Genomic DNA, 122,209 nt, shown 5'->3' on the forward strand with positions numbered 1-122,209 from the left:
AAGCTCAAACGTGAAACTTCATGTGCAATGATGGCAATCACAACTACAGGCACAAGACGAGGGCTACTGTGTTTGGCCTCCACAAGGAATCTTCCCCACAGTAAATTCTGTGGTGGTTGATCCAACCCTGCCTGAAGGGAACAGAGCAATGTGGTTTCTGCCACTTCCCTCCAAACGCCCTTCATCAGCCAGATAACGCTCGCAGTGAGGAAACATTTGCTTGCTGTGTAGCCTCACTACCCAATGTGTTTCATATTAACTCATTACTGCAGTGTCCCCCAAAAAATGCAGTGTCATTTTATCCCGTGTTCACCAAGGAGGGAGCATAAATCCCAAGGAATCAAGGACACACTTGCAGAGAAGCCCAAATGCTGCAGGTTCCTTTGATGTCAGCCAGTGACTGGCTGCAAATACAGCAGCAACATCTCGCTAGTACAAGAGCTTTGCAGATCACCTCCARTATCCCCATTCTCAACATGTCTGTTTTCCCTCTGCTTGTAGTTGTCCTGATGCCCCTGTAAATGCACCCTGGAATTTCCCTCGTGTGGAGGATCTTCTGAATCAAAAGCTTCTTTCTGCGCTTCCCCTTCCAGTTCCTTCCTTCAGGATGGCATCCGACAGCCCAGAGTCACTGATGACCTTGTGCACCGATTACTGTCTTCGCAACTTGGAGGGGACTCTCTGCTACCTGCTGGACAATGAAACTCTCCGGCTTCACCCCGACATCTTCTTGCCAAGCGAGATCTGCGACAAGCTCGTCAACGAGTATGTCTCCGGCCGGTGGAGAAGCTGTTGTCTCCTTTGGGGAAAAGCCCAGGGAAGGGGAAACGAGGGAATGAAGTTCTTTAGGAAAGAGTGTTGAGAAGAATGCAGGGAAAAAGAAATGGGAAGGAATTCACAGGGCTCTTCTTTGATGTTTGATCCTCATATTGGAAACACAACTCGGCTTCAGAATGAAGTGTCCCAAGGGTACTTGTACCGATATATGCTATTCTAATTCTGCCAGTCACTATTCCCCACATAGGTAAACTCAAAAGTAGAAAAAAAAAGAAAATCATTATTTGATCCAAGAACACCAGTAAGCAACAGAGGAGCTTTCCCATTTCCGCACCCTGACATCATTAAAACTCAAGTCAGAGAAATAAGAGCACAAAATACAGAAGCTGCATTTTAAGGCTGCTACTCCTATAACTTTACAAAGCAACCTGCTTCCAGGGATTTATAACCTGGTCATCACAATCTGTCTCAGTTGAACCACTGCCCATGGATTCTGGCAGAGAACCCTGGCCAGCTAATTTTCTGAAAGGTGAAGATGAAACACCAAAATACTAGTGTTAAATGGGTGGAAAAGTCCCGATGTCCATGCTCGACAGAATGCAGTTTGCCCAGAAATATCCATATGACCTCATGCAAATCTCTTCCTATGAGATTTTCCTAAGGGTTGTTAGTTTTGTGCAAGAGAAGATCCCAGCCCAAGTTCCCACTAGCCCATAGGCTATTTTGGGTGATCTGCAGGGAGTCTGCGTGTGCTCACACGCTCGGTCACACATTAGTGACCAGCACAGATGGTAGAGCTGTAGCGGAGCCTGTGTGTCATGCTGTGCTAACATCTTTGCCCCTGATACAGGTATGTGGAGTTGGTGAAGACAGACAGCATCTTTGAACCCCACGAGAGCTTCTTCACCTTGTTCTCTGATCCACGGAGCACGAGGCTAGCTCGGATCCACCTGCGGGAACAGATTGTGCAGGACCAGGACCTGGAGGCCATCAGGAAGCAGGTGGTTTTGCAGTGACGGCCTCTGGCTGTCACGTCACACTAGCAGCAGTGACACGTGGGCACCAGCTAGAATCGCAGGCATCCTGAGATTCTCAAAGCTCCATTCCTCTATTAGAAAAGAATCCTAATTCTTTCTTTGGAAGAATCACAGCATCTCCCTCCTCAGATYCCAAAGCCCCTGTCAGGGATGGAATGGGGACACGGAATGGCCAAGTCAGATGATAGCTGGTCTTGGGCTTCTCCCAGCAGGAGATAGTGAAGGGAACGGTGGAATACTTCCACTTGTGAARTATTTCTAACGATTTGATTTCCCGTCTTCCAGGATCTTGTTGAGCTCTACTTGACTAACTGCGAGAAGCTGACAGCCAAGAGCCTGCAAACCTTGGTGAGCTTCAGCCACACGCTTATCTCCCTTAGCCTCTTTGGCTGCTGTAATATCTTCTACGAGGAGGAGAACCCTGGAGGCTGTGAGGATGACTGTTTGGTGAACCCCACTCGCCAGGTCTTGGTTAAGGACTTTACTTTTGAAGGCTTTAGCCGCTTGCGSTTCCTGAACCTCGGCCGCTTGATCGAGGGGGTAAACGTGGAGACGTTGCTTCGGCCTTTGGCCTCCCTTGCAGCTCTTGATCTCTCTGGGATCCAGCTGAACGATGTGGGATTTCTGACCCAGTGGAAGGACAGTCTGGTTTCCTTAGTGCTTTACAACATGGACCTTTCAGAGGAGCACATCCAGGTGATCGCACAGCTCCGTAAGCTCAGGTCAGCAGACTTCTTCCTTCTTTATCCTTTTGCCACAGATAAGAGCCATGCAGATYTCTTGGGAATGGGTTACTGGCCCATTGACTGAGAGACATCCACAACTGCTTTCAAGTTAAAAATGCTTCCTTAAACAGGCTCAGTCATTAACTTGCTGTACAACTGAAACATCTAAAATCAGCCTGGGTTTTGCTTGCAAAATTGTATCAAGGCCATTCACATAGCAGAAACTCTGTTTAAAAGTCATAACAGAATATCTGAGAGATGGGGAAAATGGTTGTGGATGTGTGCAGGTACTGGTGTAGTGAAAACCACACTGTAATTCAGCCCTTGAAACTACCAGTCAAATATCCAAATTTGTCTTTGAGACAAAACTAGGAAAAAACCTCTCCCACAGCTCCTCACACTGTCTGCTCTGCTCTCGCTAAGCACACTGTGCGTGGATGGAGCAACCAGGGGAAAGAGCAGCCAAAATAAATTGGCACTCGGGACTTAACCTTGCTGACAGTGGAATGACTTGCTGAAACAGAACTGAGACAATTGCTATTCGAGAGACACAATGGTATCAGGAAAGGGATTCAGGACTTTCTGAGGTAAAAAGAGGGGCCTTACTGTTTGAGCAGCTGATACTTTCCAGTGGCTTTAATACCGAGTCTACTGGCTGCAAACACTAGGGGGTACTAGGGTTACACATGACCCAAAAGTCTCAGAAAAATCTCCTGGAGTAAATCCGAGTAACTTAATTCAACCCTGGATATTTTCAGTGCAGCTTGGTCTGCAACACATAGAAGTMATTTTTATGAACAGAACATTGGCTCCTGTCTTAGGCAGTTTAGAAATCTCTCCTAAGGAGTCTTAGCTACTGCTTGGCAGGTCAGAACTGKCCCCGTAGAGCAGACCTGTAAGGGACACCACTTGCACGTGGCAGTTGATCAAGTTGTCCCACAACTCCTGTGGTATCAAAAATCCACCAAAGCATAAACACTTAAATACCTAAAAGATACATGAACTTAATAGAGAGTAACASCCTGGGGTGGAAAAAGAAAAGATTGCAGAGCAGACAAACTTGTGTTACTTAATTTGTGGGGTGAACCAGCATATGTTTTGGGAGATGCAAAGATCCTCCAACGCATCTTAATCCCCAGGCAAAATTGCTCAGGTGGCTGCTGTGGTGGAGCCTGGGAAAGGCAGTCCCTGAGCCTAGAGCRGTTGGCTTTGTGGTGGCCAAATACACCGTGCTGCACTCTGAGTAGGCTTCCACCAGGCATCTGTGACTGTGGTTAGACACAAGCCAGATCCTGCTGCCAGATCCTACAGAACCATATTGCTGTATCTCAGAGAGGAAAGGGGAAGAAAAAAAGAAACAAAAACAAACCTTGGTTTCTCTTTTTTTTTTCCTGATAGAGTGGGAGAAGTCCCAGCTGATGCTTTCCAGGCTCTGAGCTGCTCTCTGTCATTTGCAGGCACTTGGATATCTCTCGAGACCATCTGTCCAGTTACTACAAATTCAAGCTGACCCGGCGAGTTCTCAACCTGTTTGTGGAAAGCTTGGTAAACCTTACTTCGCTCGATATCTCAGGGCACACCATGCTGGAGAACTGCACTATCCCAAGCATGGAGGAGAAGATGGGCCAGACAAGGCAAGGGAACAGTAACTACTCATGTCTGTTTGGATGGAAAGTTTTGTCAAAATTGAATTAAGGACAGTTCTGTCTTCTGCGCTTTCAAATGCTTTAGGTCTAATTAATATTAAAAAGCAAGATACAACTGGTGCTAATTCTCCCTGATGCTAAAGACCTATATGGGAATCAGTTATGATTCCCATCTGTGACATGGATAGGAGCTTTAAATGTAATAAAAAAATCAACCTACCTGTCTTGCACACGTATCTGAGGAAATATTCCAGCCCTTCTTTTCAATACACATCTTTCCGAAATCTTTAGCACTAGTTTATATTTCCTCTGAGAGGAGTCTGAACCCCTTTACACATTTTCTAAATGAAACATTCTTACCCCAACCAGAGTCCAGGCTCTTCTGAGGCATTTCTGCACTGAGTCAATATATGCATGTTTATAGGAGAACTGGCTATACTAGGGACTTAGAATCTAAAGGTGGATTTTCAGATTCTACCTTTCTGCTAGGCAAGTCAACCTTTGAAAACCCCAGGGCACCTCAGCAGAGACACACTTGGAAGTCTGTTTTTCCAGGTCAACCAAGAGCTCTGCTGTCCTAGTCCCTGAACACTTACAAACAAAAGCAAACAAGCAGGACAGCATTGGCTCCTTTCCAAAGCTGCTGAAAAAGATATTGGCTCCTGCTTAACAGGAGCAGTGCAGTCAGAGTGAATGGAGAGCAGATACCTGCCCCTGTGGCAGAGAAACAGCAGGGTACCAACATGAGTGATCTCTTCTTTTCTCAGCATCGAACCAGCAAAGAGCAGCATTGCTCCCTTCCGGGGTCTGAAAAGACCACTCCAGTTCTTGGGCCTTTTTGAAACATCTCTCTGCCGCCTGACACATATTCCAGCTTACAAGGTAATGAGGCAGCAAAAAATATTGGCAGGGGGTAGTTGGTGGAAGTGCAAAGAACAGCAAAACCCCTGGCTGCCAGTAGAGAGGAGTTCTCGAATTTTGGCATGTGACAACTTGAGCTCTGACCTTTCAGTAGCCACTTGGTAATGCAGGAGAGCTACCAGAAGGCAAGACAGGCACCACAGTTTTCGCAAGGGGAAGATGTGTGCCTCTTAGATAAGGGCCTGGGAAAAAGCACCCAGCAAGGTGTCTATCCTTATTCTAACAAAACAAGGATTTAAGACAAGGAAGAGGAGCCTTACTTGTGAGGACCATCTTGCTGCCATGAAGGGGCCATTCTTTCCCTCTGGGCTGAGAAGTGACATAGGCCCTTTGCTCCCACATTGGGCCAAGTCCTACCAGCAGGAGAGAAAACAGTTGTGTGCTTTAACCTTCTAAATTTACCCTCAAAGCTCCCTTCTCATGCTGCCTTTCCTCCTGCATCCTTTATTCTCTGACTCTTTCTTTGTCTCCATGCCAGGTGAGCGGGGACAAGAATGAAGAGCAGGTTCTGAACGCTATTGAGGCTTACACTGAACACCGACCAGAAATCACTTCCCGGGCCATCAATCTCCTTTTCGACATTGCCCGTATCGAGCGCTGTAGTCAGCTGCTGCGAGCGCTCCAGGTGAGCCCAACTAAGCATTTATCTTACCCCTCAAGGGAGATTTTTCAAGCCCAGGCTTTCTGCTGCCCTTGGACACCATGGCAGGCCATTGAAGAGGAATTTCCTTCCCAGTTTGTGCAGTGAAATTGGGTATCTTGATTTTGTGAGATGCCTTTTAGGATATTCCTGCAACATCAGTGCACTGAAGGTTCACGTTTCTTCTCTGCAGCTGGTGATCACAGCCCTGAAGTGCCACAAGGATGACAAAAACATCCAGGTAACAGGCAGTGCAGCACTGTTTTACCTGACCAACTCCGAGTACCGCATGGAGCAGAGCGTGAAGCTGCGGCACCAGGTCATCCAGGTGGTCCTGAACGGCATGGAGTCCTACCAGGAAGTCACAGTAAGAGCAGCCCAACCTCCTTCAGCTCCTATAGACCTGCCTTCCCTGTCTTTTCCCTTCCTTTCTTCTAGCCTGATGTAGCATCTAGGCCCTCTGAGCCTCCAGGATATGAGTCAAGACAAGCATTAGAGAAAGCCCAGATCCATTCCTTGCCTTCATTCCATAATGGAGATTACATGCAGGGCACTCTTTCTCCACATGACAGAGAAAGCAAGTGATGAGGTGATAGTTGTGGATCAAAGTTCTTTTTAGGTGATAGTTGTGGATCAAAGGATGTCTAAAGCCCATGGTATAGATGTCCAGCCCTTATCGTGGCAATTAGGGGTGAAGATGTGCAAGCATTAGGGGTGTTGAGTCTATAGAAAGTGACATTATATTAAGGCACTGTACCAGAAGGTTGCTGATCTTGGATAGTACAATGCCCCTGGATTGTAGAGTGGCAATTGCTGCATGGTGAGTTTATTGGCAGCAAAGCAATGAAACTGGGCGATTGTGAGATGCTAGAGTGACAGCAAGTGAGAAAAGGGAGGTTACAGATAAAGCACAAGGATAGGTATGAGGGTAATAGAAATTTTAGTCATAGCAGTTAGGCAAGAAAATGGTTTTGGTGCTAAACAGCAAGGGAACATGAGGTGATAGGACTGTGTTTTCTTAGCCTCCCAGCACAGTTTGCTTATTCTTGCCCTAGGTGCAGCGGAACTGCTGTCTCACACTGTGCAACTTCAGCATCCCCGAGGAGCTGGAGTTCCAGTACCGCCGAGTCAACGAGCTGCTGCTGAACATCCTCAACCAGAGCCGGCAGGATGAGTCGATCCAGCGCATCGCCGTGCACCTGTGTAATGCTCTGGTCTGCCAGGTGGACAATGATCATAAGGAAGCCGTGGGCAAGATGGGGTTTGTCATGGTTGGTATGGTCCCAAGTTGTCTGCTTACACTTAACCAGGCTACCATGGTTCCCTTACAGCAGGGCAGCAGGCACGTCCAGCCAGTGATTCAACCTGACAGTGTCACAGCGGGGAACCTGTGTCCCAGCGGTGCTAATGTCTCCTGGCACCTGTCCCTCCATCTGACAGCTCTTCCTGGCTCGCCAGCACTGGAAGTCAGGCTCATAGATAGGCTCTACGTGAGCACAGGGAAGCAGCGTGACCCACTGCTCTCCCATCTTGAATGCATTATGCTCTTTTTGGAACTGATACGATCTTTGACCCACCTCCTTCAGCATCTCCCCAGAGTTTGCACTAGTTTCCCAATTCATGTCCACTCATATCCCACACCTTTCCAAAGACCTGCTCAGGCAACTACCCTGATACAGTTACCACATTTCTAACTTTGCAAAAATGCTTAAAATGGATTTCACTGTAAACTTCGCAGTTCAGGGACTCTGAGCAAATACCTGCAATACTGAACATAACTTAGTCCCATTAAATCAGAGGAAGAAATACCAATTAGGTTTTGTGCAAAAGGTCAGATTTTCAGTCTGCATTTACCTGCTATTGGCTGTAGCCAGGTGGTTGTAAGCTCTGTAATTTCTGACCTGTTCTCACTCTCACCTTCCTTGCCTACAGACAATGCTAAAGCTGATTCAGAAGAAGCTGGCTGATAAAACGGTGAGTGTTTTTACCAAAAAATATACAAAGTATTTTCTGTTCAGCCTGACATAGGCATGTTGATCAGTCCAGGATGCCAGCCCAGTTTTTCTACAAAACACTAGACATCCCAGCTGGTGTTGTAAGATATTCTCTCCAGAAAGGAGAGGGGGGCGGGTAGCAGGGAGGCAAAAACAACAACTACAACAGCAACAACAACAAAAAAAAACATTCATCAGCAAGCTGAAAGTGAATAACAAGGTCYTCTTACCTGTGAAGTTCTCTGACGTTATGCCAGAGATGACATACAAGTACTTGGTTTGCATTAGCAAAGCTCTGTTTCTCTCCCTCTTTGGCTCCATAGTGTGATCAGGTGATGGAGTTTTCCTGGAGTGCCCTCTGGAACATCACTGATGAGACCCCTGATAACTGTGAGATGTTCCTCAACTACAGTGGCATGAAACTCTTCCTGGAGTGCTTAAAAGTAAGTATTTCTGGCTTCCTCTAGAGGAATATTGGCATTACTAGTAGAAATGCAGGTGCATGGGCACAATCCCTGGCTGAACTGATCCACAAGCAGACCATCAGCGTATGTCACTATATAATAAAAACTTGCATTTTTTATCAATTTATTTATTTTTTAYAGCCATCCACCCCATAGGGAAAAAAACATGCATATCATCATCTTCTTTCCCTATGCTGTATTTATAAACACAGTCCCCCTTAAGCAAGGCAGCAGTGGATAACAGGCCTCAACTCCCTCATTTCACATAGCTTGAATGCTAGAGAACACTGCTCACTACTCAGAAATACTCCACTTTTCCAGATGCACTGCACAATCTTTCACCAGAGCTGCCTGTTCTCAGCACCATCACAGTCCTACACAATCCATCCCATCTCTTGTTCCTTTAGGAATTCCCAGAGAAACAGGAGCTGCACCGCAACATGCTGGGCCTCCTGGGCAATGTAGCAGAGGTGAAGGAGCTCCGCCCGCAGCTCATGACCTCCCAGTTCATCAGCGTGTTCAGGTGAGTGCATCTGACAGACAGCTGGGCCCAGGCAGGGTAAAATGTGCTGGGGCTCTGCTGTTGAATCACCTGGGAACGTGTAAACATTTGATGCCTCAGCTTGCTTTCCCATCGAAAATCACATAAAACTAAAAGGAAAGCATAAGGCAGCTTGCATTGCACAGCGTAGGTGTGATACAAGTGACAAGCTGAGTCCCTGAAGAGCACTGTGTCCRTTTCAGGCCAGAGATAATTTCTCTGTGATCTTCTGTGGTAGAGATCAAAGACATGATGCTTTTCTGTCTGTGAAATGTTGAGTAAGGTCATTCAGGCACCTCTCAGTGATCTCTTCTATGTTTGTAGCAACCTGTTGGAGAGCAAAGCAGATGGGATTGAGGTATCCTATAACGCCTGCGGGGTGCTCTCCCATATCATGTTCGATGGTCCAGAGGCCTGGGGCATATGCGAGCCGCACCGAGAAGAAGTCGTAAAAAGGATGTGGGCAGCCATCCAGAGCTGGGACATCAACTCCAGAAGGAATATCAATTACAGGTGAGGAATAGAGAAGCTTGGCCCACTTACCCAAGAGCTGGGTTTGTCCCAGGAAACACGCAGCAGCAGACAGGAGGGAAGAGGCACGGCCCAACTCTGCCTAAGGTGAAGGAGAAACATCCTTAGGGACATATTCCTTAGTGAAGGTTTCACATCTTCTTTGAAAGTGTGTCTGACACACACACTGCTGAAATTAGACATCTTGCTTGGCAATTCCTATAGGAGAAATATGGGAACCCAGCAGATATTGTGGCATGTTTTTGGTGAAATTGCATAATTCAGAAACCCAGGATCTGACTCTCTGAAACTGCCTGCAGTTTGTTGTTGTTGTTTGTTTTTGTTTCTTTCCTGAGATTGCTGTCCCTTTTTCCTCTTCAAGTCTGTTTCTTTCTGAAAGTCACATGGATTGCTGCAGCTTTCAGTTTTCTCTGGGGGATATTTAAACACAGTTCCTAGAAGTCATATCAAGAGTTAATATAACTGGTGTAATCCTCCAAAGCCCTTCATGTAAGAAGGCATCAGGTACTCTGCATTCCCACAGAGCTGGGCAGGGATCCAGAACGAATGGTATTCCAATGCCTGAGCTGTAGTGGAGACACATGATTGTTGCCAGAAGTCACAGAGAAATCATTGCACATGAGCAGCCAGCTTTGGCTGGGTATAATCTTATTCTAGCTGCTCTACAGAATGATCAGTGCTCCTGGGTTTCAGCTGTCCTAAGAAAATGACTGACACAAGATAGAAATAAGTTCCTGGGCTCAGTTGAATTCTTTGCATCCATTACCCTGGACAGCATGTTTATGCTGAGCTCGTAAGGCCTGTAAACCTGCCAGCACTGCCATGTGACACAGGCTTACTCTTTGATGCCACAATCTTTGACATGCCAATGGGATTTACTGCCATGGTATGTATGAGCACAGAATTTGCACTGCTTTGAATGCCAGAGCTGCTGCAAGAAGCAACCTTGGAATCTTTCACTTCTACAATTTTTCTGTGCAGGTCATTTGAACCAATTCTTCGACTCCTGCCACAAGGGATCTCTCCAGTCAGCCAGCACTGGGCAACCTGGGCACTGTTTAACCTGGTCTCTGTCTACCGTAAGTTCTACATTAGAAAACTATGTTTACTTCCCTGGACAGTGAACCTCTTGCTGAAGGATCTGAGCTTGCTAGAAAAAGCCATCTTCCCAATTTAACTACATGCACGTGGAGAGAACATTCTTTGAATGCTGGAGGAATGTCCAGGCAGCACAGCCAGAACAGAAACAATGACATGTAATACAGAGCAAATACCTTCAGTATTTCCATCCTTCTGGCAGTGTTTTTACATTCTTGTCCATTCTATGGCCTCCGTGTTCACAGCCAGAGTACCTGTAACAGGCTGACTCCATAAAAAAGTTCTGTGCTGTCTCATACAGCAAACTCCCTTCCTGCCACCCTGTTTCCTCCCTCTGCGAAGCTTCACAAAGACCTGTTTTATTCTTTTCTCCGCAGCTGACAAGTACTGCCCACTGCTGATCAAAGAAGGTGGGATTCCTCTTCTGAAGGACATGATTAAAATGGTTTCAGCACGGCAGGAGACCAAGGAAATGGCCCGGTAGGAAATCAATGATGTGCTGTCAGCAAACACTCAGTTTAGCTTCAGTTTAATTTTTATTTCCCCATATGGAGCAAGGCTACCAAATAAAGGCCTGCCCTAATGGCAGGAGCCTAGGGAGGTTTCTGTAGGTGGGCAGTACACAGACTGATTGATAGTACACAGAGGGGTTTGATGGACACTAGGCAAATGGAAATGTGTTGTAGAAGTGGCTTGATAGCCAGGAGAACCAAACCTGCTAGTTACATCTCTTATGCAAGCAGTCTCCTGTCATTATTCTTCTCCATACTTGTTCAATATCATACCACTCTGTCACCAGAAAAGCTGATGGCACAGTTAAAATGGGAGAATTTTTAAAAGACGGAGCGAGTCCACCACCTGTAGGAGCTTCCCCAGTGTACCTTTTTTTTTTTAACTGACCTTCCTTTGAAGTCATCCTTTCAGAGTTTTAAATGCCAGCTTCAATTTCTCATCATTGATACTCTGAGAACTRTGATTTCATACCTGCAGGAGGAATGAAACAAGAGAGGTAGAGATTGTCTGGGCATATATACCTTTTGGGTGGGCAGCAGATGCACCTTTAGAGTTGCTAAATGCTGGAGGTGACGGAAAACAGCAGAAAACATAGCAAAATATTGTTACAGGTTAAGCAGATTGTGCMTAGATTAGAAAGTGAACAAGTAATGGGACAGCACAAGAATGATAAATTTCCAAATGGAAAATCAGGGACAAATGACAGAAGAATGAAGGACAGATGTTTGTATGCACATTTGCTGATGTGATTCAGAGATGCCTGATGATTTAGGTATGGTCACATATAGATCTGGATGTATATAATGTGGCTTGCAATTCAGAGGAGATGAACTGAAACTCTAAACTGCTTTTGTGGAGTATATGGGTTTAGACTCAAATATTGCTTGATGTATATCTCAGGAAAGATACATTGCCTGGTGTAAGCAATGTACATTTACCTAGATTACTGTTATTGGCCCACAACTATAATGTGATAAGTTTTTAACTCTATCCTCTCTCCTTGTCCTTATTTTATCCATAGGAAAGTTATAGAGCACTGCAGTAACTTTAAGGAGGAGAACATGGACACTTCCAGATAGAGGCAATCACCTAGCGCCTCTTGCCAGCACTGTATCCAGCTTCTCTCTAATTCACTGTATGTAGGGAGGACTCTTGGCTGTTGGAAGGAAGCTTTATGTGTGTGTGTGAGACCCTCAGTAGATGAAGGTGAACAGGGGAGGGGGGAGGGACTTTTTGCACAACAAAATGCTTTCATTAAATTAGTGGACTTTTTCGTTATGAAGTTTCAGATTGAAGTTTTGTGTGTATGATTTCTGTATAAAAAAAAAAGAAAACAAAAAACGACAACTACATTATGTATCTTTTAAAACTTTTTTTTTTTTAGACCACACAGAAAGCCTCAAAAGTCCATGAGCTTGAAGATCTAGTTGTGTGATCGCTAGTGTGATGTTTTTAATTTCCCACTTTTTAGAAAATTCCCTTTTGCTGTATTGCATGAGTAACGTCCTGTAATGTCTACAAGAACACCAGTCCTGAATTGGCCTTGGCCACCAAATGGGGTTACAGGCAGTGATGAGTAACTTATTTGCTTAGAGAATTTGGGGAATGTGATACCAGAGACTTAGACCAAAAGARTTGACCTTCTTAGTAAACAGAGTAAACAGGGAAGAAAGTTTTCTCAAGCCTATTCATTCCCATCACAGGATTTATAGAAGACTCCTATTAGTGGACGCGCTGCTAATTCTACATGGGTCTATCAGAAGTAAAACATTCCTGGTAAAGTCAAGTTCTGTTTTGTCCCCTTTGGCAGTACAGTAGGATCTGTCACCCCATCAAGCCTCAGAAGGCCGGGGATGACCCCCAGAGCCCATTGCACATTCTTGGCAACATTTCTCTCTAAGGGAGCCTGTACAACAAGGAACAAGGTTCATTCATGAAGGGCTATACATCTTCATTTCGGTCCTTAACCACCTTTTTAGTTGTGTTCTATGGGCAAGGGCTACAAATGCCAGYGTGGTTTTCTACTCATCATAATAAGCTCTATTAGGCCCAAGGCAAGAGCAGCTTGTACCATTTGTACAACTTCCAGTAACGGACTGGAGGGGCTTTACTCCTCTGTGGTCTGCATTAGGGCTAGCTGTGCTCAAAGGCAAGTCAGTCTCCTTTTGCAGAAAAGTTCAGTACAGCACAAATGCTATAGAAGGAGGTGCTGACATCTCCTTCTGAGACTGAGGAGTCTTCAGGCACCTTTTGGCAGGTGATCACAAGAGATGGCACCTCTTGTCCCACCCCAAGTGTCTTCCCCCTTTCTGAGGAACAAAAGGCCCTATTCTTACCTGATTCCCACCAGCACTAACCAGTGCAGTCCCGCTCACATCAGCGGATTTCCTCCAATTTATCCTTATGCACGTGAGAGGAGAGTCCCACCGAAGTGTTCTTCACCTGTAAGACACTCCAGACTATAGTGGCTCAAGAAGGCAAAGGCCAAAGTTTATCTCACAGCCAGGCTCTCAACACCACATTGTGCAGTCTACGCTTAAGAGCCGTCTGCTTGTCACAACTCTTTGGTGATTCACAAGCCTTCCCTTGGAAGGGATTTTTATATCTGGTAGCAATGAGAGAAGACTGTGGCCATGTGAATTAGGACATTTCAGGCCTCTGAAATAGCACAGTAAAGCTCACTGCTCTCTTCCCTCGTATACATTGCTCTCAGATTTGATTCGCTGCTATGACAGGTTCTTCTAATGCTCAGTTAATGCTGAGCACATTATAGACAGATCCTAGAGACGCAAACTGACACTTTAAATGACAGAACACAGCTGCCCTGCAGAGGTTTACTTTTTCTGCCAACACGGTGTTACTCAATGTCTTTTTTTTTCATTTTAATCATATGTCATTTGTTTTGATATTGTGAGATCTGTACTTTTTCTTTAAGTATTTTTCAAACATATATATTTTTGTGTCACTTTTGAATTGTTTTCATACGGTCTGCAAAACTTGACAAATTATACTTTTTTGCAATCATTTGATTCAAATGTATTTTTCTCTCTTTTATTACTGTTCCCCAAGAATTTGTGTCTGTACAAGCTTTGAGAAAAGGAAGCCAATTTCAAGATCTGTTTTCCATGTAGTGCTTGTTAATCTTTCTCCTAGATGAAAAACTAAAGGAGGCTGCAAATATTGCTGACCAGCCTCTGTATTAGGGGAGTCAAACTTTGCTTATTTCATTCTCTAACTAGTGCCATCTTTTTCAAGTTGCCTCCTGTGGCAGTGCCCACCAGGCTTGCTTCTTTTTAATGCCCATGTAGTGAAAGCTGCCACTACTGAAATCTTAAATCAAGTGAGAGAAGCACGGGGGATTGTGATTGTGCTGGTGAGGTGGGAGTGGAGCAGAAGGGACACATCACAAATGGGACAGGTATGAGAAACCCGTGTGCCCAGCATGCAGCTACCATGACTGGGAGCCAACTGGAGCTCAAGAGTTCTCAGCTAGAGCAGAATTCAACTTTGCACTGTAACTAGGGCCAAGCAATGAGGTTTCACCCTCAGTTTTTGGCAAAACTGCACCAAGGTTAACGAACAAAAGATGACTTGGTTGTGTCCAGATTGGGATTTACAGGCATGAGGAGGTTGAGTTTCTTCACACTTGCACCCCTGTAATTTCAGGCCTTATTGAAGTACCCCAAACTAATTAGTTGCAAGCTGCATAACACATTTGTTTCACTATGTATAGATAAACTCAATTCTAAATGCTCACATGTCATCAGGCAAATCCTGATGAGTAAGAATGCTGTACCTTAATGAGAATAAAAAGCAACATGGAAATTCCTGCAATCAGATAGCCCAGCCTGCCAGAAATGCTTGGCTTTGTGAAGTGTGTCTCTGCTCCCAGGGGGAAGGAGGACTTGCCACAAAGTGATCTCTAACAGCTACTACACATGAGCTTTTCAGCCAAGCTACCAGCAAGATAAATTACAGAGACAGCATTAGGAAAAAAAAAGAGCATCCCTGTCGGTGTAATAAGAGCTTTGGCTACAAGTTCCTATTTCTTCAAGCCAGAGTTCTGTGAGGTGGAAAGTAACACTTTCCTTTCACTGAAGAGCAAAAGAAAGAAAGAGTCTCTCAAATATCTCAATGTAATTCCAGAATGCCTGTGATTTGGAGTTTGAAACTGTATCTCACTTTCCCTAATTGTGAAACAAGAAGGGCTTTTGAACCCTAGACTTTACGCTTGTGCCATGACCTGAAGCACTTTTAGGAGGCAAATTGGAGCTAAGGAATTGCTGCTGTGGATACAATGCTGAGGACAGAACAGGACAATTGCCTTCAGACATCGAATCAATACTCTGCAAAGGAGAGGAAAGTGGCTGATTCTCACAAAAGTCTTACATGAAAAGGGGAAGATGGATACCCTGAAATGCTCAACSAGTTACCCAGAAGCTTCTCAGTCCTTCCAGCTTCGCTGGAGCAAAAGAATGAACCAGGAGACTTAACTGCATAGGGAGCATGAAAGAGCAAAGGACCAATCATTCCCATCAGCGATCTGGAATGGGGTTATATCTACCAAATGAAAATCAGGCCCAAGAGTAGTTCATAATATGGTAAGATACAGCAGAGGGACAACTTGTATTCTGAAGTTGTCCCCTTCACACACTTACACTTTCATGTTTTCACTCTTACATTTCATTTAATATTCAATAGCTTGACAAGCAGAGCATGAGCACAACTCAGTACTACTCTGCAGAGACTGGGCCAACAAAGGGAGCCTCTACCTTGACTGTAAGTAGTTTCCTTCCTGGCTGGAGGATGTCTCCTGGTGTCKGTGGCCCAGGTCAGTGTATATCAGGTGTTTGCCATTTTCTCTGAAACAGATAAAAGAACAAGCTGGTGCTTCCCTTTTACAAAATCTGTGGAAGGAACTGTGTATAAAGTCTGGCATCTACATGTATGATGCTTAACACCAAGAAGTACCAGACTTGCTCATCTGGACCAAGTCAAGGTTTAGGAATAAAGGCTATGGCTCTTTGTAACACTACAGATCTGTCCCATCTRCATCACGCTGTTATCACCCAGCACCTACCTGCTGGCTCAAATGCTGTCTGTTCAGCACTGCATTCTACCCAGCTTGTCACCTGCATCGAGCTCCTGTTGGACTCACTTTGGTCTCTGCGGAAGATGAGGAGGTGGAAGAGTTTTGGAGCAATGAACCTATTCCTCTCTGATCACTGGAGGAAGAAGGGCAGGAGGAACAGGGGCATTCCATTGAGACGTGACTTCAAAGAATGCGCATGGCCTTGAGATTGCTAAAGAAGCAGCCAGACACGCTCAGGTGTTAAAAGGATGGCTTGTGCTGGAAAAAAAAAAAAAGAGAAACAAGAGAGAATTAAAACAGCTTGTCTCCACGACAACGAGAGGGTATGAAGCACCGAGGTTAACAGTTGTCAGTGAGGGATGAAAAGCAACATGGGGACTGGCTGAGAAGGCAGCACTTCGAGAAAAGGAATGATGGAGATTTCTTCCTGAAYGGAAATTATTTTTAACAGACTATATTTTGATTTCAATTAATTGTCATTGAATCTCTGAAATTCTTGTTAAAAAAAGTTTTTTCTTTGATTTGTTTCAGGAAAATAATCTCAGTTATAATGAGCAAATTTCTGCTTTTACTCTGTCCATTAATTTGCCTGATGTTGAGAAGCCTGATTCAAATGTTTGTACATGGTAAAACCAAGGGGGGAAAAAAAAAAAAAGAAAAAGAAAAAGCACAACTCTTGCTTCCTTACAATTCTGAATGGATTTTGTTTTCCTGTTGTATCCATTGGGATACCTGCTGTGTATTAAACCTAGTGCTTAGCAATGTCCTATTCCTTTGGTCTATGAGTATGGTTTACTTAAGTACATTATTGGTTCTTTTACTGTCATATATTTCATTAAAAATGGAAAGAACTGCCATGTGTTGATGGTGCAGTTCCTTGGCTATTGTCTTCATCGCTCCAAGCGATGCAATATTGTTTGACAATAGAAAAGCATGAAGGAAGAAAGTATTGTTATGAAACAGGGTGAGAGGAAAAAAGAACGATRTTACACTCCACTGATTGCCTCTAAACTCTAATATATCTAAGATTTGTAATTGGCAGAATGTTGAATACTTAAGACTTCTAGCTTCAGCTTTTAGCTTAAAAGGYGTCCAGTTTAAAACAGTCAGTCTGCCTTAATGCCAGGGTGACTTTCTTAAGAACCTGATCCTGCAAGAGTTCAGCTTCCTAAAGGATCAGACTCTAAGTGGATTAAACAGGGAAGGAACCCTGTGAAACTGAACTGCCTCCGGTGAACTGAAAACGTATCATTGTGAGGGTAAAGAGAGATCCTGCAGCATGGAATTTCTAGCTGGGTACATACCCTAAGAATCTAGATCCTCTCCGCAGAAACCTGCTAATGGAGGCTTTCTGGAACTTAGCCTCATTTCCACCCAGACAGTCATTAGGTTGAAACACTTGAGAAAGAGATAAGCTCTGATCTCTGTAAGACAGGTTTCAAAGCCTTAAGATAAAAAGCATAATGCATACCAAATTATTCTAATCACAAAGACGGAGAGAATACATTCCTTAAAACAAATTATTCTGGAATATCTGAATGTTTCTGCTTTGAAATGGGTAATGCTATTACTAGTTACATTGTCTCATTAAGCTTTAGATTTTAAACCTCTCTGAGATGAACCGAAAGACACTACCCATTTTTTTTTCCCCCTATTTATATATAGACAAAGGCTGGTGCTATGTGCTGAGCTTCCTAGTGGCCTGAAAGGCCTCCTTTGTGAGGAGGRAACAGGAACATTGCCAGGACGTTTAGAGGGTGTGGGAGGCTGGGCCCTCTCTCAACTTCTAGCACGAGGTTTGACCAACACTGGCCCAGTCCGTGAAGTTTCCGAGAGAGAATTTCTGTAGCTCTTGCATTTCCCTAAGGAATAAAAAAAAAAAATAAATAAAAAATAAATTAAAAAAAAAAAAAGGATAAAGAGTGATTTGAATGATTGTTTGGAAGGTAATTTAAGTCTATAGTTTTTAATAGTATTTCAATACTGTTGTCTTGCATTAACACATTGGGTGATCCGTGGGGCCTGCTGCTCTACAGGAATCAGCAGKGGGGCACAAAGGTAAAATACAAGCCAAAATAATCCCAAATGTTACAATGTACCAAATTTATCACTAAACATTACCAAAAAATTGGCTCCTTTCCAGGTGCTAAATACGTAAGGAATATTATTTTTCCCCATTTTCTTTTACTGGAAGGAAGCAAAGTGAAAAAAAGTCTCTCTTCGGGGATCCCCTGCGGGTGGCTGAGGGACGGGGAAGGAGCCGGCGGCGCCGGGGCCGGCAGCGCCCAACGGCCGCGGGCGGCTCCGCCGGGCCCGGCTCCGCCTTGAGGGCGCGACCGCGGCCGCGCTGCCCGCCCGCTCCGTCCTCCCTTCCGGGCCGGGCCGGGCCGGGCCAGGGCGRCGCCGCCATGGGGGCCGGCGGGCTGCGGGTGCGGGCGGCGCACACGGCCCTCAGCGCGGCCCTGGCGCTGGGGCTGCTGCTGCACGGCACAGGTGAGGCCGCGGCGGCCGCTTCCCGCCCCTTCCCTGCTCCTGCGTTGTCCCCCTTTTCTTCCGGGCGSCTCCGGGAGAAGGCGGCGGGTGAGGAGGGGGACGCGCAGCCCGGGGTGGGAGAGCCGCGGAGCGCCCGGGAAAAACGCGTCTTCCCGCTCCTCAASAGCAGCTTCATGCCCGGCCTGGCCAGACCAGACTCCTCGTTCTAGGCACTGAGAGACTCCAAGGCGCTTTGCAGGGAATTGGCCTCTCCTGTGTTTTTCGGGGTACCTTTCAGACCTGCGGAGGCGAGAGGAGCGGGGGGAGCTGCTGCAGCCCGTGCTCTTCGTGCTGCTGGTCCTGTGCTCCGTCCTGCTGTACCTCAAGGTGTCCCTCATGGATCCGGGTTTTGTTAAGGCTGATGAGGAAGGACAGGTAAATCATTTTAGGAAGGAAAGTGCTGAGGCTAAAAATACATCTTTGCTTTTGCCTTTTCCCTACTATGCTAGACAAGAACAGTCTGAAATGGTTTCCACTGCGTTTAGCATGAAGGAAAGACACACAGCTGGTAGTACCTGGACTTTAAGTGCATCTTGGGGAGCACATTTGCTTTGCAAGGGCGCTGTGCCACCCCAGGACAGATCCTCTCCTGCCTTGGAGGCCCTGGGGAAGTCGTAGGAGCGTCCTTGTGTTGCTAACTGCTGCCAGCAAGTACAAAGAGAGCGGACTCAAAGAGCAGCTTGGAAGGAGATACTCGCGGCAGCTCGGCTTACTGCAGACAGATCTGCAACGGATCTAAGATCTATTAGATCTGCTTATAGATCTGCTTACAGAGCTGTTGCCCTCTCAGAAGGCGGACACACAAACAAGCAACAGTGAGGTTGTAAACAGAGGTGCCAAAATACAGTACCTAAGAGATACCCTCAGCAGGGTTGCTGACTTACTGATTGTATAGGACAAAAACAACAATGCTTTCCCCTTTTTAATCTTCTACCATCAATTTAAGCATCTGGATTATGATTAAGTAACATTGCTTTTACTCRGAGGACATAATAATGATGTTTGGARGCAGAGTCTGATCTTGCTTATTTGCATCCCAAAATGTAGTTTGGGGGTCCAGGTGGTGTCTTATCAACAGTTACTTCTGCTTGAAGACAGATATTCCTTTGAATGGTTACAGCAGCAACCTGCTATCTCTGGATACACTTTAATTACGTTTCATGGCAAGGTACTTACCTAGCAGCTTCTGTACTTCTCCAGGACTTTTTCTTCAGGATAGAGATAACAAGCACTGTGTACTCAATAAGTAAAAGGAGCCAGAGAGYTCAGTCATGCCAAATGGGCCAATAGCTGCTGTTACTTGAGACAGCAGCACATGAAACATCCTCAGTCACTCCCTCTATCTTTTTTGGTAGGCAGGAAAAACTGAAGAACAAAGCATGATGTCAGCCCCAGTTCCAGGCAATATTAAGATGCGACGTTGTGGCTACTGTATGGTGAAGGTTGGTATTCATAACACTCTAAAAGGGAAGGGAAGGGCCAATTTAAAACTTRTTTTCCTCTGAACAATTGGTACAATTCTTGTTGCCTGCGTTTTCTTGCTTAGCCACTGCTCCTCACTGTTCTGTGCCTTGGAGGCCTGACAGATCTGATTAATTCACCTTCTTACTGAAAAACTCACAGCAAAAGCAAACACAACTAGCAAATTGATTTTGGTTACAATCCTAAACAGAAAAGTGATTGAGATGGACTGTGTAACTAAAGATATAATGATGGAAATTTTAACCTCTTCTAAGGTTAAAAAGTCYCTGATAGCTTAAAGAAATAGGGATTTACTTTTACTCTATTCCACCATGGAAAAAGTATATTTTACATTCTTACTGCCATAGCAGTCAGACGTTACTGTATTGTCAAAAAAGCTTACCTTCAAGTTATTTTGATAGTCAAGAAGGCAGCTTAGCACAACATATAACATCCCATAGCARCTGTGAGCTTGTTTGGAAGTCTAGAGACATTAAAACATAAACCTGAACTGTAAAACATAGCATGAAAAAGAAAGATCACAGCAATTAAACAATTTTTTTCAAGGAGATTGAAAGCAAGCATTTCTAGGCTTTAGGCAAAGTGCTTCTTATCAGTTTAATAAAATCCAGTATTATCTCAGTTTCCATGAATTCCTGAAGAGTATCTGCTTAAAAAAAAAAAAAAAAAATCAGCTTGTGGCAAAAGGATAAGCTGGTTTTGGGGAATGATTCACAGGAGGCACATCCACGTTACTTTCTTCAGCCCTAACTTTCTTCATCTTTGCCCTGGTACTTGAGCAGCTTTCCTGCCTAAATGCCTCATGCTCACGCAGAAGGAGAGCCACTTACCCCCATTTTGCAGTCCCCTAAAGGCATTCTATCCTACATTCTGCACTCTGGCTTTTCAGCAAGAGTTTTTCACCCCTCTGCTCATGTTTTCCTGAATAGCTGCAGCCCCTCTGAATAAACTGTTGGGCTGTTTGCACACAGGGCTTCCCTTAGAGGGAGATAACAAAGAAMATGTATGGGTTTGGAGAAGTCATTTAATTGGGATCTTGCCCCTTTTGGATCTGTTCCAGGGGATTATGAGCCCCTGTACTTGTTTTAGCAACGTTACTGCATCGTACGTTAATGGCAAGGGGGAATACTTTTGTGCCTGCCTTGCTGTGGAGGACAACTTTGCCTGATGCCCTTTTCTACAAAGCAGGAAAGGGAACAGCAGTGAACTAGGGCTACTGTTTGGTTTCTTCTGCAGCAACCAATGCGAGCCAAGCACTGCCAGCTGTGCCAACACTGCGTTCGCCGTTACGACCATCACTGTCCCTGGATTGAGAATTGTGTGGGAGAGAAAAATCACCCTCTCTTCATAGTCTACTTGAGCGTGCAGCTTGTAGTTCTACTGTGGGCTTGGTACATTGCTTGGTAAGTCCTGAAGACAGCAGTTCTGTGTTATTTTGGGGTTGGTTGGTTTGTTTGTTTTATTCTACAGCCCTACCAAAGGTTTTGTGCAGAWCAGAGCAGCCATTTGTTTAGCTTTTCATCTTCACTTTCAGTTGCATACTGAGGATCAGCTCTTTCGAGACCTCTAAGCTGAGGAATAATTTTACAGAGCCCCTTCTCATTAAAGAAGTAGCTGATACATAATTACTGAAGTAGAATCTGATACTAAAACCCAAATGATCTTCGCTTAAGCTTAAATTTAACAGAATTATTAACCTAATGAATTTTGTTTCACTTATTGTAATACAACCTTCATTCTCAAATTGAAGTACTGGAAAATCCAAGAAGGGTTCAATTGTACACCTGTTCAGGACCTAAACTAAACTAAACTTAACTAAAGACTACCATATCTCTCATTTCAGAGAAACAGCATCTTTTAGGCTTCTTAGATTTTAAGAGTTTATAGCATATTAACATCTCTGTACTATACCAGAGATTCCCTATTTGTGAGTCAAACGTGCCATCAAGTTTGTTTGCCTTATGTACTTTAGTTTTACATCTTTAATCTTGAGCATGTTTCTGTTTGAATTGAAAGGTCAGGCCTCCACTTTGAACAGTCCTGGGACTGGCTGCAGCACAATATTTTTCTCATCATCTCCTTCCTCCTGATAGTGATATTCACTATTGTTGACCTGTTGCTGCTTATTTCACACCTCTACCTGGTCTCATGCAACACCACAACTTGGGAATTCATGTCACATCATCGCATCTCCTACCTGAAACATTCCGAGTCGGAGAATCCCTTTGACCAGGGGGTGATCCTCAACCTCTGGAGATTCTTCTGTTCATGCCACCTCACTACATGGGAGAAAATCTACTTTCACAGGGACAGTGAACCTGTCTAGTCACAGTAGAGTCTACCTAGTAAAGTGCCAAAACACCTGCAGGTTGCTGGATTAAGTTTTACTAACCAAGTGGTTGCCATCTAATTGCATAGAATTTCAGTACATAATGAACTGTACAACTTATTCCAGAGACTTCTCAGCCATTAAAAAAATAGTTACATTTTTAGAAGAATAGTCAGGGTTATTCTTTATGTATGAATGGCTAAAGGGAAAATACTGGTCTGGGAAGGCTAGCTTCTTTTGACCAAGYGGAAATACTTGGTTAACTTTACTGCTGTTGTTAAATTTCTTCTCATGAGATTTGGATGCAATACAAAACTTGGGCAAAAAAGGTACGTGCACTTTTGCTCCCTAAAGGTTCCGCTTCTTAMCGCTGCTAGGAAACGGCAGCTCTTCTTACAGACAAGCAAGCCAGAATCAATATCATTTAATATAATGTGGCCTTTCTTCAACATCATTCTCACTGTGAGAACCCACTATGCCTTCTCACTAGTGTTGGACAAACAATAGAAAGTTTTGAGTAAATATAACAGATAGTAAAAAGCAAATTTCATCTCAACTACATACTCAAAAGCTCATGCTTGTCACAAAGGTTTGAGATTTGTGTTAACTGCATGAGAAACGTCTGTAAGATACATATTTCAGCTGAAATAATTAGCCTAATACTCTGTGATGYCCTGACTCACTTCCTAACAGAAACATCAATTTAACAAAACTGTACGCAGTCCAGAGACTATTCTGAATGCATTTGGCCAAGAAAGATGCCATTCACTTTTTACTAGACACAAAAGCAGTACTTGCCTCCATTGATTTCTGTGGACAGCTTCATGCTGCAGCCTTCACCACAGCTTCTACGGGAAATAGCCATTACTTAAATAATTATATATACACCACAGGAAAAACAACAAACAACTAATASTAAAGGTGGTTTCTTCTTGCCTGGCTGAAGTAATGCTAGTCCAATACTACTACCTCAGTATCTTCATAAAAATGTTAACMGAAGCATATAAAGTTTCAATATAAGGGAAAAGATTCTAGGTCCTATTTATTTCTATGGCATTAGGGAGTGCCAAGAGCTTTTCAAGACAGCAGTTAAAAAAATGAAGTCTTAAAGTTATTTTGTGCCTTAATTTCCTTAAGTCAGGAGCTAGCACCGATCCAGGAGCATATCTGGCAAGCTGATAGGGTGCACTCAGGGTTTATGAGCACTCAGGAAAGGAAAGTGAAGTTACTAATACACAACTGTAGTCCCAAAGCAGCTTGAACAGCTGAAGGATCCCTTTTTTAGCCAGTTCCAGAAAGAGCTTGCAATCTGCATCCAGTCTGGTTTGCTCAGGGCAGAAGCTCTTATCAGAGGGCTATCAAAAAATGAAAAATTGTTTTCATAATAATGATGTACAGTCCCTAATGGATTGTGTAGTTTATTCTTATCAGTATGGCATTACCAAAGTAAGGCTTATCTGCCACTTAGCAATTTCTGGTTCTTCAGTTATCAGCCAAATAATGTTGAAAACACACTAATGCTCTGTTTGGCAATTCTGTTTTTAAACACAGACGGGTGGTAAATTACAGTCTTTTTACTGTACTGTAAACTATTAAAGAGATTCAGTACTCCTTTTGTGGCTCTTTATGCCTCTTCCTTTGAAACCCAAGTTCTAGACTTCTCTTGTGCTAACAATTCACTGCTAGGTTACTTTCCAGCAGTCCTGATCTTAAARAAAAAGATCCACAAAACAGCACTGTAGGGACCAAAGCCAAACCAAGCAATACTATTTAAACAAAGGTGAAGAAGATCTGTGTCCTTCCTTAAATGGGCTGTTATGTTACAAGGCAGAAGTAGGAGCTTGAAAGCATACTCTGAAATTTTCAGAAGCAACCACACTTGGCTCTGAGGAGAACTAGGTTCTATGTGAATTATTTCTGTTATACACTAATAAATATACTCTTACCTCTCTGAATCCTGAAGYGCTTAGACCAGGCTTGATTTAATGGGGGCTACTCACTGGCTGTACTCTAGCCTTATCTCCAGGAGTAACCCAGTTGCGGTAAGTTCAGCCTCTGTCTATCTCTGCTGAAGATAAACAGAGCTATTACTCTTTGGTTTAACTTGTTGTTTTCGATGGGCTATTTCCTTTCTACATTCTCTTACCTTTTTTTTTGCCCTATGTGCCACTCTAATGAATAAGAAAATGCATCTTCTCAAGTGTTAAGTACACATGATAGGGTACCAGGCAAATGAAATCAACTTTTCCAGTATTAAAATTGTCATTATATTAATATTTAAATAATATGAGATATATGCATAGATAAAAACAAAGAGAAATTTTTCCTGCAGTCATTTGAATGTGATAAGTGATTATCCGATGCAGTATGTACAACAGGAATGAGAAGGAAGGAAGGAAGGAAGGAAGGAAGGAAATACTACTATGCCATTTGCATAGAAAAATAAAACTCTTTTCTATAGAGCAGAACATGGTTGGCCCTGATATGAAACAAATTCGTTTAACTTAACACTAAAGGAGATGAAAAACTGTGACTTCATTATAAGGAAAAGTATCTTTATTTTGAAGAATACCATGTGCAAAGCTGTGGGGGTTTTATATTTAAAAACAATAGCTAAGATTTAGCATCATCCAGTAAATAGAAGTCTTTTGCTTTAAGATAGTTCATTTGGATCATTATCAAACTGAAACTTCATTATCTTGGTTATATTAAAATCTATTCCTTCCCTTGCATATCATACCTATGGATAGGAATGTGTAAAAAAAACATTTGCAAAGAGGGAACATTGCATATCTCTTCTAGAAAACAGGCGGGATTGTCCATTCCCGCTGCTATTACACAGCTTAAGAGAGCTATGCCACTTACTGGGGCTCTTCACAAAGAGTAACCTGGGAAGATTTGATTTCATTAAGTCCAGTTTAAATTCCAATTTTCCATCTCTATTTAATGGCAGCAAATGACACACCCATCAAAAACTGACTACTACTTAATGTAATCCAGTATCCATCCAAAAGCTGGGACTGAAAAAAAGGCAAGTAAACAACTTGGCTTGTAAGACACTGTCTTCCTAGTGTCATCAGCACTACCAGTTCTTTGAATTCTTGTGATTTTTCCATTTCCATTGTTCAAATTTCTTTCTACACAGCAGTCAAACATCTAAAAGATGTGCAGAGACAAAGTCAAAATCCTTGAAGAGAGCCTGTTCCTTACGGGTTAGGATAGCAACCTCCTCTGGAGGAGTCAGAATTGGCTTTTGCGATGTGAACTCTTCATCAAAGTTGCTAATGTCAGTTGGAGCTTTTAAGGTGGGCACAAAAGGGGGCTTCAGTTTCCTGGCAAGCAAGGCATCCCAATCAATTTCCTGCAAAGAGCAAAGTGAACAGCCCAGATTGACACTGAAATTATGAAATGTAAGACAAAGTAAGATGACTGATTGCAGGCTGTCTCCCACATAATTTGCAACAAGCCTAATTTCTACCAAGTGAAAAATAAATAAATAAAGCTGGAACTGCAAACATGGTGCAGGCCAGGTGACATATATTTACATAGCCCAGGGTCACATATCAGAAGATGCTACAGCTCAAGCTATATTCAGAAGGAGCAAGACTAAAACAAAGCTAGGCACATCAGCATACTTAGCAGCAATTTGTGCCAACAGTAGAGTTCATTTCATTTCACTTCATTTACTCCAGCGTAAAGCCAACCAGATACTAAAAGGTTAATAACTTCTAGTAACATCTTTGCCTAGACAGCCATGTACCCTCAAACCCAAGCATATGTGTCCTTAACCTCAATTTCTCTTATGATTCATGTATATCGAGCAAATGGAGATGTCATAAAATACTGGCAATCACTATCATCATTAAACTGCATCTTTGCTGCACTTTGATCTAAAAAGGGCTATTTGCTGATGGCACAGAAGGTAGGTGTATTTACACACAGAAGTAGCACAATGGGAAGTAATACAGTTCCTGGAAGCTTACAGATCCCAGGAAACACATGTTGTCATTTCCAACATGACTTGAAACACTTATTGCTGACTAGAGAACAAGGTGCCACAGAAGCTACCATTAAGATGTCACTGATAACTAAGGGAAATTCGTCTCCATGCCAATATAAAGCAAATCACTCAGCTCAAACACAAGAGCTGAGGGGGAAGGATAAAGAGAGCTCCTACCTTAAAAAAAGCCTGTATTTTAATTTCTTCTGCATCTCTTTCCCCTGCTCCCAGTCTACGCTCTGGACATTTCCGAAGCAGCTGTAAGAAAAAACGGTTCAAAGTTAAATAACCAGAACAAGGATGGGCAGAATACTCCATTTGCAGCAAGATTTTAAACTGCTTGTAGCAGTTCAGACATAGCTCTTTGTATACAGCTTGCAATTAAAATTGTTCACAAATGACAGAATTTAATCAAAATAAAACAAAAAAAAATCTTATCAGTAATATAGCTATAAACCATACATAGCATCTCATCTTTATCATGCAYACATGATGAATGGATCAAATTTTAAAAATGATCAAGCCATCTCCATCAAATTACTCCTGCTCTTGAATCAATGCTTCAGCATTACAGAATTAGCAGCAACAGCCCTCAGTCAGAAGCCTGCTTAGTCATCCTTAGCCAGGAGAATAGCATTTATGTAGAAAGAAAAGAGGGAAAAATAACTATACGTGTCAATTTTAAATGCCTCCCTAGACGGTGTAGGCAGCTCCAGATTACACACACAGATGCTGTCTCGCCTGAACAACATCCCTCTGGATCCACTTAGGATAAATGTAGATTTCTCAGGATCTAGGAGAACCCCCAGCCCRTTACCTTGCGGATTATAGAAAGTGCCTCTGATGAAAGGAAACGCGGATATCGGACTTCATCGTTGACAATACTGTCAAACACTTCTTCCTCATCATCTCCAGGGAACGGTGACTGCAATTGAGAGATTTTTATTATTTAACCCACACAGCACCTCTTTCATAGTATAAAAGAAGAGATGAGAATAGGTGAAGTTGTAGGGATTAATGAGTTTTTGGCAAGCAATATAAACAAGAAAAAGGATGGTAGAAATACTAAATGACAAAAAAGCCAATGGTAAGGCTGGGAATATCAGACTGCTGGAGTTGTTTTCAAAAAAACAAAGGGAAGTAGAAGACTCATAGCTCGAATGCATGAGGAACTCCCAACTATGCCTGAAGTTATTTTAAATGCTGAATAGTTGTTGGCCACTTCCACCAAATTTTTACCTCGTACAGTCAAGTACGACCCCAAGGTTGCTTGGTGAAACTCCATTAAAGAAAGGTGATCTTACCTCACCAACAAGCATCTCATAAATGAGTACACCCAGTCCCCACCAGTCTACTGCACGGGTGTACGAGACGTCTGTCAGGACTTCTGGAGCCAGGAATTCAGGAGTGCCACAAAAGGTGTTTGTATGGTCTCCAAAACCCATTCCTGTAGAGGGAAAAAATTAAAAAAAAAGTGTTGTAAAATCCAGCAGAAACATGCAGTCCTATCCTTTGAAAGCCATATTGATAAACTAATGCCCTTAACTGTGTGAGAGTTCTCATCGTTTTGGTAAACGTCACTTAGGAAGAATGGAGTCTGAGGCTCCCAACAAAAACAACTCTGAATGCAAAGTAAAAATAATACAGACAACACTTTAACACTTTAAAATAAACAAACAAACAGTGAAGCTTCCTGAAGACTCCACTGCTCACTCAGAAACACATTGTGTATAACTATATCCTGGCTCCTTTGGAGGGGGGAAARAAATACATTGTTAACTCCTTGGTAAGTCTCCTGAAGAGTGGAGACTAAATACTCTTTTCCAGTTCATTATGGCCAGACAGATAAGATTTCTTTTAGATTGGAATTAGACTGGAATAAACACAACACCTAAAGAGGACCACCTGCATATTTGCATTTGCAAATACGTTACTAGACTGCAGATCCTAAACGTCATCCTGATGGTTCAGCTTTGGATTCACCAGAATRACTCACCTTCCTTACACAGTCCAAAATCTGCAATTTTCACAAAACCTTCAGCATCTAAGAGGAGATTATCCAATTTCAAATCTCTGTGGGCAAAGAAAGGGAAAGAAAACAGTGGATGAAGCCTGGAGATGCCCATCCAACAGCTTTTTTCACGAGAAGCACAAACAAGATGTAAGTAAAGATAATGAAATTAATTAAATAGTATTTGAAAGAATCCACCCAAAAAGCCATTTTACTAACATTTTCCTCCTAATGAAAGGCTCATAAAGCAGCTTAGAGCTACATGGGGCTTATTCATCTGCTAAAAGGGCATCTCACAGTAAAAGGAAAATTACTCAGCTGTCTCAATCCAAAAGAAAGCAATGGCTCACAGTTGTCCCCAGAAGGTATTTGGCATATCACAGAAGATGAATCACCTGCAACATGTCAGATGAASACCTCCTAGATGACTTTCTTTACCATAGGTAATAAAGACACAAATGATGAACATGCACTGACAGCAACAGGAGATGGGGGAGGTAAACAAAGAAGGATCAGAAACTCTAGAAAGACAGTGAGATCCAAATATGCAGCTACAGGAAAAATAAACTTTCAYGCTGCTGAAATGTCCTATACTTGATTCTCTGCTGCATTACCTATAGACAATTTTCTTCCCATGCAAGAACTGCAGCCCCAACACTACGCAGGCTGTATAAAACCTAAAACAAAAAGAAAAGTAATAGTTATAAATAAAGATACACGTGAATCAAGTTAAAAAATTAATCACGGTGCCTGTAAACTCACCGAGCCATATGCTCTGGAAAGATATCTTCATGTATGCGCATCATAAGATCACCACCTGGGGTATATTCCATCACAAAACAGGCATGATGAGGTGTCTGAAAACAGGCAAACATATTCACAAGGAACGGATGATCAGAAGAATTGACCACTTCAAAGATTCGCTTCTCACAGTTCAAGCTGCCAGGATACAAAGAATGAAAATGACTGTTAAGCCTTGGCAGAAAGTTCTGATTTGATAAAGACAGAATGAAGAAGGAAATCTTTACACCTTGTGCTGCAGATAATAACAATAATAATAAAAAAGTGGCCTTCTACAAATATTTATCTTACATGCCTCCATCCTTGGTTTGTAGTCTGTTCTTCAGGGGAGTAAAATTCCACCAGAATTTAGGAAGCAACACTATTATAAGCATCCTGCTACTTCTAATTTTAGTTTTAAGGGCACTCATAACCTTAGTATACCAAGACTAGCAGGCACCATACCTACTAACAGCTGACTACAGGTGTGATACTGCAGCGTCTGGCAATAGTACCATCTCTAAATAAAGCTCACCTATCAATTTCATCCCTGTTAATAATATCTTTTTTCTTCAAGGCTTTGATAGCATACAGCTTCCCAGTTGCTTTGTATTGGGCCAGCAGCACCTGAAAGATAACAGAAATGCTGTACTATTGTTTTCTGTATCTGCATTGCAACAAACCTTTTGGTACTATGTATTCAGATTTGGAGGCAGAAACCCACCTTCACACCCACAGTCCTAYCACTCTCCTCCACCAAGACTGCATTTCAGTCCTACCTTCCCAAAGTGACCACGTCCCAGCATGGCAATACAGTGAAAATCCTCAAGCAGAACTGCTCTTTTCCTGCAGGCATATAGAAAATTGCTGAGTCAATATCCAAACAATGTAGAAGCTGGTGCCAAAGGAGTGTGCATTTGTGATGGCAGAAGCTCTGTATGACAAATGTGCAAAGCAAAGAGCTGCCTCAGCTCCTTCTCTCCTAGGCTGGAAATGCTGGAAAGTTAGACTTGCTGCTGCTGCTGCTCTGCCACTGAGGAAGGGCGCAGGAAACTCTAAGTAGAGGAAATGGTTCCCAGCAGTAGCAGTCTCTGCCTTCCGCCCCTACTGACAACAGGAACAGCAATTCTGCCTCTCCAACGCTCACTGTCTATTGCTTTCCACCCTTGGGGAGGTAAAATTCAGCTTTGCCTGCACTCCTTCCAGCAGGCTCCTTTCAAGAGGAATTGTGATAATCAGACAGGAGCAGACATGTATTGAGAGCTGGTAGGACATAGGGATACTGAGACAAGAAGCTCTCAAAGGGGAATTGGAAATGAAACGGGAGAAAAAAAAAAAACAGACAGACGTAAGTTGTCACTGAAAAAAAAATGTATGTAGCTGAATAAAGAGATGCTATAAAATGTTATAGCTCTCACAAGGTGTTGCCAGGGAAACTCAGGCTGCAGAATTGCTTGAAAAGAATAATACAAAAAAGCAACTAAAAGCTTAGTCCAGGATCATCTTTACACAAGAGCAGACGCTCCATTCTCCACGGGCAAATGAAATGAAGGGCTCTGCACATACTCCCTCTTCAGTACTCTCAGAGGGAGGGCAGAGAGGTTCCTGACTGCACCTTCCCTTCAAGGTTTCGGAGATGGAAGCCCTCCAAAAGCGATGATGACCTTGTGGGTGTAATTCTATGATCCTACCTATCCAGTATTCAAACAGTGTGAACAGCTTAGATATGTTTTGTTACGTGTGCTTTTCCACTCAGAACTTGTTTATCATTTTTTTTAAAACTTGCCCYGTGTATCCCTGTTATTTACACGTTACAAATAACTGACACAGATTATARACAACTCACTATTTTATGCCTCTCTATGTAGTGAGAGATCATGCATCTTCCATACCAATAGAAAAAGAATAGTGTAAGCAATGTCAAAAGTATTTTTGAAATATTTGAACATATCTGAATTTAAAGTAGACTATGCTACACCAGAAAACTTCCAACATTGATGCAASAGGATCCATATAGAGACAATTAAGTGACTTCATCTTCTACTCAACAAAACAAACTAACAAAAAAAATCACCTGTTATATTGTACTGTGTAGTCTATTTAAAGGACAAGCATTGGGGTTAATAAGCAGATAAGGTTCAGCAGATGTTTGGACAAATAAAACACAGTGGTGACTTTTCCTGGTACTGCCTACACTTGGTAATAAGAGTCTGCTGMTGAGAATCCAAAGTGTATCTGTTGGACAATTTTAGACTGCACACACTAACATTTCAGCCCAATGCCTCTAACTTGTGAGCCAAGACAGCCCCTGCTGTCCACCATTACCTTAGGGGTGCCTGGGTGGGAAATCCTTCTAGGGCAGAGTTGCAATACTTCTCCTCCACATGCAGCCTCTTCAGACACTAGGAACCAGAAGTTACTGTATGTCATTCTCTAGAAACACTGAATCAGACATGAAAATCCAAATTCTAACCTCTTCCCATGTCCMAATTTGGCCATATGTGGCCAAATCTATGGCCACATATGGCCACTGGAGTATGTCTGTATACCGGTGAAGAGTAATAGTGTTCTCACACTCATTTTGCTTCTCCAGGAAGGGCAACTTATAATAATCGCCTTTATTTATATATACACACATACACCCATATACATAGTGTATGGATATATGTGGATGCAGTGCTTTACTGTAGACACTGTGCCAAAATAGCTCACTGGACTAAGAATCTCTGGAATTAAGTCATCCAATAAGGAGGTGCCTGTCTGAAGGACAGGCAAGTTCTCCAGTATGTCTCTAAAATTTCTCAAAGAAGTAAGAACTACTGAGCTTTGAAAGAAAGAAAAAAAAAATCCCTATTGATTCACRTGATTACCGGAGAGTCTGCAGGAGATGATGCTGACTCCTTGGAGTTGCCCATCATAAAAAGGCGTGGAGGTTTGCGTGGAGCTTCATCATCAAACGTAAGCTTAGCCACAGGAAAGTCACTGCATTTATAGGACAAAATTTAAGGAGATTGCCTTGGAGCACCCTATACACACTACAGATATATGGCTGGAAGTGATACAACAAAATTCAGTTCATTCCAACACATTGGACAAGAGAACTCCTTGACACACACCACAAGTCTATAAAGTGTCAAAAACAAATATGTTCTTTAAAATGAGTTTAAAGAAAACAAGCCACTAAGCTGTTGATCCACTGTTCTATCCACTATCCATGGATAGATTCATGTTCAAATATTAGATCTCTGGTGCTGTAAATTAATGCCATATAAGTACTTAGAAATAAGTGATTCTCTAATCAATAAACAGTTTCACAAATGAAATTTTCACATCAAAATTTTCCACCACTTCAGAAYGCTACAACTGTATTTTAAGATCTATTCTATGCCCATTCCAGATTGGGAATGGAAATAATTGAAAGAGGACTTACCTAGTCAGTTTTGACACTGAATCAACATGATCTTGCAGAGGAACTGGAGACAAGTCTGTATGAACAGGATTGTGAAATGAGGGGCTCAAACTGCTCAAGGAACTGCACGGAGGGAGCAAACTCATCATCAGGCGACCCCAAGCTGCAACACTTATGTTCATTTGAGAAGCTCGGAGAAATTCTTTCCCTGGAAGAGTCAATGTTCAAACACCAATGATGTTATGATGCACAAATTACAATTCCATGGATTGCTAAATTATCTTTTTCATTCCAAGACCCGTGAGTTACTCAAAAAGGCAGCCCATCCTGGGGAAAACAGGCTTTCTTTGAGAGAAGAACAGTTAATAGTGATAGAAGAAATAGTAAACCTGTTTCATGAAGTTTGACTCCCTATAGTATCATAACATAATCCTTGAGTAAAAGCTGCGCAAGATAATTAAAAGTATTTTGTTGTAGCCAATTTTTCTTCTATTTCTACACTGTATTTTAAATAATGCAACCTGTTAACTGGAAGCTTCTGAAAACATCTTGCAAAAACTAAAACATGTGATTTTCATTATTTTTACCAGCTTTTGAAAAATACTAGATGATCTTGAGTACTAGATGACTAGATGATTCCTAAAGATCCCTTCCAACCTTAAGGATTCTGTAAATACAAATACAGAATTCAGTTCATCTCCACTGCCAAAAGGCCCCAGCATATAAAGTTTCACCTTAGTTAGACTAAGGGGAAATAAAGGTGCTGACAGAAACACATACAGGTTATTCAAGATCCATAGCTATTAATCTGAGATGCCAACCCTAAAGCTCTGAGAAACTCTAATTTGGAGTTTATCAGAAAATCCTGCAATACCCGTTCTTTCATCAGCAACAGCATTACTGATTAAACTAGCAATATCCAATACTCAACCTGTGCTAAGAAGTCTATTAAAAAGCTAGTAATTATATCTTCCTGACACTGTTAATTATGAGTAGAAATACTGCTGCAGTATCACATTACATACCATGCTGCAACCAGACTGTCAGCACTTTTTGTGACAGAACAAACTTCCACATTGTAATAAAGCCTGCTTACTTACACACAGTAATTAGCAAGCATTTTAATGAGTCTCATAAATTTAAGGGGAGTGGAATGCATGCCAGCCTGTTACTGCAAACTTGAGCTCTCAACCCACTCACACTTGCTAGTGAGGAGTGAGTTCTCCAGCAGTTTACCTTTCTGTTTGGGGAAGATGCGTTTCTGTCGCTGCAGCTTGGGCCTTCTCTCGATGACAGGATTACAGAACATCACCTGCCAGAGAAGCAAAGGGAATTTGTCAGGACATGTCATTTAACCTGCACAAACTTGCACACATCTGCTCTCTCATCAAACTCTCCATTCATGGCTGTTTGGTAAGTGAAGAGTCTCTTCTGCAGACAGACTCCAGACTGTTATTCTGGTATCACCCTCTAAACATCTGTTATTTCATCCATCATATTCTGTGGGTTTAGATGTCGGAATTTTCTGCTACCTGAAATGCAGAAAATCTAGAAAATTAAGAGCAATTCATATCCCAAAGTTATACTGATTGCTGAAGCACCAAGAACTGCGGTAAAATGCAACCATTTACAAGGCTGGAGGCAGCCCAAGGGAATAATTTAATTAATTAATTAAAAAGGAAAAAAATGGAACTATAAAGTCACRATCCTTTTGGAAAAGTGAATAGAAAGATTTATCACAAAGTATTAAGTGAGGAGGCTTTTAAGGGATTATGTGGATGATCTCTTACTTGATGATTCTTCAAGCTCTTTATTATTAGTCTCAGAAAGATGTCAAAATAAATACACCCAGAGGGAATCTGGATCTCTGGTTCTACAGTCTGTGTAATTCAAATACGGTCATTAAGCCATATGTTTAATTAAAGCGTCACCAATGACTCATAATGAAAACAAATAAAAAACAACGGACTTCACAGAGCACCACTGTAATTACAGAGCAGCTCTGAAGAGTCACTCCAGGCTATGGCATGTGTAAATCCTATAATATCATGGTGCTCCTTGTTCTTATACGTGATATTGACCCCAATTCTGATGGATTTGGGGATTCTGCCCYACCAAATTATTGCTCCTTCCATTCTAAGCTGAACAGCTGGTTTTAGGGCAGGAGGCATCCAAACCAGACAGGTTTCTCTGGAAAAGAAATAAAGGCGAAACCCATACCTCTGCAAAAAGGACTCCTTGGGGTTCCAGGGAGAGGCACATCCCATGGCGCTCATTATCAAGGAAATCATCCAAACGCAAAAACTTCACTGCACAGAGTTCTCTCCAGTCCCTCCAATAAACYGCAATTTCTAGCTCACGAGACTGARGAGGAATTGAAAAAAAAAATTAATTTATTTTTAAAAATGCAGTTACATCCTGCCCCATGCTCTGGACACAAGGTACACAGACACAGTTTTTCCCCAAGCATCTTTCAAAACAGATCTTTATTTTCTCCTGTAAAAATCTCAGTAAAGTAGAGACTATGCAAGAAAAAAAGCTTCTTTAATCCTGCTGCTTCCCCATTTTTTTCTAGGCTTTCCAGATCCTCCCAGCTATAGACTCTTCTGGAGATGGCTGTCCTTGCTCCCCATTTCAGGAGGAGTTGTGAGAGCCATTTTGCTGGCAAGAGGAAATAAAGCTGATTAGATAGGGAGGGAGGGACAGCAGATGTTGTTCGGGCTGAAGCTCTGCCACAGATGCATTGCCTTGGGGGGAAGACAAAGATAACTGGCACATAAAAGGGCATGGGGACAGTGCCAATACAGAGTTGAATCACATGGAATGGCAACTAAATGTGCAAACCAAGTCCAGTGTAACAGAAAAGTAAATGCAACCCAGGCGAATCTAAGGCAATCTTACCCGGTCCAACTCAATGACAAAGCTCTGGTCCCATGCTTGATTATTAACTGGTCCCCAGTTTGTTTGGCCAACCACTTTATTGTCCACTTTGAGCACAGCAAGGACCTCACCTGGACAAAAGAGAAAACATAAATTACAGAGTTCTAGGAGGATTAGGCACAATGTGATTCATCCTCTTAAGTTTGCATAAAACAGATTTCTCGTAATTTCACTCGTATCAGGCTAAAGTAGCAATTACATGAACTCAGAGCCCCAATGCCCCAAAACACCACTCTCAATTCCCCAGCGAAACCCATACTCACTGCACAGCTCTTCATTCCGCAGGTACTTTCCTGCCATGCTACGGCCCTGGATACTCAGGCCAACTCGTGTTCGGCTAAGCGACTTCAGATCACTAGGGCTGCCACATATGGGAGAGGAACTAGTCATTCGGGAACGCCCTGGAACATTTTCCAATAGATTCTGACACCCCATCAGTCGCACTTCCAGCGTACCTGAAGAATCATCAGAGCAAAGATTGTTATTCCTAACAAGGCAAAGTGACTCCAATCAGCCTGTTCTCACAGAGGACCAAGAACTTCTCGGATTCATGATTTCTTGGTTGGCAGCTCAAATCTATCCTAAATTATTAGTAGTCTRCAAATCCATACCACTGGAAAGCTTTCACTGGCCTGCAAGAAATAAATCCAGTTCCTAGAAAAATCAAATGTCCATATGAAGAGGCATCACAACAGCAAGAAGAAACACCACCCATCCTTTCCCACAGGCTCCCCACAACAACATGCCGTGCTAGATTTAAGTACCTGTAAGAGCTGTGGGTTTGATGGCTGAAGTAGGTTGGACGTTGCCATGCTGAGTGCCCAGGGAGGAAGTATTTACTAGTTCCTGCTTGATGAKCGCTCGCTTTGGGTGATCAGAAGAAAGCTCACTAAGCTGATGTTCCAAGGACAAGCGCAGCAGATCAATCTTCTGAGAAGACTCGTGCAAGCGACCCTGGGCCTAGCAATATGAAGTAGAACAGAGAGCAGTCAGAAACTGTGAATCAACAGTCCCCATCCTGGTAACATATTTTAAATGAACTTTAAATGAATTATGAAAGCCAGTCTCAACAAAAAGGCTAGCTGATATCTTACTAATAGAGAATAAGTTAAATAATTTCCCAAGGACAATGAAACACTAATCAGCCTCACTTCCAATGTCCTGAGAAATTTTGGGAAGACAGGAATATCATCCATAGAAATGGAAGTGATCTCCATCAGTGGGACCTCACAGACAATTGGGAATTTCCCAGATTTGTAACTCTTAGTTAATGGCTCTCTCTCCTTATTCATCCTAAATCATTCAGTTGAGGCATGAAAGAGTTCTGTCTAGAAAGYCTGAACAAGCTCTCACCTCCGCCAAAAACTTGCGATCCTGCACTCGACTCCCTCCTAGGATCTTCAGCACATTTTTTGCCCCCTCAGCTACCGCTGCCTCAATGCGTAGGTGATGTCTCAGCTCCTCAATGCGCAGCTCCAAAGCRCTGATGGTGGTCCCCATCCTCACTGGTCATTTTGGAGACAAAATTTGACACAGATGCAAACTCATCTAGTATTTGGGATCCTGGAGCTTTGGTCACATCTATGCCAGGATGTATCGGTTAATTAAAACATCTTACCAGATGGATCCACTGCATCTTCCATCCCTCCTGCTGACTGAGAGACCTTCACAATGTGCATGCGGATTATTTCAATCTTAGTCTTGCTGTCCTGAAGCATCTGCTGAGCTGTAGCCAGCAGCTTCCGCTCCTGCAGAAAGAAAGAACAAAAACCACATCTCAGGCAGAAGTGGAACAAACCATCCTTCCAGAAAAGTCTTCTTGTAACATCCAGTTGTTAGAGAGGGGCTTAAGCTTTTCATGCACCATCCAATTCATTTCCAGTTCCGACTAAACTCTCGAAATCTGTTCACGCATTGCAACAAGTCTAATGAACAAACGTTCATGATATCAGTTGTCCTATGGAGCAACATGACATGCTGCTACAGTGCTGAACACCAAAACACAAAGCTACAATTCAGTCAAGCAGGCTTCACAAATTGATTTCTTTCACATCCCAATTACCAGAGAGACCTTGTGCTTGGACTTTAAATACAAACCATGTTCCAGGAACCTCTATTCCTGCATGGTTTATTCTTCTTACCTTGGATGTTGCATTTGAATACAGCTGGATCATGTTCTCAGCACCTTGTTTCACTTTCATTTCAACATGCAGCTGCCTTTTCAGAGCTTCAACCTTTCTGGCCATGGGGTCTGGGTTCCTCTCCCAAAGACAAGGGTCTGGAGATAAAGAGCCATCTGTGCAACAACACAGTCAATACCATTAGGCATCTCTTCCTGTGTTATCTCACTCGGTTATAGATGAGTCAATCAATAACAGCAGGTTACGCTATATATAAAAAGATCTCATCTACAAAACTAGCTGCAAAAAAATATTTCAAATGAAGCTCAACCCCCTATTTCCCAATTTATTGTAGACCTAGTATTAACAAGCACTCTTCCAGTTTTATACGCATTCATCCCACCAAGTACTTGGAACTGGAGAGATTTAAACAGTTTCTGTGCAGCTGAACATCTATCTACAGCCTACTCCTGGACATCATCCATACCCAGCACCCTCACGTGGAGGGAGAGGACTTGCATGGTTCTCTCCCCACACTGATCTCCTCTGTTGCCTCTTTTCACCTTGTTTGCCCTAACCCCAACTTTTCAATGCACAGCTAATTTCATGAGCTGAGTATCCACAGGAGAAACTCCCACTACTCATGAGTCTTAACAGAAAATAAATAAATAAGTGCTGAAGTGATCTAAACAGATTCTCCTGTCAGTCATGCCCCCAAAACCTACCCGTCTTATTCTCCTCCTTGTCTGTTATTACAATCCTCGCATTAAGTTCCTGAAGTTCCCAGTGCAGTTGCTCCAGCTTCCGGTTGGAGGATTTCAGAACATGCTCTATATGCACGAGATTTTTCTTGTCTGTTGTCACTTTGCGCAGGTTTTCTGCTCCCTCTTTAATTTTYAGTTCCTTCTGAATAGCTCGACGAATCAGTTCCTTCTCACCCTCTAGTTTTTGCTGGAAGCTTGGATCCATCAAGTTCACCCCATTGCCCAGCTGCAAGAGACAGCTGCCCTGCAATCAAGCAATTGTGGGCAGGAGAATTACAGAGATAAAACCACTCACTCATTTTTATGATACAGCAGTACACCAAAAATATCCTTTTCATTTAGAAAAAGGTCCATACAAATTCTGAAGCTAACCCTTTCACCAGTTTTTGATGTAGACAGGACCTAGATTTGAATTCCAGCGGTCTGAATGCAGCTTTGATCTTAACCTGACTTAATTTTTTTTTTTTTAACCATAATGAAGACAAAACCTCATTGAACTTGCCTTCTTGTTATTTAGCAACTATATATAGCTGTATCAGTCCATTATCACAAGTCAGCTGTTATTTGCCCTTGTCCTTGCCTTGATCAGCTGTAACTTTGGTTGGTTATTACGCAGTAGATACCGATTTTTACCTGAATATGTCTTGACACTGACTCTCCAAAGACACCAACCAACTAACCAGCTGGAGCATTTTACGAATGTCACAGCCATGTATTATCTCTCAGCTGTTTTCCCTGAAGAAGAAACATGCAAAACCTACATCTATTTTCACAGCTGATCAAGCAAGAGTCAACTTTACCTTCAGCTGCATTCAAAAAGGTACCCACAAACCATCCTTCCACTCCCCATTCTACCTGTGATTTACATGCAGCAAGGCTGCTTTAAAATAATGATTATTTCGACTTGAATTAGCAGCCTTGGGGCTGCTTCTTGGCTTTGTTTCATATAATACTACCAGTTCTGATGAGCTGAGCCTCAGCAATAGCCCTGGGCAGAGCTGCTCCATTGACAGGCCCTGAACACACACACAGCACAGCGGCAACATAGGTGCAATTCACTGGCCCACCATACACCTACACGGGCACTGGGAGGACTTTATCCTTGAAGATGCTGCCTAACAGTGGAACAAATAGATCCAAACAACTGCTTACGCTTTTCTCCTAAACAGGAGGAAAAGCTTTAAGGCATTTATTGCAATTACCATATTAACAGCTTAATGTTAATTACTCATCACATTCCTCACTTAAATTGAGGAGAAAGGGTAGCACAGTCTAGCTCCACCTCATTGATTTAATATCAAACAGTGTGTCAGTGCCTAAAGATAGAATTCAGGAATCCTGACTCGCTTTCATATTCTTTTACGGGTTGACCACATTTCCAACAATAAACCACACTGGTTTTGTGTTACTCATATATGTTACTGCTTTTCAAGAATATATGATGCATCCAAAGCCCGTGCCTTTCACACAGTAACATACAATTATTTAATCACATTACCAGATTTTGTTATGCATCCGAAGGATCCAAACAAGCATCCTTGATCCACTTTCGCTACAACTGCGGTGTCATGGCAAAATAATTAAATTAAAGAAGAAAAAAAAATCTATTTTTAAAATTGGCCTAACACCAAGCTGGGTCCGCAACAGACATACAATAGCCAAAATAGGAGTTGTTCAGATCGGTAACAAAACAAAAAACTTCAGACTAACATCCTGATTCCAGGAAGTTCTCGCCCAATTAGTAAATCCAGGAATTAAGCCAGAGCTTTGAAAAACATCCAAAAAAGTTTCAGGAGGGAAGGATTTGACTCATGGAGTTCCTGAGTCACAGGCAACCTTTACTAGCTGAAAGTTGGAGAATCAGAAAGCTCTTTCTCCAGTTTGTAGTAAGTGACTAAAAGGAGTTTATTTGTAATTCTCAGTTAAATAAATATTAGGAAAAGCATCCCGTTATCTCCTCTCCAACCACGCAAAAGGGTGGGAGCTCAATCCACCCCCTGGATCAGCCCAGAGCAGCAGAACAAGAAGCTGGCGCAAGATTAACAACCAAAAACTGTATTGAATCCACAGACCTGGTATGGATCCACAGCACAGGTACAGCCTAGGCCGCCACCAGATGAGTTTCCCCCCATTTCACTGTCTCACAAAGCCTAGCCCAAATGCCAGTTATTAACGCAACATGCTCATTTTCTATCTGTATTTAAGATGCAAGAATGGCATCTCTCATCGAGCCTTTCTTCTCCATCCAGAAGGTATCATAACCGACCCATTTTTGCACCAGGGAGCTAAAATACCCAGGACAAGGAGCAAGCTGATTTGGCACCAGGGCTGTCGCTTTTGCGAGCGGATTCGGGAACTCTGGCAGGTGTTTGGATGCCACCGCTGCCGCCCTTGTTCTCTGGAGAAGGTCGGTCTCTCCGGACATGTCTTCTGCGCGGAGCTGAGACCCGTTCACAGCTCTCACAGCACCCACGCTGTCTTAAACTGCCTTGGTACCTACAGCCAGGGCTCCAGTTGGGTTCACGACACCCTGAAACGCCTTGTTTGCTTCTCAGCTACAATTCAAGCAGTATCAAAGCCGCGCTCGGGCCGCCGGGCTGCAGCCCCAGGAGCCCCTCAGCTCCACAGCCAGCGGGACAGGGAGCTCCATCCACACAGATCCCAGGGCGGATCTGGCCCCCAAGCACAGCTCGCCCTGCAATCCCTCGCGCCCAGGCCCTTTAACTCCCACCTTCTGCAGAACCGCCGCGCCGCAGCGGCGATGCCCGAGCAGGCCAGGCTCGCGGCAGCTTCTTCGGAAGAGAAAAGCCCGCCGCTCCATGCGGGTAGAAGGGCAGTCGCAGCCCAAAAGAGGCGTCTGCTCCGATTCCTGTGGTGCTGGGAAGTTTGGGATGGGAAAAGGCACGGAGCTGGGAGCAGCAAGGCCAGCTCCACACAATGCTCTCTAGCGCTTTTTTTTTTTTCCTTTTTTCTTTTTCCCCCCTCCCAAAATAGCCTTGAAATACAAGGATGGGAGCAACGACCCCACTTTGGGGACGCTCACCCAGAATTATTAATTAATTAAGGCATTTCCCAGCAGTGGAGTGGGGAACGGCAGGGATGGGGTGGGAGCTCTTGCTTCTCCCTGCCCAAATCACCGCCACGACCCCTCGGTGCTGAGAAAAAGAGGAAGTTTCTCCTCAGCAAGCACCACTTCAGCCCAACCCCCATTTCCTTGGGAAACGGGAGCGGTTTTGAGGGGGCGCTCCACGCAGCCGCCGCCGCCCTGCCCTGCCCGGCGGCGCCCCCAGCTCACCTGCGCGCCGCCCGCCGCCATTGCTGCCTGCGGCGCCGCCGCCCGAAACCGGCACTTTTTCAAACTCGGGCCGGGCCGGGCCGGGAAGCGGCGCCGCCAGCGCCCTCTCGCGGGGCCCCGGCCGCTCCGGCGCGGCGGGAAGGCGCCCGCGCACGGCCCGGAGCCGCTGAGGAGACGGAGGGGCCGCCGCCCGCGCGCTCCCTCCGCACGGAGCTGCCGGGGAAGGAGAAGCGTTGGCGGGGAGCGAGCCCTCCGTTTTAGGGCGTTCGTGCCCAAATCACAGGGACTGACGGAGCGACGGCTCCTAACGCGGCTGCCGCTGGTTTCCCACCGTCCAGGCAGGAGCGGGGAAGCTCCACAGACACCCGCAGCCCAGGCCCAGTTTTCCCACGTTGGGAAAAATCAGGCAGTTCTCAGTTTAAACACCGCTCTTCAACCTATAACTTTGAATCCCTGCTCCTAGGGGTGACAGTTATTCCTCTMAATCGCCCTTAAGCAGGATGCTTCCTTGGAAAGGAGGTGATACCTGCTGCCAGTCCCGGGCACGGAGCAGCTTTTCCCTCTGCAACGCTCCCCCTCCAGAGCCAGGATTAAGATATTGGGCTTCAACTGCATATTTGAGTTAAAAATAACCMCAAAGCATTGACAGGCTGACAACAGGGCCACCTAAACGTGAGTAAAAAAGTATAAATAAATAACCACCCGCTGCTGTAATGTCACAGTGTCACGCAGCATTGATATGCCGTGTGTCATAGGGCCAGTGTTTAAGAGGGGTGAGGAAAACAGTTGTTGCTTGCAGATATCTTCTGAAATCCTTCCTCAGCAATATTACATATTGTCACTTGTTAGTGTAGTTAGAGGCTTTTCCTAGAAAAAAATGGACTTTCAAGGTAGAAGGTAATTCTGAGTTCATATTATCACGCATACACCTTTAAAAATATGCCTGGAAAGAGGTGTTTGTATTTGATTTATTTAGAGCAGGTTTTTCTTACACAAGCGCTTGYAAATGCTCTGCAAGTAAGTTTTATTAACAAAAGGAAATCACCAGAAAAACTAGCTTAAGATAGCTGAAAAGCTGTTAAGTTTCTATAAATATTTAAACATGCTGCTGTCATAAATAAAGCAAGTGCTTCAAATATATAAAGTGGGAACCCCCAGATCCCTCAGAGCCCAGCCTAGGCCCATGCAATCCCCTATRGCTCAGCACAAGCCCGCTCTGCTATAGACCCCTCTGAAAGCTGCTGCCATTTGTAACAAGGTCCCGTCTCTGCAGCTCCCACACTTGGCTTAGGAATTTCTCCCCTCTAGGCTCTCTAGAGGTCCCACAGATGACAAATGTCACCCCTGAGAAGTGCCAAGCAACCACCCGGCTCTTCCTCCTCTCCTACTGCCTAGTCTGCAGATCTGCAAGTGCTGAAGGCTGCCCCTGCCTCGTGGAGCTGCCTGCGAAGGGAAATTCCACTCGGAAGCCACTTTGGACTCACCAGCTCCGCACTCCAGCTGCTGGATAGAGCATGCGCTTGCTCTGGACTCCACCTGCATACTGACCTCGGCAGCTCTACCAGAGAAGCAGCGTGGAGGACTCACACAGGGATCAGGAGTTCAGAGACTCCTCGTTAGGGAATTAACTGGAAAACAGACTACGAGTCTCCTGAGGAGRCAGTGCTACCATCACAGTTGGTCAGGCAGATGCTGCCAAATCCTGGATGCCTCCAGCAACTCCCACTTGTGCCCCCTCTGGGAGTTATGCCTTAAATGACTCCTGCTGCTGCTGCACATTCGGTCAGAGGATGGGGTGATGATCACAGGAAAACTCCTGGAAAGTCCCAGTTCAATCCAAGAAAGGCAGGGCAAGAGATTAAGCACAAGTCTGCTCCTAGAGGAAACTGTTTGTTCCAGAATCACTTGTGGCCTCCTCGCACTGTCACCACACTGGGCATCTGAAATTCATAAGAAATGAACACTGTTGGGGTCACCCATAAAAGGAATACAGAATGAGGGCTTAACTCTATTGGGAACAAGGAAACAAAAACATCTTAGAAACAGTAGCATCAAATAACTCTTAAAGGCATTTTAATTCCTTCAACTAGGAAGAGAGCTTGAACGTACAGAGAAATGAGTTTCTTCTTCAGTTCTGTCTCCTGGAAAACAAGAACATGCTTTCAAAATTCAGGAGTACTGCTATTAGATAAACAAAGTACTGCCTTTATGCACTTGATTGGAAGTAGAGCAAATAGAAGCTTACAAATTCAGATGAATGGCATAAGTGACAGAAATCRAGTCAGATAATGCTTGTTCACAAGGAGAAAAACTGTCAGCAACTACAAATAGGCACACAGATAGTCTTTCATAAAAAAAAAAAAACTTTCTAACTATATTTACACACCCCTGGATATATTTGCTTGCCTTTGGCAAGAAATTACAGGCAAAAGATGCCATTTGATAGCGATTAAACTTCAGACCTAAAAACAGCTTGAAGCTTAAGTCATATAGCCCCAGCACAACAGCTTAATCTTCATCAAACTGCCTCCTTCTCTATATATTGGAAATTAAAGTCAGCTTCTAGGTGCATCAAGTTTCATTCAACAGGATTATTGGATACAAGGAGTTCGAGCCACCCTGGGAAACTAGGGATAGATGTTTAAGATGAGCGACTCCTCCACTCCTTTCTTACCCAAGGTGCGAGTTCTGTCTTTAAATGCTTTTATATGCATATAAAAATTAGATCACCTGAAAATGGGTACTCATTACATATATTTAGATAAATTAGACATTATGCCAAGAGCCAGAGCATATGGCAGCCAACTGTAATACTTCTTCAGCATTGCACATAAATTTGTCAATGGCTACTCATTTCCACAGCCAGAAAATAAGGATTGCACACAACAAATATGGTTTGAAAGGTTTTAAAAGGTTTTTAAAAGGAGTAAATGCAGACGTTTCACAGGAATTTCTGTATTATCAGCACACCAGCAATGGTGATTTATCACCCTGTACAGTCCTAAAAAATGTCCAAGAGTGTAAAATGTAGCACTTGATCAGTATTTTCATTTCTTGACCATGGTATTCATAGCAGAACATGAAGCTTTGATTACTTTCAAAACAGTTATAGGTTTGTGCTAGTGAGGGAGAAGGCTGTAACAACAGTGGCATGGTATTTTTCTTAAAGCATTAAAATAAGACTAGGAAAAGCTTCTTTCCTTCAAGAACTACAATCAATTAAAATTACATAGATGTAACAGTCACATAAGTGACATTCATGAGGCATGACAGCAACTAAGAGTGCATTTACCCTCCACAATGGACAGTGGACTTCAAGAAAAATCAAAAAGCAATTAAATGAAAAGGAATTTAATAGACTTCATAGTTTTAATTCTTTCTCTGTAGATAGTAGGAAGCTATTACCAGTTCGCATTTTACTTTGAGTGCTGTAAGATCAAGAGCAGAAGCTTTTGCTGAGGAAAAAATTGTCTCATTTTGCATTGATCACATACAGACATTGTGGTGTCTCTGACACCCGGATTGCATCAGACATGTACAGAACACTTCTTCCCCCCCATGTTATTTGGGCATGCTTCAAATAGAGATTGATCTTATTTTGCTAAGTGCATTCTTAAGTGTCCAAAAAACAAAACAAAACAATGTTGTATTTGACTATAGCAAGTTCTGGGAAGAAGAAGGAACCACAAAATATAACAGTAAGTCTTCCCAGAAGACAATCTTTTCCACACATCCAAAGAGAACGAGCTATTTGAACTTGAGATTAGCTGATACAACAAGCATTTTCAAATGCACAGCACGGAAAAACAAATTTCATTACACTTTGTGCAGTACTAGAACCAACAAATTCTAACTGAAATTGCTTCAAGTTACTCAAATGCAGTCTCTTTAAAAATTAGAAGTCCAGTTTAACTCTAAGGCATATATACATGCTGTTACCAAGGAAAGAAAGCAGCAAAGTAGTAGCTTACTTATACTCATATGAGTATCACTAAAAATTTTGCTCTTCTAGGACAGCCTACAAATTAACTTATACTTAAGATTTCCAGCTGAGAAGACTTAAAAAAAATCCAAAATCTTACTAGGGAACCTCAAATCTTTATTTATTTTCCGCCTGCATGACTTTTTCATTCATTTACTTGAGATATAGCACTGCACACTGCTATTAAAACAAAGCAAGTGATTTTTCTTGTTGCAAAATGCAAGTATAAACATCTACCGTCACACAAGACATGCATCCGTGACCCCTGTCTAAAAGAGCTGGGCAATTCAGGAGAAGCAGAATGTGCAGTAACTACCAAATGAAACATTCTCCAAGTACTGAAATAATGGAAACTAATTAAATCGGTCTATGCAACCACAAAGTTGCTTCACAACACACAAATCTTGACTAAATGCCATAAAAAAAAACCCAAGAAACTATAAGCAAGTTCAAAAAAGTATTAAAAACCTGTTTCTTTCAGTGAAGACGAACCAGCCCCTTTGTGTACACATTTAGTTTTATTGTAACAAAGCAACTTGTACACTTTAACGTTTAAAACTGAGCATCTTTCTTTCCTTTCCAGTGAAACAAAAAAAAACCCCAAAATAAACAAAAAAAAAGAATTTAAAAATAAACAAGAACAAAATTACAATAGAGAATGTCAATTCCAAATAAGATCCTACAGGTTCTGCTGATTCTCCATCAAGTGGCAGGGCTCAAAGTCATCATTAGGAGAAGATTTTATTTTAAAAGTGTCATCTTAAACTGCAAGGATGTTTGTTAAACCTCACAATTAAACATGCCAAAGGAGAAGAAGCCATGTTGTCAAAATGCCCACTTAACCCACCCAAACATCTGAAACCCACCCCCGCAGACCTTCTATAACCCCATTTTTTTTTTATTTTTTCTTTTTTTTTTAAACAAGAGAAAGTAGACAGATACATGTTGGTAAATGCTAACTGTCCATATTCACATAGAGACACAGTGTAATCTCTGAGCCCAATATACAGAGAAAGAAGGAAAAAAGCTAGATTCTATGCACTACTACACAGGGGCCTAGCACTCTTCAGCTTCCAGCAGAGTGAAGGGAGCAGAAGGTTTTCTTTTTTCCCACAGAACATGGTGTGTTGATTCCATAAACAGTTTTTGTTTTGAGACAGAAAGGGATAAAAAGGAACTTGAAACAGAAACTGGTAGATTCTTCTCCACTGTATTCTGCTCAAGGTATTTCCCCCAAAATAAATTGTGAACCATGGTGTAGAGGAGAGAAAAAGAGACCTCAAGAGAACAAGGCGACTGAGCACAAGAAAAAAAAGACAGCAACTTGCTCCCAGGGACTGGAGAAAAATTAAAAAGGTAAAAAGGGGGGTGTTGGAATCCATCAGTGTTCTATTAGTCATCTTCTCCTTCATCCTCCTGTTGAAAGATAAGCAACAATTAAAAATATGATCACTAAACTTGCATAACGCCAACTTTCAAAGGCAATAACCGAATGTTTTGCTACCGTACAGACTGCAGCCCTGTGGTATTACTCATAGGATGCTATAAAGTTGATCTCTCTCCCTCTTCACTAAAGAGTAGCAACAGCTTCTGTGAAGACCTACACAGGAGCCAGTTAATAAAGGACTTTGAAATTACTCTGTAAAATACTTCATCTTTCAGATGCTAATATGCTTAGTAATACAACACATCTTCCTCTTTTGCATGCAAAGAGCATCTAAAACATYACTTTTACCTCAATAAAACCAATTTTTGCTACTGAAATTTAGATGCATCATGTCCAATTATGAGAAACAAATGTTGTAAGTTTTGTTTTACCAACATCTTGAATGGTGTCTTTGGAATCCAACTCACTAACAAAGGAAATTTTTAAAACCTGAACTCAGAGACGGCTGACAATAAGCCAAAATATACTAATATGTGGGAGGATGACAGAACTAGACACATCAATAAAAGCTAATTAGAAGTGTTGCTAGAATGTCCATCAGTTAATAATAAAATCATTAAACTAAACAAGACATTAATATCACAATTCTAGAGCACTTTCCCTCTAAGTTTACTAAAGCTACTTATTTGCACATTCACACTTGCAAACACACTTCTCTACACTGGAAGTTAACATAACAACAGTTCTGTTTTACCTCTTGAAAAACTTTATGAGTGACTGTACAGAATGAAAAGAACTACTTTATCTTTGAAACAAGTACTTCTTCTCACAAAAGGATTCCCTCTTATAAGACCTATTCTATTCTCACAGACCAGAGAAAAGGAAGTGAGGAACAAGAAAGCTCACCTCTCCTTCCTCTCCCTCATCATCGTCTTCATCTTCCTCCCCCTCATCTTCATCGCCTTCTTCATCAATATCCTCCAATCCTTCTTCCTCTTCATCATCATCGTCRTCCTCCTCTCCCTCCCCTTCTTCATCATCCATATCAGGAACCTTAAAGACACACATGCAACATTAACTACAGYGATCAAGTTCAGTTTWAATCGCATGGTGCTATCAGGGCTATGGATGAGCAGCTCGGTGCTGCTGTAGTTACCAAGTAGTACTGTAACGGATTTGGCCAGATGTCATCCTTGATGACTTCTCCTAGTTCATCAGCCCCTGCATCAGAGTGGTCAGTGAACCAGGTAAAGAAACTTTCTGGCTCTTCATGCTGCCTCTTTCTACTGGCTTTGTTCTGTGTCTGGCTTGAACGCTTTGTCAGATCCTGGAAAGAAAGTTAAGAAATTCCCTTAGGAAATGCTCTCTACGTAGCCTTTTTTTTTTCCAAAAGGCACCATTTAGAAAAGTTCTTGGCTAAACAACCACAAGAAGTCAATTACTCTCTTTTCAGGGAAAAATGTTTAGGAAACACTGGGGACCCAAAGGACTCACAGCAGAAGACATGAATCAGCTGCGTGACCTAATTGCATTTCTCATGAGCAAGGCCCAACAATATTAAAAAACAGTCTGCTTCCTTTAAGAGCCTCCACTGAAACACTGAGAACTCAACAGGACCTCAGGTTTTATTTATGTTTCTGCATCATATGGAAACACAAGCATGAAAAGTGAAAAATGCATAAATATTGAGACTTCTCAAAGTCTCAATACTCAACTACTATTACATATGCATATTTTAAGCAGCCCCCAGTCTCCAGGCATCTAAGCTCAGTCTTCATCTAGCTCAGCACTGGAATGAAGAACTTCCTATGCTTCTCATCSTAAGATTTTCTCCCTTTGTAATTTTCAGGTCCATTTTTTTTTGCGAGCAACACAGAACACACCACACATACCATGAAAACATCTGGTCACAAGAATAATGAGTTCTGCCACCTACCACCACACCCTAGAAGTTTGGTATGTTTTCTACAGTATGTTCCTTCAAATCTAAAAAGTTAATGACTAGCCACTATTTCAATCTATACTTTCTTTGATTATACGATAATTCAAAACTTCTAATATTTGTTTTCTCCATAAAATTTTAACATTTTCAAGTTTGCATTGTTTAATGAAGAACAATACCAGAATTTGCATGAATTTTGCAGTATGTTGTAAAGATCATTCAGTTAGGGTGTACTGGACTGTAACTTCTGGCATAGTTCTCAATGATAAAAAGATCATTTTTTTCTTCTTGGTCTGAGGGTGACAAAACAAGTAGCAGTTTAACTGTAACTTTCAGTTTTTACTTTTAAGTAATCCTTTCAAAACTTTCAGGATGACATGAAAGTGTTTCCAACTATTACGGAATTTAACTACAGAAAATTAATTTTATTCAAATACTATCTAGTATTCAAAAAAGATATACCCACATTATCTTGTGGTTGCAACTTGGCCCAAGATATGGTGTTTGGAAGGTGAGAATAATTAAAAAAAATCCAGACACCACACCCTGACCTTCGCCCCCAACCCTGCTACCACAACAATTCCTAATTTAACAATTATGTCAAGGAAACACCACCACCCACCGTCTAGATCCACTCTAAAGAGAGAGAAGCTGATGTAATCATTAATCTCTCCATCTGGTCATACTTGTACTTTCACTGGTGGTACTAGACTGAGCAAGAGAATTAGCTACAGCGCTCCATGTAAATAGCATATTCCAAATCTGCAAGGTAGGCCCAAACTATGYGTGTAAAAATGTGGTGAACAGGTTGGAGAAGGGATAACAAAGTAGTTTGCATCAACTGTCTAAATGAGCATAATGGTGAGAATGGCTGTACTATGCAGAGCASTGATTATCTCTTCCAAAGGCATATACATACCTTCCCGGATTTCCATTTGATCTCAGTTGATTTTGAAGATGGGTCTCCACTTTCATTCAGGTGAAACTCTTTGGAGAGAACTTTATTTTCGAAGTATGGATTCTCATCAAAATACTACAGAGTTGAAAGCAAAGAGTTGGAACCAGGTAAACACAAACTAAGTTAAAACAGATACTATACTATGGATTAACTAAAGAGACTGTATTACAAACTATGGCCTAATATGCACTTATGTTCAAGAAARAGGCAAAAAAAACTGCAAGTGAAGGAATTAACATACTTACAAAATCTATTCTGTAACCTGATTTGATATCTTCAAATTCTGTCACCTCAACTCTGGTCAAATAATGCAGTGCTTCCTCATCTTCTTCTCCCAGCAGTGCAGATACTAAAACAGAATCAGTAATCTCAAATTATCAAAGTTATGAGATTTTCATCACAGATGAACTATAATTTAACTCTAAGATTTGAAAAAACACATACTTCCCAGATGCAACTTGTTCTGTCCCTTTTTTAAGGGCAATAACCAAGAAACCACTATAATTTCTGTGACTTTGCTAAGGTTAAAAGATTATGTTTGCTTGCTGCAGTACAGCATTAAAATGCCAGCAAAAGCTTCTGAATATATCTTCCCTTAGAGATTGCTCTGCCCAATCCAAGCAATCTACAGTCTTGTTTTTGCCACTTCATACAGTTTATCACGAGTCCCGACTAAGTGGCTCACTTCCCAACCAACCCAACTCCTCCCCAAATACACATATTTGTATATTTATATTTAAAAGGGTTAACTAAAGAAGAAAAGCAGGAAACTTGTTGCTTGAAAGATGGGAGGAAAGTAACTACCATAAGATTCTAGTGATTCAAGATGTTCCTTCCAATAAAACACAAGAGATGTAAGACTTGAAAAAACAAACTCTAAGGTAAGAAGTGTTTGCATACAAAGCAGGCTTCCCTTTCAATGTGTGCTGAATGACAACTCTAAACACCTTTAGAGCTCTGAAAGGGTCACACAACAAGCAAGCAAACACTTAGGTAAAAATTTACAGGGAGAAAAAAGAAAGAAAAAAAGAAAAAGGCTATAGGCTATTGAGAATATACCTTGTGGGTGGTTGACAAATGTTGTTACCCAGAAGTTTGGGATTTTGGCGATCAATTCTGACCTCTTCTGGAAGAATGGTTGGCGGAGTTTGTTGTATTTCTGTTCTACTTTCAAAATTTCCTCGCTGGCTTGTTCATTCAGTCTGTAATAGAGATAGATACTTAGCTGCAATGTCACAGGAGAGAGCACTAAGACTTAAAGCAGATAATTCCATTCAGTTTTCAGCTAACTACCAATGATACAATTAAACTAAGCAACCATGCTCAACAAATGAGGGCCATCACACAAAAACCTGAGGCCCAAACCACTAAAAACTATTAAAAGGCACCTCAAAAAACTACTATAAGCACTCTAATTATTGTAATGAAACATTCTTAACACATAGTATGACGTAAAGGATTCAATGCTTAACTCTTAACTCTTTAACATTTTCTCTGCAAAATACCTGTAGACTGCTATTTATAACTTTTGGTAGGGTGAGCATGACTAAAGCAAAGAAAGTTTGCAACCCACACAAGTTGAACCTTAAAATGTAACATGTAACGGGTTTTCTAAAAAGGTAAAGCCTTGATAGTTCAGCTGTTTCATATGGGTCAGAGCCCCAATACTTGCAGTTGCTGTAGGACACAGKGCATAGAAATAAAATCCATCAAACACAGAATCCAGAGTTCTCAGATACAGAACGAGTGTTTCAGTGACATTTTCTACATATTATTTTACATGCACATGAGTGTACAATAAAAATATTTTTAAAAATCTATTTTTAAAGAAATGCTCCCTTCTGTTCAAAAACATTAAGACATTTTGGTGAAAGAGCATATGTGTTAACTTGAAGAAGCAAATCTCTTGTATGAACCGTCATAGAGATTTTATAATTTTAAATCAAACTACATTTTYAAAATTATACAGAGTTAAATTAAAAATCAGGAGAGTGTTACAAAATTTAATCATACGTAAATACTCCCTATATTTAACCAGGTCAAATATAAGTACATCTTGGGGGAACTTGAARAGTGACATCTACTAGTGAGAAGTATTATTTTAATATGTAGTTTTAATTAAAAAAAATGCTGAAGCATTTTTAAAGTTTGTTTTAATGTTTACCTGTCTATTTCATTCTGTACTTCATCAATGTGTTCAATTGCTTCCTGTTGCTCTTTTTCTGAAAAAGAATCAAAAATGTATCAAAATCCCTTAATTCTGAGCTCAAACAAAATCACCTGAAAAGCTTATCCATGATGTACTTCCCAGAGATCTACTTTGGAAGCATGCAGATATTTCTGTTGGATTGCATAATGGTTACTAGGCCCCATAAAGCATCAGCTGCTTCCTGGACAAGCGATAACTTAAGTGCTGAAAAGTTTGCTAACATCAAACTCAAATCAAGCACGCCACAAAAATTCTCAGCTCCCATCCCTCCATACAGATTTACAAACCCGCTTAAATTATAAGCGCACCAGACCGTGTTAATCATGATTTAATGAAAACGTTGAAAGTCAGAGTTTCTGAGCCCACTGCCCTTGACGGAACGTGCAAGTACTGAATAACTGAGCGAGGACAGCAATGTCAATGGAAATAGCACTACGGGCAACACATCACCTTCTAAAACTCAAAAGACCCGTTCCAGGGGATGGTTTTCAGTTTAAAAAAAATATCCTAAAATCACCGTTTGGCGGCTACTGCCTGAGCAGAGCATCCCCTGGGCAGCGGCTGGCCGGGCGCTGGAGCACGGGGGCTGTTTACGCGGCGCTCGGCAGATGAACGAGCGGCCGCGGGAAGCGGCCAGCGCGCCGCGCGCTCCCGGCTGCCCCGCCAAGTCCCCCGCACCGCGCCGCGGCCCGCGGCTCCCGCCGCGGGGTCCCCTCCGCGCGGCCCCCTCCGGCTCGGCGGCGAGCACGTGCGCGAGCGCGGCGGCACGAGGAGCGGGAGGAGGCGGAGGAAGGGGAGCCCCGCGCGCTGCCTTCCCCCCCCGGCAGGGAGGAAACCGCGCGGGCACGTGGGGGAGCGAGCGGGCGGGCGGCTCCATCGGCGCGCGGGCACCGCGTGGCTCCCCGCGCTGGCGGGCGGCGGCTCCGGCGCCTCGCACGCGGCGGCGGCGCGCGGAGCGGGAGGCGGCCAAGCATCATGGCGGCGGAGCACAATAAGGCTCCGCGRATGCTGCTCCGGGAAGGAGGCGGGGAGGCGGCGCGGAAGGGGGGGATCCCGCTGCTCCGCMGAGCCCGCAGCGCCCCCCGCCCGGCCCCGCCTGCGCCTGTGGGGGGAAGGAGGCCGGGCCGGGGAAGCGCAGACAAAAGGGCGCTAACATGGCCTCCTCCTGCTGCCGCTGGGGCCTGCACATCCGCCCGGCCGACCCCGCGCTCTTCCCGCCTCCGGCCCGGCCGCGGCCCGTGTGGCTGGGGAAAATGGCGGTCGGTGCGGCGCGCTGCGAGGCGGAGGCCGCCATTCCCTTCCCGCCCCCGGCCCGGCCTCACCTGAGGTCTCGTCGGCCCCATCGTGGTTGGAGTTGAGCTCCTTCTTACTGACTTTGGCCGCCGGCGCCGACATGTTGGTGGCTGCGGAGCGCGGAGGGAGGGGGCTGTAACGGGACTGAGCGGAGGGGGGAGGGGGGGCGGGCACAGACTCCTCCTGCTGCCGCCGCCGCCGCTGCCACTACCGCTGCTGCTGCCGCCGCCGCTCGGGCTCCCTCCGCCGCCGGGGCGCTCCCGGATCGCAGGGCCGGCAGCGGCGCTCGCACTGCCTCGCGCTCCCCACAGCCACCCTCACCACCGCCGCCGCCACCACCGCCTCCTCCTCCTGCTGCTGCTGCTGGCGAGGGGCGGGCAGCGCGGCGCGCATGCGCAGCAACCCCCCCTCCGGGGCACGGCGGGCGCAGCGCGCAGGCGCACCAGGCGGCCCCCCCGGGGCGCGGGGGCGCGGGAGCCTCACGGCGCAGGCGCGCTTCTCTCGCCTCCTCGGGAGAGGACGAGCGTCCCGCTCTGCGCACGCGCCGACACCGCCTCCCGGCCGCGGGCGGCGCGCGCGCAGCCGCAGAGAGGCCTCCCGCAAGCCCCGCCCCCGCCGGCCACCCCACGCTGCGCGCTGATTGGTCGCGTCTAGCGCCCTGAGAGGGGGGGCGGGGCTCGACGCGGAGACACAGAGGACGGCGCGAGAGGCGGGAGAAGGAAGGAGGGGGAGGAAGGAGAGAGCGAGGAGGGCGGTGGCGCGCGCAGGTGCGTGGGGGGGGGTTAGGGTGCGCGCATGCGCATGCGCGGGGCGGCCGTTACCTCGGGGCGGCAGCGCCTGAGGCGGCGCAAAGGAACCGTCACGCACCCGCTCCTCTGCCGGAGGGGGGAGCCCGGCGGAGGCAGCGCCCCGTGGGGGTGCGTGAGGTGGGCGCTGCCCGCCCCCCCGGGGACTCCCCTCTCGCCGCGGCCAGGCGAGCGCCGCCCCTCGGAGCTGGAAGCTGACCCAAGGTGATGACTTCGGGTGTTACGTTTTTAAGGGCATGGTGGCCCTGTCAGTCACAGCCAGGCCACTCGGTTAATGTGGGAACGTTGCTGCATAAGGTCATGGAGCCCAGCCGCCTGCCAGAACACCTGCCACAAGCTCGCAGACTTAAAATAACTCTTTTTGCCTCTTTCCTGTCCACCTGTCACGGGGGAGCTCGCTGCAGCTTCAGAGTCAGAGTTAAGTCCATTTTACACTTAAAAAGTTAACAGCTGAGCTACTCTTATATCGAAAAGTGATGTCTATCATTCCCAGATGAATCTCATGATAAAGCCAAAAGACAAGTGCAGCTTTGATGAAGTAGGAACTTGCCTTTTGTTGTTTGCTTTCCAGGCAGATTATATTCTGTTTCTTCATGTGTTTCCTTACCTCTTCTTCCAGTTGTCCTTACAATACTCTGTTAAGTAAGGCCTACATTAGTTTCTTGCCTCTTCAGCCAACTCGCTCATTTTCTGATTCCTACTCCCACCTGTTGTTTCTGCCTTTAAAAGCTCAATTGGTGCTCACTTCCAAATCCCAATTCCTTTCCCTTTTGTATACCCAGCTGTCACTTCCCACCAGCTAGGTCTTTACTTCCATTGCCACCCACAAACGCTGTGGCGTGTCTGCAATTCATATTGTGCTTCCCATGCAAATAGCAGGGGARCGGAGCTGCCATCCGTTCGTTCTCTGTGCTCTCACTGACAGCAGTAATTTCTGCAGTGAGCTCTGCTAACTGCAGGATGCAAAGAGTAAGCAAAGCACTGCAATGTTAGAAAAGCAAAATTATCAACTTCTGTCTCAAGGCCTTCCTGAAATCCATCACACTGAAAAAGTTCTTTGGTGCTTTGTCAGCATTTCCCAAGTTTGATTAATATGGATGACTTTACAGTTTAAAAAAAAAAAAAAAAAAGGTAAGCACATGTAGTTTTCTTGCTTAAGATTTCCCCGAGGCCTCTCTATTATGCAGCTGAATCTGGTTGGTGCTTTTTTTCCTTTTATCTTCTATTATTTGCTATTGTATTCTCTAGATCAGTTGGTGAAGAACCACAAATATCTAAAATATGGGCCTTATATTTGAAAGGCAATTCCAAGCAGGAATATCATGATCAAAGCAGCATCTGCCTGCTCCCTATTAGTATCTCTTGTTTATTCTATCAATTACTACATATACCTGGAGTATGTGACTAGTATGTTCCACTGATATGTCTGAAATCAAGCAATCTTAAGCCTTAGCTGCTCAAAACATCCCAAGGATTTTTTTTTTTTTTTTTGCTTTTTGAAAGAACCTCACTTAAATAGTTCAACTGTAGTCTAAGTTTTGCRGACATTTCACTAAATGTCTTGAAACAAGAGGTGTTTACATGTTCCTGGGCTCAAAGAATTTGACAGCAGGTCGCMGAAAAACATCCTTTCTGTGCTCTCATCGCAGAGCAGGTCAGTACTTTTTACATCTTCTTTATACTGCTATAAAGAAGTAAATCTAAGTCACTGAGTTAGAATAGTTTGAGCCCCAAGAAAGGTAGAAGCAGAGCAGACAACAGCTTTTGCAGCTGAACTGATTTACTGTTTGTTCTTGTTGTATTATTAACATATATGCTCAGGAGGAACATGACTCAAGTGTTTGTGAAAAAGCAAGGAGCAGCACAAGTCTGAGCTCAGTATGAATCCGTTCTGTTTTGGTATCTGAAAGTCCATGTAGTCTTTTTAGAAAAAGAAAGAAAATGTCATGTAGGTCCTTGGTGTTACATGATTTATCTGTTATTTTACAATATTTTTTTTCAGAAACAACATGTGACTCATAGGCAATACTATCAAATATTATAATAACATAATAATATAAMGTATATATACTAATTGTACTAATACTATAAAGATATAAACATTAGGAGTTTAAAAGATACAAATATTCAGTCACCTCTTTTCAATATTTTCCAGTATTTTWCATTACCTTGTAGCTAATACCTAAAGCAGCTTCAGTCCTTGAATAACTATTGAGACTAGACTGTGCAATTATACTCCTATATCTGGGATGTGTTGATGTAATTAGGGAAGATTATGTTCCTCATTCTCTAACCTTAAGGACTTTTCTCATTTTGTATTTCAATAAATATGAGATGTTAACACTTTTTCCTCTGAAATACATCGTCTAAATACCTGTTCTGCCTACATCACAAATAGCCCTTTTACCTCCAAGTTACAGAGGTACAGTTCAAATTGTTGGGTGGCTAAAGCTGCAAAAATAAATTGCGTCTGGTGTTTTTCAGTCTCACTGCAAGAGTACTCCAGTGCTGACAAGTAGGGGAGCTAGATCTTTGCAGCTGTCAGGACAGCAGTGACTTTGTCAGACAAGTAAGGAGAATTTGTTTCCATTTTCTTTTATGCGTTTCTGGAATTGGGAGGGGGTAATGATTAATGACCCTGGAATTCACATAGGCTGTAGTAGTAATATCGTAAATATATATGCAATCATTTAGATCTGAAGGATTCTGGAATAGGGAAATGTATATGCAAAAATAACTTATTGCTGATATGTGGAACATCACTGCTGTTAAATGTCAGTCTTATCTTCCAGTTGAAGATAGAAAATAAAGAAAAGCTTCTCAAATGTTAAGTTTCAGGGGGAATATAATCACCATACTGTAGTTTTGCCAGGACAGGGGGACAACCATCTTGCTCCGTTATTGATTCAAAATACAATATCATACATGTTTTCAAGAGTGGAAAAAAGCCATTTCATAAAGATGATCTCAAATTTGCTCCTTAACAGAAAAGCTCAGCTTTCACAGTATTTCTTTCCTTAACTGGGTATGCTGCTGCAGGACAGAGACATAACTTGTAATCATGCTTAGTTTCTGGAATGTCAAGTCATCTGTGAGTTTTACACACAGACTTCTAATTTGGGAAGTGAAAGGGGAAAAACATGCTAAATAGTCTCAAATACAATATAATGATGTGTGAATAAAAGAGTAAATTTCCTTCTCAATATTTGTGCCATGTAAAATGAGTGTATGTAAAGGTTACACAAGTCAGTATTATTAATAGCAAATTACATTTTTGTAGATGTAATTCCACCCCCAAGAACTCACAGCCGTTACAGAAATTATTATTGAAAAATGTAAAGCACAGATCATTTTACCTGCTGCTGAAATGCAAGCAACTACTTAAAAATTATACATCTATGCTGGGTGCCTAGTCCTCCACACACACACAAAAAAAAAAAAAAAAAAAGGTGCAGGCTCAGGCTATATACAAGGAACAAAGATCTGCCCCTGGAGTACAAGGCATTTTTGAAGTATATGAAAGCTTTTAAATTACTTAGTACTCCAATGTGGCAAAGGCTGCAAAACATCTCGAGAAGGCATAAGGACGTACTTGATAGTAAAGTCTGCAGGCATATCAGTGCTCGCTCCGAGCAGCAGGCAGAGACGCTCCGGCTTGTTTGCTGCGTGTAATCAGTTTGACAGCCCCTAGGAATTGCCGAGTCTCCATGACCCTGGAACGACAGTTTGGCACATATATTAAACAGGCAAATACCTCCCGTCCAACTGTTTATTCATCTCCACTAGTCACAGACCTTCCCAGTTAGGCACTCACAYGGGGACTGAATGGTTAGATAATGACTGAAGAATCTTCCACGTGTTCTTGCAGTTGCTGCAGTCTAAACTCTTGGATGAAAATATTTCTGGGTTAATAACTGTCAAGCAGCATGATGATTCAGTAGCACAAACAAGGAGTGACTAATATTATTATTGTTAATAGATCCAGTGATTATCTTTGAATATATTTTTAAGCTCTCATTAGACTGTTAACTAAGTCTGATTTTTATTTTTCCTATAGCAGCATTTTAAGAATTAGCAGAGCACTTCCGTATAACCCATGGAGAGCTGGATGGTCATGTAATACTTTTTCTCATTGTTCCCAGATGCTTGAAACAAAGAGGCAATCAAAATATTAAACAATTAAATGAAATTCAAAGTCAGTTAAATGTATGGGTCTTCTGAACATGAGATAAAAGCTCTTAAGATATGAAGGTACTGATGAGCATCTTATATTTTTCACATAAGCCGTCTGCACTGCTTTGAAAACGATGCACAGTTGGGTATAGTGCAGGGAATTGATCTGTGTCTTCCAGACTGAACATGAACTTGCTTATTAGAAAGTTTACTATTAAATTATACTCCATATTGTGAAATTAAGAGTTCCTGCCCAGAGAGTAATTTCATTGGAGGGGTTCCCCACCTCTTCCTTGTCTCTTGTTCAGATTTTATATCTCAGACATGTCCTATTTCTTGACTCAGTTGGAGCCCTGCATCTGTAACAGTTGATTGACTGTGTCATCAGACACRTACATAGATGCCATTATTAATGCAGCACTATTGAGTTGCATTTTTTAAAAGCAAAAAATCTTTAAAAATCAACTTGTTGCCCCAAATGCGTTACCACTACTTCCAGATATGGACATCCATTTCCTTTTGCCAGAGGAATTTGCAGTTCCAGTCAGGATCTGAAATATACAAAAATGTACAAAAACCTCTGTTTGAAAACTAGATAGGGGATATGTAAATGTGGCCCTGCAATACCTGAAACCAGGTGTTGCCAGGACACAYATTCAGATTTTATTTATGCCTTCACAGAAAAGGATATTCTAACTTCATCAGTAGTGTTACACAATTACTAGTTTTGCAGGACAGTATTAAGGCCATTCCTTCATGGGCTGAGGCAAGGGAAGACTTTAGCCACATTAATGGAGAGAAACTATTGATATTTGCGTTCTCAGSAGGAGGAACCTTTGTTTCTATCCAGGAAATACTAAACTAAGYGCACAGAAGATTGCTCAGTGAAGAGTGAGGACATTTTAAAGAACTCTTTYGTTTCAAGTTGGCATTATTCAAACATTTGCAGTGTCTTCAGTCTAGTGTGGGAGTATAGTGACAGAAAAGGTGAAACAAAGAAAATATGTAGGAATCTGTCATATACAGATTTTTGCTACAATAATATTATACATATTATTGCTTTTACMTGAGAATGTCAAAGCACATTAAAAAAATCAATTTAAATATAAAAAGCTCTTTGGGAAGCAGTTCGTTTATTGATAGGTTAACTTAGTGGCCTCCTCAGAGCCAGAGGCAGCACTCTGCAATAGTACTAGTCTCCACTTTGACTACATGAATTGCTGCATGTGTTGCCATCAATGAAGATCTGCAAGTGGAATCTGGTGAACTGTGTCAGTCTGTAGGAACGCTTCTTGCTGGTAGTACAATAGCTCGGAGAGTCCYGAGAGCTCTGAGACTAAGATCCTCCTGTGCAAGGTGCTATCTGAACACAAAACCAGAGGTGACTGGCTTGGAAGAATATACTCTCTTTCAGCGCATAGTTTGATTTGTTGTTGTTTTTCCAAGTCCCTGCCCATGCATTCCCCACCATACATGCCTTCTCTCTTCCTTGTCACATTATCCCCAAATTCAGCTCGTACAATTTTTGTCAGGCCCCATGTTAAACTTTATCAACTGCTTTCAATTAAGGAATCCATGTAAACCCACCTACTTTTCTCTCAGAACTGTTACAGGTGCATGAATAGTGCTAGAAGAAAGAGGACTGCTTGAAAGCAGAATGAATGAGAAAAGGATAAGGAACAGGTTGCCCAAGTTTGGTTTGCTTAAATGAAATATTTGTCAAACTGCCGACAAAGCTGCAATTGTAGCTAGCGTAAAAACCAGCGTATTTCTTTGTTAGCTCCGTTTAAATTAATACAAGCAAGTGGAACATACCAATATATGGAAATAGCAGAACTGTCATCACAAGTGATTTAAAAGTTTTCAGAGGAGAATTTCACATCACTGGCAAAGTCTTCTTTCCCCTTTTGCATGTGGGAATAACTGCTCTCAGAAGCATACAAAGGAAATAGCTTTCAACTCCATGTTCGCTTCTGCAGTGGTATGACTGGAAAATAATTTCATCTGCATTTACAAAGAGGGGGCAAAACCTCTTTGTTAGGAGGAAAAATAAATAGGGACCATTTCCCTCCCACCACTGTTGTACATCTATTATCTGACTCACCACTTCTGTGATTCCTTCTGGCAACATTAGTTTTACTGCGCTGGAAATTCAAGCGTGTGAAAATATCCCTAGTTTCAGATTACTTGGTTCTCAGTTTTGTTCGGGTCAGTATTCCTTCCTTTAGGCATTTGGAACTAAACATTCAGAAAATACTGGATATTGCTGTTCTTAAGCCTTGTGAGAAGGACCATCACAGGAGAAAGGAAGGGGGGAGGGAAGGGAAAGGAGAAATGAAAGGGGAGGAGAGTCCATATCTGAAGAGAGATTCCACACTAGAGAAATTTTACTGACATCCATTCAGTATCCAGCAGGGTCTCCTTCAAGGGCTTTTACTGAGATCCAAAGACTCTTGCAATTCACAGAGGCATTTACATGCAACATTGCTCTCTGGGAGCTAAGGTATAACTGTACTCCTGGATAAAAACAACAAAGAATATTACCAGACTCCTATTGAAATGTCAACCAGGCACTGGTGTTCTAGAGAGTAACAAAGAGATGGTAATATAATTAATTATGAAGCCTCGGTAGCCTCATTAACACATCTTTAGTGTCCAGATCTTTGAAAATCAGCTGTATAAAGTGACTGTCAGAGTTAATTCCTTCTAAATTGCCTCCTGCCACATCCCAGCACTGCAGCAAGTTCTCTCAAGCCTTGTTGATGCCAAAAAATACGGACTTTAGTAGTGATGCAGTTGTACGGGTGTTACTGAAGATACAGGCTGTTGTATAAGCAGGAGTTTGTCAGGACAGAATGGAGCAAAATAAAAATGCCTTTAGGCAACACAGTTTCCACAACTGGTAGCACAAATAGGAAAAGTTTGAATCACTTGATTAAATGGAAAATTAAGGACAAAAGAAAAACAGGAATGAGAGATGTCACATGTTTTGGCATTAAAAAGTTTCCAGCCTTTTTTTTTTTTTTTTTTTTTTAATTTGAGGATCATAGCCAGTTTATAGCGCTCTTTTTCTACTGCCTCTGCCACAGCATTTCATCTTCAGACTTCATTCCAATACATGCTCCCGCCCCATCCCTCCAGTTTATGAATATTTATTTCAATAGGCTTCTGCTGCAAAAACTGGCACATAATTGGTGCAGTAGTATCTTTTACATTTCTCTAGAGAGCCACATTCATGCCTTCCCATGCCCTGTTTTGTCATGATCTCACACTGATTTCTTAAGTTAAACTGAGGTCACTACTTGTCTCGGGCTCCCTACATACACACTAAAGGAAAAAAAAATACCTCAAYATGCTCATGGTTCATTCTGTTGTTTCTCAGTGTATCATGCTACTGTCATGCAATCCTGTTAAAGGGTTTAAAGGTGCTGTCTTTTGTAGAAGATTAAAAAGCAACTGATTATTATAAGTCACCCATCCTTTTTTTTTCAGTAGTAGAAACACATCATTATATCCAATTTGTTTATAGAGGATATTCTGCTTCCTTTAATCCATTATCTTGTCAAACGCATATGAAAATCTCTTGCCCTGCGTAATATTGTAGAACTGTTCTGTGTTTTGGTTTATATAAAATACTGTAGAGTTGCTCTGTTTATTTGTGTAATGTCTTCTGATATGCTTTGGAGTACTTGTTATCTTTGGGATAACAGATTAATCAAAATGAGATATTTTTATTTGCCATTTCAGAACTGGCTTTCAGACTAAGCATAGAAATATTTTGCTGGTCTAAAAGTGACAATATGCAAAGTTTCTAAATGGTGACGAAAATTTGAACACTAAAAGGAGTTCTTTCAAATATGACCGACTTTTCTGCTGTTTACTAACATTATGGAAGGAACCCGATTTCACTCTTCTCTCAAATTATGTGTTCCTATCCCAGGAAAGCTTTTATGTACTGATCAGGTCTCATTTGATGTTTATATAAAACTTGTAAGAAATGACAATCAAATGCTTGAAATTAAATACACACATGTAAATATAAATAAATATATATATATATAAATCCTTCTGAAGAGCAATCAAAAACTATCAGGCAAATTCTGCTTATATAGGTCTACTTCAGTAGGTCTACTTATTTTATATAAGTCTAAATCTGATGGTATTCAGCAGAATAACCACATATTTCTGTATGTACTTTTAGAAACTAGTTCTACAAAGAAGAATCAATTCTATTCAGATGAGTAATAACTGTGTAATGCTTTTTGTGATAGCCAGGTGCTTTATACATATCAAGTAACACCATAACAACTATTTGAGGTACTATAGACATAGATTGAGTTGGTGAACTGATGCACAGAACAAATAAATAATTGTCATGTGTGATTATTGAATATAGGCTTAATTTAAGGGATCTCAATTCCTTCTGCCACGTTGTTAGCACTGCAAAGGATTTGCTACCTTTCAGAGTGGCATGCCAGATTGTATTTCTGTTTCTGAGATTAGATGGTGGACACGCTSTTACAGACTCAGCAGGAACTAGGGCTTGCTGTGTTTCAAAAAGAGTGAGRTGCTGCCAGTCACCTTATTGCCAGCATCTTGCCTCTGTCCAGGACAGAGGCTCCAAGCTGCCACCAAGTTTGSAGCGCCGTTAACAGCAAGGAATTGGGATCCTCAGCCTTTCACAGATGCCTCTCTCAGTATGTCATGGCTCTTGGCCCTGTGCCAGCTTTTGCCATTCAAAATCTGCTGCACGTGGTCTTTGCGCCCCTACAGCAGCTTGCTGGCATCTGCAATAAAGCAGGCTTTCCCTGTGCTTTCCCTACGTTCCCTGCCATTTTGGGGATATTTGGCAAAAATCTGTCTGTCTTGTGATCAAGATAGGAGTTGATACCRGATAGGCAATGCCTGTATATTAAAAAAAAAAGGATCATATTTACAAGATTTAAGGGGGAACAAATGTCAAAATTCTGTAGTGTAGTAGATCTGTGACCTGAGCGGTGGCAAATTATTTTCATATCGTATCTCCCTGGGTAGCAGAACTCCACAAACAAACCAAAATGTTTTCTGGTAAATTTAAAAGTTACTTTACTCATTAAGCTCCTGAGCATCCAGTTAGTAACACAGATACTGTGTTCTAAGTGTTGTACACCTGTGCAGACCTTTCTTTCCTTCAAATTTAGTAAGCATATGAACACCTAATTTTTAAATCATGAATTTCTAACAAAAATACAGATGTATAGCTCGTGAAGCATATTCGTCAAATTTAATCAGATAAGGTTTGAAACACCAGTCTGCAGTTCAGCACGTGCGTCCTATTCTTTGATGTGCTATTAATTGCCAGCATGATTTTACAAGTTACCTAACCCATGCACTTGAAATGTTCCTTGTTTCACCATGACTATATGCTACAATTTCACTGTATGCAGTAGCACGATGGGGAGTCATCTTCTGTCGGTAAAAACAGTGACTGTGTGTAAAAGCTTTTAGAAATAGATTACACCAAACTATTAGGGAAGCAATTTACTTTTCAGTAGGTCTACAGGAATAGAGATCCGGTGCTTATTTTCCTTTTAGATAGCATCTGCTTATCTGTCCATTTGCTTTTCACACTTGTAAAACCTTGATTATTCTCTGGGGATATTCCCATGTAACAAAAGCCTCAAAGCCTTGGTGACACTAACCTCTAGATSAGGACAGCAACCTCATTCTAAAGCAGACAACAGTCAAGACTGACTTCAAAACTAAACTATACAGGAGTCACTGGGAAGACACATTTAGAAATCAGTTAATCTCTTCTCCCATATCAAAACCAAAGAGGAACAGAAGTATTTCTTCAAAACATTGGAAACAGTAGATTATTTAAAAAAAGCTCTAAGGCAGGAGATAATGTGAGAAAGTTATTAGTGTTCAGCAGTTTGCCCTGAAAATCAAAACAACTGTGACACAGAGATTTTAAGCAATATGACCCCAGGTTATCCTGAACAAGTGCTTTATGGATGTTTAATCTGCCACCCATAAATACATAAAATGCATTGGGTTGGTGATGATAGTGGTGGTTTTAGAAGTGACTTGCATCATATTTGTAGGTTGTTTCAAAGGCAAATCATTTTGACACTTAGCTCTCCATGCATTTCTGTGTCATTTTCTCCCTATTTTATTTTTTGTGCAAGTCTCCTATCAATGACTGTAGCAACGACTCTACCTATTTTGCAATCTGCAGCTAGCCAAAATTTTGGCTTGTGCTTCAATGATGCTGTGAACTGACTTCAAGACTGCTAGTGGGCATAAACCATACTGCCTACTCGAGCAAATTCAAAGGCAATACAGCTAAGTTCTCCTGCCTCCTCCGAATCAAATTTGGTGTACCACGCGATATGATARCATGAAGGTTTGGAGAGAACGATGAGGGAAACAGAACTGGGTATTGCTGGTTATTCCAATGGGGAAGAGCATTGGTGTTGGAGTGAAATGCTTCTTTGATGCAACCCCTTTGTGTTGTTCAGAGAGGGCTATTTTKGGGGGGGGGGGGTGGATACAGAAGTAGGGAGTTATAAATGGAAATATGTAAGAAGCTCTGTTCTTCTGAACAGTAGAAGCATCAATCAGAAAAAGCACTCTCTTTGTTCCCATTTTTCAAGCCACTTGCTGCCACTGTGAGCCCCCAGGAGCTCCTTCTCATGGCCAGACACACCAGTCTGGTTTGTACTATGCATGTTTTCTTGCTCTTTACTTGCATCCATTTGAGATGAGGGGAAGGTGTTCCAGAGGAAGGCTCAGGCACGTCACTCTACACCATGGGTAGAACCTGCAGTTTTGGTTATCTGGAACCACAACAGAACTCAGCCATTTAATTTATCTGAAATATAGGCCAGCTCAGAATTGTTGTTAGTATGCAGACTGTATGCAAATCCCTGCTTGTAATATTTACTCTGTTACCTAACAGTAATATTCCTCGGCAGTTCTTAATCACACCAGTTAAGCTAAKGATGACTGCAGATGATCCATTTGTAGATGATAAATATTTCTTTTAAGGACTAAGAACTTAAAAACACTCTGCTGTCACGTTCAAATACTTAGTACCAGTTATTCAACCTGAAGAAAACTGAGATTTTTAAAAAGCCCTCTACCTCCTGCACTTATTATTTGTAATAAAAGAACCCTTCGAACAAAGCTCATTTTACATATTTTTAACAGGTTGTTGAATTTGAATAGGAAATATATTTCCTGTTCATTAAGGGACAAATCATTGTCACTGTTCATTAAGGGACAAATCATTGTCACTGTTTGCATCTTCAAGCACAACAATCTGCTGAACTTTTTTTTTTAAATAAGCATTTATCAGAATGGGATTTCAGCAGTAACAGAAACAGAGCATTGCTTTATGATACATCAGTTTAGTTTCTGAATGAATATACAGTGCGGTGGAGCCTCAAGTATTTTCTCCAGACAGGGAACAGTAGTCTGCTGTGATAAAAGTAAGGTGGGACTAAACCTACAGCACTAGAAACATGCTTGAAAATCTAAACGAGAGTTAATGCAGCTGTAGCCTTTGATGCATTTTACTTGTGTTAAAAATAGACAGAAAAAGAGAGCAAAGGAAACTTAGTCTCCCAGCTTTTTAACACATACCCTGGTCTTTGAACTGAAGAAAACCATAAGCCACACCAGAAAGCAAGGACATCAGAAAGCCCCTCTGCACTGGACTGAGACTTCTCCCATCCCACTTTTCCGTATGGCAGTCATAAGAACAAATAAACAGAGATGCCAAGATCCTGCAAGGGGACAAGACTGCGGAAGGCCAACATCTCCTCRCTAAAGAGTGGCCTCCTGTCACCACTATCCAGCCTTTCACTTGCACCAGCTGCGCCCCAGCATGAGAGACCTAATTACAACATTAACCCCTCTGCTCACTGGGGCAAAAGTGGTCCATGGGGCCCTACGGGCATTYGTGCCACCTCCCTGGGCCTCTGTGTGCTTGTGACACCAGGGACCCTGCAGGCTTTCGTGCGGYCTCGTCGGGACTCTGTCTGCACGTGGCCCCTAGACCCTCTGGGCATTTGTGTGGCCTCCGTGCACGTGACCYTGGGGGCTCTGCGGGGTTTGATGTGGCCTCCCCGAGCCTTCGTGCCCGCATGGCTCCAGGGATCCTCTGGGCTCTAGGGATCCTCTATGGGCCTCCATGCGCACGTGGCCACAGGGGCTCCCCAGGATTTCATGCGGCCTCCACGGGCCATCGTATGCATGTGGACTGGGGRTCCCTCCRAGCATTTGTGAAGTCTTGCYGGGCTTCCGTACACACATGGCCCTAGGAGCCCTGTGGGCTTCCATGCTTCCTGCCCTGGACCACTGTGACCAGGTGGTCCTGGGATCCCTCCGAGGTTTYGTGTGGAATTTCTGGGCTGCTGTGCACATATCGCACCTTGGACCTTCTGGGTTTTGTGCGGCCTCCCCAGGCCTCCGTGCRCACGTGGCCCCGGGGAACCYCTGGGTTTTGTACAGGCTTGAGAGTCCTCCTTGTGCACGTTGATTCGGGGTCCCTGCTCGAATTTGTGCAGCCTCCGCAGCCCTCCGTAAACAGCTAGCCCAAGGGTCCTGCGACCTTTTGTGTGGCCTCCCCAGGCATCTGTGTGAATGTGGCTGCTGGGGCCCTGTGGCATTACATGCGGCCTCCCGGGGCCTCCGTGCACATGTGGCTCCGGGGGCCCTGTGGCCTTTTGTGCGACCTCCTTGGACCTCCGTGCACATGTGGCCCCAGGAGTCCTGCRGCCTTTTGTGTGGCCTCCCCGGGCCTCCATGGGCAMGTGGCCACAGGGGCCCTGCGGCTTTTCACGCAGCCTTTCCCTGGACCTGCATGCGCACACGGCTCTGGGGGCCCTGCAGCCTTTTGTGGGGWCTCCCAGCACACCTAAAGCCTCTGGGCTTTCGTGTGGCCTCCCTGGCCCTCTGTGCGCACGTGGCCCCTGCGGCCTTTCGTGTGCCCCCCCCCCCCAGGCCTCCATGCACACGTGGCCCCAGGGGCCTGCAGCCTTTYGTGGGGTCTCCCTGCACACCTAATCCCAGGGTCTCTCCGGGCTTTCGTGCAGCTTCCACRGGCCTCTGTGCACACGTGGCCCCATGGGCCCTCCAGGCTTTCATGCGGCCTTCCCTCYTTATTATGTCAGGGCTGTATTTAGCCCTCGCGTTCATCACTGGGTGGCTCCAACAGTGCTACCATCTGAACAGACTTTTAAGTACATTTAAGTGCACAGAGCAGTAGAAGCCACTGCCAACCAGCATATTTCAGCACACAGGAGCAGTAATACCCTCATCTCCTCATGCCCATGTCCCAAATCGAACGTTGGGGCCGTTGAGCCGCCCATATTCMAGGGAAGAGCCTCTTTTCCCTGCTCATCTCCTCAGAGGTGCAGGGCCGAGCTGCTGCCACCGCACGGGACTGCAGCCTGTCAGGCTCAGGGGCCGAACAACAGCACTCCAAATGGCGCGACTGCTTCCTCAGAGGGACCGCCGCGCGGCTCCGCCTACGCTGAGGGCCGGGCGGCCTCCCGGGACTAAGAGTCGCCGGGGAGGCTGCACCGCCGGCCTAGCAAAGATGGCGGCGCTRCCTCGGCGCAGCCAGACCCTTCCAGAGCCCGCGCGCCCTTCACCAACATGGCCCCCACGTTACCGCCAGCGCCTCGTCGCTCGGGGGTGACGTCATCCCGCGGCGCCTCCCCGCGTTGCTACGGGAACGGGCGGCTGCAGCCGCGCCGTTGGAGCCGCCGTGGCCGCCATGTTCGCGGACGGCGCGGCGGGCAGCGCCGACGTGGGCTCGCTCTGGAGACGCGCCCGGAGCGCGCGCCGCGAAGCGGTGAGAGGGCCCCGCGCCCGCCCCGCCCTTCTTGTAGCGCCGCTTCCTTCCCTCCCCCGCGGCGGGCCCGGACCGGGACCTCCCTCCACCCGCCCCCCCGCCGCTCTGCGGGTCCCGCCGGTGCAGCCCCTTCCTGCCCCGTGCCCGTTGTCGCTGCTGGGCCCGCGCTGCCTTTCTCCTTCACGCCCTCCGCCCCAACTGCTGCGGCCTCTGAGCCTCCAGCCTGGCGATGTGACGGCCACAAGTCTCAACCAGCACCCAGGCAGTTACACCCGCCCTGCCCGCCAGCCTCAGATGCCCAAATACACTGCGACATCCCTGCCAAGTGGCAGAACAGCGTCTCGGGCACCCCTTTCCTTTCCTTTGGGATTATAGAGCCSCTGTCTCCTCTTGCTAGAAGAGCTGCCAGACGGGGCCCATTGCGAGCGCAGAAGCGGCCGTGCAGACGGGCACGAAGCGGGAGGCCGGGGTGCAGACGGAGCAGGGCGCAGGGCCCGCCCAGGGCCCCCAGCACGAAGGGCCCACGGACACCGCTCGCCTGCTGTCCTTCCTTCGGAGAGTGGAGGACGCAGTTGTCAAGGAGCTCAGTAAGAACTGCAGGAGCCATGCCTTCGATGGCTTCGAAGTGAACTGGACACATCAGAATGAAACAGTAAGTCGACAGAACTGAGGTCCGTGTTGTCCACCCAGCAGGGCAGGCTCCAGCGGCTCTGACACATTAGCTGTGTTTCTTACTACTGGGATTATTCTTGCCAGATTTTAGTAGTTAGAAATTACTAGTCTTTTTTTTTTTTTTTTTTCCTCCATCTTTTTCCTTTGCTTGCAACGTGACTTTGCGTGGTAAAAGTGCTCTTGCCATCGGTGAGTGCAGTGCCGCAGCCTGGTGGGCAGGAAGCCTCCCGTTGGGACAGACTCTCTGCAGGTTCAGTAGCCCCTTCCAGGCGTGCCAGCTTCATGGTTGTCTAGGAACGGTTGACGTCAGTGATTTGGCAGCTCCTCCTGTTTGGCTTCTATTTGTTTAGAGCTCGATGTTCAAGAGTGGAGGCAAATTGTATCTGTCTGTGCATATCGGTGCAGTCATTTTCAAACTGTTGCTTGTTAAGCTCAGCCGGTGCAACAGGCTGCCCTAAGTCCCTAYAGCCCTTTCGGTGTTGCAGCCCCCAAAATGTGCCATCTGTGAGTGGCAACAGTGGAAGGATGGCTGCTCTGCTAGGGTCATGTGGAGATCATTTCTCCCTTTGGGAATTAAGCTTCCTTTTCACTTATATATCTATGTGCTTCATAGGCTTCTGACCCCAGGATCACGTGCAGAAGCAAAAGAGAGCACCTCTGCCTGTGTCCCGAGTGATTCAGTGCTGGGGTTTGATCTCTCCTAGGTGTTGTGCTTGCATACGTTGTCATACTCAGAGGCTCAGCAGCGAAAACTGCAGGTCACCGGTGTCTCGTGGAACGCAACGGGCGCAGTCGTCGCGTGTTCGTACGGCCGGTGAGTACCTGAGTGGATTGAGCGCGACTGGGTGTTGCTGAAAACGTGATGTTTTCAGGCTGACCTGCATTTTAGATATGTTCACCTTGTCTAYAGAGATTGACTAGAAACAGAGAATACCTTATTCTTGCTGAAAAAATCTAATCTCTAGTCAAAAGACCCAAGTCTCAGGGCAACCTTAAATTTCCATTATTATTATTATTTAGAAAATGGATGCATACATGCAACACTGTTTTGTTTCTGGGTAGACTCTGTTTGGAAATGAAATATAAAGAGCAGATGCCCTTGCAAATATATGTGGATGAGGTTTGGAAGTACATGCTTATCTTCTTTGAAGATCTTATTGTTTTAATGTGGTCTCTTAGCACGTTAGATGCACCTGGCATCTTTTCACACATGCACCTGATGCAATGGACATGTGCTAACAATTAGTTAAGAAGAGCTAGGCCAGCCCTAAAATGAGGGTTGGGCAAAGCATTTACCCAGTGCAAAAGGCATGTGTCTTTACGTGCATCTCTTTTCTGTGCCCTCCATTGCCCTTAATCTTCTTTTCTTCTGCTRCTGTTTTCTTAGACTAAAAGTCCTGCAAAAAGAGAATTTGTGAGTGAATATGTAGGGAAGAGTAAAACAAGGCAAACGTGTGCTTTTTGCCCCTTCTGCTCTCCCAACTACAATTATTTTCAGCTTATAACGTGTCTCTCGGGAGGCTTGCCTTCAGTGAGCAGGGTGAAGTCTCTGAACCTGTGTCTGCTTTTGGAATCTGCCAAGTTCTTTAATGGAGCACTTCACAAATCAGCWACTCACTGCATGAGGATCTGCTCTTATTTGTTATCTCAAGCACTGCCTAAATACAAGAATTAGGAGCAGTAGATAAAGGCAGTAGAGGTCAGGCTCAAAAGGGCTGCTTTTGTCCTGGCCACTCGCTGGTCTGTGGATGTCCATCCTTCACATCATTTCCTTGCCCCAAGACAAGTGTCATTGTGGTGCTAATGACAGAGTACACCGTGGTCCTGCACGTAGGTCCTCTGCACCAGTGCCCTCACTTGTCTGAACATCTCTTCAGATGCTCTAGCTCCAAGGACCTTTTTGTTTGGGAAACCTTTAGCTTTAGAAAAAGGGAAGTGCCACAGATATTCACTGGGATCTGGACAGGTAAATGTGCAGGTGTCCTGTCACTTCTGCTTGAGGCAGATGGCTTGTAGTAGTCGATATGTTGGATGTGTTCTGTCCCTTGTCAAAAGAGGGTTACATTTTGATAACGCAATGAATGAAACAGCTATGAATAACCAAGCAAACAGAGTGGCAGGTGTCTTTTAGAATCTCCAAATACAAAGATTCATGAGAGCCACTTATTTGTGACAAACAAGTACTGAAATTTGTAGCACTGGAGTGTGGAGCGTGATTCGTGTGCAGTAACCACCCTCAACTGGTGCCTGGAAAAGAGGTTCCATGTTCCTCTGCAGGCATCCAGGTTTCAGATCATGCTGCTTCACTCGGGCCATGAGCCTCAGTAAGTTCTCAGCTGTGATCAGGCCTCTAGGCAAGACATCTCCTCTCCATGTGTGTTCAGATTCTGCTCTGAGATCTTTGGTCTCTTTGGTTTTGGTTCTTGAATATTCATAGCAACTTTCTGTAATGTGCCTCTTAGATAACTTCCCATAACTTCAACAGTTACTAGATCCTGGAACAGTGAATCATGGCTGAGATTTACTTACAGGCACTGAGCCTGGACTGTAAGGACTGTAAGGACTGTAAGGACTGTAAGGACTGTAAGTAAGGCACTGACATGGACTGTAGATTCACTAGAGTGAAAAGCAAGTTTCATCACCTTGTCATCTCTTGACCTCAGTTTTCTTTTTATCTGCAAAATAGCCCAGGCTTCACTGCTGAATGGAACGTGGCAGAGCTCCTGGCAGTGACCCTGAGATGAGATGTAGCCTTCTCTCCTGCAGGTTGGATGATGGGGACTGGAGCACAGAAAAATCCTACGTTTGTACGTGGAACCTGGACAGAAGAGGGTTGAATCCACAACGCCCTGACCTGGTGGTGGATGTTCCCAGCTCGGTCATRTGCCTGGCTTTCCATCCCTCCCAGCCCTCACTGCTTGCTGGTGGGTTGCTTTTGCCTTAGCTCTTATTTGAAATGTTTCCGTCTTTCCTGGAAGTTGTATCTTTCAGCTCAACCTAAAATTTCTTGTAAAAATGGAGGACTTGTAAAAATGGCATGGCAAGCCTAAGCACCAGGAAATATCATCCACAGTTACTGCCCATTGCACTAATGTAGCAGTTACACACTGCTAGAGCTTATGTTTCATTGGCACTTTTGTCCTTTTTAGGTGGTCTTTTCAGTGGAGAAGTAGTGGTGTGGGACACCAGCAGAACAGAAGACCCCCTGATCTTGAGGACGGGCATGACGGATGATACACACACGGATCCTGTCTATCAGGTAACAGAATATCTGCAGCACACAGTGCTGGGGAAGGACAGAGCTACTCTTGCTGCTTCATTCCTTCAGTTCTTGCACAAATTACTGATGCTTCTCCTGAAGCTCGCAGGTCGGCTGCTGTATTTCAGCAGTTTGGGTCTCTCTTGATTGGCTCAGTTGGCTATTTTTGCCCCAGATCTAAAGGGGCAGCTATGGCACTGAACCAGTATTGGCTGAATTGGACACTTGACCTGTGAAAAATAACTTCTCGCTATTCAGGATAAATGAGGAGTGGGTTTGTTTCCATGCTGTAACTGTTCAGTGCTGTAGAAAAATCAACACTATTTGCAGTCTTTTAAAAATACAAGTAGCAAATTAGGACTGATCCTTAGTAGGAACTTAAGCTACACAAAAGGTCACTATTTGTTCTTGCAGTCTGACTTCAGAGTCTGACTTGAACCTTCAGAGCTCCCCACTTAAACCTGAGAGAAGCTGCTGATTCTTTCCTGTCAGCTAAAGTTATATTCTCATTTTCAGGAGCACTTGTTACTTCCCGGTCTGCTCTCCTGCTGCAGACTGCTGGCGTTGATTCCAACTGCCCTAGGAGCTTAAGAAGGAGGTAGTTTGCTTAGAACTTGAAGGTCAAAATTTGCCAATGATTAGTCTGAATTAAGGGGTTCATTAAAAAAAAAAAAAAAAAGCAGGGCGTTTTGACCCTTTTTGGGACTAAGATGTTCAAGTGCCTCAGAGAAGCTGGTTTGATACCAAGATTACCAGCCAGCCCCTGGGCTGTCTTGTTGGGACAGCGGCGACAGGTTGCTGAGCACACATCACAATCCTGTGTGTCCCCCTCCTCCCAAACTCGCTGTGTTTGGAGCAGGTTAACTGGTTACCAGACGGGAAGCACAGGAACCACTTCCACCTTTTGAGTGCATCCACAGATGGAAAGGTCCTGGTGTGGCGAGAGGAGCGAGACAGCCGGCTGGTCTTGGCCGAGGGATTCGCCCTGGTGGCTCAGCAGATCCCGCGCAGCATTCGGCTCAAGAAGGTGAGCTCGGCCCCTCAAACAAGGCTGATTCAACAAGAAAACACCCTGTAATTCTGGCTTCCAGTGGCAGAGCCTGCGTTTCACAGGAGAAGGGCAATGTAAAGGCCTTCTGACCAGCCACGTTGACCCTTGATCAAGTCCCATGTGCCGTGTGCTGAAACCACTTCTAGAAAGGGTGGTGGCAGTCACTTCTAAAGCAGAGCTGCTAGGATGGAAAACTTGCTTGTAATAATAATTCACACAAGTGCCCTTGTTGGAGGATGCTGTAGCAGGTCTGGAGGCTGACCAGTGCTGCACGTACCAGAGCTGGTGCAAGTTGTGCAGCAAAACACAGCACCCAGCCTGTCTGGTTCCAACACCGGGACTGACGGGTGCTCCACTGGAGACTGCAGCTTGGGTGTTTCTCTTGCAGCTCGTGTGGGGAGAGACGGCTGTGGGCGTCACTTCGCTCTCCTTCTCGCACTTTGACCCGCGWGTGTTCGTTGTCGGCACGGAAGGCGGCTTTGCCCTGAAGTGCTCCACGGCAGCCGGGACTGAGGCTCTGCGGCAGCCGGGCAGCTCCGTGCCCCTCAGGGCCCCGGCAGAACTCGCCTTCTCCCCGCACGGCGGCCCTGTCTACTCCGTGAGCTGCTCACCCTTCCACAGGCAAGTGCTGTAAAAGCACCGGGCGCTGGCTGTAAACACCCCTTTTTCAAGTGACCTGGGGGGTACARGCTCCAAAAAGGGGTCTCCCAGCATCCTGAATTCAACAAAGCAACTTCTTATGGCAGCAGAAATGGTTATTTGGCTGGGGCAGGGGCAGCCCCGCCTGGGCCCCAAGGGCCCAGCACCCAAGTAACACCAAATACCAGCTCCACTCAAGTCTATGTAGACCATAGCACTTTCCTTTAAGATTCTCCAACTTGTGTTAATACCAAAGAGCAATCTAAAGTCAAGGGGAAGATACCGAAGAACAGTAGAGTATTTTATCAGCACAGAGGTGATGCACCCCTCATAGAGCTTACTCATAGCTACCCAAGTTTAATTGAGAAATCTGTAGCTGCAGTTCACTCACTACCCATTGAAGAGGCTTCAAGCCACGCTGAGGGCCCACGTTTGCATGYGATTTGCATTACACAGGCACAGCTAACAAGGACTCGCTCTACATCAGCAGTTCCCAGGCATCCCTGGCCCACAAACCCCCATCAGTACTCAGTAGACAACACAAGCCCTGATTAAACTTAATTGAAGGCACTAACAAAGCTCTGCTTCTGCAGAGCAGCTGTAGGCCAGGGCCSAGGGCACAGCTTGGGAATTGCTGCCTAAGACACATTTCAAAAATAGAAATGTGGGCCCAGGTCCTCCTTGTGTATTTTATTTTATACTACAGCCTATGAAATGCTTCGTTTTTCCAGGAATCTCTTTCTGAGCTGCGGGACTGACGGACACGTTCACTTACATTCCATGCTGCAGGCACAGCCTCTCGTTTCTGTTCAGTTATCAAAAAAATACCTCTTCTGCGTACRCTGGTCTCCAGTGCGACCACTGGTCTTCGCAGCAGCTTCTGGGGAAGGCAAGTAGCTGTGAGGTACCTGTCCTTAGAGAGAAAGTTAAAGTTTTGTGCTATTTTTTAAGGAACACAAGTCAATTACTGTGATTAGCATTTCCCTCTGAGAACAATCCCCACTGTTGGCACCACACCCTTAGTACACTGGGGTCATTCCCAGCTCCCTAGTTATGTCTGTTTTCATCACACCTTTATTGCTGGGGCCAGAACAGTTCCCGTGTAGGTGTTTGGATGTAGCRTGGCAAGATTACTGTAGCTAATACTTACTTCCAGCTTGCTTGTTCCTTGGCATTTATTTCTACTACTGTTTTGAGCGTGACTGCCCCAAATATATTTGGGTTAAGGGCTGGATATTTCACAGAGCTGAAACTAGCCTGCAAAAACTCTGCCAGTGGAATGAGGTCTRCACTGTCTTGGTCTGATCGCAAATGTCAGTCTAGACACTGTCAGAGAGAAAGGGAAACAGCTCAAAGCCAGCTACCRGTGCCACCCTAAGGCTTTTCTAATCTACTGTTGTTAAATACAACACTAGTACAACTAGTACAATACCCGTACACTGTAGAGGTGTACATGATAGGGTGTTACACCGGAGAGGTGTACATGATATGTATTTGTTTTAAAGGAGAGGTGCAGCTGTTTGACTTTGAGAAGAGCACCCAGAAGGCTGCAGTTTCCATGAAGCAGAGCCCAGGAGAGAGCCCCGTCTACTGTCTGGAATTCAACGTCAAGCAGCCTCAGCTCTTGGCAGCAGGAGATGCCACCGGTGCAGTCAAGGTGTGGCAGCTCAGCTCTGACTTTACTGAGCAGGGACCCAGGGAAATGAAGCACCTGGAGCAGCTGGCAAGCGAGGTCACAGACTGAAAGAGCAACGTAACCAGATGCTGGAAACCTCTTCCCTTCTCCAAAAAAGCTGCCCTTTACCTCATCCAGAGAGCCTACCTGTAAAACATACCTATTTTTGACAGCAGGAGTTTCATTCAAATAACAGTTGAATTTGTATTTAACCATTAAACACAAGATGATATATTTGGACCAATAACTTTTATTGAAGCACACTGCAATATGTTCATTTTCCCTAAGAGAGTTTAAGCTAAGCTGTTTAGGTTACATCATAAAGTAACATTGATTATTGTAGAGCACAAAGAGAGAGACGCATGCAGAGCTATAGTCGGCAAACGTGAGCGTGTTCTTTGTATCTTTTGGTAGTAGTGTTTTGTATCAATTCACAAAAAGTGAACGTGTAAATTCTATGTAGTCGAAGGAGGAAGGCAGTTCTCTGCCCTTGCCATCCATGTAGGGCTTCATGTGAGAAATGCAGTAATCKGCTTGTTCCCGGGTCAGGTTCTGAAAGACAAAGACAGCGCTGAGCTGGAGACAGGTACTTTGTGGCTGGAGCATTTCCAGGCTGCCCTCCCTTTCCTCRAGGCAGCTCGGAGCAGGAGCTGCAGCACCAGAGCAGCACCGGCACAGAACCCTTCTGGCTGCTGGCTTGTGCTGTTCAGGTAAAGGCTGGAAGGGTTGGCCCGAGCCTTCCCACCAAAGAGAAGATGGACCAGGTAACCCACATGAGGAAGGAGAAGCACCTCTATTTCTTTGCCAGCTCGTGGGCTTCAAACAGGAAAAACTTGCTGCTGTGGCAGGGAAATGAGGGAGGAGGTGTTCATCCTGTCTGAACTTTAGTGCTTAAGTTCCTCCTTTGAATCACTGCCTCRAGAAAGGGGTGCCTCTAGTCCCCCAAAGGAAAGTAAAAGTTTCTGAGGACAGGGACTGCAAACACACTCCCCTCCCAGGCCTCTGAGTAGTCTTTTTAAAAACAAAAAAATCCCCACCACTTTAACCCAACTAGTTATTTGTCAGTTGAAGCTTTTCCTCGTCTTAAGCCAAGAAGGGCAGGGTCTCTACCATCACTTCTCCCTTGGTTGCAGAAGACACCTCTGCACATTCTGAGCTGACTCAACTACAGCACTGGACTTTGCAAGCAGAATTTGTGCCCAGAAGGCAGCCAACTGCCCTCGCTCGTGGCCACCGTCCATACTCACTTGGTAGAGTTCCTCCTTGGTCACATAGGGCTTCCCCTCTGAACTGAGGGCTCGGAAAGCGCTCTCGATCTCCTCGCTGGACTTCACGTTCTCAGTTTCCCTGCTGATCATAAACGCCATGTACTCCTGCAGCGAGACGTGTCCATCCCTGCCGGTGAAGCAAAGGGCATGTGAGCGCTGCCATCCAGTAACACCCAGCACAAAACACTTGCAGACCTAACCACTTAGGAGCATATTTAGCTGTGCTGGAAGCAGTGAAAAGTCTAAGAGAGGAGACTTATCATCAGCTCCATTTCCTAAATTAAATTTCTCTTTCACAAATGTCAGTCTTACCTTTGGGGACCCTTTTACAGAAACTGGTACGAAAAACACCACAGTGATACCAAGCCGCCCAAAACAGACAAAAATCAATAGAAACATTCTGCAATAGAAAAATAAAACCTCTCCACCCACATACCGATTGGGATCTACGGTGTCAAGAATAGACTCAAACTCCGGGTCCGGCTCTCCTTCCTCAACCATAGGGAGGTCGTATCCGAGAGAGCGCAAGCAAGACTTAAACTCCTGGTGATTAAGGCGTCCAGATTTATCCTTATCAAAGTGCCTGAAAACAAAAACTTGTGTTTTAAGTGTCAAATCTTTGTAGTACCTGTGTAGCTTTGTCAGAGAGCTGAAAATTGGATCAGATTATAACCACCGTTCCCACATACGTAAAACATAAGCACGACTTCTTTACATTGATTCACAAGCAGCAAAAAGCAGCTGTACCCCCCAGCTGGAGTGCCTGGACATTGATGGTTCCTGCACCCTTGTGCCCACAACTGAGCGCGCGGAGCAGAGCTTCCAGGGGGGCTGCACCAGCCAGCAGCAAGGGCAGCTGGAGGCTCTTGCCATCTGGCAGAGATCAGAGCAGCTCAGCACAACCTTAAGCAGCAAGAAAAGGAGCTACAAAGAGATCAGTCAGATAATCCTAACTGCGAATGGGGCCATCCGCGTGCCAGAGGTGTCTCAAGCCCGCTCTGGCTTTCCCTGCGACTCACTTGAACATCATGCTGAACTCCTTCAGGGCCTCCTCGGTGACTCCAGTTGTGTTTCTGAAAGGGAAGAGGCAAAACTAGTGAGCAGGTCCTAGCCCCACAACTGCACTGGTGTCGGTCTGCCCCAAGCTAGACATCTGCATTACAAGGTGAGAACAAGTGGTCAGACAACATCATCACTCACAGCTCAACAGAATCACCCGTTGCTTTCCACAATAACATCAGTGGTAATCACCAACAGAACTACCCCTAACTCCCAATGCGCCCCTTGGAAGAGGGCTGGCAGATGCTCTCTGATACACCAGCACAGACCATGAAGATGGTTTTTTTTGAGACACACGTATGTGTYATCTTGCCCCCCAGTGCCAGTGCTGGACACACTTTACACCACAGGGCGGGTGGGCAGTACCGGGCTTGGATCTGCTGCTCCAGGTTGTGCTGCATTCTCATGCCCAGCTGGTCCAGCTGGTCCCACTGCTGCGCCAGCCCCACGGTGCTGTGCTCGGTGTATTTGTTGTCCAAGATAAGTGCCTCTTCCATGGCTGCTCCAAGGTCCTCGATCTTTTTCAGCTGGCTCCTCATAGCTCGAATCTCCTGGTGCTTGCGCTGTTTATTAGGAGAGCAACAGGACGTTATCAAGGAACACAAACCAGAACGCATGGGCTCTTTTGTATTACACTATTCTTTTTGTCTGCTGGGATTACAAATTCACACATAGTTGCTGGGATCTGGAAAACAGTACTCTAAATATCATCTTCATTGTGTTAATTGGAAACCAACAGGATCTGAAATGAGTTCTTGAGGCAAAAATAAATTCTATTAGGAAAATATCTGAAAATACTGTATCCTTTYTGCTCTACACCATCATTTAGAAAAGAAGAAGAAAAAGAAAAGCACTTTAGAGTGCTATTTAATGTCTCGAGATACAAGCAGACATCTGATATGTACACAGATAATCCCAATGACCTCTGGTATTCAAAAACATATAAAATCATTTTGGATTTTTACTATATAATTACATATATTTCCTTCCGCCCTGCATGGTCTCAAGTAGCTCTTGGGAAAAGCATTTAACCCTAGGTGAGCACTACTTACCTTGGTAGCTTCCAGCTGCGATTCCAGCGTTCCCGACTCCTCCACCATACAGGATCTAAACACAAGGTCACAGTRAGAGCGAGCTCTTCTGCCGCCCAAAACACGTGGGGCTCGAAATTAACAGTCCTTCTTACTGCAGTAAAATTCTCCTGTGCGGATTTTAACGCTGGTTTTGTTTTGATTCTGACTCATCTTAAGTAAGGCGGCCATACGTGCATCTTGCATAGGCCTCGTTGCTCTATAGAGTTAATTTCTAGCCCCGTTTGAAAGGCAACACCATCAGTAACCACACTTCATGCCAAATCCAAAGCACCTACTGTATCAGGCCTAATGAAATTAGAAACTTGGTGTAGCCCTACCCCACTCCCCTGTGCTCAACACACACACACGCAAACTACAGGTGATTCGCTGAGATGTATTTGCTGGTGAAATACAAAGGCTCTCAAAGAGAGGGGAAATAGGGAAAAAGATCTCTTGAAAACTCCTGGTTTGGTTCAAATGTGATCCTAATACAGCATAATCACAATGGAAAGCTGGAGACCTGCACCATGCCGCTGTGCTGGTGGATATTTCTTGTTTCTCCCTCCCTGTGTCTCCCATCCTGCGCTCAGAGAAGCGGAGGCAGCAGCACTGACCATGTGGATCCCTCGTTGAGCTGCTGGGCACAGTGGCCCCAACACGAGTGGGTAAAAATCACTGTGATCATGGCCTCCAAGATGCACCTCCAGGGGCTACCTGCAAAAGCCTCTGGATGCTGCTTTTTCCTCCCTTAGATCCTAAGCAACGTTCAGCAGCAGCTTTTAAGAACCTGCATCCTTATTTATGGTGAGAGCTGATACCAAATGCCCTGGGCACAGCATCAAGTGTGGGCGCTGCAGGGATGGGCTGTGCTGCTGCTTTGTGACCCTTGGGGACTCAAATCTGTCTCTAAACCCAGCTTCTCATCCCCACCAAAACCTTTCATCCTCCTAAAGGCTCCTGTCCTTCTTGAGGGGGGTTTCAAGCGCTGAATCACCCTGTAGCAACGAAAATGCATCAAACACCTGGATGTTTCTCAGCCTCGGGGTTAAGGCTCAGGCACAGTTTAAGTAGCTGAAATGCAGGCCCATGGCCCCGGACAGGAGCCTGGGAACCAGCTGTGGAGAGGGACACAAACCTCCAAGCATCTCTAAGCGGTGAGAGTTAGTGGGGAGGAAAGCGAGCCTTGGAATTAAGAGTGCATTTGAAAAACCAAAAGTGAGGTAAGAAAAACAAGGAAAACAAAACCTTCCAGATAGATCATCCCCAACTTCATACTGATAGACACGAATGACACGACGATACGCTATGCTAGTCAAAGGAAAGAAAGCAGGTAAATTCCAAAAAAAGGAAGAAGGAAGGGCGGAGGAAAGCACATGCCCGAACAGAGCCACTGCAATGGAGACACACTCCAAGCCCGCACAGCCTCGTAGCAAACGGTTGCTTAACAGAGACAGAGACCCAAATGCTGGTTGCACAGGCAACTATTTTCAGGTGAGTTACAAGGAAAGGAGGGTCACTAGGCCCCAAGCCCCGCAATTAACTAAATTAATTGGTTTGTTAGAGGCAGCTCTCCCCTCCCCTCAGGAACATGGCGCCGCAGCGGCCTGAGGCGCAGGGACAACCCGGCCTGTCTGGAAGCTCCTCCCCAGCGCGGCCTCCCCACAGCCCAAGGCTAAGCCCGGCCTGTGCCTCTTAGGGCTAAATCTGCATTTTTAATCCATTCACACGGAATTAAGGGCAAACTGCCTCGTGCATCAGTGGCCTTCTGGTAATTTGCTCAACAAAAGCGCTTGGCACGCTGATCTTGAACCCCGACCCCCCCCATCTTGTGGTAAATGGCTCCTTTCTTGAAGCTGGTTCTTGGACACCAGAACTAATCCACGACATGGCTTGACAAAAGAGCAGAGAATTCAGCACCCGTCTGAGGAAAATCTGCCGGGTTCCATTAAAGCGCACAACAAAAATGGGGCAAATTATTTTCATCTGGCAGAAACAGCAGGACACAAGACACAGTGATCGTTACAGAGCGCATCAGAAGCACAGTTATCTGCAAAGAATTCCACCCTTTTATTAGGAAAAGTCTCACTTTACAGGAAAGGCCTTTGCTTCTGCCCTGGCACAGGGTAACTAACACTCAAGCCTCGGCACCAGCCTCACAGTGTTCGTTAATATTTTATATTACAGCTTGTTACAAATCTTTCTGTGTGGCTGATTTTTAGGACAATTTAACTGGAGAGACCCTTCTCAGTGGGCTYGGCAGTCAGAAGCAATTTCTGACTTTATTCTTTCTGCTTTTGGACAAATAATCAGTTTTCATCCTTGTCAAGAATTAGTCCTGCTGCCCAATTGGGACCTTTTGTATTTCTTGGAAGCGCAGGCATCAGACTGTGGGGCCACATAAGGAAATTGTCTGTTGCCATCAAGGTGTAATTTCTTTTTGTGAAGGGAACTCTTATTCCAAAGCACAGTTATGCAGCAAGCTGAAGAGAGGGACAGTTAATATTTGCATTCTACAAAGTTTTAAGACATGTAATTTAAGTAAAATTCTATCCTTGACAAGGTCAATAACCTTGGAGCTTTCTGGGTTCTGAGAATGGCTATAATGGATAGGTTTGTTTCACCAAGCATATCTATGCATGTTGGAAAATCAGTAGTGTCAGCTGTTTCCCAAAGGCAAAGGAGTGCAAATTATATTATGTTCTTCTGTATCTCATCAGATTAAAAGCATTTTCTTATACTCTTCTTTTTCCTGGGGGGTTTGCACAAGTAAGAATTTCCGTGAGTGGGAACCCATTAATGCTTTTTCTTTCCCTACTTCTGACTGAGAAATAACAATGTTCCTATAGATTTCTATTAATTGAACCTACTCCAAAATCTTGTTTCATGTGTCTATGCACTTCAGCTATAGGTTGCTCTTTGCAAATAAAAGGGGGTTCAGTGCAGCTTTCAAAAGCAATGCAATGACAGAAGAAAACAGAGCAGAAAGCAATCACCACATTTTAAAGATATAAAATTCAATACTAACCCATCTAGCAGGTAAGTCCTGTAGAATGTGAAGATCCAAACATCAGGCAGCAGGACAAAGACAAGACAGTGAGAGGGGCACAGAGATTTGGGTGGGAAGCAAACATCAACAGTTAAAAATCGTATTTATGTTTCAGCATTTCATGAAAGCACACAGAACTGTTTGAACAGAGACAGAGAATCACAGGATTACATGAAAACTGAACTCACCTCCTTGTAATCAAAATGAATGTGCATCTGTTAAATCTTCACTGCCTCTCCCCAGACAAGGATATTATTAGGCAGTATACCCTGGATAAGCATTTCCTAAGCTTTTTTTTTTTTCCCTTTAATAGAAGCTCTAGTGAGATTTTTAATCTAATAATCAATACAGGAGGAACACGGGCAGAAGTACCACAGACACTTTACAGTTTGTTTCTAGGTATTTGTTTTTTTCTCTGATTGTTCTGCAGACTATTTCAGGAATAACTGAAGATGAGCCAAGTCCTGGGTAACTGAATCACTGCAGGAAAACGAATTCAGAAGCAAAAACACGTTTATAGTCTTGTGTTTCAGGTGTTTCCTCTATCCGCTCCTCCCTCAAATGCTAAGAACAACTGCTCAATAGCTCTGTTTTTCAGCAGGAGACACAACTTAGATTGACCTTAGAGAAATGCAAGTAAGATGGATACAAATCTTATCTGAGGAATTCTCTAAGGGCTTCTCYTCACAAGACAAACTATACCTCGTTTCCTGAATCCACTGATGGAAAGCATTAGCATGCTGAGCAAACTCCTGGCGCAATTTGTCATTTTCTTCCTGCCTTCGCTGTTCCTTCTGCAGCTCCAATTCACGTTCCTGAAAAACAAACAAAAGAAATCTCAAATGGGGAATTAATACCATTATCTTCACCCTGTAACAAAAAGCAAAATTGAACAGCTGCACAGCAGCACAATTCTGAAACTCAGAGCAACCCTGAGGACTCAAAGATCGTCTTCAATAGCTAGACAAAATAAAATTACAACACAGAACAATCCTACTCAAGCCTCGAGAACTGGAATTCACATAGCAGTAACGTTACTGTACARTAAGGATGTTAGACATCTCTTAAAATTAAGGAATTAGAGATATTTTCATTCGTAGAATTTGTTTTTGATTGGATTTCTCTAAGTGCTGAGCTGTTCTACTGATTATCTTGAAGGGAGAACTTTTAGGAAAGATCTGAAATGTTGTAAGCTACAAAAATTTTTCCTGACTTGCCTTGATTATTTTCTGCAGATTCCTCCAGGTTTCTTCAAGGGCCTCCATAGTAAACCAAGTATATGGGTTGGAGGCTACACGGAAACTCTTAATCTGGCGATCAAGCTCAGCCAGCTGGTTGAAGTCAGCTTGGGCAGAACTGAGCGAAGAACGGAAAGCATCGTGAGCTTCTCGCAGTGCTTTGATTTCTTCTAGAGAGTTACAGCGCACAGGATCCGTCAGGTCCTCTTCAGCATTCTCAAACCAGCTGTTGAAGGCAGATGCCTTCTTTGCAAAAGTCAGGAACAGATCCTCAACCTTGAAAAAAGAAAGCAATCCAGCCATTCAGTTATGCAGTAATGCACTATACAACATCATCTGTGTTAACAAGCATAAACCATCATTTGTCTTTATTACTCATTTCCTGCAGGTATCTCGAAACCTATGAATAACTGCCATCTCCATGATCACTAGCCATAAATCAGAAAGCTTTAAGGTGACAGCATTGTAATTTGCCCCCCACACACAGAAAGATGACAATTAGATTTTAGTAGCCTCGAGGTTTTGGCATTCACCTTTCTGAAATGCTCCTGAGCCTCCAAGAGTTTCTTTTTCCTGGCAGCAGAGTTGGCAAGCAGCTGGTTCCAGCGCTTCATCAGAGACGCGTGCCGAGCCTCAATGGCCTTTGACTGGATGTGTTTGGCAGCTAGCAGCTGGTCTTTCAGTGCAGTGATGTTTGCAATTCCCTCCTGCTGGAAAGCCTGAAGTCCAGCATCAAAAGTTTCCTGTAACATTAAAAAAGAAGCAATTATTTTAGATTGAAATATATACAAAATAAAGAAATAAACACAAATGCAAATAAATGWCAAATGCTATTTTTCAACTATTTGCAAGACTGAAAAAACCATGAGCACTAACCTGTTTTGTGAGTAGTGTCTGTACAGAGGAGAGGTCACGTCCATAATCATCTGTCTTCAGGCTGTTTTCYTTCTCGCCTAAGAAATGAGGCAAATTACATTAAAACCTCAATATTTATTCTTCCCAAATATTCTATTTCTAATAGGGGAAAGCCTCATGGTCCAATGAAATAATTACCCCCAACAACATCATGTGAAGTATCAGATACACCACTGCTGGGAACTTTAGATTCTCATCTCCTCATTACAACAGCAAGTGAGAAGCTACCTGAGCATTTCAGCTCCTTCATGACAACAAACTCCCTCAATATAAGACCTACCTATCCATGACTCTACTACATCTGCTTTCCAGTTGAACTGGAGGAAGGCRGAGTTCTCATCCAACTTCGCCTTCCTCTGAGCTGCTGCCTTCTCCAGATCTGACACTTTGCCTCTGAGGCCCTTCATCTTGGCAGTTATGTTCTCCACGTGGTGATTGTTCTACATGACAGGAGGRAAAAAAAGTTACACCATGTCATCTGAAGGTCTCCCAAGACATGTCAGTGACAGAGCAAGGAATTCAGCTGACAGACTGTTCATTCTCAATCTATAATGCTGCTCAAAACCAGATTTAAAAGCACTTAAGACCAACTGGTTATTTAGTTGCAAAAAAACGAGTAAGAATTATCTTTAGACTGCATCTTATTCAGACTGCAAAAACAAGAGATAAACAGTCAACAAAACAGTCCTGGGAAAAAAGCAAGCCTACTTCAACATGAAAATATCCTGGGTAGCTTTTGAGGATTTTTCTTTATAAGTTTGTATTCACCTTTTTAATGAGATCCTCTCCATTAGCACAAACATCATTCACTCTGTCTTTGTGTACAGTGAAATCAGTCTCAAAGGCTTCGTGCTTTTTCAGCAAGCCCTGCAAATACAATGTGTAATCACTTTTAAAAATATTTCTTCATTAAAAACAAAAAGAAGAAAAAAAATATTGTTGCAAGTCAACTAACATTAAAAATTTTGGTCAGAAAAGTTTATCTTTGCTCGTTAACACAACTTGTTTCTCCCCTCCCCATGGACAAAAGATGTCTAGATACAACTTCTAAAACCACTTTAAGCCAATTTTCTCTTTGTTGTATTTCTTGGAGAACTTAATTGTTCATAGGAAAAGAGCTCTGCATTCAGAAATAATTTACTTCAGACCAGAGTCAAATCTTTTCCTATGTGCTATTTACAAAGCTTTAAAAAGCAGATAAATCTAGATAAAGGAGGCTCTTTGAAGGGCCTGAATACAACAAAATGCGTGGAGTCCAAGACTATAAAACGTTAATTTATGCTATAGTTAAAACATACTAAAAGCCTCTCCAGAATATGTCTTAAGCCTCTTGTTATAGTCCTGCTTCACTTCTGAGTTACCTACAGGTACTTTGAGGGAGGATGCAAAGTATTTAACCATCTCAACATACCTGCATTTTTTACAATTAGTTCAACTCAACTCAGGACAAAAGCTACTTGATTGAACCGGAACTGCCCATCACAAATCCAGAGGCAAAAAAATGCCATTTTTTTTAGTCATTTCTATAGAAAATGAGCATTTGGAATGTTTCTGTAAAATGAATTAGTATTTTACAACACATGCTCTCAAAGTGAGCAAACAATAGTCTCCAAACTGGGAAGAACAATTGAATGGTCCATTAAGGTCTAGCCAAGAACAGCATGGTAAAAACTGAGGTGACTACTTTCTCCATACCTGGATGGCAGCAAGTGTGTCCCCATAATCCTCACTAGCTACCAAGGTCATTTTCTCATTAATCCAGGCTTCTTCTTCCTCAACATTTGCTACGAACTGTTGGTACTCCAGAGACTCCTCTAGACGTTGCCCTCTGTATGGGAGAGGAAAGGCAAAATTAGCCATTGTGCTGCTTTACCACTGCTAACTACTGCTCTACCCCTTCTAGATGTCAGATGTGAAAGCAAATTAGAACAGCAGAGTACCTGGGCACAAAAGATGAACCCTAACGTACACTCATTCACACTTCTTTAGCAGCAGACTATTATATCGCCAGTTCTAGAAATTCCCTAGGCCAGAAGACCTGTGGTCATCCAAAGACTGCAATAAACCTTTGCTGACAATGCTCAATCCCCCCCAGTTTGGGGGGGATTATGGCCAATTAATTTCAAATCCAGCATTTCCAACTGGACCGAGAAATGGGCTTATACACAAACCCAAGCTTTCCGTATACAGGACCCAGGGTCTCTAATAAGGAACATTACTATACCTGTCATCAATGCTAGGTGCTACAACATGGTATTACAGACTAATGACCTATATCTAAAAAACTGAAATTCAGTGAATTTTGTTATTACAAATGCCTACAACTGGTTTATCCCTACTGCATTTTACAGAAAGATGAGTCTCACACACCGAGCAGCTGCCAATTGTTTTAACTCTTTCCAGTGATCCACAAACTGAGCCAGTCTCTGCTGTATCTCTTCCTTTCCAATTGTATTATCATCTGAAAGCTTCTTCCCAGTGTCTAGAACACCCTGCAGGGCAGAGAAGCAAACAGTCAACAGAACACTCCTTGCTCTCTTCTGCACTTTAACTGGATTCCCTCAAATCTATTATGGGTTTTCTTGTACCAGGTCATTCTTATGTAACATGAGTGAACTTTTAAGGAAAATATGTCTTACAGGGCCGCTTTCCCCAACAGATTTCCTTTACCTGTATAGCAGGTTCATGGGCAGCTAATTCTGCTTCTAAGCGCTTGTGTTTTTTCCTGAGGTTTTGCACACCAGTTAGGTCTCTGCCGTAGTCCTCTGAGCTAACCAGCAGTTTCTTCTCTCTAAATTGAAAAGGGAGAAAATGTGAAAGTATTTTACACAGGTCAAATCTCACAACTAGAGCAAGCATCTTCATATTTACCATGTTCTAGGATGTTCCTCATTCTAATTATTGAGCTTATAGGGCAATACATATTTTACAGAAAAGCAGTAGTGTAAAGCATCTAAGAAAAGTCCTTGTATTTTGAAGCTAACAATGCTTCAAACAACATATAGAGACAGAGAATAGGGAAAAAGAAAGAAAAAAAAACAATTTTTGTTAGGAGTTCTCCCCCAAATACTGGCATTAAGTTTCCTTTATCTAGTCCAGAGTTAAAAAAAAAAAAGTTAGTTTAGTTGTTTCACTAAAGAACTTTTCTTATTGTGGCCTGGCCAAACTGTAGATAAAAGGTCCACACCCAGGCTAGTGCTAAAGCCCTTTTGAATATCATTTTCCCTGACTGGGAGGCAAAGATAATTCCTTGTGCAGGCACATACCTATGGAAAAGCAAGTTATAAAACCATACTACAGATTACAAATGTTGTTAGCAAGCTGGCAAACAAGCACGTGCCCTTATGCCAACGCCTAGAAATTCCAAAATACACACTTGATCCAGGACTCCTCGTCATCCATATCACGGAAAAACTGATGCAAACGGTGGGACTCATTCAGCTTTGCTCGGCGAGCAGCTGCCATGCTCTTGATCCTCTGAAAGCGCCCGTTAATAGTCTCCCGTTTGTCCTTTACTTGGGAAGTATCGAAAGCACTGCTGGTCATCAGGCTGTCAGCTTGACTATTCAGGTCTTTCAGACGATCCTAGAAACAGAGGTGAAGGGGCACGTGAACAACATGGATCTYATTTCTCTGTCATCTCAGTACAGGCTGCTTGCTGGGCAGAGTCCCAGTTTGTATGAGGGAAACATGTTTCAACAGGTATATGAATGCAGCATAGATTGAAGCATTATCTGTAGAATTTGCAGATTACTACGATTTCTTCCAAAATTAAAAGAGATTGCAATACCTCATGAGCAGATATATCAGCTTCCAGTAATTGGTGCTTCTTCAGAAGGTTATTAACAGAAGCCAAGTCCTTCCCATAGTCCTCAGATGCCAAAAGAGCCTCCACCTGGAAGAAAAGGGCAAAAAGAAGGTGTTGCAGTGAGTCATGTGCTGCATTTTCACCAAAACTTCAGATATAAGGCCTTTACAATTATGCGAATTATTACCCTCTTCAATTTTGATGACAAACATCTGCATCATCCATTTCATTCATAAAATACTTTATTACATGAACGATATTAAAAAAATCCACACATATTTTAGATTTTTAAGAATTTCTTAATAGATACATTTTGCAGAAAAAAAAAATAGACTTGCTTAAAGGCATACTGTATTACAGAAAAGTTAATATATACAAAGGGAAGCTAGAATTTAAAAGAAAGTTGCATGAACTAATAATCACAGTATCTATCAGGCAGTTTACCTCTGAAAGCCAGAAATCAAAGTCCTTGATTCCAGTATTGAAATTCTGTTGTTTGTTAGCTTCTTTGAGCTTCTGACTCTTCTCTGCTGATTTCTGCACCAGGAATTGCCACTGGTCAGCCAGGGCAGCTAGGCGTGCCTGTTACAAAGAGAAAATAAAAATCTATAAAAATCAAAATAAAAAAAAAGTTCTAATAAGTGCAACACCAGAACAAGATAAAAATTTGGCTTCTGTTTCCAGGTATGCAAACTGTACAGCCTCTATTTCATACTGCCTCACTAGTTCAGTTTGATTTTTACATCATGAGTGCAGGATCAGGAAACTTCTCTCATTCTTAAGAATGAAGCAATATGATTATCCTAATTTTTACTGAATAATCTTTTTTTTCCCCAAAAGGAAAAAGCTCCCAACTATCCAATCAGCKAAATAAAAGCTTTAGCTCAGCAAGTCTTTTAGGAGCTGTTGTACCTACCTTCACAGCATCCTCACTGCCAGCACATGCTCCTCTTTCAATGAGAGAGTTCCCCATGTCAATGACGCCCCGGATCCGATCGGCGTTGGCGTGGAGCTCGGCTTCAAAGGCTTGATGTTTCTGATGTTTGCTCTGAGTAGGACAAAACAAAACTCTTCAGACACTGCACCAAGGGCTCCTAAGTTGTTCTCATAGGCTGACAAGAGAATACAACAATTGCCTACGAACACACAATTGTGTATAGTCTAGCCTTATTCTAAGCCTAGTCTTATTCTCTTTAAAAATACTTATTTGCTCACTCAAATAACAACACCTGCCTACAAAACACTCCTAGGATTAATTTAGACTTGAGTAAAGCTTTCTCATTTACTTTGCTATCTCCTCTAGAAAGCAGCAATCATATAGACACCTAAGCAGAAGCACAGTGGATCTTGTTTCCTACTCTTACTAGTTTTACAAGTTTCTACTTCCCTTCCTTATCAAGGAGAAATTGCTGCTTTGTCTAGTTCCTTTCTGCACAGCTTTGAAATTGGCCAAAATCATGCGTGACCACATTATGTTGAAATCATGAATTATTGGCCAAAAAAGCACTGTAAAAATAACTTTCAACTGTTTGATGAAAACTTTTCTCTGCTGAGCTGAGAGCACCATGAGAACAAGAGGAGCCTCGGTATGGGAGGATGTATACAATCTCTCTCACGTATACACACATCCATCCACTCACCAGAAGATAACGAGAGCACATAAATGACATGACAGAATTTACAAGTATTAACCGGAAATGCTAGTAACATTAGACATGGGTATACAATGTCCTGAGAGAATGGAATGAAAGGAAATGTTAGAATAAAAATAAAAGATGCAAAATACTATAGCACTGGTATGAGAAATTCTGCATGAACTGCTTTATCTTAGAAATGCTGAAATTACGAACACATATCCTCAGAAGCCAAATTTAACAGCATATAAAATTAAAAAATAACACAAAGCTGCGAATTGTCTATCTCCACATAAACATTACTGCAACAAACCAAACACAACTTTTTCTTTCAAATATAAATTATTTTTTTTTCTAAAAATTAAAGTATCACAGCCTAAAGTGATAAACACAGTGCTGCTCTCCTTCCTTTCTCTAGGCTGCTTCCTCCCCTCTTGTTTTTATTCCATCTTCTCCTTCCAAATATCCTCATTTTAATTCATTAGGTCTAACACTTTTATTGAATTTTCCACCTGCAGCAACTTATCTTTTACAAACACAAGCYGATAGAGTTGTGATATCACGTCACCCTCCAAAACAAAACTCCTCGAAAAAGGAGGATGACGGAGTCTATTGTCAAACTTCTGAAAAAGGAGGATAGCAACATTTTTTCTAAGGACTAGCTGCTTAAAAAAAATAAATAAAAACACATGACTAATCATCTAACACCACAAATTAAACAGATCATGCAGAACACCTGCAAAACGAATATGTAAAGAAAAATAAATGATGCTGATGAGGAATTAACAAAAAGCCACATCCATAACATGAAGATCAATAGCTGTACCTGGATGAACATCAACAACTATGAGCAAACAAAGAGATCGGATGAACTGATGGATGGAGCAACAGACTGCAACCAGACCTTGTGCTCACACAGAAGCTACACAAGAGAAAAACTCACATACCAGGGCTAGTCCAAACTACAAAACTTACCAGCAGTTTGGAAAGCTATAAAACAGATTAAGAAAAGAAGTAGTTCAGTGCATTCATACTACTTCATAAACCAGTATTAAAACATACAAGATAAGAAACCACTATTTATGTTAATACTAAAAAATGAATTAGACTTCACATTTTAGTACATAAAACAGAGATGAGACCTGGGAAGTTTGTTTTCTTAAGTTATTACCTAAATGCTAGAGGGAAGATAAAAAAAAAACCCAAAAACAATACCTCCTCAGAGCTTTCTTCAGAAAGCTTGCTGCTGCGGACACTACATAGCATTCAAATGGTATATATGAATAATTGACAAGTGAGTTCTATTTTAGACCTTTCGTGCATAATGCWACTTCCATTTTCTCCTTGTACAAGGGAGACTGTGCCCAAAATGATGCATTACTTTCTTATCACAGAACAAGGATTCCTCTGAGCATATGCTTTTAAAATACTGTATGTTTTCTATGGTTAAAGTTTCTCCTCTGTTTTTTGAGCTGAAAAACACATTCACCTGGATATTTGTGGGATCCTTATATGACTCATCACTTGCAGTTTGGAGCTTCTCACTGATCCAAGCTTCTATTTCATCCACATCACGGCTGAACTGTTGCAGAGTCTGAGATTCTCCCAGCTTAGACCTCTTTTCAATCATTTGGGCTTTCAGACGAAGCCACCTGTACACAAATAAACATGTAACGTGAAAAACTAAGACTGAACATGGCATCATGTTCAACAGCTACGAAATTATGTCAAAAAACTTTCTTTTTCAAGTCAATAGCTTCATCTGATCYGACACAGTGATCAGTTTACTGACCTGTCCAGAACCTCATTGCGTCTGCTGGCAATGACTCCCTTTGCATAATGATCGGCAGAAATCAGCTGGTCAGCAAAAGACTGCAAGACAGCAATTTTCTCTTCCTATTTAGAACAAAAGCCRTTAATTAGAATTGTATTACCTTAAACAAAGCCAAGTGATGATCAAGGTCAGGAATGGAACAAGACATTTTTTTCTTTTAGTGAATAAATGATACTGTAAATGCATGAGTCTCTAAAGGAAGAGCAACTTAGGACAGAAGTATCTTCTGAACTTCAACCTAAAGCAATATGATCTTTCAATAAAAGCAGGCATCTTTCTTCTAAGAAAGAAACTGAAAATATAAGTAATCTGTTGCAAATAAAAATACTTTAAAAAAATCCACCTTCAAGTAATTAAGTTGTGATTTACACAAATACTTATCATTATTTTTACAATAGCTGCAGGTAATGAAATATATTAATACATCTGTATCTGCACTAACAATTTGCAAACTGCTGTAGATCCCAAATGCCTGCGTATTTGGAACCAGGGAGTCACACACTTGCAGAAATTCAGGTAAGTCCTTCTGTTGTTAACCTACATGAGAAAAACAGAACTATTTCCCCCTCACTTTCTCTATACTCCTCACCTGGACATTGATTGCTTTATCAAAATCTTCATGYTTCTTGATGAGGGCCTCCACACTGTCTAAGGAGTCTCCTTTGTCTTCTGTATTTAGGAAAGCCTCTCGGGCAGCCATCCAGTTCTCAGCCTGTTCACAGTCCCGATGAAACAGCTAAGAAAAAYAAATCCCAAGTGTGAGACAGACCATGAGCCATCGCCATGAAACAGAAAATTTCCTTATAAAAGGAGAATCTCTTTTTCTTTTTTAAAATGCAATAGAGTACCTGTAATTCTAGGCATTGGTCTAGCATCATTCTGCGCTGGACCCAGGCCTTTTCTAGATCTGTCCGTTCTTGATCTAAAGTATCCAGTTTCTCCTTGATCTCTGGGCTAGCATAGTGTCCACGAGCCAGAAGCTGTTGCCCAAACTGTTCAAATGCCTGGAAAGTGCCAGCCCGGGCATCTATTTCAGTGCGGTGTTCCTGCAAGAGACAGAATTGATCTATTTTTGGAACTGTAAATGCAAAGTCTGAGAAAAAGAAGCATCTGTTGATGTTTTTATAGGTGTTTATAAACTTATGATCTTTCACACACCTGGTGTCTTTCCAGTAAGGCCTCAGCTCCGGTCACATCCTTTGCAAGTTCATCTGAGGACACCAAGCTCCGGATTCCATTGATCCAAGACATAAGGTCCCTGTAAACACACATTAATAGAGATTTTTTCCCCCTCCCTCCACTRCATTAATCCAGAATAGGAAAAGCAGTTCCTTTTCCAACTCTCTCCAGAAATATTCCTGTAAAATAATAAGCCATACACACTTCACTAATAATATACATGAGATGGATTTGGGGGGAAAGGAGAGGTCTCTACCTGAAATCACTGAGGAAACGCTGCAAGTCATGAGAATCTCCAAGCTTCTCCTTGCGCTGATCAGCGCGTTTTCCCAGACTGTTCCAAGCCTGGTTCAACTCAGTACATTTTTCTTGGAGATCTTCAGCAGATTCTGGATGTGACTGGATCAGACGCTGGGCAGTTTCACCAAGAGAATTCACCTAAAATTAGGGAAAGTAGAATAAACACAATGAAGAGGAAAAAAAAAAAAAAAAAGCTGTTTTCTGTAGTTTGATCATTTCTGCTGGATCAAGAGAAGCTGCTCTTAGTGTTGCGTCTCTCTCCATCTCACCTTATCCCCAAGAGCTGCCAAGTCCCTCTCAAAGCCTTCATGTTTGCGCTGCAGAGCCTGCACACTGGCCAAGTCATGTCCATAATTGTCTGTATTTAATGCTTGATTTTTCTCCTCGATCCATTCTTTTGTTTCATCAGCATCTCTGATTTGAGCAAAGGGAAGGTGAAAAGAGAATTAAAATGAAAGCCATGCTAGGATCTTTGTTATCTATCAAGTCACCCAGTTCCAGAAAAGTTCAAGAATTTGACAGCTCCATTAAACTCATTTTCTCAACTTCTTTTTTTAATTAAGACCAAACACAATATAAGCAGCCCACCTGTGGAATCTCTGGACTTCATGAGCACTGCCCAGCAGCTGACTCCGTTCCTCTGCCAACTGCTGCAGAGATCTCCAGCGCTCATTCAATTCCTGAACAAAAAGAATCACTGCTATTGCAGAGTAGTTTGCTAGCTTAGTTCCACAAGAACACACAAATTCAGGTAGTCTAGCAAAGAAAAGCTTTGTAAGGGTTTCTCCTGGGAGGAAAAAATCAAATTATTAATATCCTGAGAGGTAAATGTTGTATTTCAAAGTTCTTTCTGCAAGTTCATCCAGAAGGATTTACATCCGGATACCAAGAATACAGAAAGGGAAGGTGAAACAAAATTTAGCTTTTAAATCCATTTCAAAAAGCTGTTTCATTACCTTGATGGAGTTAAAGGTTGCCACRGTGTGTACCATCATACGTGCAGACTATGAAAAGATAGAAATAATAGAAATGTAGCATTAAAAGTCATATCCTACTGATGAGAGTCAAGAGTCAGATTAAAATGCCTTAAAAAAATCCATGACTTGACCTATACCAACTTTACAGAAGGGGGGGGGAGGAAAACTCTCTAGATCTTAAGKTTCCATGGTTTCCATGAAAATGTGAATTCTTTAAATACTCCTTTAAAATATTTACATAATGGATAACTAAAAGTAATTATCTGCAATACCTRAAGTATAACAGATCAGTATAAATTCTTAGTAACTTACATGCAAATATTAACTTGTTAGTGCAAACTTAAACAAGCAACAATTGCCTTAATGAGGACAGAAAATTAAAAATTAAGTACAATATTTGATAAGATGATTAAAAAAAACAGTTGAACAGAAAATATTAATTGCTCAAACTGTTCAACTTCTGGCATAGTTTCATCAAARTCAAATAAATAGTTGATTCATGTATTTCCAGAGCCCAAGATGACAGTCAATATTGCTGAAGGCTCATTAGAAAGATAATAACCAATTTCCTCCAATGTGCAATGTCTTTTCCTGAAAAAGATGAACTCCTTGCAAAATTCATCCCTTTGCAGACATGCACAGACAAGAATTTAGTGTGCTAAGTTACTACAAGACAATCATTCAACATATATATTTAATCTATGTATAGATTTACGTAAAAAAATCACTATTAAAGTCTTGTTGATAAGGGCACATTTTCTATAATGCTGACAAATCAGAATCTGTTCAGCTGGATTTTCCTATACACACACTTTTTAAAAGATATTTCAATTCTTAGAAGGAGGGTATAAGACATGAAACGGGAATAAAATTCTATGGAGGAAAGCACAATGTTGGGTAATGTCAGAAATATTCAAAATGCATCAATGCATCATCATGCATCATCGGGTGACAGCTAGTCACTGTAAATCACTAATGGGCAGATAAAATTTTCCTCTACTCTTATAGCAGATGAACTAGATATGAATAATGATAGACAAAAATACTGCTCTACATACAGCAACAGCATATTCCTTATTAAAGAAATATTGATTAAGAAGGGTTTTGACTCCCGGAAATATAAATGTTTATTTCTGGTGACTAGGTAAGAAAAAGAATGAATGAATGCCAAGCAAATGAGGAAGATTCTACATCCAGTGGTTGCTGTAAGAGTTAAAAATATTGGTATTAAAATTGCAGTTAGTCTTAACAGTAAAGCCTCTAGGCAAAAAACAGTCACCTTGCAGAGGTTGGGTAAATATTTACCCCTTATAATCATACCCCAAAATAGAAAGTTCACCTAAAAATCACTATAGGTTTTTGCAACATGCTTGTTGAAGTAAACAAGGTGAAATGAAATTCTCTAACCCTAAATCAYGATCAATTCAAATGCCTGCCAAGACTAGGGACAGTGCTGACACCACTCTAATTGTCTTAAGGGCAGGAGGAAGGCACATGAGGAAGACAATGATATGCAGTAGTTCTTGTTTTATTTTCCATGCCACTAAACGACACCTACCTTCCAAGGAGAGGCTGTCTTAGAATCAGTTTCATCCTGTTCAAAAATGTGAACACACAACTTTAAATACATGAAGAAAATAAGCAAAATCTAAAACTTTTAGAAGACATAAAAAATACTTGAGATAGTTCTCCCCATTCACTGCTTGATACARTGCATCGATTGTTACTCATTTTGAGTTATCCTGCTCTGTATTGGTTTGTGATGGGGAGAAGAGGAGGAAGAAACAAATGGATGAAAGATAATCCCTTTATATCCATCTAAAGTCATTATCTAGAATGAGATCCTTCATGAAAATGAATTACAATTACAGCTGAACTTTTACCTGGTATATCCCATATTGTTAAAACTGCCACACTGCCTCAGAAATAAGCACTTACCCTAGGCATCACACCATAGACTTCCTGTAAAGGAAAAACAGCAGCAATTAGTTATTTTATGGAAAATTGTTAYTATTTTTAAGAAAGGGAAGATATCAAAAGAAATATGGTCAATTCAAACTGTAAATTTCTGATGGCCACACGACAAAGGGTATTAAGTGTCTTCTTAGAAAACAGCTACATTAGACTAGAGAGTAATCATCTTGAATCTTGCTGCACAAGGAGAAAAACATGGAAAATATAGTAAAGAAAGGAAGAAATTATTTTACTTCTCAAGAGCATTAGACTAAGTCAAAAAGAAAAGCAGACCTGTTGCTGTACTGCTTGCACTTCATCTGCCATCAGCCCTTCTGATTCGAGATCATTTGCAACCTTGTTTATGTCCTTCAGACGCGATTCGTTAGCTTTTAGATCCTGCACAGAACAGCAAAATGGCACAAAATTAGTGTTCACATAAGCAAAGCACGTGGATCAAGTTTACACAAGCAGAGGTGCAAAAAGCACCCAGTGTGTGAACAACAGGGATTTCTCCACTTGATCCCTACAGTTACCAGTGGACAAACAACACATGAGAACCTACAGTGAGAAATCCTAGCTGTCAGTCAATATCAGCAGATTAAAGAAACCCACTATCRGTTTTCCATACACAAAAGTAATTCAAAATCAACAATGGAATTAAACTGTCAAGGATAACAGGATGATCAAGACGAAGGTTGAAAGCTTTTAATGTTACTGGGTAAAGAAACTAAAAGGAWAGATACTTGATAAAGAAGCTAAAACTCTTAAAAGGAATTTTATTAATATTCTTAAATGCATCCAAATAGACTATGAAGCAGAACTGGAAGTTGTTTTAAAAAGCAGTAGTAGGGAAACTGCATTTAGATTTTAAGGTTGATATTCAGCCACTAGCTTAAGAATAAAATAAAATATCCTTTTCTCACCTACAATATTAGGTTGGTTCAAATTGTTTTGTCAGCTAACCAAGCTGCAAATGTAACAACATCCACAGAATTATCAAATCACTGGCTCTTCCAATGCATAAGGTCAGATGTCTTTGCATTTCAGTATGCAGTATTCTAATGAAGTGGATAGCACAGATGCATCTGCCTCAGCAATTTTCTTGTGCACAGAATAAACAACAACTGCACACGCTGAGGAARAAAAAAAAAAAAAAAAAGGAACCAACTCCCAAAGACAACCAGCACTTCAAAGCAGACAATTATTCTACACCTTACAAAACACTACAGATGAGAATTTAAAAAACACACGCTTTCCTTTCAACAAAAGGAAAGAGGGAAGAGCTTAAATGAAGGTCATGATTTGCACAAAAGGAAACTATAGCAGAAGATGTCAGCTTCTATATTTAAAGTATTACAGAAAGAGCTGTGATTCTCTGGGAGCTGGGAAGCATTCAGCAACCTGGAAACTGTAACCAAACTGAAGACACCTTGAAATGAGCTTTCTTCTCCATGCTCACACAGACAAGAATAAACATAATAGGTTAATTTCCATGAGAAATATGTTTCTTTTTCAAGTATATTTAATAACTGAAGAATTATCATAGACACATAACCAGGAAGACAGAAGGGAAAGACCTAAAACCAACCCAGATTATGCAACATTACAACCTACCTTCTGGAAATCATCAAATTTCTTCTGCAGCACCTCCACCTGCTCCAGATCAGCACCAACTTCCTCATTTGTGAGTGCAGCTTCCTTCTCATTGATCCACTGTTGAAGTTCATTAGCCTCACGGAAAAGCATGAACTTTTTGCAGCTTTTTTCTAGCATGCCTTTACGCTTTTCTCCCAGCTCAAGAAGAGAATGATACCTGGAACAAGCAGAAAAGGAAGATGGGGGACAGTCAGATTTATATGAGCAGGGTCACAGTAATTAAACATGTACTGGTATCACCAAAGATGTGGGAAATTCCTGTAATTCTACATACTGTTCTACAGAATATTCTATTTGTATGTGATTAGGTAAATATAAAACTGTACATGTTTGCCTCTCTATGGATCCGTCACCAAAACAAGACCTTCCAAATGAAAGGCTTCCAGTGGACAAGTGCAAAACCTAAACCAACGTTTATTTCAGGATAGTCTCTTAAGCTACAGCAGCACTGCGAAGATGAAGCCATAAAACAGAAGGTACATAAGGGAAGGRTCTTACTATAGGAAAATACTTCTCTAGCACATCAGGTCTGTCATGAGATTATTATCTCCTAGGTTTATAGCTACTGGACACAAAATACTCACCCAGCCATTACTCAGGGCAAAATCTGCTGAATATTTTTCTGAGGTGATACTTCTTTGAGAATACAAGTAACAAATGTATGGGAAATTCACCTACTCGGCTTTACTTATACTGTTTTTCTATCTGTGGGATCCCCAACAACGTCAGTGAAATTACTCGTTTATATTAAAATAAATATGAAGTAAAACCTCCAAAATTTGTCTGAACTGGCAAATTAGCCTTGAAAGTTCAACACAAAAGCATAATTGTGTCAATGTTTTAGAAAGCACAGGACTAAAGTCTCCTGTTTGATTACTTGCAATTAAGGAGACACAGACAATCCTACAAGACCATTCCCAAGCTATTAATTCAACAGAAGTGTTGTAGTCATTATTGATATTAAATTAGAAACCTCACTAGCATTACCATTATAATGCCCATTTGTAAAGAACCTGCTTAGAAAAGCCACCCTTAACACTCATTATCACCTTATGTTAAGTGTTCTGTAATGTGAGATACTCTGGCTGCAATTATATTCTTTTTACATACTGAATCATTGCAGGCTGATCTAGTACAGTGATGAGCAGCAGCAATTAATCCTCTTTATTAAGTCAAAAAGATGTGCATTTTGATGTTATTAAATCAGTTAATAGATACATTGCTGAGACACCTGCAGGAGCCTCAGCTGGGAAGAGGGCAGCACGGAGYGTGTTCACCTGTCACCTTGGAGCACACAGGTGGTCAGGGAGCAGTTACACCTCCCAGCTAGGAGAGGCAGCGTTTTCCTAACCCCTACCTCAGAGGTGAGGGTCTGTGGAAGAAAAAGCCTTTATGCTCTGGGCTTAAGTGCCTGTAGAGGAAACTGATAATCTGCTCTAGGTGTTTCCATGAAGCAGTCTTTATGGTTTCCTTCCTATCACAATTTTGAATCAAAACCAAAAGGAAAAGAACTAAGAATCTTTTCCTCCTGGGTTTCAATGGAAGCATTCTGCTCTGACCTGAATGAGCTATTGTATGCAGGAAAACACTAAATTTAAAGTCTAGCTAACTGCAGAAGTTCAGCATACAGCTTTAGGGCTTATGTACTTATAAAGCTCATAGAGGATCTGGGGGCAAAGCCCTTTATAACCAGATCTTCTCTCAAACTTCCTTGGCAACATTTCATAATGCTCTCCCTTTGGATTCCGAAGGAATGTCCTCTGTTAATGTTATCATAACAAAAAATCATCCTCTCTATATAAGTTAATGATCTTGACTACCTAGCATAGACGTTAYTTTAACTAGGAAAACCCCACCTCTTCCAAAATATAAAGCATTCATATGCAATATGCTATACACATGGAGAGAATATGTGTGTGTCCATGAAAAAAAATATATTTTTTTTTTATCTGGACCCAAAAACACAATATACACTAAAACATACCTATATACATATTACTGAAGTGTTATTTGGTAAGCAAAATCAGTATAATGGAAAACACCACATCACCATTTCAGCAATGCAAAAGTGACCCACAAGATAAGCAGCTGGCTGGATGGCTGACTGTAAAGAGCACATGAAACACATACCAGKGTACTGATCTAAACTGAAATAGTTCACACATTGCAGAAATTGCTTCCTTCATGTCTCTTTGGAGCAGCTTTCCCAAAGAAAGAAACAATGGGAGAATGTACAGGGACAGTATGGAGACAGCATGGTTTAGAAAGGGCTAATCCTACTCACAGTTCTTCGACCTGTTTCATACGCAGAGATACACTGCCGACTTCCTTAGTTATGAGAGTCCTGCACAGACAGAGGGAGCACAGCAAATGCATGCAAAAAATTAGTCAGATTAACAAAAATAATGAAAGCAGCAGCTCCATCCATGGTTGTCTATGGTAGATGGTTAAGAGTTCACATTTAAATGGAGAAAATTAGATGTCATTCAAAAGCAAACACAGCAAATCACATAAGGAAACCTCATTAGTACAGTTGAACTCTCTCTATAAGGTCTCCTCATTTCCTGATCTTTGTGCTATTTGATATAAAACTCAAAGGGTTGGGCTCTTTGGCTCCAAAATAGGGAGCTACATAAATTGCAAATTATTAAAATTCTGAACCATSTGACACAAGTATTCAGTATATTTTCCTTTCCTTTCACTGGCATTAGCTACTTTATTATTAAAAAAAATAAACAGAGCTAAAGCAATCATTGTGCGTCACTGTAATAACTGGTGACTCAAAAYGACTGAGAGCGACAAAATTCTCAAGCAGTGACAGCATAACTGTGAAAAGAGGTGGGAGTATACCCAGAACTTTTAGTTTTAGTTTTCAAGTGGCTTGATAAGATGAGCCTGTAAGCCCACATCTCTCGCCTACAGCCCTCACTCAAACTAATCTACRATTACCATGTTTTTTAGGAGGTTATTAGCAAGTGGTCATGCAGCTTTCTCCATTTGTAACAACAAATTCTTCCTCTCCCCCTCTCTCTCTCTCTCTTTTTTTTTTTTTTTTTTTTAATAAAAAAGGGGGGTGAGGGGGAAGTGATTTTAATCCATATAATGGCAGCAAATAACATCCAAAAAGTCCAGGCTAGTGCCAAAACAGGCACAGGTCGTAGGCAGGTGACCTGCAGAGGCAGCCCTATATAGGGAGGGTACTGTACTTTGTGTAACCAAATTTAAGACAGTGTTTCAAAACGGATCACACTGTAAGAAGTGATGGCTACAAATACAAGAGCTGCTTAGGACAGATATAACTCACAAACAAGTTTAAGTTGTTAAGTACAACAAAAAGAACACACAAAATATTGAAGTCAGACAGTAAGTTGAGCTCAAGTGTCATGAATTTTACAGTTAAAAAATGGGAGAAGCAACAGGAAAATCTAGAATAAAAAGACTCAAAAGACTCAATAAGGTATCTCTGGTGAAGGAGCCCCCAGTTTTGCTCCATTTAATTCCTCTGTACTGTAAGATACTTCAACCTAAGCTTCTGGCATATGTGAAACGCAAAGGCTAAGCCAGCAAGTGCTGGGTGGTTCTCAGTCTTATCAGTTATATCTTACTGGTTGTCAATTTGCTCCTGTCGTAACGCTATGCTGCCCTGTTCTTCCAGGAGATTCTCTCGGGATGCAGACTGGGCAGGATCTAATTTTTTCACATAGGCAGCTGGTACAAAGCCCTGGCGGTCATTAACTTCAACCTTCCACCAGTCCTGGACAAAATGAAAAATGCAACCAGTATTAGGCAAGCATAAAGCAGGGTCTGCAAAGGAAAGCTGGGAAAATAGAGGTTCCATTAACAGAGGAAAAACAACATTCTTAACCTGTATAAAAAGAGAAAACTTATTTTAAACAAGTTACATCCTGAAGAATCTATGTTTTACTGCCAATTCTCCCCTTTTATTTGGTCAAAAAATCTTCAACAGCAGAAAAATAAGTTTTCTGACAGACAMATGCCCTATGGTATATTAAAACAATGCTGTTATACGACTTAGTAAAGCTGGCACCTAAAAAGGAGCCATGAGAATGCACTGAAGAGTGATGCCAAAGTGCAGAACGGGAACACAGACTAAACACACAAATGCTTTCACTTCTTTGATTATTCTTGTTTAAAATCACTACTCAGCCAAGCAGCTGAAACAGCTCGGAAAAACAAAAGTTAAGAACATACCTTGTTAGTGCTGTTCAGAAGGGTCAGGATATCTCCCTTTTTCATAGTCACCTCCCGAGGACTCTTCTCCTGGTAATCATAAAGGGCCAGGACAAGTTCTTTCCCAGTTTCATCATCTGTGGGAGCAACTTGTTGCTAAGAGAAGAGCAGAAGAAAAATGAATTAAATTCTGTCCCTTCTGTATGTTCACCATAATCCATGTAATTGCCCTAAAAAACATCACAGCACTACTTAAAATTGTAATGCTTTAAAAGGATTTTTGCTGAAATATATATATACAAGATAGGCTCATCTTGGATGCTGTCTGGACTTATACCTTGAAAATTACCACATGCTGCATTTTCCTTGATGCAATATTGCTGCCAGCTATAATGATGGGAGGAAAAAAAAAAAAAAAAAAAAAGACCACTAACTTAGTTATGGAAAATAAAGTACAATCTGTAGTAAGTTCTAAGTGACAACTGTTACTAAGCTTTTGCTTTACCTTTTGCTGACCCAAGAACTTTAGCAACATGATTAGCATCTTTCCTTACCCTGCATGACTGGGCCTGCTCCCTTAGTGCCTGTATGCTACTGCCATAAGCAGAAAGATCAGACATCAAAGCTTCATGTTTCTTCAGAAGAGCCTGAAACCAAATGATAAAAACATGTACATCTAGTGATTCCTTTTTTTTTTTTTTTTTAAATTTAAATTAAATTAAAGAAATGCTACTTGGCTTTAAAATATATTTAAAATATGTTTTTTTARCCTCACACATGGGGAATGTGGGTTCTTCAAAGCTGCCAGTCTTATGACTCTCATGACAATAACTACTTTATTTATTCACAGACTAGACAGTGGTCCTAATGCTGCTGGTGCCTTTCTTCTACCTTATCTCGGAAGCATTCTTTCACTCTGACCAGGGCTACAACACAGCACCCTGGAAATAGCATAAGGTTGAAATCATATCTTTAAACTGCACTTACTTTCCATTCAATCGTCAGTCTGCAGYGTCTCGAATGTGGCTTTTGGCCACAGAAAAATACCAATAAAATCACTCTTAGATTAAATAAAATGGCTTGTAGATCCAGTGGATTACTGCAAACTGGATACAATRGACTGCATCATCACAGTTAGTCTCAAAATCAGCACAACAAAAGGTTCACACACACTCTCCATGCCCAAAACCAACAGCGCACCTCAGCAGAGTCTTCATCCTTCCCATAATCTGTGCTGCCCACTATGGGCTCTTTTTCTCGCATCCAGGACTCAGCCTCATTAGCATCAGCAAAGTACTGCTGAGCTTGYAGGGAATCCTCTAGGTCTTGTCGACGCTGCGATGCCTTAGCTTTCAGAGAGTCCCATTTCTGGTTTAGTTCATGCAGTTTGGCTTTCACATCCTCAGCAGCAAAGTGTCCTAGGTTAAGAGAAAAGAAGAGGGCCCTGAAGAACTTAAAAGATATGAATAATGCAGTCAAAAAACATTACCTGCACTTCTCAAAAGTGACAGAAATTAGACTTCTGTGAACCTATCTAGCTATTCTGATTAGAATAATGAAAGCAGAATTCAGCTTGTCCTTTTGGCACAGGCTGGAAAACACTGTACCTGTCAATCAAATTGTACTAGGAATACCTGAATCCTTAAGAACAAAACAAGCTACGWTGTAACATTTCTTCTTAATTGTGAAGAAGGAAGTCATCTCCTTACAGGAGCATAGTTTTTACAGCAAACAAATATTATTTCAGGCATGCATTCTGAATCCCGTAAGTTAAGAATGCTGAGTTAGAAATAAAGACACATACTTATGTTACAACATGATTGGCTTTCACTGCCTTTGGGCAGGATTATTTCTCACGTTATGATTGCATATCACACATACAAGCCTTTAATGCATTTTTCCATACAGCAGTCAAATATCATAGACACAAAAAAATCCTGAATACAGGACTCTTAAAAGCCCAGATAAACACCATTGCTTGTTTTTATTTGTACAAGGTCAGAGAACAACGTACAGTACAAGGAAATTTGCATTTCTGAGAGGGAAAGAATTTAAATTGAGACACACCCTCTTCCACCATAGCATTTCCCTTCTGGGTGACGGCTTTAATGCGGGGCTCATGGCCTGCAATTTCTGCCTGCAAAGCCTGATGCTTCTTTAGCAGATTCTGGACGCCGATTAAGTCCTTGCCTGAAAGACACAAGACAGTTACTCAGCTAATGCCGATGTATTTGACTAAACTAAAATTTAAGGAAGCTGTAACCATTGGCAGACCTACTTGCAGAAAAAGTGTTACCACAAGCCAGATGGAGCACTGCGAAAACTGAGTTACCCACCAGAACTGTAAACAGGAAAAGAACCATGGCTAACAACAAGTAATCAGTGGTGTCTGGAATTACTTGCAGAAGATATTCCAGAAATTGCAAGGGAATATCTTATAAATGGGCAAGTTACAATGRAGCAATCCTGTCATCTAAATCCTGGATGCATCTGGATATCAGGATGCACCAACCTCGGTTGGTTGAGGCTGCAATAGGTTCTTTTTCCCTAATCCAGGTCTCTTCATCCTCGATATCACGGAAAAGCTGCTGCAGGCGAAGAGAATCTGCAAGTTTCTGCTTGCGAGCCACCATAGGATCCTTCAGAGCTTCGTAACGAGCTACTAGAGCTTCTTGTTTCTTCTTGATATTGTCAGCATCGAAGTGCCCAGCATCTTGGAACTGGCGTGCCTGGATGGTAATGCCATCTATACGGTCCTAAAATCAATTCAGCAGTTTTACATTAGGTTAGAATCACTAAAACACTCCAAAGCTTTTATTATCCTTGCTGTGTTTAGGGACTGAAAACATTCAGACAGAATTTTCAGGTGTTGGAGAGAAGACGTTGTGACAGAGGAAGAGAATCTCACCTGCACATTTTCAGGGTGATAATTTGAAGCTCTAATTATGTCCTGGATAATATAATAATAGATTACATAGACATAGCTGTTTTTAACCTACCAATTTGAAATAAAGAAAATTCTCCAGATCTCTGAGAGTGGGTATTTTCAGGCGAGCAGATCTCAAAGGGARGGAGGAAAGGTTGCTTTCCTTACCTGATGGGCTGCAACATCTGCCTCCAGAAGGGCATGTTTCTTCTGAAGATTCTGAACATTAGTAAGATCTTTTCCATAGTCATCAGAAGCCAAGTGCCCCTCTACTTCATAGAGCCACAGCTCAATGTCTTCCACATTGCGATTGAATTGCTGCTGCTGATTGGCTTCACGCAGCTTTATTCCTGAGTGAGACAGAACGATGAAAGGAAAAGATGACTTCAGTTTTCTACTTCATTTCTGTCTTCTCGAGGCCAGACTCTCCAGAAAAGAGCATTGTTCATATTCTCCCGAGTAGGTCTTACCTTTGAGCTCAGTGGCCTCCAGAAGTTTCTTCCACAAGCTGATAACTTCATTCATGCGAGCTGCCACTTCATCAGAGGCATAATGCTTGACATCGATCAACTTCTGGCCAGCTTTCTCCAGTGCATCAATACGGCTCTGATTAGCAGAAAGTTCTGCCTCAAAAGCCTGATGTTTCTGAACCTTACCCTGCAGATTTGATGGATCCTACAGATGAAGAAAGAAAAGAACTTTTTAGCCTAGAATTCGTATCTATAAGTCTCTGGAGAGTTTTTAAAATTACTTCATATATATGCCAAAACATCATTAGATATATTGCTGCCACAAATAAACCTTTCAAATAAGAACATTTAAGCTACTGTTAATACACAATTGCACCATGATGGGACAATCCTTCTTGGGGTCAGGGAAGACTTACTGTTCCTTTTGCTGTCATTACTGATGTAGGTAGTATTAATATTTTGGCTGATATTACTTCATATAATTAGACTGTTACTGCCTAAAATATATTCAGGAATTTGCTATTGTTTTTACCTTGTAAGCCTCATCTGTTGCGGTTTTCATTTTTTCATTAACCCAACTCTTTAGCTCATCAGAGTCCCGGAAAAACTGCTGCAGATGGAAGGAATCTGCCAGCTGGGCCCGGCGGTACATAGCTCTTTCATGAAGAGCATTTCGGCGGCTCAGCAGCTGAAAAAATAAATAAATAAAGATTACTAAATTCTTTAGCTTGTAACAACCACCATTCTGCTCTCTTTTGGAAAGAGTTCCACTGACTTGTACCATACGCTTATTACTTCTTCACTGTATTCATTGCTTTTATAATAAAAGAGCAGAACATTATCTCAAGTCCAAATCTATTTTAAGTACTTACAGCATCTCTGCGCGTAGCAACATCATCCATGGCATAATGGTTATTCTGAATCAGTTTAGTAGCAAACTCATCTAGTGCCTAAGGAGAAAATATTTTTTTTCATTCATTTGACATAACCAAGTTGCTTGTGCATGTTTACTTAGCAAACTAGTTCTTAATTTTGCTGTGGTAAGCTTTCAATAGACAGGCATTCAAATAACTACTGTTAAAATTCTTCATCTGAACCATTGTCTCATATACGAACAAGGGCAGATTTTTGACAATTTATTATCCATATATGTGCTGCYGTGATACACAAGCACTGGATTACTCAGATCTATGAGACAGTAAGCAAGCCCTATCCTTCTCTTTCTACTACCACTGTTCCATTTTACTAAAAATGCACATATCACATTTATCACAGTGGACAACTCTCCAGGGCAAACACCATCTTCCTCTATCATCCCCCAGCAGTATCTTCTTATTTACTGATCCTATTTACTGATCACATAATTTATATCTTATTTACAGATCACATAATTTAAAGCTCTTACTGTGATTTTCTCCTCTTGGGCACTTAGGGATTTCTCAAAGTCCTCATGCTTCTTTAGAAGGGCCTCAACGCTATCCAGAGAATCACCAAGGTCTTCGTTCAGCAGAAATGCCTACAGTAAAAAAAAACAAGCACATCACGGATTTGTTCACTGTATAAAATATTTTCATTCATATACAGTGGCAGTCACTGCTGCTGATAAATGTCATTTATTAGAGTCTGCTCCTCACCCCCCTCCCTCCCCCCCCCAAAAAAAAGCCACAAATGAAATAAATTAATCATATCCGGAGATTTTAAAGATATGCACTCACTTCTTGTTTGCTCATCCAGTTGTCCACTTGTTCAGTATCTCTGTAGAAGAGCTGCAGATCCATGCACTGCTCATACTGTTGCCTGCGAAGCTCCCACAGCTCTAACAAGGCAGCTCTTTCATCTGAGAGGATGGTTAGCTAAGGGATTGGAAACAGACGTGTATAATCTCTCCTTTAATGGATTGGTTCACTTCAATTTCAATGTAAAATCCTTTAAAAAGGCAGTTAACAGAGGACTGAAAATGACTTTTCAGGTAACAGAATCATTCTCCTATTACTGATACCATCAGCAGCAGCATGAGCTTTTTMTCAGCTTGCTTAAATTACTTAAGTTGATGAAAAAAGCTCTCTGCAGAGATGATACTTTGCAGCTTAAGATCTTTGTAAGAAATAAACTTTTAATTTAAGGGACACAGAAGAATGACACAATTGAAGATTCTTCTAGGAGCTCTTGCTCTCCACTTGAACTACTTACCTTTTCTTTAACTTCATCAGAAGCRTAGTGCCCAGCTGAAAGCAAAGCCTGACCAGACTCATCTGCAGATTTGAAGCTATCTTCATGGGCATCAATTTCTCCCTATAGAAGGGAGAGTGAATAAATCATTTCCGAAATTTATCATTAGTGTCAAAACATGAAGATTGCCATTGAAAATAACAGAGACAAGTCTAGATACCTCAATGATAAACATTTAATAATCTTTAAATACATTACACTGAACATGGAAACTACAGTCAAATGTATTATCTTAATGCACATCTAATAAAAGTCTAAATGCATATATTATACAGAAACTGAAAGTTGGTGTCAAGTCACATTATTACTGCTTATTTAGAGCAATCTCTTATGATTTGACTGCTCTAATCAGCATACCTTATGTTCCTGATGTCTATCTAGAAGAGCTTCTGCTCCAGCCACATCATTGGCAAGCTCGTCAGCATTGATTAGAGCCTTCATTTCAGTCACCCAGCTAGTCAGGTCGCGGAAGTCTGCGAGAAAGCGCTGCAACCTGGGCAAAACAAAAGCAAAAACGGTTGAGAATCATTTGTTTGCATAGCCTTGCTATCCTCTAGACCAAAGATAAGGAACCAAAAAGCAATTATATTAAGTAAATAAATATGCTCTCAACCCAAGAAACAAGTTTAAAAACCCAAGAAACAGGTTTAAGATTATGGGAGATAGTTTTTGTTATTTCTCAAGCACGTTTTGCATACAATCTATACTGAAAGTATAGGGAATATTCCTAACTACAAGCCTGTATGTTGAAGGTAACAGAAATCAAAAGACAGATCAAGCAGAATCTTTCAGGGTGTCCCACAGCACTGCTCTTGTGACAAGCACAGCACAGAGCAGTAGGGAGAGAAGAAGTGATAGGGAGAGACTGACACAGGCCTCAGTTTTAAATAAAATAAATCCATCTATAAAGCAAACATTCTCAGATTCCTTTCAGTATGTTCTCACCATTCTTTGCCCTCAGTGTGTGCTTAACACTTATCAGCAAATGTGATCTGTTTCCGTTTCCCTTTTAAATTACTGTTAATTGATCTGAAAAGATTATGACAGCAAAGGGAAAGGAAAGATGATTAGTCTGTGGGCCGGTACCACCATCCATCTTGCACCATGGGAGAGAACAAACAGCACAACCTCAAGAACAGAGAAGATGTAAACTAACCATCATATCAGGATAAGTCTATTTTTAGCACAGCTTCTTAACAATGCTCTAGCAATTTATGTTTAGACAACCAGATTTGTACAGGAACGAGACAGGATGAACTAAAATCCCACAAAGTAACTATCACAGATGACAGTGATGTTTCACTTAGCATGGGATAATATTTCAAACAACAAACCATACTTTAGTCTTCACAGAATAAGGACTCCACAGTGAACAGATTTACACATGTATATTCTTAATAAAGAAGAAAAAAACCTTCTGCTTCCAACAGTCCTCTAGCAAATTTGAGTAAGGAAGCAGTCACTTCAGCGAGACAGCATTCCTACCTGTAGGAGTCATTGAGGCGAGCGTGCCGCTCTGCTGCCAGAGTCCGGATTTGTTCCCAATTGGCAATCAGCTCCTCCCGTTTCACTTGAATTTGAGAGGCATTTATTGGGTGAGACTGCTGCAAGCGGTCAGCTTCCGAGCAGAGAGCCTTCACCTAGACCCAGGCACGAGCAGTGAGTAAACTTCTAGCCTTTTACAAGCAAGTTAAATAGTTTATTTYGTAGATAAAATGAATTTCGTATGGGTACCTTATCTTCCAGAGCTGCAAGATCTCTTTCCAGACCTTCATGTTTACGCAGTAAAGCCTGCACACTGGCTAAGTCTCTGCCAAAATCATCTGAGGCCATTAACTGCCCCTTCTCCTTAATCCAACTGATAGTTTCATCCACATCCCTTAAAAAAAAAAAAAATGCATCATTTAGACATCACCAGGAGTGTCATTGCTACAAGGACTCCATCACTTCAGTAGATCCAGTCAAGTTCATACCTGTTGAAGCGCTGAACTTCAGCTGCCCCAAAGAGCTTTCCTTGTCTCTGAAGGGCAAGCCCCTTGAGACGCTGCCAGCTTGCATTTACTTCATCCTGTTTGGATTTTATCAGTTCCTCCTCTGGATGTTGTTCCTAGTTAGCAAGGAAAAAGATGTTGCTCTCATGTGCTCTATCATTTTGTATCCATCAACAAATCCTGAAAATACCCATATTTTCCAAGAGAACAATGTATGAATATTGCACTTTTCACCTGATCTTTCAGCCTTATAGTTTTCCTGAAAAAAAATAATGTAAATATGCAATACTCCAACAATAGCTTATGCTTTTCTATGCACTAATTAGCCAATCCAAATAGGACTGAACCAGTACCTATTTTCCCCTGAAACATAACCCTTCCCACCTACATCCTTGCCCGAGCCCCAGATGACATACAGGATCAGAAGATAAAATAAATATGCCCAGAAGACATATATTAAACTTTAAATATGACAATTTCAGTAACAAAATTACTAGTCCCCACATTCGCAGGTACTGCCTCAGCTGAGTAATTCCACTTATCCAGCAAAAGAATGAATATCTTGAATGGATATCATTCAAGATTAAGATAGCCATGTCTCCAGGCACACAGAGAATAAACTATACATGAGGAGGAGGGCAGGAGAAGAAGTCTCCTTACTTGTCAGGAGAAGTTTCTAACACACATGAACATTTACCTGGATAAGTTTCCCAGCAAACTGGCTCACTTCATTTACTCTTTCCTCATGAGCTGCTAGGTCTGTCTGAAACTCTTCAAACTTCTTTTGCAGAACTTCAACGTGCTCCAGGTCCTGGCCAAGCTCTTCTGAGGTCACTATTGCTTCCTAGTATGATAGGAGAGGGGGGAAAAAAAGTCAACTTCAGCATAATTAAGAGAAATCACTACCAGCCATTAGAAGGCAAATTGTCCTAATTTTCAACAGTACAAAGAGAGTTATAACCATTATATTTTACAGGCAGTTTTTAAATGACACCCTAAATAAGCATATTTCTACAGAATTCCTCTTAGAATAAAACAAAACATTCCTACCCTCTCCTAATTGTCCATATAAACCTAGCTCTCCTTTATTACAGGAAACTCTAAAGATGACCAAGGGGGTTATTTTTCTATCTTTCTTCTATTACTCATTTTCAAATATTGGAAAATCATAAAATTATCAATTCCACTCTCATGTTTTATGTTCTGTGCATAAAGATCAGTCCTACAACAACCTAAATTACTGAAAGAAAACAGGCATAAAAAGAGCTTAAAAGCAAAAAAAAAACAAACAAAACAAAAAAAAGTCATACTATTTAGCAGTACATGTAATGACAAGCATTTGTTTACATTATTAGGTTATTTACAGGTAATTGCTATAGGCTCCCAACATGAGACTTCTTTGCACAAAGTGCAYTGTCATACTTGGCAATCGTTAGGCAGGATTTACAGTTCCAACCCACAGTGACATAAAACAACAAGCCTTTATTAAGAAAACCAGGATGATTATTCTGTGGCTTTTTACTCCATATTGTGGTTTGTGGTCTGTTTCTTTGGAGTTCAGAAGGTCAAAAGCAAACAAGTTCTCCTGCAGGAACTGTCCTTACAATGTGTATCTGAAGATATTCCAATCATGTGTAATTATGCACACACTGTTCTGTGGCTAGGCTGGTCACTTTCTAACGGCTCACCTAGAATATTTATCACCAAAAACAAAAAAGTTTTTCTATGCTATAGATTTTACCTTACAGGAAACCTGATTTTAACTACTGCAAGAAATACAAAGCCCTCTTTAAAGCAAAGGAGTAATTGATTATGTTTAACTATGCTCTCTAAATACCGATCCCTCTCTTACTACTAAGTTTAATAACTTATTTTCTGGCTGCAAAAGACAAATGGTTTGCGTATCTACTGCTTATACAGCATAAACAGCCTAATTCAAAAGTTCTCTAGTGACTACCTGAACTACAGCAGTACTGTTGATAAAAATATTTGCATGCAGTAAAACAAAATTCCCGTCAATAAATGTAGTAAAGGCTAATAATAACATACCTTGTCATTGATCCAGTCCAAGACATCTTCACATTCCCTTAAGAACTGCACCAGCTTTTGTGCTTGCAGCAGTTTGACTCCCTTCTCTCTCATCTTTTCCAATAGTAACTCCCATAGTCGGTGAAGCTCTTGCAGTCGAGTCTAGAATGAGATGATGTTGATATTAATCTTTGAACAAGATTTTAAGCTTTGTAAAGCAGTTCTATTCCCTTCTTGTCCTAAAACTTGGGGAAAAAAATCTCCTTTTAATGTTCCTAGATGTTACTTTAGGCGAAGAGTAGACAAACCACACAGTAGTTTCATCTCTGCTCATTAGCTTTCAAATTATATATGATGATATAACAGAGGAGTAGAACACAGAGCTGGAAATTACTGAACTGAGTACTTAAATACTTTTTAATTAATGCAGCTATCAAATAGTTATGCTTACATTGCTATTTATGGGGTAACCATTTGCAGGTAAAATTTTATTTTAATTTTATGCTAGTATGAAGTCAGACCCAAAAAAACACTGCTATCCCCATCAAATGCTCATTCTTTCAAATGGAAGTCAACTCCCAATAAACGAGTCTTCTTTCCATTTAGAATTTATTTTCATTTAAAACCACACATTATGTTTCAAGTYAATCTTGTACCACTTCACAATATTTGCTAACCATTTCTTTCAGCGCTATTCAGAGAACACATTTCATCAACATTGTTAAGCAATACAATTTTGAATTATTAAGAGCTATTACTAGTTTTAACACTGAGCCTCTCTGGCTGCACTCTGGCTTCCAAAACACTTGGGAGAGACCATAAACCTTACAGACAATTGAAAAGAAAAACTACACTCCCACACAGACACACAGCTTGCAAAACAGGAAAGTATCTGCTCCACCCATCTAGAATGCTTCACACACRGAGATCTGAAACTTGAAAGTCATGCCAGAGAAGCTTTTGAACATCTAACATGGGCGGATACTTGTTTCATGCATTTAGAAAGTTCAATTATGTAGGTTTCAAGGAAAGAGACAGCTCACGCCACTCCAAATTCCCAGCACTGCCCAAAATAATGGTGCAAACTGTGGACAGGGGAAGAGAGAACCCACTGCAGAAGAAAGTTCCACTGCACAGCACAGAGCTTCACCTACTCGTATGTGGCACCCGACTTGGGTAGCAGTTACTATTGGACGCTGTGCAGTCCTGTATGGTGTGAAAGACTAAACCATTAAAAGACAAATTACCATTCTGAATAGAATATGAGTAAAATCTTACACTGAAGAGCAGAGCTAAGACACAAGATGATTAAGACCACCTAACTGAAATTATGTCTTTGCATTTATGGTACAGATTACATGATCAAAATGCCCATGCACAGTGAGATTTATAACACAAGGATAACCTTAGAGTGCTTTACTACATAATGTATGAAAAAAAAATCTTATTTCTGCATATATCAGAGGAGCTTTCTTTTTGAGAAGTTACTCAGGGTCACATCCCAGCCTTTAAAAAGGAAAGAGCTTTAAACAACTTTTAAGAAATTTGCATTAAATAAAAAGCATCTATAACCAATACTGAAACACCTTACCAGAGGCCCAGAAACACTAGATCTAAGAAAATGGGTCCTAGAAAAATAGTTGGTGTATGGAAGATAAAGTTAACCATATAGTAGTGAGGCATGCACGTATTTTTCTGTGTAAAGCACCCCTAGAAATATGAAAGAAAACATCAACTTGCCTAAAGGGAAAAAAAGAGAATAAATAAGGAAAGGGGTAAAGGCAACCATCAAGTTATGTAGTCCATTAAAACTTCTGGGTTGTTTAGGTTTTTAAAAAAGTGAGAGTCATGAAATTTTGTTCAAATATAAATCTAAAAATTCTTTTGCTGCTACACTAAACTGAACTGTCACTGCATTAAACAGAGGTCAGGAGATTCTAAGAGAATCAACCAAAAATACCCACCTACATAACAAAAAACTAGATTTCAGAGGATTTGAAGAAAGTTTATTTTCTACTATTGTGGAAGTAGCTGTACTAAGAGATGGTAACAGCTGGGTAAGCAGAACAGGGAGCTTATGGTACTCAGAAAAGCTGTGAAACAAACTCAAGGAGAATCGGATGGCTAGTACAACTTTAAATATTAAAATCTCCAAAGAGGTGATGTGGATTACAGTTTAGGAACAGAAAAAAAAAAAGATCTTTGAAGTTTACTAATACAGTTCCTTGTATTACATATAATAATTATTGCAGAAAAGACAAATTGCTATGTACAAGCAAAAAAGTGTCCTAAACCCCTGTCTTTGGGCCTTGTGCATTTGCTGCTTCTTGACAGTGTGCCTCTTTCGGGGGAACCACAAGTATAATTCATCATTTGACTTGGGCTTTTCAACACGTTATTGAATTACTAACAATTTTCCAGTCCAAGTTCCTGAACTCCATGTAGATATTTTGCTTAARAATCAGATCCAAAGAAAGATACGAACTAGGTGTTCAGTGAAAATATCTGTATGCTTTACAAATACCAATTCTCCTTCATCATACTGATCAAAAATCTGTAGGATTCTAAAGCATGCTTCAAAATCTAGAGTTATCCATATCATTTTTACAAATTGTTTAAGGAAAAACCTTTTAAAAGGCCAAAAAGTTTTAAAACTCACTCTTATGGTTTCTGATGCAAAATGTCCTTCATTAATCATCTGATTTCCAGTCTCATCCAGTTTAACAATAGCCCCTGAATTGGCCTGAACCTCAGCTTCAAAGGCTTGGTGCTTCTGTAGTTTCCCCTAAAAGTAAAACAGCAAAGAATATGACACGGTTTAGTGCATAGAGCTTCTCTACATTTCCTAGCATTAAAGTTTTAAGTGTATTTTTGCAGGTTTAGTACAGACTCAAATAAAGAATAGAATAGCACACTTGAAATAACAGCTGTCCCATATGCTTCACAAGTGGATTCRAACATCCCAAATTTAGTTACTCCATTATTGCGTTTGCACTTTTACTTCAGAGCGTTCAAACATTTGGGTGCACATTCAGGTAGTCACACACACATTAGTTAATTCTCTAAAACTGCTTTTATTTATTTATTTATTGAAACACGTTGATTTACAGAGCTAGAGTGCACTGGCTGATTTTTCACTAYATCGCACCGAGTAACTTTTTGCTGTTGATTTAATGTCAGCAAAAAAGTCAAGATTTTGAGGAATATTTATGGACTTGCAAGTATTTATATCCATGTCTCTTTGCCACTCTCAGTACAATGTACATTTAGGTCATTTTTTTCTGCCTGCTCTGATTAAGCCAATATGCCCTAATAGTATAAAAACATAAAGTGGGAGTAGGACATACTTGCAAATTGCTTGGGTCTTTGTAATTTTCATCAGATGCTATCTGGAGTTTCTCTTGGATCCATTTTTCAAGCTCATCTGCATCACGCTGGAAAAACTGGAATCGATAGGAATCTTCAAGTTTTTGGCGCCTTAGAGAAGATAGTTCCTTGAACCTGTGGTAACGGTCCAACACTTGCTGACGCCTTTCTTGGATGTCTTCTGCCGTTTCCAACACTTTTACACCGCTTGGATCCATTTTCTGAAAGCCAAGAAAAACTCAATTAGCATTTGGCTTGTAATCTGAAACAACAGTAGYGTAGGAAGAGAACTGCATAAGAAAAGCCCACTTTCTAAACTCACATGTAGTTTACTTAAGTCTTGCTCTATGAGTGTGAGTGAGTGGGTGTGCACACGTGCACGTATAAGGACAGATACAAAAACATGCTTCTAGCAAAAAAAGTTAAAAAGGAAATACTTACAAAGACATTTAGCATCTTGTTGTTTTATAAAAATATGGTTGTGGTCTATGTAGTMCACAATATACATGCCATGTCACCTCAAACTGCAGCATGCAAGTGTCTAATAGAAATTTTAAAATGTGTGGATCTATGCATGTGCACTTATATGTGCGTGTTTGCATATGTGTCTATATAAAAACTCTCTCAAATGCAGGAAATTTGTAAATATTTTATGAAAATGGTGGTTTTAAACTCAAGAATATTACTGTTTAAAGAACAGTTAGTTGCTCTGTGCAGTTATGTAAATGTGTGTATATGTACATACCTGTGTATAAGAATGYATATATACACAAACGCATGTACATATGCATATAAGCATCCTCTCTCTTCTCTCAAATAACAACAAGAAAAAAAAGTAAACTTGTCCCTGCCAGAAGCCAATACAACATGCTTACACTGTATTTCACACACCTCATTAAAAAACAACCGCACAAAATTTACTCATTTCAGTTGCTGTGCATGTCAAGAAGCTGTTACAACAAATACTCTGTGCTAGAAAAAATGGCAATTAATGCCTTGATGTGCAAGTGTTTACATGCATGGCTCACTTAATACTTTCTTATAAATTTCTTACAAATCAAGCTGAGTGTAAGCCTCAATAAAGTAAGTTCATAAAAATAATTTAAAAAATCAAGTGTAAAACTGTGCATTAAGAAAGCTGGGCAATCTCTCAAATGAGATCAAGAAATCATCGTTGTTTAGTCGCTAGCTGCATGCTTCAATTAGACACCCATCTTGCACAATCTCGGGAAAGATTCCCTGGTTGGGGGTATCTAATCTAAAYGGCTGTTTTCTGTTCGGATCCCAGCACTTGGGAAGGGACCATCTGATAGAAAGGAAGAGGCAGGGGCGAATTCGCCCGAGTCACACCCTGCACCAGGACAGCCATTTCAGCAGCCGCTGCTACTCGGCTGAACTCCGAGCCCCGACTGCATTGCGGCAGTTTAAGGAAGCACAGAAAAGTCTGCGGTGTTTTCTCATCCAAGCCTGAGCGTTTTGTTCACTACTATTAGAAACAAGCAAGGGAAAAAAGCCTGCCACTGTGGGCTGCATTATATCAAYGCAGCCCAAGTTTCACCTGACAGCAGTACCCAAGGCCACACTTGATCAGCATTCTTGAATATTTAAGGATAAAAACCTTGAATGTAACTTGAGCTCAGCTAGTTTCACTCTCCTAAGAAACCAGCTGGTTTTTCAATGCTGTTCCAAACACAGTCTTTTCCCTCCAGAAAGATGGCAAGCAAGCAAAAGATGAGTAAGTTACAGCTAAAAAACTTCCTTTCCCTTGCTGTTACATTGTGTTTGGATTTGGCCAACAATTAGTTATTAATTTGTGTTCACGAAGAACAAAGCCACAGCTAATCTAAATGCATTATGCAGCTGTCTCCTACCCCGGTGCCTACCCTAGATATCCACCTTACCGGAAAAAATGAAACCCTAGTTAGTCTTGGGAATGCAGTGAAGTGTTTTGCTGCCAGCTTATATTTCACTATTAGAAATTCCCTCCATAACCCAAGCAATTAAATATATATATGTATAATATTTAAATAACTATATATATTTAGATATATATAAAATATATTTGTATGTATATTATTTATAAAGAAAAGATATTCTGTAACGGCCTCTTGCCATGCAATCTGGCCYATCTTTCTGCTGGAATTTGTTAAAATAAAGACTCTTTTTACAGCTACAGTAAGTTGAGCTAGTCAATTGTAAAAGAAGTGCTTTGGTCTAGCAATAATAGACTGTTCTTTCCTGCAGCAGATTGGCCGCCGTCAGCAAGCCCGTGCTCTGCCAAAAGGCAAGCGGCAGTCGCTGGGGAGCCCTGAACTCAAAAGTCATCAATGCTGCAGAGTGATGCAGTCCGCATCCGATGTTTTCATGCTAGGACTGCAGCATTCCTCTCGAAATGAAGTCATCTCCAACACATTTCTAATGCTTCGCGRGTCGCTTGCAGCATTAAAAGGCATCAACTCGTCTCTACGACACTCTCCAACTGCTGCGCTACTGTGAAGACCTCTACTAAGAAGTTAGACTTTATGCTTTTCACATGAAAAATAATGTTTAAATTCAGAGGCAGGCTGTTTCCGGGGAAGGGGTTTGGCTGCGGGGTGCAGAGACGTCCAAAGCACGGGCGGCTCCCCCRGCACGGCCTGCGCCTGGCTGATAAGGATGGAACAGCCAAATTCCTGGCTGCACAGGGAGGCCGGGTGCAGGGGCCGTTTCCTACCCAAAACCTCAGCCCTCCACAGAGCCGCGACGTTACCCAAAAAGACRCAGCCAAAGCAGTGCACTTGCCTTAACTGCTTTGAAGGAAACCACCACGACATTTTTATGTTATAGAATTAACTTGAGAAAACTGCTAATTGGCCACCTTTCTTTGCACTGCTCGATTGGGGTGGTCTTTTTACCATAAACGTAATTAAAAAAAAAAAAAAATTTAGTAGGTTTATTAAAAAACAAATCCACACATCTTATCTGTTACTCTCACTCTTCCATATAATATACACAAATTTTCCCCCAAAAAAATATATAAAAGAGAAGCTAAACTTTTGAATGGGACTACAGAGCCACAGATTATTAATAGACACCGCAGTGCAACAACGATGATGTCAGCAACATCATTCACGCTCAGAAAACAGTTTTATCAAGGGGGTTAAACAGGAATTGCAGCAATGCCGTCAGGGCAGATGCRCATAGGAGCTGTCAGCATTTCCCTTACCAAAATATGTTTTCAGGGACTGAAAAACTCAAATGTTTTTCAACATGATGTAACATAAATACATTAAGTGCTACGTAGAAGATGTTGGCATATTTTTAAAACAATTACACGAAGCTCAGAGAATTAAGCTACTTCATCTGACAAACCATCAGATATCAGTATATAAAGATCACTATCTTTAGTACGCAGTAAAATAAYGACGTTTATTTAAAACAAGTCCTGATGTGTTATGCATGTTCAGCATATGCGCTCCCAGTTATTCCCTGCAATATGAGCAATGCGCCGACACCGCTCCCGCTTTCCCAACGTGCACGCACAGACCGATTTGATGCAGGGTTTTGTGCTCATCAATATTAGGCAGCATAAGCCCTGTCAAAAGAGGAAAAGTCTCCCTTTTTCAGGGAAGGTTATGAATTGCTGATTTGTTTTTAAAGCAAAAGAGCCTAAACTCTAACAATGAATATGATAAGGAAAAATCAGAGGAAAAGAATAACATGCAATTTTCTGGCTTTCCTTTAGTCCRTGAAAGCACTAGGTAAGAAGCTGCTATATTTGTCTAAAGCACAGATATACCAGTACTGCCTGGTTTAGTGCTCAATATGCACCAGTACTTCSAGTAAATAAAAAAGGGCTTCTGAAAAGCATATGCAGCAGGGACGCCGGCTCTTGGTGCTATGAAGGGAATTGCATGAGCATATTGTGTTACAAAGAAGCAACCTAAGGGTATGATATCATGTATCCCATACCACATATTTTAAATGTTACYGAGAATAAATTCATAACCAGTAATTTTGTTTAACTGTGTACCTGTGAAATATGGAAGATTGCTAAATGTCTTCATTTTTAGGCATGTACATTTCAAATTTTAATTCTACTASTTACGTAGGAGCATCTAAATTGATAAAAATCCATAATGTAGCTAAATTGTCTATCTAAATCTGGTGCATTTATGTAAAATTTTGGGGAGGGCAGTTTAGACCTTTGATAAAACTATTCAGAGCAGGTAGGGAAGCACCGAAGCTCCTGAGAAAGCAGGTTACCTTGACTGCATTGCAGAATTCCAGGGCTTACAAATAATRTGATGTTGCAGAATTAACCCCAGCATTTTCCAAACCCACCATGGGATCTACCACTAGCTTTAATTGTAGAATAGACATTTATATTACTATTATTTCAAAATAAAATCCAGTTGCCTATATTATCCAAATAAAGTTTGATGAAACCATCCTACTTATTTTATCATCATCGAATGGAAAGCTTCACAAATGTATAAACAGCTACTCAAATTTAAATATATTGTGTCATGTTCTACAGTGTAAGTCATATCCTGGACAATTTTTAGAAGCTATAACTAAAAAGAAATCACTCAAAAACTTTATAAAGAGAAAAAAAAAACTTGGAAAAGTTAATCCACATCAACAACTGATCATACTACACTGCAGCAAATATAAAACGTTCACACACCATGCACCATAGAAAGAAATTAGGAAGTCTGAAGTATTAGAGGAAAGACAGATGAGAAGGAACACTGAAGTATAAATAAAACATCTGCTTTTTTTTTGTGTGTGTGTGTGTGTGTGCGTGTGCGCGTTATATAGGTCCAATTCTCAAGTCAATGGCTTTTTGTTACAAATAGGTCACTGCAATAAAGGCAGGCAAATAAAATATGCAATGACACTTCATGCATTACGTGAAATACCTGGACTTTGACTTTACGAAACGATGACAACATGATGAAGGAATGTAGAGTCTAAAAGGGAGGGGGAAATCAAGATAACATTCAACTAACTACCACRTTAGGACACTGTTTAATTTCCTTTTTTCCCTCTTCAAGATACATATTTAGTCATAGCACAAACTTCGTACCTGCCTTTTGGTTCTTCATCACRCATACCGATTTGGAGTTACTGTTACACAAGCTATTGTGACAGGCAGACCAAAGGTTAAAATTATCAGCAGTTAAACTTAATTAAAACTGACATTGGTATGTACTAACCTTTCCAGTTAATTTAAAAATATAGTACCGCAATCTGAAGGTCGAAACAAAATGTTATCTGGACTTGGCAAATGGCATTGCTTGCTACAGAGTAATAAAGAAACAAATTTAATGAGAAGATTTTAAATATAAATGTCTATAAAGATGTTCTCATTTAATTATCAGGTTTAAAAAAAAAAATGGAAAAAGGACCAGTAAAAGACCAGGGGCAGCTGTGACATATTTTGGGGGTTGAGATTGTTATGCAGATGACAACAACCAAGCAGACCTAGGATGGTGAATTTTCAGATGAAAAAATCCTTGCATCCCTACGTRCATTTTGAGTGAGTAACGCTGCGATTCCCGAGGCCGTTTGCGGGAGCTGCTGCCTGCGGGAGCCGCCGTTTCGGGGCCCGCTGAGGCTGTTGCCTACCTCGCGGGGCATTCGCAGGGCTCGGCGCGGATTGCCTGCAGGAGCGAGCGGGCAGCTCGCCGCTTTATCTGATCCACGGTCGGCAAGAGGAGCACATTGCTGGACTGCCCTTGGCACTCGCCAGCCGCAGCATCTGCAGGCTGCTCCACCCCATTTTTCTGCTGCCTACACTCCAGGGACAAATGGAAAAAACAAACTCCTACGCTATACTACCACGCAGAGGGAAAGGGGGAGAAATTCGTATAATCTCCCCCAATATAGAGGGAGCAATTAGTTCCCCCTAAATGCAACGTATTTAGGAATAAAACAATTGCAACCATGTAAATCAAAAATGTAAAATTACGACAAAAAAAAAAAAAAAAAAAAGACTAAATCATTTGCATTGAACTACCATGGTCAGTTATGAATATTATAGTTGAGAATTAGTAATTTTACACCAAAAGCATCATTCTCTTCTAAAGGGCTTAAGGCTTTTCCTACCATTCTTGTTATCCAGGAGAAAATTATAAATAAGGCTTTAAGGACAGCCTTTGACATTCTAGGTTTTTGTTTTTACTGATATCTTTCTTCAAAAGAAAATAAAAACCAAATATGCTTATGTGAGTTCACTAATCATGTAGCTCAGAGAAGCATAATATCCAAATTTGATTAAGAAAAAAAAAAAAAGATGGCCCACTGAACATCAATGCAACCTATCAAGATGTACAGTTCCTTTACCAGCTGGGATGGAAATAAATTACTTCATGTGAATAACACAACCTGCTACCCTGTTTCAAGTATTTTATGCTGCTTAATGACTCCATTATCACAGTTATGGATTCTGCACACAATGCAGCAGGAAGCTCCCTGTTTTCAACCTCTTTGTTCATTATTTTACGTGCACAATTTATAAATGACAACAGATGAAGATTTCATGGAAATAGCAACAGACTAATTGCATTTAAATGCATGAAGGCACACAGAGCGATTTAATATCTGTTTTGAACATAGGTGAAAAACCCGATTAAGGCCTTTTAGACAACGTAGCCATCAGAATCTTCTGGCACTTGTCTGAAAACAAAAAGCTCAACAGAATTTCCCCAGAACGATACAGAACCATTCCAGGCTGTGTTTTTCTAACGTGTTCATTCGCCATCTCCAGACAACCACCGTTCAGACCCTGTTTAAATATGCATGAGAGGCTGCTCCGCAGTCACGTACATTTTGAAGACTGGGAAAAGCAGGTATTTTAACACGAAGAAAAATGTTAAAAACCCCGATCTGAGAACGCAGATCATCTGAAAAAGGTCCAGTGTCAATGCTTGGTGGGTCGTTTTGCCTCCAATCCCAGAGAACGCTCACCTCTGTGCTATGTATTTGTGACCTACCGACTGAGATTTGCTCCATTTTGGCCACGTTAAGCTCTACAGGGGCAATAAACAAGAAAAAATCATATGCRCCCTCGGTGCCTTTTGGTTCATGCTGCAGAGGGCTGGTCCTGGGGGAGCAGGAGCCGCTTCCTTCAGGAAGGACCCTCTCTACAGAGGCACACGGGGGTGTGKGGGGGCGATCTGGGCATCTCTCGCCGCTCTCCCGCGGCTCCGCGGGAGCCGTTTCCGCGCCCGCCTCCCGGGGCGAGCTCCCCCGGCGTCCCCGGTGCCTCCTCGGCGGCATCTCCTGCCCTGGGGCAGGGCTGCGGCGGCGCCGGAGGCCATTGCAGCGCGGCGGCGGCGGGCTTTTACCTCAGGAGGGAGGCAGCGCCTCGGGGAGCGGGAGTGGGGGGGGCGAGCCCGGGGCTCCCTCCGCGCTCCCCCCGCCCGCTCGTGGCCTCCCCGGGGCGCTCAATGAAATTCCAGGCGCAGCCCCGAGCTGCCCAGGGCGGAGCCGCCCGCCCCTCCCCCCCTTCCTCACAGGGCGCCGGAGGCCGCCCGCGATAAGA

General features: G+C 42.2%; 6 protein-coding genes across 10 annotated transcripts in view; 3 read left to right on the forward strand and 3 right to left on the reverse strand.

Moving 5' to 3' along the window:
* ZER1 (zyg-11 related cell cycle regulator) overlaps window positions 1-15,933 on the forward strand; it is a 19,535-nt gene extending 3,602 nt beyond the window's left edge. Inside the window, exons 2-16 of one of the 2 annotated variants that reach the window (XM_026049168.1) lie at window positions 502-765; window positions 1,628-1,778; window positions 2,100-2,536; window positions 3,997-4,173; window positions 4,953-5,067; window positions 5,585-5,731; window positions 5,940-6,113; window positions 6,802-7,017; window positions 7,679-7,720; window positions 8,064-8,183; window positions 8,612-8,727; window positions 9,070-9,258; window positions 10,258-10,355; window positions 10,752-10,854; window positions 11,909-15,933. In XM_026049168.1, coding sequence (XP_025904953.1) covers window positions 608-765; window positions 1,628-1,778; window positions 2,100-2,536; window positions 3,997-4,173; window positions 4,953-5,067; window positions 5,585-5,731; window positions 5,940-6,113; window positions 6,802-7,017; window positions 7,679-7,720; window positions 8,064-8,183; window positions 8,612-8,727; window positions 9,070-9,258; window positions 10,258-10,355; window positions 10,752-10,854; window positions 11,909-11,966 — 2,301 coding nt within the window. In that variant the 5' untranslated portion in view covers window positions 502-607 and the 3' untranslated portion in view covers window positions 11,967-15,933. The remainder of the gene's footprint in view (window positions 1-501; window positions 766-1,627; window positions 1,779-2,099; window positions 2,537-3,996; window positions 4,174-4,952; window positions 5,068-5,584; window positions 5,732-5,939; window positions 6,114-6,801; window positions 7,018-7,678; window positions 7,721-8,063; window positions 8,184-8,611; window positions 8,728-9,069; window positions 9,259-10,257; window positions 10,356-10,751; window positions 10,855-11,908) is intronic. The other variant, XM_026049169.1, reaches the window with a different exon arrangement.
* Window positions 15,934-18,387: 2,454 nt separating this feature from the next.
* Window positions 18,388-23,959, forward strand: ZDHHC12 (zinc finger DHHC-type containing 12). Its single transcript, XM_026049153.1, has 5 exons — window positions 18,388-18,472; window positions 18,750-18,886; window positions 19,867-19,953; window positions 21,230-21,396; window positions 22,010-23,959. The coding sequence occupies exons 1-5, from the start codon at window positions 18,388-18,390 to the stop codon at window positions 22,317-22,319; spliced, it is 786 nt and encodes a 261-aa protein (XP_025904938.1). The 3' UTR covers window positions 22,320-23,959.
* Window positions 23,960-25,006: 1,047 nt separating this feature from the next.
* On the reverse strand, window positions 25,007-41,258 carry PKN3 (protein kinase N3). Its single transcript, XM_026049152.1, has 22 exons — window positions 41,078-41,258; window positions 38,308-38,590; window positions 37,604-37,758; window positions 37,081-37,210; window positions 36,816-36,967; window positions 36,227-36,422; window positions 35,726-35,917; window positions 35,424-35,533; window positions 34,743-34,886; window positions 33,759-33,834; window positions 32,544-32,730; window positions 31,984-32,095; window positions 31,439-31,515; window positions 29,893-29,959; window positions 29,649-29,740; window positions 29,096-29,272; window positions 28,948-29,010; window positions 28,319-28,395; window positions 27,627-27,769; window positions 27,140-27,247; window positions 26,500-26,580; window positions 25,007-25,683 (listed from the first exon to the last, which is right to left on the reverse strand). The coding sequence occupies exons 1-22, from the start codon at window positions 41,165-41,167 to the stop codon at window positions 25,471-25,473; spliced, it is 2,925 nt and encodes a 974-aa protein (XP_025904937.1). The 5' UTR covers window positions 41,168-41,258; the 3' UTR covers window positions 25,007-25,470.
* A 4,986-nt stretch (window positions 41,259-46,244) lies between these two features.
* On the reverse strand, window positions 46,245-53,679 carry SET (SET nuclear proto-oncogene). Its single transcript, XM_026049460.1, has 8 exons — window positions 53,442-53,679; window positions 52,075-52,132; window positions 50,970-51,112; window positions 50,156-50,259; window positions 49,872-49,985; window positions 48,167-48,337; window positions 47,917-48,063; window positions 46,245-47,039 (listed from the first exon to the last, which is right to left on the reverse strand). Exons 1-8 carry the CDS (start codon window positions 53,512-53,514, stop codon window positions 47,016-47,018), a joined length of 834 nt encoding a protein of 277 aa, XP_025905245.1. The 5' UTR covers window positions 53,515-53,679; the 3' UTR covers window positions 46,245-47,015.
* A 14,481-nt stretch (window positions 53,680-68,160) lies between these two features.
* On the forward strand, window positions 68,161-75,756 carry WDR34 (WD repeat domain 34). The gene is made up of 9 exons (XM_026049583.1): window positions 68,161-68,238; window positions 68,636-68,890; window positions 69,615-69,724; window positions 71,677-71,834; window positions 72,060-72,169; window positions 73,029-73,196; window positions 73,609-73,841; window positions 74,591-74,748; window positions 75,365-75,756. Exons 1-9 carry the CDS (start codon window positions 68,161-68,163, stop codon window positions 75,601-75,603), a joined length of 1,509 nt encoding a protein of 502 aa, XP_025905368.1. The 3' UTR covers window positions 75,604-75,756.
* A 43-nt stretch (window positions 75,757-75,799) lies between these two features.
* SPTAN1 (spectrin alpha, non-erythrocytic 1) lies at window positions 75,800-114,899 on the reverse strand. Of its 4 annotated transcripts, XM_026049428.1 has the most exons (56): window positions 114,660-114,899; window positions 113,972-114,097; window positions 111,334-111,474; window positions 109,982-110,128; window positions 109,267-109,400; window positions 109,028-109,172; window positions 108,779-108,933; window positions 107,651-107,786; window positions 107,255-107,356; window positions 106,780-106,917; window positions 106,470-106,580; window positions 105,937-106,014; window positions 105,597-105,752; window positions 105,065-105,269; window positions 104,763-104,944; window positions 104,181-104,424; window positions 103,736-103,858; window positions 102,869-103,086; window positions 102,223-102,315; window positions 101,690-101,824; window positions 101,083-101,231; window positions 99,762-99,821; window positions 97,436-97,634; window positions 96,113-96,217; window positions 95,804-95,827; window positions 95,424-95,459; window positions 93,845-93,892; window positions 93,477-93,568; window positions 93,158-93,302; window positions 92,845-93,026; window positions 92,568-92,667; window positions 92,258-92,455; window positions 91,999-92,145; window positions 91,368-91,471; window positions 91,065-91,227; window positions 90,551-90,565; window positions 88,858-88,989; window positions 88,386-88,523; window positions 87,924-88,028; window positions 87,510-87,718; window positions 86,804-86,924; window positions 86,504-86,625; window positions 85,829-85,961; window positions 84,902-85,000; window positions 84,414-84,573; window positions 84,095-84,171; window positions 83,752-83,961; window positions 83,198-83,494; window positions 82,683-82,795; window positions 81,960-81,977; window positions 78,914-78,968; window positions 78,228-78,424; window positions 77,822-77,875; window positions 77,239-77,385; window positions 76,782-76,929; window positions 75,800-76,086 (listed from the first exon to the last, which is right to left on the reverse strand). In XM_026049428.1, exons 1-56 carry the CDS (start codon window positions 114,894-114,896, stop codon window positions 75,961-75,963), a joined length of 7,434 nt encoding a protein of 2,477 aa, XP_025905213.1. In that variant the 5' UTR covers window positions 114,897-114,899; the 3' UTR covers window positions 75,800-75,960. The 4 variants fall into 4 exon arrangements, with proteins under 4 accessions (XP_025905213.1, XP_025905215.1, XP_025905214.1 ...); XM_026049430.1 differs by lacking the exon at window positions 99,762-99,821; XM_026049429.1 differs by lacking the exon at window positions 90,551-90,565.
* Between the last annotated feature and the right edge of the window lie 7,310 nt (window positions 114,900-122,209).

This window comes from Nothoprocta perdicaria, unplaced genomic scaffold (genome assembly GCF_003342845.1).
Source record: "Nothoprocta perdicaria isolate Ctin4 unplaced genomic scaffold, notPer1 scaffold_6, whole genome shotgun sequence".
In the NCBI taxonomy this organism is placed as follows: Eukaryota; Metazoa; Chordata; class Aves; order Tinamiformes; family Tinamidae; genus Nothoprocta; species Nothoprocta perdicaria.

What these genes read in the sequence shown, in the direction of transcription:
- ZDHHC12 (XM_026049153.1), top strand. Translation starts at nt 18,388, where the DNA reads ATGGGGGCCGGCGGGCTGCGGGTGCGGGCGGCGCACACGGCCCTCAGC. An exon ending in GCTGCTGCTGCACGGCACAG is followed by an intron (nt 18,473 to 18,749) that starts GTGAGGCCGCGG and finishes GGTACCTTTCAG; the next exon opens with ACCTGCGGAGGCGAGAGGAG. An exon ending in GTGGCTACTGTATGGTGAAG is followed by an intron (nt 19,954 to 21,229) that starts GTTGGTATTCAT and finishes TTTCTTCTGCAG; the next exon opens with CAACCAATGCGAGCCAAGCA.